This window comes from Lampetra planeri, chromosome 2 (assembly GCF_965212315.1).
Source record: "Lampetra planeri chromosome 2, kcLamPlan1.2.h2, whole genome shotgun sequence".
NCBI classification, from domain to species: domain Eukaryota; kingdom Metazoa; phylum Chordata; class Hyperoartia; order Petromyzontiformes; family Petromyzontidae; genus Lampetra; species Lampetra planeri.
In genome coordinates, this window is record NC_136108.1 from 34,173,976 (window position 1) to 34,295,871 (window position 121,896).

General features: G+C 47.7%; 4 protein-coding genes across 7 annotated transcripts; all 4 read right to left on the minus strand.

The window, feature by feature from the left end:
• Positions 1 to 24,332: 24,332 nt before the first annotated feature.
• Positions 24,333 to 35,687, minus strand: LOC144732458 (phospholipase ABHD3-like). The gene is made up of 9 exons (XM_078613917.1): positions 35,506 to 35,687; positions 33,414 to 33,574; positions 30,957 to 31,139; positions 30,440 to 30,485; positions 30,217 to 30,329; positions 29,096 to 29,263; positions 28,634 to 28,682; positions 27,420 to 27,585; positions 24,333 to 26,241 (listed from the first exon to the last, which is right to left on the minus strand). Exons 1-9 carry the CDS (start codon positions 35,575 to 35,577, stop codon positions 26,045 to 26,047), a joined length of 1,155 nt encoding a protein of 384 aa, XP_078470043.1. The 5' UTR covers positions 35,578 to 35,687; the 3' UTR covers positions 24,333 to 26,044.
• Positions 35,688 to 39,952: 4,265 nt separating this feature from the next.
• Positions 39,953 to 70,289, minus strand: LOC144724377 (uncharacterized). The gene is made up of 30 exons (XM_078603462.1): positions 70,167 to 70,289; positions 68,879 to 68,980; positions 67,665 to 67,763; positions 66,394 to 66,507; positions 65,074 to 65,178; positions 63,729 to 63,827; positions 63,201 to 63,305; positions 62,676 to 62,777; positions 61,613 to 61,711; positions 60,399 to 60,599; positions 59,531 to 59,632; positions 58,905 to 59,115; positions 57,950 to 58,125; positions 55,969 to 56,100; positions 55,207 to 55,323; positions 54,269 to 54,367; positions 52,742 to 52,942; positions 52,086 to 52,184; positions 51,284 to 51,481; positions 49,799 to 49,900; positions 49,253 to 49,351; positions 48,498 to 48,641; positions 46,986 to 47,074; positions 45,116 to 45,335; positions 44,339 to 44,548; positions 43,181 to 43,360; positions 42,524 to 42,801; positions 41,443 to 41,633; positions 40,870 to 41,125; positions 39,953 to 40,517 (listed from the first exon to the last, which is right to left on the minus strand). Exons 1-30 carry the CDS (start codon positions 70,287 to 70,289, stop codon positions 39,953 to 39,955), a joined length of 4,818 nt encoding a protein of 1,605 aa, XP_078459588.1.
• Positions 70,290 to 74,684: 4,395 nt separating this feature from the next.
• On the minus strand, positions 74,685 to 101,400 carry LOC144732474 (uncharacterized). 4 transcript variants are annotated; one of them, XM_078613922.1, is made up of 17 exons: positions 101,250 to 101,400; positions 98,816 to 98,989; positions 97,793 to 98,687; positions 97,495 to 97,652; positions 97,173 to 97,303; positions 96,217 to 96,951; positions 95,428 to 96,049; positions 94,244 to 94,385; positions 93,135 to 93,294; positions 92,914 to 93,030; positions 92,693 to 92,785; positions 92,441 to 92,573; positions 87,963 to 88,353; positions 85,643 to 85,772; positions 85,083 to 85,172; positions 83,958 to 84,153; positions 74,685 to 80,228 (listed from the first exon to the last, which is right to left on the minus strand). In XM_078613922.1, the coding sequence occupies exons 2-17, from the start codon at positions 98,877 to 98,879 to the stop codon at positions 75,997 to 75,999; spliced, it is 8,289 nt and encodes a 2,762-aa protein (XP_078470048.1). In that variant the 5' UTR covers positions 98,880 to 98,989; positions 101,250 to 101,400; the 3' UTR covers positions 74,685 to 75,996. The 4 variants fall into 4 exon arrangements, with proteins under 4 accessions (XP_078470048.1, XP_078470046.1, XP_078470045.1 ...); XM_078613920.1 differs by having other exon boundaries at positions 95,428 to 96,046; positions 98,816 to 99,080; XM_078613919.1 differs by having other exon boundaries at positions 98,816 to 99,080.
• A 5,045-nt stretch (positions 101,401 to 106,445) lies between these two features.
• On the minus strand, positions 106,446 to 121,469 carry ELOVL5 (ELOVL fatty acid elongase 5). The gene is made up of 8 exons (XM_078613929.1): positions 121,124 to 121,469; positions 117,054 to 117,123; positions 115,891 to 116,078; positions 113,337 to 113,414; positions 112,492 to 112,663; positions 111,701 to 111,825; positions 110,289 to 110,423; positions 106,446 to 109,357 (listed from the first exon to the last, which is right to left on the minus strand). Exons 2-8 carry the CDS (start codon positions 117,109 to 117,111, stop codon positions 109,229 to 109,231), a joined length of 885 nt encoding a protein of 294 aa, XP_078470055.1. The 5' UTR covers positions 117,112 to 117,123; positions 121,124 to 121,469; the 3' UTR covers positions 106,446 to 109,228.
• Positions 121,470 to 121,896: the final 427 nt, after the last annotated feature.

Genomic DNA, 121,896 nt, shown 5'->3' on the forward strand with positions numbered 1-121,896 from the left:
AGAAAGCTGTCTCTGGTGTGGACCAATCAGTTTCAAGGACAATGCATCTATTTTCAGAGTACTGTTTTGTTTGCATTCTGACCACAAGCATTGTGGTTAATGCAGACATGATTCCTTGTAAAAGGTTTCAGTTTGGTGTTTAACCATCTTAACACCTGTTTTGTTGCCAGATAAAAGGGGGAAAACCTATTATCACTGGCAAAGGAGGTCCCATGATGTAGACCAAATCCCCTCGAGGAGGTTGGCTGTCTTAGAGATCCACCGAGCGGGAGGTCCTTCTGCCAGCAGCAGTTGATTTGTTGTTGTTGTTGTGGGAGACTGGGAGATCGTTGGTCGATGTTCGGTCGCCGCCGGCGTAACGACGGCGCGGGTCGCGATTTCTCACCGCGCAGAGTGGGCCACGTCTCCACTCGAGCAGCGCCCATGGGAGACGGCGGCAAGCAATTGCAGGGCCGCGCCTTTACCTTGTAAAGCCGTGCACTGCGCTTGCTTTATAAAGCACACAATGCCGAGGCGGCAGGAAGTCGGGAGAGGAATTTTTACGCACGGCTCCGTCTGTCGAATGTGGCGGGGGGAGGGGGGGTTACCCGTCGGGGCCACTAAATCCCTCGTCAAATAAATTCGGGTCGCTCTGGGCGCGCGCTGTTGTTTCAAAGGGGCACAGGAACGGCAAAAAGATATAATGAATAAATGAAAGCCTCTTATGTCAATGACTTCTCAGGCCCTGCTGTCACGTCATCATCGCCCACGATCAATCCAACTGCCGGATGAAGACGTCTCCCAAGCCGTGGCTGTCTCGCCGTTCCTCGATTTCAAACGTCCAATGAGCACCCGCACACAAACGGATTTCCTTGTTCCGTCTCCCGCAGTGGAGGTCCTCTCGGGCGCGTCCCCTCCTTTGGCTGCCACTCCGTCGTTAGTCTCGACCACTGGGCCGTCGTCCATTCCTGCGACGTGACCTTACCCCACTCACTACCTGCTAACTTCAGCAGTCACCATGATGTTCATAACTTGTTTACGATTTTTAATGTAAAGCTTTCGTGACTGCAGGGATGCATATTCTTGGTTATTTCGGTAAAGTCACGTATAAGGGAAATAATAAAATAATATAAATATATAACAAACAAAAATTTTCACGACGTTTCGACTGCAACACAAGCAATCATCCATCTGAGGATGATTGCTTGTGTTGCAGTCGAAACGTCGTGAGAATTTGTATTGTTTTATATTTATATTATTTATCCACCTGAGGATGATTGCTTGTGTTGCAGTCGAAACGTCGTGATAAATTTTATTGTTTTATATTTATATTATTTTATTATTTCCCTTCTACGTGACTTTACCGAAAGAACCAAGAATATAACTTGTGTACGCTCTCCAATCCCTGTGTTCATGTCTCTCTCTCTCTCTGTGTCAGTGTCATTCCCAAGCGTGCACTTTTACAAGCTTTATTTTAACACTTTTTAAGCTTTTGTTGAAAATTAGTTTCGTCAACGTTCAGGTCTCCGCGATCACCGTATCTTAGCAGGTCACATGCAACAGGTAATCGCTTTCATCTTGATGTATGGTATGTATGATGAAGTATGACCGGCCACGCTACGGATTAGAGTTCTGGCGTCAGGTTCGCGTCAATCATTTGTGTTGTTGCTCTGGTTGGTACATTTACTGTCTGCGATGCGTATGCATGTACGTATGTTGAACTTTTTTCGCACCGTACGTAGCCAACCGTGCTAATCGGAAGTGCGGGGGGAGGGGGAAGGACAACAAACTAAACAACAAAAAAGAAGTTCTAAGTAAATTAGTTTTCAATCTAGATTTTAAAATGGAATGCTGCTTTTCTTTACTAAGCTCAAAAACGTTTCGTGAGTCGATCGGTATAGGTCGCGTGCGGTCAAGTTTGGGTCCTCCCACCTGCTCCAAGACGTCGGCCTTCGTGGAAGAGCTGACAGATGACCACCGTCAAGAGAGGTTCTCTCAAACGCCCTCTCGTGAAGGCCCCGCGGATAGCAGCAGTGCCGTGAGCCAGCAATTCAACCGCAAGCCATTTTTATTTCTATTCATATTCTTAGGTTTTTTTGGTAAAGTCACGTAGGTAAAACAATAAAATTAATATAAGTAAAATATAATAAAAATCACGACGTTTCGGAGGCAACACAAGCTTCCGTCTTCAGGTGGAAGCTTGTGTTGCCTCCGAAACGTCGTGATTTTTATTTTATTTTACTTTTATTAATTTTAATGTTTTACCTACGTGACCTTACCGAAAAAACCTAAGAATATGAATGCTTGCAGTCACGAAAGCTTCAAATCTAGACATTTTTATTTCACCAGGCAAAGGCCCAAGCGCAGGGCCCGCTTCTTTACGCGACGCGCGGTCATGTTCTGCGACTTGCGTGCCGCACTATTACGCGGAGCGGAGTGGGACGATCGAATCGTGCCATTTATGGGGCGTGGGGCGACGGCATTTGCCAACAAATCGATCCAAACCAACCGAGCGGCTCTCCCATCGTCGTGTCGCGAGTCCCGACACCCGACCGGAGGTTCCGAGCGCACGGAACACGTCGATTGACGAGGTAATTGCCAACGCCGACCCAAATTGTCTCCCGCAGCGGACGCCAGCTCTATGACATCGCCGGACGCTAATGACATCACTCAGCGCCTGGCGCGTGGACTTGAAAGGCACGCGTCCGTGCGTCCGTTCGCTTGCCCAGTCAGCTGAATTTAATTACACGTCCTTCGCTCTCCAGCGACTCTTAAAGCTTAAAGAGGGAGTTGAAGTGGGCCAGCAACGCGCGCGCGCGTGCGCGCTTGTGCGTGCGTACGTGCGTGCGTGCGCCGAGTGATGGACGCGATAAAAAGCCATTACATTTGTGTTCCCGTTCCTCGCCAGGTGCTTTGGTAGACGCGGTAACGATGACCACATGCGTTTTTGGCGCGCATCGGGCGGCATTTGTGTTTCGCCACGAGTCGTCAGGAACTGGAGGATAACGCGCGACAGCTGACGAGTCGAGATATTTTACGCAGGTGATTCGCTTTTTGCTGAATGCAGGGCCTATGGCCTCATTGCATTTTACTCTATCATTTCCACCGAAGAAGCCATGAACTATCCACTGCTGGATGAAGGTCTCCGAAAGCGATGTTAGCATCTGTCGTGCGACGTAGCAAAACCACATAACAGCTGTACACCAACTGATTTCATCTGGCGTATTTTACCCGCTTTGGCTGTCTGACGTGAGTCTTGACCACACAGGCCTTCATCATCATCCCTTCCAGCCGTGCCGCGGTCCCGCTAAGCCCACACACTTTTTTTTTCCCAACGGTCGCGTCTCTAACTTGCGTGTGTTCTCTAATCCATGTGTTCCTCTTTCGGCCTCTCAAATGTAACTCCGATATACAGTAATGTGTGCTGAGTCGGACATTGTCTCGTTACACAAAAAAAACCCCAACATGCTTGATAACCATTGAGGCAAAAAAAAACATTCCGGAAGCTTACGCTAGAGAGTCCTCGATTCAAAAATGCAGCCCTCTGTGAGTAATCAAATCCAACATAATAAAAATAATAATAACCGCATGATTGAATTCCAGTTTAGCTGCCTCTGCAACTTACATTTAAAATAATAATTCTCCCATTTTAAGGCACAAGTCATAAACTTCATATCAACTTCCATTCCACGATATCAAGATGCTTCCATCTATTAATGTCACACCATTATATTTCACATGTATAATATATCTTCGGAATAATTACAATTATTTACCAAGAAAACCCTCACTCAATATCGAGACTTTTTCATAAAGGCCTTACATTGGGATGTTTAATAACTTCCACGAACAAGTAGCCATTTTAATGTGAGAAGAAACTGTAGAACCTGGAGAAAATCCACCAGGAATACAAAAGAGTGGAACTCAGCACTGCCATCTCCTGGCCAAACCTTCCCAACCCCACGCCTACAACACCTGGAAAGGCCCTGTGGTCACGTCTCCAAGCTGGATATGACATAGTCTGGACCATTCGGATCAATTTGGCCAAAGTCAACTCTAGGACTTCTGATTGGTGATACTGTCAGGACGTGCATCAAGGAGACGGAGTGATCAAATCAGCTCGTGTGCGCGAGAGATGACGGCAGCTGCGGAGGCCTTAATCCAGCAGTGGATTGACCATGGCTGAGGACGATGATGACGACGAGGCTTTGGGAAGGAAATGGACCATGTGCCAAGGTTGGACTACGTGGCTGTCGTTTAAATATAACTCCAGATACATGCGGTGTTTATTCGGCCTTCGGCTTCTGTCATCGGGGTCCCTCCTGGGAAGCGTTCACGGCGGAGCGCGCTATCTCGGCGGTCGGCGCGCAGGCATCCCGCACCGCCGATACCGAGGTCCCACGGCGCTGAGAGCTCGCTCCAAGAATCGCCAGCAACGAGCAGACGCGAAAGGGGGAAGGCGCCTCGGACGTTCAGCCACTGCTCGAGAAGGGGCCGATTGTGCTCGAATGTGTATTACCAATGGTGCTTCCTTGCCGTGAAGTCTTTTAGAAGGAAAAAATAGTTCCGTACGAATTTTTGTTTTTATGTATATCAGCCTTTTTGGTGTTGTTTCGCCCAGTGTAATTCCAATTGTCCTATCTGCGTCATGGCATGAGATGATGGATCCACGCCGACATCTCGCAGAGCAGTGGGTGCCAGAGAATGGATGCGGGGAGAGATTTTTATCCCCCAAAAATCCTTCAAGTGGCCTTTTCATCCTTTACACAATAGGGGGTCACACTTTCAAAGCTATGTTTTTGTTTATATTCCGGGCTGGAGTTTAGTGAAATCAAGTGCAAAGCCAAATTAATTTGTTTTTAACTGTAATCCAGCCATTGGTGACGAAGGCTGAGACCATCAACTTAATGCACTTATAACTCCGTTAAACCACGTGTGGGTGGCTGAAACCCGCATTCAAATCGGAGATCACGGCATCGCCTGCACAGCTCTTGCACCTCTGAGTCACCCGGCCTCCTCTCGAGGCACTCATTTTGACCATGGGGTTCTTGAAAACCCTCAATAGGTTCAACTGCTCGGCAATCACTACTGCCCTTTCGAAATGCCATCACGAATTTTAAAGAGCTGCCTTGACCTTCCACGCCATTAATCACTCTCGAAATCGCGCGCTTGTACCACCGCGCCGACAACACTCGAAAACGGAGCGTCCTCGCAACGCTGTCCGGCGCGGTCAGGGAGAGGAGAGTAGTCCGTCCTTTTGGTTCATTGCCATGACTTTTCAAATATAAAACAGCGTCACGACATTTTCTGGCAGGCATGGGACCGCTGCGCCAGCCCTCGCTAGGCCGCGTGCACAAATTTGACGTGGGGCGGATAACAAAACAACAACAAAAAAACCATGACAATCGAGAAACTGCGATTCCCGCCCCGACAAAAAACAACTAAAGATACAAAGCGTCAGGCACAGCATGACAGCAGATGAAAAGGCATCGCATAACCGAGAGCGCGTACAAATCCTGGCGTCCGCAATATCTGCGGTCAGAAGTTCACACATTCTGGAGCGGTCCCACATACCGTCTTTCCCAGCCGAGGGGAAGACATGGAATCACTTTGGAGGGCCATCGTTTGAATGAAAGCTCTCCGCTATTATCCGGCTCTCGGTGTCTTTCGCCCAGCCCTCGGGGGGGGGGGTAAGATATGTCCACATGCATGAGTATTAAGTCTCCACGCCTTGGGGGAGGCTGGCTGAAATTAAGTTCATCGTGAGCCAACTCAGCTTAGCCCACGCTTAAATACCGTAATGGAACATTTTTTTTTCACTTTGCTCAAGAGATGTGCGCCGAATACGGATAATTCTGCGGTCTCAGGTCGAGAGTCACCAGAAGCAATTTATTTTTTTAGCAGAGGATCAATTTCGGTTGACGTGCGCGAGAGATAATGGTTACCGTAGCACAACTTACTGGCCAACGCGCGGTCTCGGGATTCATCCGCGAAGATGCAAAGTCGGTTAAATGTTAAGGCGCAGGAAGAGGAAAGAGGATGCGATTATTATGAATGCGTTGGGCTCCTCCGACCCGCCACGTTTATCGTGGCGCGATAAACAGGCCGGAACCTCGGAGCTGGATCCGTTCTGTGTGTGTGTGTGATCACGCGCAAATCGCCCCGCTTCGGTTCCTCTCAACCACCGCGACGTTTGCTCGCCGCTGTCCGTTGATAGAAACACGGGGTCAAAGAAAAAACTAAATCGAAATTGAGCCCCCTTTTCGACGCGCGCGTAAACATCTATGCGTAACAAACATCGCAGCAACGGGAAAATAGGGGGGGGGGGGGCAGGGGAAACCCACAGAGACATAACAAAACAAAACTACCCCAAACGGATTGAAAAAGACGACGTTCCCATCAAGCGACCGGCGCTGTTTTTCATTCTTAGAAACAGCAAACAAAGCTGAGATGGCCCCTTTGCGAAGCCGCTAAACGAGTGGCTTACTTACTGCGGGTATGACCCATGGCCCGTGCCACTTTAAAGGTTAAGGAACCCAGAATTCTGTTACTCCCTATACAAGCTCATGGCGGGGGGAGACGGCGGCAAGTCGGGGAGAGGGGGGGGGTCGGTCTACAAGTGTTTTCTTTCAGTGTGCGCAATAACGGGGGCTTCAGAAGCAAAAGCAATCAATCTCCACGAACGCTGTTGTGCCGGATTAACTAAAGTGCTCACAGCGGTGGGTGGCGGGCCACTTTCCCCGGCCCTCTTTGTAACCCACTAGACGTGGCCGCGTCGAGGACGCGCTCCTGCCGCAATTCCCGGGAGTAAAACACAGACACCCACCCCTACTACCCCCCACCGTGCTCCTGCACACCAACGCGCGTGCGGTATTTAGCTTTTTATCTTTGCATTCGACGGTGCGCTCTTGCCAATAGGCTCTGATGATTTCTAAACAATTTTTGTTTTGTCTTACCAGGTAAGGCCCACTGCGCTGTAATAGCTCTTTTTTCAAAAGCGAACCTGGCCACAAATGAAAGCTCAACGACGTGGCTTATCGCGTGGACTGTTATAAAAGCTAAATACTCTAAACGCGTGATGTTGATTCTAAGTATTCTTGGGTCTTTCGGTAAAGTCACGTAGATAGGTTCAAATAAAATAACAAAAACGTACGACGTTTTGATCGCTTGTGTTGCGATCGAAACGTTGTAGTTTTTTGTATTTTTTGTTATTTTCTTTGAACCTATCTACGTGATTTTGCCGAAAGACCCAACTTAACGCCGAAAGAGCTTGAAGTTGATACTAAATGTTGGAGGGAATAACCGTTGGAGCCGGAAAAAAATCCACGCCACCACGGGGAGAGAGACACAAAAACTCCAAACATACAGCAGCAGGCGTCAGGGTCGGAATCGAACCCACGACCTCCTGCATACCAAGCGAGGTAGTTAACATTCCGCCACCGTGGCGCCTGGTAAATAAATAATACAGCGGAATGTAACAAGCCGAACTGCTGATGAGGCCCAGAAGGTTAAAACCTGACCAGAGTTTGCTCGCTTAAACAAATGCTGGTTGATAATAATAACAATAATGGTCGGGAAAGCCAATAGGCTGATGGACTCTTCACGTGTGAAGACGGAACGGGAATTCTGTTTATATTTGCTGTTACACTCGGAAAGGACCTCGTCACTTGCAACACGGAGTACTCAAGGACTGATAGCCAGAAGGTGAAGATAAAAGTGCAGCCCCTACAATGTAAAAGTGCAGCCCCTACAATGTAAAAGTGCAGCCCCTACAATGTAAAAGTGCAGCCCCTACAATGTAAAAGTGCAGCCCCTACAATGTAAAAGTGCAGCCCCTACAATGTAAAAGTGCAGCCCCTACAATGTAAAAGTGAAGCCCCTACAATGTAAAAGTGCAGCCCCTACAATGTAAAAGTGCAGCCCCTACAATGTAAAAGTGCAGCCCCGCTAGCGAACATGGGGGTCTCCTGCTCGCGAGCCTCTCGCGAGGGCATTGTGGCCTCCCCCTTCCGTGCTGGCCAGCTTGTCGTGGAAGGTGTCACGGAAGGTGTCACAGTCATCTACACCTTTACCCCAAACCGAGCAATGTCGGGGGACTAGCTACACACACTCGTCAGACAATTGGCATCGCACGTACATACAAGTGCGCTGCGTGCGTACACAGCTCTTGTGTCAACCCACCGCAGGATGAGAAGCTTTCTACGTCGTGGAGGTTGTGTGTGTGATGGGGGGTATGGGGGGGGGGGGGTTGGCCATACTTCACCACTCTGGTGAGGGCGGGTTGGTGTATGTGTGTGTTGAATGAAGGAAAGTAACACGGCGAATGACGTGTGATGTCGCAAGGTTGGAGAGGCTTTCAGATGTCAACGCACTGAGTGGGGTGGGGGGCTGTACCACGGCTTGGCTGGCCTGGAGTAGCCATCGGCGTACGGCACTACCACCAGAGTGCAACGTTTGCCTATCCACGATGTGATGTATGTTGAACTTCTTTCGCACCGTACGTAGCCAACGGTGCTCATCGGAGTTGCAAGCGGGGAGCATAGCCACGGGAGGAGCCGTTATCAGTGCCCCCCACACTGCGCCTAGCACGGTTGGCTACGTACGGTGCGAAAGAAGTTCTACATACACATACGTGCTGCACTGCCCAGAGTGTAGCCCAGCGGCATCCTGTAACGCCTCTTGTCCACATGGGCCGGGCACCCCAAGCAACTATCAAAGCTCAACCTCGCTTCGCTTCCGAGATCGGCGGCGGCATTCCGTGTGACTTGTGTGCCCACGGGCGTCCGCATCTGAGAGTTCTACTCGAACGCTGCAAGCTGTGTAAGCGAGTCGGTCATCTTCGTATCGTGGCCAAACATTAAAGCAAAGCGGCAGTTTGGTGGTGGTGGGAGGGGGGTGGGGGGCAAACATCGTCGGCTACAAAAATATCTGCTCGCTACTACTCCTCCTCTTACGGCCACGAGGCCATTAAAACTCGATTTAAAAATAAACCACGGCCGCTGCGGTATTTCAGCATGTAACACCGTGGCAGTGCCACGATAACAAACGCAACTTTTTTCAAGGCACCATGCCACGCCGCTGGGTGTCACGCGGTGCTCCGAGAGGAGGCGGGAGGAGGAGGAGCCCCCCCCCTCCCACACTTTTGCTTTCTTTGAAATGTAAATCCTCTTGCCGTGAAACACGAGGCGACGTGCCGCCCCTCCGCGGGCAGGGCTCCCGGGCGGGATTCTTCGACCTCGGCACCACACCACCGCGGCCCGGCTCGCAACGGCACCACGCCGAGAAGTTGGCAACCGAAGGCGAGAATCGGGGAGAGATGTCTCAGCACGACGCTAACTCAATTACGGCACACTGCCCGCAGGAATGGTGTGCGGACCAACTCGTTTTGAGCCAGGCCGTGTACCGAGGAACGAGCGGCCGTGTCCTCTCTTTTCCGACAACGATAGCTCGCACCCTCCGGCATGTGGCTTAACTAACCCAGCGGTTTCCGATCTCTGGTACGCGTATACTGCCCCCCCCCCGCCGCTCCGCCGCACCGCTGGAGGTACGCGAGACGTCCTCGCGGGCTTGACAACCCACAAAGGAACAAGACGTGACTTGCGTGGATGTAACTTACGGCCAGGTGGCCTGGTAAAATAAATTACAACAACGTCGTATGACTACCACGTTGGTTTTACAAAGCCCTAAGCCCTGTCTGTGAGCACTCCTTTGCCTGTTGTTAAGTTCACTAGATCTGTTTCAAGCCGGCACGCATTCCCCTGCTGTGATGGGTTTCCTCATCACTCGCAGAAAGACAAAGGGGGTCAATCTTCCACGCTGCCCGTGCGTCGAGGAAGAAGATGAAGCACCCACACTTTACCCCACCACATGCAACCAGCCAATCGACAAGCCGATTTTTAAAACAAGTTTTAGTAAATTGTAAATGTTCAATTGTAAATTATCATTGAATTGCCATTGGGTCATTAAGTGTTAACTAAATATGTGCGCAGTGGTGTCATCACGTGTAAATGTTATTAAAACGTCAGAGTCACGTGTTAGTGATTTGCCGTTCAAATGAGCATCGGGGGTGGTGCTCATCTCCTGCTTACAGCTCTGAGCCAGTGGTGGAAATTCCACATTCCCATGGTGGGGAGTGAGTCTCTCCAGAGCACAACAGCTGTTGACCTCTCCACAAAGTTGTACTAATTTTATCGACACCGGAAGGATGATGGGCTGCGTCGACGCCCAACCAGGATTTGAATTCGCGACCTTCCGATTGCGAGCCACTCTCCCTCTGCCTCTGGACCACCTGGCCGGATAAGAACATTGTAAACGTAATAAAAATGTGCGACATTTAGTTACTGCCATTGTTTACTGATAGGGTTACGTGATAAGCAGAGGGCTGTGAACCACGGGTCTAACCGTGAGGAGTGTGTGAGAGAGTGAATCATGTAGAACACCAACCGCCATTGTCTGAGAGTGTTGTACCATCCTGCAGTTGGATACATGTCCGGTATTCTCTCGACGACGGAAGAGTCATCTCGGCTACTGGCACCGGTGACGGTACAGACAGCGCGCCCCCTCTGATGAATGCGACATTTCACGGGGCATTGATCACAACAGCTCACAGTTCTTGCCTTGCAAGAGCATCAATCAGATAGCGTGTGTTCTGCTGCATCTCCCCTGCCTGTTTCAATCTTTGGATGCTCCCGGAGGGTGTGAAGAACCTGACCACTGTCGAGGGCTTGCCTGTTCAAGGCATTCCTTTAAAACCCGCAATGTGACAGAAATGGTCCAAGCGTGGACCTGATTCACACCGACGACCCATTCAACGATACGGCCAACGATCGCCACGTGATTTCAGGAGTTTTTTGTTTTACAAAATCTGAGCACATCTGTATATCTGTGTCCACGAGCGTCCAGCCAAAATTATGTCGCGTTCAAATGAGCATCGAGGCAGTTGTCCATCTCCCCGTCGCGGACCTCGTTCATCGGTGGAAATCGCAGATTCCCTTGGCGCAGGTGAATCTCACCACGGCACGACCGCCGTTGATGCCCCCCCCCCCCAGACGGAGCGGTTGTTATTCTATTGACCCCGGAGAGACGACGGGTTGAGTAAACTCCCCCGACCAGGATTTGAACCCGCGGTCGTCCCGAACGAGAGCCGCGTGCGAGCCACCTGGCCCACGGAACGCCACTCAGCATCTCCCCGCGCGCGCGAGGACGAACGGCGTTCAGGCCGCGTGCCTCAACGGCGGGGGTCTTAATTCCCCGCGACGCGCCGTCCGAGTCAATCGTCTCCTGTTTTTCACGCTCGACGTCGGCTGCGGGACACCCCGCGTGTTGATCTTCCACCTGCCGCCGGTAATTGACTTCAACAAGTCGGCTTCTCTCGCGCGCGCTTCGTCCAAAACGGTGGGGGGGTGTGGGGCCCTTTCGCGTTCCTCCGTCCGTCCGCCCATCCCCGTCTCGAGCAAGAGCGGCCGTGTAAACGCTTCGCTTTAAAGGAGCCGGCTGGGGTTTATTTATTTATTTTCTGACCTCAAATAGGAGGATGAGCCACGGCCCCCTCTCGGCGGGGGGAGGCAGGCAGCAGACCGGTCAGCATTTGACGGAAACGCAAAGGGGCCTCCGGCGCACACTTCCGTCGCCGAGGTTTACCGCAAAGGCCTTCCTCAAAACGTAGCGCCGATTGTTGACTGTATCGTTGTTTTAGATCGTTGTTATTATTATTTTGTTAAACCTGGGGTGACACCTCAAGAGATCCGAGACGAGTCGCGTTCTTTTGTTGTTGCAAGAGCGAACCTGGGTCACCAAAATAACAACAACGAAAACGTAACGTCAGACAAGACGGGTATAGAGCGAGGAGGATGGAACTTATCCAAAGCAGAACGACGGCGTTGCAGGATAACTCAAGAAGCCTTATGAGTATGAATGAGTGAACCACCCCCCTCCCCTACCAGACCCCTGCCCCCCACCCCCACTGCCCCCCGCAGAGCTGCGTGCAGGTGAAGGGAGTCAGGCAGATTTCTTTCAGCGCTGCTGTGAAAACCAGGAGAGGGGACGACGCCCAGAAGGAATGTGCACGTGCACGGCAGTGGCCAAGCGCATGGGAACTGGCCCCGTCAGCTCTGCTGCTGCTGCTGCCGTCGCTAGCAATTCATCAGCGTCGCTCCCCCTTCCATTACACAGCCTGCTCGAGCACATGTCTGCAGGGGCCCATGACATCGAAGTTGGATCGCACCAGCAAAGGCCCCCCCCCCCCCAATGCCCTCCCTCCCTCCTTCCCTTACATCTTCACCCTGTCTCGATGGTCGTCCCCCACCCCTCCTCCACCCCCCGCCCCTCTCCGCCGACAGCTAAGAGAGACGTTGCACTTGATTTAGGAAAATGAACGAAGCCGATGTGAAGAAACTTCGCAATGCGCGGCACCTGTTCCTTCCTGCACGGACTCGCGCGCGCTGCAACGCGGCAACACCCGAGGCCCCTCGAATGTCAGTCGGTGTATTTGTTTTGGCCGCGCCTCGCTAAAAGATGCGTGTTTGAAATATGAAAGTTTGAAGTTTTCATGGTCGAGTGCGTTTTTTTTTTAATGCATTACGAGTTATAATAAAATGCGTCAACATAGCTTGGAAATGTGACGTTGAAACAGATGTTTTCAAAAAAATAAACCCATTTGTAAATATATATATATAGCACGTCTCCCAAGGTTGTACTCCATGAGTTATGCTCCTACAAACAAAGCATTCATATCCAATAATATCACTCTTGATGATATTCCTTTGACTGCCACATATATAATTCCCCAATTCAGGATTTCCCAAACTCCAGTCCGTGAGACTCACTACGCCACGTCTTTCCGAATTTACCAATCTACTCCCCATTCAAATACAAATTAAGTCGTCCCACGCTAGATTTCATGAAAGCGGTGTAAGGACAAGGAGCTGTAGTGGATCGACAAATCAATAACTTATCTTCTTTAGCATATTACAATATATGGCACACTCAAAAGCATTACAATCTGACTATGTTGAGTGCACACCCAGTAATATATTATCCTCTGATGAGCACATACGTACGTTGAACTTTCTTTCGCACTGTACATATTCAACCGGACGATCACCCCATAAGGATGTGGATTCAATTAGCCAAAGACAAGTTCGCGAAATATTTAGACGTCCCCTTACACACAGTATAACAAAGATCCCCCATGTAACTGTAATTACTTTTTGGGCAAGTGCTGTCCGCGAGCACATCTGAAGACCCACCACGGCACACGAGGGGGTGGGGTGGCCAGCACCACGCTCAGCCACCCAAGGGAGACGCAAGACCGGCTCAGAGAATCGCCATTGGTGTTGGCCATGAGCAGGAATCAAACTCGGGATCGCTGTTTTTCGTTGCCCAGGACAATAACCGTTTTTGACACATAGTATATATTTAGACACACGCGCACACATATATATACGTGTACCGTATACAAAACAACTCTGTCAGCTGTTACTAAATCGGCAAGAAGACGATGTTTCTCACCACGGTCCTCAAGAGATTCGCATTCAGCTTGGCCTCGTAACCCCCCCCCCGCCACAGCTGTATCTAACACGGCCCAAACACAGGCAAACAATCAGGCAGCTCAGCGTGCGGTTGATTTCCTCGCTGGAGTCTCAAGTACACTGCCGTAGGGTTCGGTGTCATTATGCTGCAGCTGTTCAAATCCTAGAGATGGTGCGCGTTCGTATCGGTGACCCAAAAAACTCAACGCATTCGTCAATGTCAGTGTGGCCTCAACAGGAAAAATGTATATAATAGGCGACGTCTAGGGCAAAAGAAAAAAATGAACATTAACATCGGTTCAATTCAATTAACATCAGTTTGGTGGCATGTAACTATAATATATAACAGAATAAAAATATAAATCTTGTTTTTTCAACCTACGTGACTTTACCGAAAGAACCAAAGAGTATGGATCTTTGCAGTCACGAAAACTTCAAATCTAGAATGAATATATAACAGCGTTGAGATGTTATTATTTTGAGAAGATCTTAGAAATAGTCCATCATCCCTCCCGTGGGCAATAACACGAGCAGCGGTTTGCGGGGACGTCATCGGTGGTTGTCCTGTGGGGTAGACTCGCCCCAGGAATGTGGAATTTCCACTACTGGCTCAGAGCTGTAAACGGGAGAAGAGCATCGCCTCGATGTCCATTTGGGCAGGAACTAACTTTAGACTTTTTTGATTTGAGACTCTGATGCACAAGGAAAGTGATGAACAAAGAAGCGTGAAGCATAACGGGATGTCAAAACGTGATGCTGGATTTAGTCGGACAGGGAAAGGTGACAGGAGGGACATGAGGAAGACATAGTGGGGAAACATCACGACAGCGTGTGGAAGTGCCGGCATGCATTGACCGTCGACCTTTGAACCTGGAGCTGACAACGATGGATGGATGGTGGACAAACTCGTCCTCGAACCTATTTATCCACACAAAATAAATGTGTATCCAACACAACGCACAGCGACACGTCGCCGTGTCTGCCGCAGAGGTTACGTGGCCAGACTTGACCACGCCTGTCCCTCAGCGCATGATGGAGTAGAGAGAAGCCCTGGAGCGGTTTAGATATCACTCGGCACTGACGTTAACCTTGGACAGGAATTGAACTCAGATCGCCGGGCTCACAGCGCAGTGCGCAAACCAGTGCGTGCACCACTGCTCCACCTCGACGAGAACCCGAGTAGCATGCGTGTATATACATCAATTACACCACCGTATTCTCCAATGTATTGACACCGGGCACAAGTTTGCGGTGTGCGTCTTGCTTTCCAGAACGTCTTACAACCCGGAGTGAATTCCGTACATGGAAATCCACCCTTTACACATTTTTGTAATATATAGTTTTTTATTATGTAATATAAGCGGGGTTTCTCGTAGAGTGGGAACGAAGGAGATTTGAAGATGTTGAGCCGCACAGATTTCGCTCGGCAAACTGCAGCTCGAGTGGAGGAGGGTGGAGGGGGTGGAGGGGGGTGCTGAGCGGAGCCTCTGGTACGCCACGCGCGGCGTGCCCTGGTGAACGCGAACATTTGGCACCGCGACTCAACTCTCTTGCAAGCCGCGCGTCTTAGCACCTCATTGTTCGGAGTCGGTACGATGGCACAAAGATTCCGGGGAATGTGGGCTAATTGGGGAGAATTAGACCGCGAGCAAACACAGACCTGCGGTGCTCGCCTTTTTTTTGGAGTCGAAACGTCAATGGAATTCCCTACGAGTGCGACATACAAAAAAAACCCAACAGAGATGAGAATTACTTGACCCGTGTTCACAAAGACTCGCCGTGCCCAAGAGAAAGAACGCAGCGGCAGCAACAACACAAAAAATATATATCCTCGCGTTCACAAAAGCGCGGTGGGTCTCTCTTAAGACCGACTATGACCCATCGGCAGCTGTGGCCACTGAAAGGCGTTCTCCAACAACACATGGATAAAGTGACTTTTAAAATAAAATAAAAATTCAAGCTTAGTTTGGGGGGAGGAGGGGGGTGGGCAAAAGTCACGGAAGCTATCGCGATTAGGTAGACGGGTTAATCCGAGGCAACCGAACGTTGCACGAGCAGGACAAGCCCCCAAGGTCATCTCTCGCACTGAAGATGTAAAGATCGCAACGAGCAGCTGCTACCGTAATGGTTAAACTGTTACGGCAAATGATGACATCGGTCGAAAGCTGTACCATTCTCAAGTCCCTGCCGCCACTCATCGGAGGTTGAAGGAAGGACTGACGAAACTTATCTGGAAAGCCGCGTACGCCCTCATGCACACGACTGCATTGAAACGGATTTTTAAGTGTCCAAGATAAACAGTTTGACATCACACAACCTTTCATGTTATCTTCTTTCTATATATAAAGCTCACGTTGCAATGTTATTTTCAGTTTGACACCATCCTCCATGTGTAAAGTCATTCTATTTTTTTCATTTGCTATACAGCCAGATAATACGACAAATTGCTAACCTTAAACACCCAGTCGTTCGTAAAAGTTGAAGGCAGTATAGTACTATAATAATAGAGCAAGTGCAGAATCACTGAACCGGAATTTATAGCTTGAAATCATTTAGCGCGGGGCCCTTGAAAGTGCGGGGCCCGTAGCTACTACACATGTAGCTACTACACATGTAGCTACTACACATGTAGCTACTACACATGTAGCTACTACACATGTAGCTACTACACATGTAGCTACTACACATGTAGCTACTACACATGTAGCTACTACACATGTAGCTACTACACATGTAGCTACTACACATGTAGCTACTACACATGTAGCTACTACACATGTAGCTACTACACATGTAGCTACTACACATGTAGCTACTACACATCGTAACATCACGATTATCCTATCGGCAAGTTGCGTGCGGTTGGGGTGAAGTGTGGGTACTTCCACCTCTTCCGAGGCCACTGGCCAGCAGTGACGCGATCAAAGATATGCAGGGCTGCGCTTTTACCTTTGTAACGTGTTGAAGCCAATGCGTCTCCACGTCAGGATAATGCTTACGCTAACGCACAGCACCTCGCACGGTCAGGCTGCACGTTGGCAACAAAATACCGGCTCAGTGATGGTGGTGATTGCATCTGCAACCCTGCGGCATTGGCACGTGCCCACAGCAGGGAGTGGTAACCGTGCAGGCCAGGTGGATCGCATCCAGGGCAACAGGTAAGCCCCCTCCAACATGAACACTGGCACAGGCGCTTGTGTGTTTTTTTTAAGCAAACCGAGCTCGGCGTATTAAACAAGACCACACAAAAGACTCATAATCTGACCTCTCCAGAGACCGGGCAACAGTTGAATTCCACAGAGGAATGCAATATCATCGCAGCCTTTGCTGAGTCAAGAGTTGTTGTTTTTTTTCCCTGCGGGGACTGAAAATAAGAATAGGATTACACGATAGATGGAACAAGTTGGTACACTAAGCCCGGATAAGGCAAACACAGCTGCTATGTCAGCAGCGGAAAGTGGACTGCGCACACGCGGCATAGCAGTAGATAGGTTTGGTTAAAGCGGTTTTGGAACTGATGACCATGGAGCAATGCCATCCCACAGAGTGCGTAAACTTTTAGCACCGCGGGCCCCCCACGTGCCAAGCCCCCTCGTCCACAGTGTGTCTCGAATGGCTGAACAGGAATAGAGAGGCAGTTCTCTTCATCTGAACCGCGTGCGCATTCCTTTTTTGTTTTTGTATATTTTGTGGGGGGAAAAAATTGGGTTTCGGAATTATTGTGATTTAAGAAGTGAAAAAAAATGTGCCTTCTCCGGTTAAAGTTTCTCTCCGAAATGTATAGAGCCACCCCCACATACACAACACATTCCTGCGGAGGGAGCTGGTAGGAACATTGGGTTGCTCGGTCAATGGCCAGGGTCAACGGCGGCGTGGTGTATTCCGCAAATATGGCCGACTGTGAGGGCGTGCACAAGCCGGCGTGAGTAGGTTAAACGTTGAGTTTTATAAGAGCACCACGGGGTGAGCAGCCCCTCCCCACCCTCCCCTCTCCACCCAGCCCCACCCCTCCCATTTTTGGATGCACGACGGACGGACGGACACAATACTCCCCTGTGGGCTGGTGGAACCAGGTGGTTCCTACCAGTATTAACCAAGAAGGATACCGTTGCACTCCAGTCATCATCATCATCATCGTCAACTATGGTCAATCCACTGCTGGACGAAGATCTTCCCCACGCTGCCACGACCTCTTAATCTGCCAAGTACACCGCACCGGAGATGCTTCGGTCTCCCTGTTGGACGGATTCTTGGACGCGTTCCCTGTGCTACGGTCTTCTTAGAACGTGTAGTGAAGGCCCAATGAGAAGGCCATATTAATTGATTACTTTCTGCTGTGACGTCAAGAGACATTTCTATTTTGAAATGCAACTCTGTTCGCTAAATTGTGATAATGGCCCTGATAATGCCAAGAATGGCAAGAGCAGACTTGACCTGTGTGTGTTTTAGTTAACCAGAGTGATTAATGTAACGCTCCTTGCGGGCCAAGGTTTATTTGGCGTTACCATGGCGATAACTTTAACATGTATCTGATAAATTCTGCAGAAAACCGCAGATGCCGTAAAGTATCCGCGTGATGTCGAACACGTGCCTAATTTGACGGTAATGAGGTTACGTGATAAACGTTTGGCGGACAACCACAGCTGTTCTCCTTTCGAGCCTCGCTAAACAACAACAACAACGACTTTTTTTTTTTAAAAACGCACTGCATCACAAAAGAATGATCAACGCTCGCTGCCCTAAAATCCTCCCGACTCTGATGATTTCTCCGACCTGCGTTCGCATCCATCGACGAACCAGGGAAGAGCGAGCGTCGAAGTGGCTTTTCCGAATGGAGATTGTAAATGGTTAGTTACTTTCAGCAGAGGTTGTTGTACTCGTTGGCTCCCGATGAAAGGCGCGTGCAGCCGAAGGCGATGCCAATGCAGGGGGGGCCCTCGCCATATGCTGGCCTCCTCCCTCCCTAGATTTGTAGAACAGATGAGCACATGTATCTGCCAAGGTGCTACACATCGGACTCATCTCCTCCCTCCGAAAACAATGGCAACGATCAGAGTGCGTGCGCGCGCGCGTGTGTGCGCGTGCGTGTGTGTGGGGTTAGCGCAGCCCAGTAATACATTTCAGCTGTGATGTTATCTGATCTGATCTTCGGAGGAATTTCGCATGAAAACAATACAAAGTGTGACATCTTCGGTGTGATACATTGGTGATGCTACAGTGTTCACAACGTATCGTTTGTTTACGTACATAGGCACACACACACACGGGCGCGCGCGTGAATTGCCGCGCCACGAGGATTGCTGCATATCTGATGGTGAGCGCGTAGTCGAAACAGCAACTTACAATACGATTGAAATATATCCGGCCCATTACAAGTTGAGATTATTGTTGTTATTAATGAGAAAAATCATGCGTACAAATATATTTTGGGACGCTTTCCAACGTGCGTTTGTCCTCACAACTATTTCTTGTCGGTGGGTGACACTTTTCGAAATATCGAAAAAGGATTCTTACGCATGTGATTGGGCGCACGATTCGCGAGTTAAACACTTTATATTAATCGATGTATTGTTACACCACGACATGTTATGTTATTTCAGCTTTGATGAATGATTTATTTTTTGCTAAACATGAGCAAACTTGTAATTTTCACTTTGTGTTTCACGTTAGTGTCCCTCAATTCCCATGGAGGGCCAATGGCCTGATGGAATAAACATTTTATTTACGTCTGGAGACACGTGATTTTCTATTGCTTTCACCCATAATGCTGCTCGGCAACACCGAGTATTCGAGCGACATCATCATCATTATTATTATCGCGCTATGGCATTGAATTGGGGGGAGGGGGCATCCTAGTTTATATGGAGTGCTCTAACCAATAACATCTGGTAATCCAGCGGTATTTGTTTGGAGATCCTGCTGATGAGGCCCAAAAAGTACACTTATAGTATTGTATCTTTCGGTAAAGTCACGTGACTTTACCGAAAGATCCAAGAATATGAATCCCTGCAGTCACGAAAGCTTTAAATCAAAATTTTAAGTCCACAAATTATGCTAGACGAGCTTTGGTCTAGAGCGTCCGATGGGCTGATGAACTCAAAACAATGTGGGTTTTTTTTTGTATTATCATGTACGGAGTGACGGAACTGAGTTCTGCTCTATATTTGTTCTTACTTACTTGTGTAGAAGCTAGAGAGCCGCTTCGTCGTGTTGAACATGAGATTGTGCATTCTGGATCGACGTCACAAAGCTATCGAAAAATGTAACCGTAACCCCCCCCAAAAAGATAGAGATATATATTTCAAATCCAATGCTGTCGTTTTATTCCAAAATAAACAACAGCTATCGGGATCGCTGCACAAGTCCGTAAAGTTTACGAAAGTTCAGCATTTCGCTTTTGCAGACTCCGAGTCTCATCGCGACCCCCTTCCTTGAAGCGTTTCGTTCCCCGTGCTCTGCAGTGTCGCGCACCCTCTTTGCTCCTCTGGCATTTTCTGCTGGCATGAACCCAACCTGCGAAAGCTGACCGCGATTGTCCACAACAAAAATCCTCTAAACCGACGGCAAACCGCGCGGCCGCTCGTGGTTTTGACAAGAGCGTCGTGCACGATCCCCCATTAATGCTTCTCCACTCGCGTAAACGTCTCAGCTACAAGGCTCCATCCACCACGACTGTAGTTTGTGTGGGCATCCCCCCCCCCCACATACCGGCTTCGCGGTCAATATAAATCCTGCCAGACTGCTCAGTGTCACGACAGACAGGGTTTTGGACTGTTGTTGTGAGCAGCGTCGGACACTGAACAACACACGCGACGCAACGCACACACGGGTCGCATGTCGCGAAGCCGACGATGAACTTCGGTTTCAAAACATCACGAAGCGTTCGTTGATGGGGGAGGAGGACGACGACGAGGAGGAGCAGGAGGTTAGCGGTAGGCGCCCGAATTCTGTCGACTCTTTCTTTATGATGTTGCCTTTTATCTTGTGGCGGGCCCAGTGTGGTCCGGCTTGAGCGGGGCGTTATCTGCGGCATGGCAGCGGGCGCTGAGCCGCGTATAAACTTTGAATAATAACGGGACACATCTGGGCCAATCACTCGGCCAACATCAATAAGATATCAACTTGAGCAGTCGCTCCGCCTGGTGTGGTCTGTTTTTAAACTCAACAAGCAGCGCCGCATGGCCCGTGCACGAAACACCAATAACCAGTCGAGGATTTTTGTTGTTTGTTTTACTCATCGTCGACATGATCAATCCACCGCTGGATGAAGGCCTGCCCAGGCCGATTACCATCTCTGACTTTCCTACGATGTAATAATTTGCTAACACCTGCACACGAACCCATTTAATCGCTCCGTCTCCTCGGATTGATGGCCCCCTCTCGAATGCGTTCCATTCCTCGGCTGCCACTCCGTCAGGATTCTCGACCATGAGCCATCGTCCCTTCTCGCCACGACGTGCTCTGTCCAAACCCCGATTGGTACGGCTGGCTACGTACGGCGCGAAAGAAGTTCGACATACATACATTAACCTACGTTCATTATCCTACCCCTGTGTTATTGTTTTCGTCTATCGGTGTAATTCCAAACATTGGCGAACTGGAAACAGAATTATCAGAAGAACACGTCGGCTTTCGCCTACACTCTCACCCACTCACACACTGACCCACTCACACACTCACACCCTCACCCACCCACTCACACCCTCACCCACTCACACCTTCACCCACTCACTCACTCACACCCTCACCCACTCACACACTCACACCCTCCCACACTCACCCACTCACACCCTCACCCACTCACACACTCACCCACTCACACCCTCACCCACCCACTCACACACTCACCCACTCACACAATCACCCACTCACACCCTCACCCACTCACACACTCACCCACTCACACACACACTCACCCACTCACACACTCACCCACTCACACCCTCACCCACTCACACACTCACCCACTCACACACTCACCCACTCACACCCTCACCCACTCACACCCTCACCCACTCACACACTCACCCACTCACACACTCACCCACTCACACACTCACACCCTCCCACTCACACATCCGTTTCTGCTTCTTTCCTCGCACTGCTGCTCAACTTCGGAATTCCCTCCCATCGCCTCTTGTTTCCTAGCTCATAACCTCACTCGATTCAAGAAATGCGTTCACCCTTATCGATTACACCTTCAATTGTTGCTGTTCGTTGCTGGCCGCTTGGCATTTTGGACCATTGGGCCTACTGTGTTCAGCAACCGTGACGTAAACAAAAAACAAATAACGAAGACACATCAACAGCTGTTGGTTTTTTTGCTGTTGTTAAATCGGCTTTGTGTAAATGTCAAATGCGGGCAGGCCCCCGAATAAGAGCGCAGTTGGAGAAGTCCCCCCCCCCCTCTCTCTCGCCTGCGAGCTGAGCGACAACTCTCCTCTGCCTGTTGAAGCAACCGCAGAGGGGGTCAGTGACCAGTGCCGGATTATCCGAGCAGCAAAAGTAGCTACATATATGACGTAGCTACGGGCCCCGCACTTTCAAGGGCCTCACGCTAAATGCTTTCCAGCTATCAATTCCGGTTCAGTGATTCTGCACTTGCTCTATAACTATAGTACTATACCGCCTTCGACTTTTATGAACGACTGGGTGTTTAAGGTTAGCGATTTGTCGTATTATCTGGCTGTATAGCAAATGAAAAAATACAATAAAATCTACTATGCAAGTTAAAAATTTGTGTTTTAATATTTTTTTTTATTGGGGGCCCCTTTATAACATCACATGCTACAGGCCCCGCACTGTTGAAGCAAACGCAGAGAGGTCAGTGACCGGCCATCCCCGTCTACCACCTCCCCCCAATGCCACCGTGACGAGAAGCCGTGCAGAGTGAATGGGTTTGAGACCCAGGTCCACATTCTTGGGCAGGCAGTGAGGAGTGGGGGGCTTGTTTGGGGATGGATATCTGCCCAAAAACACTTGCGCATACCTGCAAGACAATGAAAGCGCGCTGATTTACTCGATTGTCAAACGCAGCTACGGGAGGAGCTGGGATGGATGTTTCAGGGGGTGCCGCCGTGTGCTAGCGTGCTCGCCGCAGGGGTTCGCGATGTCAATCCGGTGGATGTACGCATTGTGGTATTGTTGCATTTCACCCGCAGTATACTGCCACAGTTTTAATGGACATAGGATGGCTGACAAATGCACTGGGGGGGGATTGTTTACGTGGAAAAGTTGGCAACTCTCCCTCGGTCCCTCCGTTGTCTTGGTAAAAGCTGCGGGCCGATTCCGACTCCGACTCCCCTCCTCATGGAGTAACCCTAACTGCTCCCAAGGTTACTAATAGGGTTTTTCCCCTTTTTTCTGGCAACAAAACTGACACCTTTTGCAAGGAATCATGTTTACATTAACCACAATACTTGCAGTCAAATGCAAACAATTGTTTTTTGCCAGAAAAAGGGGAAAAACCCTATTAATACATTTTGGTACTGGCAAAGGAGGTCCCATGATGCACCCAAGGTTGTCAAGTATTAGGAGTTTACTCCGTGGAGAACATTTTTATTTATATATCAACACATCGTGTCACAAGCTACACTTCGACAAGTTTCACTTGAACGGGGGGGGGGATCAAAGGCCACGCTTTTAAAACACCTATTTGTACAAGCGACACAAAGGTGGCTTTGTTTTTCCTGGGCCAGATTTGCACAATTTTGTAAGGACAGCGAGATAGTTTTTTACGACTGCGATAAGGGTCACACCGCTGCGCAAAAAAAAAAAACCCACTCGTGTTTTTCGCCGAGCGTACGGCAACATAAATCAGCGGCATGACCCCACTGCGCTCGCTACCTGTCGATGCCCTCGACTCGAGACTGGTGCGGCAGACAGCGAGTCTTGAATGTCGTCAAGATAAGACAGGACCCGGAGTTTCCCCCCCCCCCCGCGTACGCCTGTTGGGTGGGGACTCCGCTTCCGATTTGGAGGCTTGCCCATGGCAGTAAAAGTTGTCGGGGCCCTTGGGTGGGCGCACACACCACAAACTCCCGAACACTCCCAAGTCGGTCCAGTAAAGTTATTCGTAGATGATGGTAATAATACACTGGAGTCCATTTGTACGGCGTACACTGTGGGTGCATGCTGCTGCGGTGGATTGGTTTGCACACTCTGAACTTGAACCAATCCAGAGGTCACCGGTTTGTTTGTGCTCCCGGTGCAGCATCGGGAACGGGGCAAGTTTTTTTAAATGCCCCCCCCCCCCACCTCTGGTGTACCCATTTACACTGCTGGGTACACCAGCTGGTCTAGCTACAGGTCACGTGGTGGGTGGGGTCAAGTACTTGCACAGCGTGGAAGAGTAGGCCAAGTACCCTCCAGAAGAGGGTTGCAGAGCTGCACTTTTATCGTTCAAATTTGACACTGAGTGCGTGGTTTATCATTTTATTCTGCACCTAGTAAGGGCTGAGACTCACCAGATCAAAGCGCATGCCCATAGCTGCAACACGATTTTAAAACAAGGTGGCTTATCTAAAACTCCTATCACAGACCATGAACAAAATCTCATTTTGTAATTGCTATTACTCCAAGTAGCATAATATTAATGTGCACATAGAGCAGTCGCAGCATACCTTGTCATTTTTGAAACTGACGAGTCTAAATGGCGATATACAGGACCGTCCATACATGAATTAAGGTCTTTGCTTTGAGAGTCTGCGGCATTTAAACACCGAAGAAATTCAAGAAGAAATCCACCGTTTATCCTGAAGTCGGGCTACACACTGCCTCACTACTTGTGCAACACCGGTGCATGGACACACAAAGAAACACGACTCGGGGCCTGGTGGACAATTTTATTTGCGATTGCGCAACTTTGGCGAAATAATAAAAAAAACATTGACAGAACAGCGCCACCATAAGCGTCTCACTCACTTTACGGTGTGCCACGTTAAAAACGACTCGGGGGGGGGGGGAGGGGGAAGAGACACCTTCTCCACCGGTCTGCTCTACGAGAATTAAGAGTAAAATCACGAGTGTACAAAACACGACAACCCACAACACCGAGGATTGTGGAGGTCAAACAATGGGGGGAGAGGTGGAGGTTGTAAATTTTGATCTCTCGCGACGCGGAGACAATAAAACGTGATGTTATATTTTTGTTTGTGTATTTTCATACCGTGATCAAAACACGAAGCACCGGTAACACAAGACACGGGCGAGAAGACGGTAAAATGGGAAAGCAACCCAAGGAATGGACACGAAAGGAGTGAATTATACCACTTTTCACAAGAAAATTCGTAGTCGCACATGACCAACATTCACACACGATATAGAATTACACCACACGTAAATGTACTACTGTGATAGCAAATACCTCACCAGGCAAATTGCATGGCACCACTTTTTTTTACTACAGAGATGCATATTGATGCAACACAATAATTAAGCCAAGGCATTGACAATCAATATGGTAATACTTTCCATTTAAAACCCATTTGAGAATATATTCATTTAGCATGGGTTCCACTTTGTGATGTGTGTTCATGAAGAAAAGTCAGATGCAACATCTTTAACATTGCATTGGCTATCTTTCAATTCCACACGGATTATTTTTTGCCGATTTAAAATCAGGGTAAACAAGAGGCGTTCACTGCATATCAAACCCTGTTGTTTAAGCAACCACATTTTCAAAAATAGTTTGACGCACACGTAGGCAATATATTACGAGAACGTTTTAGACAGTACACCCATGCTGCGAAATACACCTTTAAAATGTAATAAGTTAACTCCTCCACCCATGATCACAATAAAAAACCATGTGCTTAACACTTTAATCAACTGTACCACTCATGCACTGAAGTATTTAAGTACTTTCCCATGAAGCTCTGTCCTAATGCCGATTACAACTGCATGCACCATCATAACAATACTGAGCATGGTTAGTATTTGGCAAGCTATGGTTCAAACACAAACTATCAACTTTTCAATACACAAATTAGGTTGAATTATTAGGTTTTTGTAGGGCACCAAAATTGTGCGGGGCACCAATTGGCATTTCAGAAGATGTGAGGGGTTGATTAAGAATTAGGAGCAATTCCAGATGGATCACGAGCATCCAGTTGCCGACACCACATCAACATTCTTTCCAAAATTCGGTCCGTTCGACTAATTACAGTAAACATAATCGGTTGTTCTGAGAATTTAAACGCTCTCTAGCACAGCGCCAAAAACGTCGCTTGTGCACGCACTCCCATTCCAATCTGTTGAGCAGACTGTGGCTCCGACGCGATTTGGTCACAAGAACAGATTTCCCAATGATCGATCTCTCCGTTCACTCCCTCTCCCTTTAAGATGAACCTCAGTTACCAAAGGCACATTGCAATGTTCAAGCAAATAAACATTTGTAGTGTTGGGATCTGTCAGATCATATCATTGCCAATTTTCGAGGGGGTGGGGGGGGGAAGTAGCTATATTTGGAACGTGGCAATAGAACGTGGCAATATTAGCCGTGATGTAAAAACTGCCACCGGACACGCACAAATGTCTCACTGCTGAGGCCGATCAATTGCTGCTCTCAGTTGTTCCGAGTTTTCAAACACCGCCGAGATAAACTCGTCGAAGAGACGATCCATGTAGTTGTCATCCCGAGGAACGAGATGCTCCAGAAAGGCGATGTGGCCCCCGTGTGTGGTCACCAACAAGGCCAGGTTGGAAGATCCTTTGGCATCCTCTAGTGGCAATGCTAAGAACAACATGGGTAGCACAGTTTAAGCGTGCCAACAAGGACACTCAATTGATTTTGATAAAGTTGAAGTTCTGTGCAAAACTAGCTACTACTGGTCAACACTAATAGAGAATCTATCGAAATTTAAATAGATAAAAATAATTTTAACCGTTCGGATAGCTAACGACTTAGTGCTGCGTCCAAGCAAATCATCAAATAATACATTGTTTAAATGCATGCCTATACGAGGCACCATACTTCAATAGGGATTACCGTTGGTACGGCTATTTTAATACACTGGCGAGACGTCGTACTCAGATTGTAAATGTTGTGGCTTGGCTCTCCAACACACCGGTGTGCTGTACTAGTATACTACACTATACACTACACTACACACTAGTGCTGTACTAGTACACTACACTATACACTACATTACTCTACACTATACACTACACACTAGTGCTGTACTAGTGACGAATTGGCACGTTCTGTTTACGTGACAACCCTTACTAGTTGGCTGTGTCGGGTGGTGGCGGGTTTTAACGACACATTTATATATTTACGCGATCTAACCCAACAAAAGCTCTATTATGATCGTTCAAATCTTTAGCGCTCTCCGATGTGCGTTCGGGTTGTTACTGCATTTTGTCCGGCTTCCAACTGCCAGGAGCGTCTTCAGGAACTTTCACGGCCTACCTTGATCATATAAACCGCATTGTGGTAACTGCTCACATTGTGCGATACCCTCTTATTAACACACGAAAAAATGCAGTTTAAATGTCACTGAGGTGACAAAACACAGATATTAGTTATTATACAAGCAAAAGGTTATTTCTGGACAACCAAACGCCCAATCGTGACCACGGACTCATCCCTCCAATCATATGTTTGTCAAAACACATCACCATACCGCGTGTATACTGCACAGGAGCCTTGTTTAAAAAATCAACAGCCAAAATTTTCGCCATATTCTTTTAGAAGGCAGCAGGACAATCGTACGACTATATTCTAGATTCATCCTTGCTAGCAATATCGGTGCCGTATAGTCATCATTGCCTACTGCTGCCTTGTGTGTCAAGGGTCTTTAACGTGGACAAGCCTTCCCTGATCACTCTGGGGGTGGTTTGGCACTACCCAAAATATGACTAATCAGTAACTCAAGAGACAGACTGGTGTGTGGCAGCACAGCTACTTACAGCACTTGGGATTGAAGGGGTCATCCTCCGAGCTGAGCACCATCACTGGCACTCGCATGTCCATTATTCGGTAGCAAGGGCTGGCGTCGTGGTGGTACTGCTGCGTCGTCTCGTAATTAAACATTGGCGCCGTTAACCGGTCATCGAAATCCCAGACAGACTTGGCCTAATGCAAACGGGTACAACCCAACATTAGGGGCCATCCATTTAGTAGGTACGCAAAAATCTGTCAAAAAGTTGACCCCCCCCCCCCGTTCCTGTACGCACGCGGACTTTTTACACCCCCCCCCCCCTCCCAACTGCGTACGTACGTGTGACGCACCCCCCCCCCCCCCCGAATCAAGGATTAATAATATTAACGTGTTTAAGCAAGCAGATAGTCCACCGCCGGACTATCTAACTCATTTGAAGGCCAATGTAGACAAATTATTATCGAGGCTTCACCCCCCCCCCCCCCCGTACGAACATTGTTAGTAGACCCCCCATACGCAAGCTACGCATTTGGGTTAACCCCCCCTCCCCCCTCCATGCGTACGTACTCAATGGATGGCCGCTTACCACGGCGTAGCGTTTCGCAGTTATTCACGTACAGCTCTCCGATACGTTGTCAGATTGTACCGTGTGTCGTTTGCCACGACGTCCGACGTTTCGCTCCACTTGTCGGGAGCTTCGACCGAATTGTAATCGGTTCTTGAAGGAGCTCCCCCGGCATATTAAATGAAATGTTGGACATCACGCTGCTACGACGCACGGTATCCCAGAGCTCCAACCCAACTGAAAACTTGACTGCAACGGAGCAGTCTCATTACAGCCGACGTGAACATTCAAATGTATCTGCAGAACAATGCTTACCTTACTCTTTGGTTCTTTCGGTAAAGTCACGTAAGTAAAAAAATAAGCAAAAATAGAAATATATAAATAATAAATACAGCCTTATTAAATCACGTTTCGATTGCAACACAAGCAATCGTCATCAGGTGTGAGAATCACAGCTAGAAAAATGTTACTTAAGTAATTTTACTGAAGTAATTTTCTAGCTGTGATTTTCACACCTGATGATGATTGCTTGTGTTGCAATCGAAACGTCGTGATTTCATTTACTTACATTTTTTTTATTTCTATATATTTTTTTACCTACGTGACTTTACCGAAAGAACCAAAGAGTTATGGTTCCTTGCGGTCACGAAAACTTCAAATCTAGAATGAATGCTTACCTTCAAAATGTGGTCCACATCGAACCTCTTCTCCAAGACCTCTCTATGGCTGCAAGACAACATTCACGGTGTTGTGAACACTCTTACAGCAATGCTCCTTCACTGCTACTAAGAAGAGGTAATGCTCTGTTTATATTAAACTACTATTAACATAATTTATGCCTCGAGTTTCCTGGCTAGCTGCTAGCCAGGCTCTTCTCCACCCCAGAAACAACAAATTGCTCGTTTCACTTTGCGCTGCTATTAACGTAATTCTAAAAAACCCTCACCATACATAATATCCTGCCATTTTATTCGACAAGAGAGCACTTTGAGTGCCCCGAGTACAGGATGATTGTGAGAAGTGTGTGAAAATAACAGCCGCCCCTTATTTTCCGTTGAAGAGCAACGGGTTTCCCTGCGAGCGAATGTCTTATTTTTGTCAACTGGTAGTGCAACATGAAAATTGAGCGGTTAATTTACCGGCGCACGTATCTCAGGTAGTGTTTCATCACGTAGTGGTTAAAAATAAGCCAGTCCAGCCAGCGGTAGGAAATGGACAGCTCGGCATTCCAGGATGGCGAAACTGCGAACGCCGCCACGAGCTCACTGTTGTCTCCCGACTTCCCAGCGTAGTTGAGTACGATGTTACTGCACGGACACAATCTTTAGGCGTTACGATTTTCACGTCACAAAGAAACAAACATTGCAGTGCTGTACATTATAAAACAGCTACAAATGTTCTTCTTCTTGGTTCTTTCGGTAAAGTCACGTAGAAGGGAAATAATAAAATAATAAAAATAAAACATTATAAAATAATTCTCACGATGTTTCGGCCACACGTCGTGAGAATTATTTTATTATGTTTTATTTTTATTTTTATTTTATTAAATAAAACATGATAAAATAATATTATATTATTTTATTATCTTTTATTTTTATTATTGTATTACTTCCCTTCTACGTGACTTTACCGAAAGAACCAAGAAGATGAATCCCTGCAGTCACGAAAGCTTTAAATCGAAAAGGCTACAAATTTTATTTTCTCAAGATGTGTGTGCTTTTGGTTGCCGCTGTACGCTGTTCAGCACGATGTTTGACATATCGCTCCAAGTTACTGAAGCTCCCAGCACGTAGAGGGAAACGTTGTAGTAGTTATTATCGTAATTATCATGCTGAGCAACGTGTGGTACAACTCAAACACACGTGGGAGAGATAATACAGCGCGCAACCGCAAACATTTACGCAGCTAAATTATTTGTAAGTATATATTGTCTTATTTTATATAGATTTATACAGCGCCTTATCCCAAGGCGCTTGAAAACAATTATAAAGTTGTACAAAACATGATAGTGATTGAAATAAGGATTGGGGTTATTAAAATTGGTGGTGTAGTTACGGTGATAGGAGAAGAGGTGAGAGTGGTGTTGGAGGGGTTGGGGTAGTGATGGGGGTAGTGATAGGGGTAAGCCTAGTGGTAGCTGGGGGGTGGGGCAGGGAGCAGGAGTAGGATGGACATACAAAATTAAGTACTGAAGTCAATCAATAAAATATATGGTGCAGTAATTCAAGAAATTTAAACAATGGTGAAAAAGTCTGGTTACCCTCCGAGTGATATTCCAGCAGCTATCAGTGGTGACGCTGGGTAGAGGGATTTAAAATGTTGTATCACAGTTTCCAAATCTTCTGTATTTGCACCACAATAAGTTCTTGGGGTCTGTATAAAAAAAAGCATCATATTTTTTTTAAATATATACTTTGTAGTATATTAACTTGGTAATTCTTTGAATACCAATAAATCAAATGGCAGAATAAGAACGAAATTACCAGAAGCCTTGTTCCTCCGAGTCCTCTGTTATGAAATATGATGCACCTACGAAAAAAAAACATTTGTTAAAGTTACATGTTACAAAAATGTTCAAACTGATGATGATATTTGTCATTGTAAGTGCAATTGTGAATTTTATAAATGTTTCTTAAATGTGATTAGATTGGTTTACAGCAGGTGGCATTCTGTAGGGTAGACACACCTTTGCATGATGGGGTGATGGTGCATTAAATCCTTGATGGATAGAGAGAGGATCTAATCTGATATGGCTGCCCCAAAGCCCACACCAGACAACACGCGATAATAATTCCCTTCGGGGGAATTATCCAATAGAATACTTCACACTTAAGATTGACAAAGATTGAGGAGAACTCAAAACAGCTGTCCAGAACTGCTTTAACAGTATGCAGCCATCATCAACTTGGAAAAATCTGTCAAAAACTTGGGCACAAATCCAGCAGTGTGCTGAGAATGGAGGCCCTTTGTGGGACACCCTGTAGTGGGCCATGAGCATACCTGTAACCCCGAATCTCAGCTTTCCGCACCAGCGATACTATATAGTTCTCTTCGCTGCCACCTGTCAACCCCGGCAGAAAAACTACCGTGGGACGCAACAGGGGATCAGGGTAGACAGTGGCTTTATTGTTGTCCAGCCAGTGCAGCGATAACTCTCCGCCATCTGGGGTATTTATTAACTCACTGCAAAACGAAAGAGACAAAGTCAATCACATGTACATGGGCTGCCGTGGTGGAACTTAAAAACTCATTGCTGAGAGATTTCAAAAACACAAGTCATCCAAAGTATGACTGCGTATGTTTTGCACGGTACTAGGGTACTTCTCCAATGTGTTTTAAGGTTGTGCCGCGTCTTGTTCGGCATGGTGTACGACGTTTCGCTCCACATTCTTGGAACTTCTTGGGGAACTGCATAATTTAGTACTTTGGTTCCTGATCAAGCTCCCAGCTAGTGGAGCGAAATGTCAAGACATCACCTCGAACAGTATGCAATACAACCTGAAAAATACATCGAAGAGTTTAAAGTCATCAAGAGTAAAAGAACTTAAAGAGTAGGTTTTCGAAGCCAATACAATGATCAATCTTTGTTTTTGGGCCACGTACTATCATGCCAAAGTCCTTGTCATTAACCCTGCACCACCCTACACGATTGTCACACAAAGATATTATTTATGTGCAATATATTATTTATACGATTTAATGACGCCAAATTCAGTCACAAAAAGTCTAAAGCCACTGGTGAGCTTGATTGGTCACAATTTGATCAATACATTGGCAAGAATAAATAAGATATTTGCAAATGAGACATCCTTGTCGGAGCAGTGGAAGGTCACTGACAAGAATGTTGGCATAAAAACACCACGTGGTCTAGTCCAAAACCAAATGTGAACCAAGGGTTAAAAGAATATGGGTCAAGTAAATTTTGTTCAAAGGAATTCGTTTTTGTGGCACCCACAACTTAACAAGAGTATTCACCCGTGTGATATGTGGGTAATTGCCCAGCAATGGGTGCCACTCATAACTACAGGAATTTAAAATGTGCAGCCAGTCACTTAGAGTGACTTGGCTTACACATGGCTGAACGCTGAGATGACAATGTTTTGAAAGTCACAACAATGGCCAAGCTGGTAAATTTGAAGAATTTCTTTTTTTCCAAATATCTAGTTTCATTCATAATGCTATTTTTTTATTGCCTCCAAATTCCATTTTTATCAATTTATGCTGAAGCACACAGCTACTCTTTTCTCCACAGCAAATCAGGTGCAATGTGCTGTAATCTAATGCACGCAACCTGCCGACAATAAAAATATCATACTTTGCCGCAGAATTAGTCTCCGTCGAAGATAAAACATTTAATTTGGTAGCGTGAAATGCCAAAACCGTTCCATGTTCACCCGACAGTCTCAACCAGAACATCCACACATAATATTTACTTTTGCAAGGTCACAATATCCACATATTTACTTTCACTAGATCAACATGATTAGTTTACATTTTTATCATCAATATGTAACTTTAATCTGAAACGAGATCGGATTTGTCAAGTTTCGCTTTGAACAGAAATGCACCCTCCAACTTTGTTGAAAGTTCCTCTGCACTCTCGTGCAGTGTTGCCAACTCAGCAATTTTGTCACGAGATGTAGCAACATATTTCTGTTTAACATCTTTCTAGGAAGATGACATTACGCGCATTTAGGTGCGATTCCAAATGTGTATTCAGGATCCAGTATCAGATCACTATACAGGTAGTCCTCTACTTACGATGGAGATGCGTTACGATGACCCTATCGTAAGTCAAAAATATCGTAAGTCGAAGATGGCCTAGCCTACCCAGGAGTCTTAAAGAATGGTGATAATTTAGAAAAACAGAGCAATTTAAAGTACCGTACTGCATAAACTATATACTGTATGTATTTATTAATTACAATACTGTATTGCACAGTAAAATGTAAAGTAAAAAAAACAAGTTAGCCTACCTATATGAACTGCAATTTAGTAGAAAGTTTTTTCAGGAAACAATCCTATCTGCATCACACAAGGCGGGAGATGCGTACATCCCGGCAGCGTCCCAACATACAGTATAGTACCTCGTACGCTGCTGCGTTTGCCTGCCACGCGAAATTTAAAATATTTTACAATTTTGTCGTATCGCTATCGCCATCGTAAGATCGAAATATCGTAAGTCGGACCATCGTAACTCGGGGACTATCTGTATTGAAACAATGTGTTTAAGATTGCACTGTATATGCAATTTGCCAAGTAACATTTTTGATGACTTGAGGTCTATCTGGAGATATCTAGTGACACCTAGTGACCCTTCGAGGTTCGTTTGGCGACTTTCCACTTCAAGGAGCTGGCAACACTGCTCTGGTATGTACGTATGCTGAACTTATTTCCCACCGTACGTAGCCATCCGTGTTTCCACCCCCTTGTTGTGTGGCCTCGAGTGCAAGTTACCTGCGGTAGGAGATGTGAATGTGTCGCTTGAGTAGTGGCCTCATCAGTGTCATGATGCGACCTCCATAGCACCAGAAGGTCGGGTAGTATGGCTTGTTGACGATGGGGCAGTGGCTCTCAAGGAAGTGGCAAAAGCCCTGCCCGCCAACTAGGATTGGTTTCTAGTGTGTCCGTGTGTGTGTGTGTACGCGTTCATGAGAACATACGAAACAACAAAAACAATGCTCTTGCATTAAGATATACAATGGAGTGGATTGCGGGACACAATGGTTGCAAACATAGGCATGTTAATGACATAATGCAAGGCTTTTTTCTGTAATTCAGGGAACTTCAATTTTCTAGATACAGTACTGCAATTATACATAATATGAATCATATTCTTGGTTCTTTCGGTAAAGTCACGTAGAAGGGAAATAATAAAATAATACAAATATAAAACAATAAAAATTCTCACGACGTTCGGACTGCAACACAAGCAATCATCATCAGGTGTGAAATCCACAGCAAGAAATTTTGAAAATTATTGTATTATTTTATTACCTCCCTTCTACGTGACTTTACCGAAAGAACCAATATGAATCCCTGCAGACACGAAAGCTTTAAATAAAAATATAAATCATGTTATTAAAGTTGTGTCTATTAGGCTGGGGGGGAAGGCGGGATATTATTATCATTATGCAACAAAACAGATTGCTCACCCGCCCATACTTGACATGTTACAAAAGAGTTGCATAACTCATCAGATTCCTCCTGCAGTTTAAATACATATTCGGATTCTGATAAAAGTAACAAGGCTTGTAGTTGCAGGTAAGCACTCAAACAAGAACTTAACGTCCACCGTCCAGAACTTTAACTGTAAATCCGTCTACGGCGCACACACACACACAGAGACCTGTCAACGACGTTTGAATAAGGGGGAAAACCAAATGCTGAACAATGTATTCGGCATAAAAAAAACATCGAAAGCATAATTTCGAAAGTAAAAAACATCGATGCTCCAATGTAACACGATTTTTGTTCCTGGATAGTAAGTGTTATTTCCTAATTGCTTATGCATCAAAAGTATAGAAAATGGCTATTATTCCCCACAAACTTTGCTTTTGTGACCAGGACTAAGTGAATGAATGACACAAATGCACACGTTTTGTCATAGAAAATAAGTACATTTCTAAATATCGCTGTCCTGGTCACCAAAGCAAAGTTTATGGGGAATAATAGCAATTTCTATACTTTTGAGGCATAATCAATTAGAAAATAACACTTAGTACCCAGGAACAAAAATAAATAAATGTGTTACACAGTGTTATTAATGGAGTGGATTATTATCTTTCCTTTTGTGTCCTGGTCACAAAAGAAAAGTTCGTGGGGAATAATAATAGCCAATTTCTGTACTTTTGAGGCATAAGCAATTAGGAAATAACACTTACCACCCAGCTGCAAAAAAAATGTTGTTACACAGTGTTATCATAACACCCATGGGTCAACACACCCGAACCAAAAACATCGCCGTTACCGGCGTGATCAATATTTTGTTATCGTCCACAAACCCCCACGAACATCACCCTGTGTGAACCAACAACGTACGCACAGCAAGCCTGGCAGTTTCGCTTGTGACAGAACGAAGATTGAGGCGCATGAGAGAAACACACGAAGGTTCATGAAGGAATCGTTCTGTCAAGAGGCGACTGACTGAAGTTCGACGTTCAAGGAGGGAACCACTGGCAGCCGAGTGATGGAACGCGTCCCATAAATCGTCGCCTACGGATCTGCAGCGATGAAATCATCAAATGTGCAGGTGTTACGTACACAAATATATAATAGCATCACCACACAATCGTAAGAGATGGCAGCGGCTTGGGCCAGGCCTTCAACCAGCAGTTGATTGATCCTGGCCGATAACGCGTTCGTAAACACGGTCAATGACACTGTGACATAGTTACACGTGCTGCCGAGCCACCGCGTCTCTCCTAGCCGACCTGCGGGAAAGGGCGCGCCTCCTCCGGCACGCCGTGTAGGCCGAGCATGGGGGGGGTGGGTGGGTGGAGAGTTTCTCCTGTAAAGATGATAGGGTTGGGGGGAGCGGGGTGCATACCTTGACGACTCTGAGAAAATACTGCAGCATGTAGAGGGACAGGCAGCCCGCCAGCAGCGACAGCGCCAGCATGCTGCTGCTGCTGCCGGACACGGCGCGCACATCACTGCGCTGTGCCGACCACACACGGCAGCGGCCTGACGTCCATTGAGCCAGGCTGCCCGGCGGCTTTGCCAGATCAGAGGGAGGTTTTTTTGGTTTTAACCTCCGTGGTTGGGCTGCTGCTTGTCGGTTCAGAGGTTTTTTTTAACCTCTGTGGTTGGGCTGTTGGTTGTCAGTTCAGAGGTTTTTCAACCTCTGTAGTTGGGCTTTTGTTTGTCAGTTCAGAGGTTTTTGAACCTCCGTGGTTGGGCTGCTGTTTGTCAGTTCAGAGGTTTTTTAACCTCTGTGGTTGGGCTTTTGTTTGTCAGTTCAGAGGTTTTTTAACCTCTGTGGTTGGGCTTTTGTTTGTCAGTTCAGAGGTTTTTTAACCTCTGTGGTTGGGCTGCTGCTTGTCAGTTCAGAGGTTTTTTTAACCTATGTGTTGGACTTCTGCTTGTCAGTTCAGAGGTTTTTTTAACCTCTGTGGTTGGGCTGCTGCTTGTCAGTTCAGAGGTTTTTTTAACCTGTGGTTGGGCTGCTGCTTGTCAGTTCAGAGGTTTTTTAACCTTTGTGGTTTGGCTGTTGGTTGTCAGTTCAGAGGTTTTTTAACCTTTGTGGTTGGGCTGTTGGTTGTGAGTTCAGAGGTGCCTATGTGTGTTCTCTCTCTATGTATCTCTGTGATATCTGTCTGCTTATATGTCTGTCTATAGTTTTCTGGTTAGATTTTTGTTGCTATTTCATTTATACCTGATGATGATTGCTTGTGTTGCAATCGAAACGTCGTATGCTAGTATTTACTTTATTATTTTATCTTTAGACGTGACTTTACCGAAAGAACCAAAGAGTAATTCCTGCAGTCACGAAAGCTCCAAATTATGAGTTCAGAGGTTTTTTTAACCTTTGTGGTTGGGTTGTTGCTTGTCAGTTCAGAGGTTTTTTAACCTTTGTGGTTGGGTTGTTGCTTGTCAGTTCAGAGGTTTTTTTACCTTTGTGGTTGGGCTGTTGCTTGTCAGTTCAGAGGTTTTTTAACCTTTGTGGTTGGGCTGTTGGTTATCGGTTCAGAGGTTTTTTAACCTTTGTGGTTGGGCTTCTGCTTGTCAATTCAGAGGTTTTTTTTACGCCTTTGTGGTTGGGCTTCTGCTTGTTAGTTCAGAGGTTTTTCAACCTCTGTGGTTGGGCTGTTGGTTGTCGGTTCAGAGGTTTTTAATCCTCTGTGGTTGTGCTGTTAGTTGTCAGTTCAGAGGTTTTTTAACCTTTGTGGTTAGGGTGTTGGTTGTCGGTTCAGAGGTTTTTTAACCTTTGTGGTTGGGTTGTTGCTCGTCAATTCAGAGGTTTTCTTTTGTAACCTTCATGGCTTGGTGACCGCTTGCCACGTCAGAGGTTTTCGCCTCGCGTTTTCGAGGTTTTTTGTTTAAATTCGAGTGAAGTTTGGGGACGTCCATAAATGACGTCACGTACCTGGGGGGTTGGGGGTCAGACATTTGTGACGATGAGTGACGAGGGTGGGGGGGGTTTGAGAAATGTGACGTCACATCAAAATGCGCAACTTTAAATCAATGTAGACAACACGTTCTACTTAATTAAATAGACTTTTTAATACATATTTTCTCCTACAACATCAGAGTGCAGCGCCACATTAAATACCCACTACAATGACAATAGTTTAAAGCGATTTGAAGCATGTTTTATTTATGGGGGAGGCAGAGCTTTGTGACGTCATATTTGAGGGGGGGTCTGACTTTTTGTGACGCCGTGTGACGAAAGGGGGGGGGGTCAAAAATCGTCCAAAATCGCGTGACGTCATTTATGGACGGCCCCTTTGGAGAGTAAAGTGTAATATTGCGTTGGCGGCAGTGGAGCACAAGCTTAAATAACAATAACGCATGTGTAGTGGGTTCCAGAGGTGTGGACTCGAGTCATGTGACTTGGACTCGAGTCAGACTCGAGTCATGAATTTGATGACTTGCGACTCGACTTGGACTTGCATAACAATGACTTTGTCCCACCTCTGGTGGGTTCTACGGAGACACACACTTGTTCTTGTAGACAACACTTTATTACAACACCCCAACAGGGCTAAGTACATAAACGTACACTGGATCTCCACCTAGGTGATAACTACACGGTGAACTGGACCACAACGGGGTAACTACATAACCGGGTCAGTCAGTGACACACTGCCTGACCCACGATGCCGAGCGTAACACCGAAGACCGAGGATCGAAGAGACGTCGCACCGACGGGTTCCATTCCAACAGAGCCAAGAGCCCTCTCGGGTCTGCCCCTTGATGCTCCTGGGCGTGGCCTGGCTCCGCCCTCGGCCACGCCCCCTTCTAGATCCTACTTTTACACTCGAATTCCCTGCTAGTTCTACAACAGTGGTGCAGCTGTAGGCAGTAGCGAGTCCTCAACGTTCCTGTGCTGGGATTCTTCCAGGGTGCCCTTCATGGCACGGTACCGCTGCGCCACCGCTCTCCAGTCCAGCACATCCTCGATTCGGCATGGACGGACGCGTTCCCCGACACGCTGAGATTCTGCCAGAACGACCAGGTGGATAGAAAAGGAGACGCCGTTATACCGGTCACGACTCTGGGATGAAACAATATTGTGTATACGTACAGCCCGTTTGTCAATCCACTGCTAGATGAGGGTCTCCACACGCCGTTCTTGATCGTAGTATGTTGTGGTTAATACACCACAGTAATAAACAGGGCGGCCTGCCGGATTCGAACCACGGACCTCTGCAAAAAGTGGTGAATACACTACCAATGAGGCCATATTACCACCCAAGTGGCTGCCGATCCAAGCACTATCCAGGCTCTATCTATTACACTGGTCAACACTTTTTCTGGCATAAGGTATTCCAACGGTTTTAAGGTAATTTTGGGGTGCTGATTCTGGCATCAGTTTTTGAGATATAAAATATTGCATTTTCAATAAAAACTGCAGAAAAAATGTATTAAATAAATGTGGATATCTACATAAAATGATATTATAAACACACTATCCTAAAAATACAGCACCATATTTTAACACTAAAGCAGTCACTGACTCGCAACAACTTGCAATCATAAGTGACAGAGTTAATCTCGGGTAAAATCAATGAAAATGGGGTATGCCGATAGCATAAAAATGAGATGTGATGAAGCAAATCTGAGATCAGATTTGGAATCAGCACCCTGAAATTAGTCTAAAACAGCTGCAAAAGTCCAGGCCAGAAAAAAAAATATTTTGTTGTTGACCAGTGAATTATCTATTGCTCTTCAGTTCTATTACTGGTAGTGTACACGGTACAAGAGAGGCCCCGGAAAATCACTTCTGCTGCAGATCCCCCAATGTTCCAGCACCAGCACTGCGTGAAGTCGCCGTGCCAAGTCACGTGCTACTTGCCATCCTGCCTGGGTTCGCGCTGTGAACGTGGTGCGTGTCACAGGTACGGTACCCGCAGGGGAGACTTTGGGCCTGCGGCGGGCGAAGCAGTGGAGCCAGCTGGCGGTGGAGTGCACGGGGATGTCGATGGAGTGCGAGTTGGACAGTCGGTCCACCTCCTCCCCCCCGTCTGCCAGGGATTCACTCGGCAAGTCGACAGCGCCTGCGGAAGAGCGAGGATAAACATTTCAGGGGAAATACTCTTTGGTTCTTTCGGTAAAGTCACGTATAAAGATAAAATAATAAATTATTTTATCTTTATAATTCCTGCAGTCACGAAAGCTCCAAATTAAGATTTCAGGGGAAAACCATAGTACCAGGGGGACTGAATAGGGCTGAGCACTGCCCCTTTCGGGACTCTCTTAGTGTGGTGAGTGCTGCATTCAACACAATGATTTACGTGCTGCCCCTGAAGATTTGTAAACAAAAATATGCAAAAATATAGTACAATTCAGTGATGGCGGTCATGACCTTTCCTCTTCTGCGCGGGGGGTGAGAGCTCATGCAGAATGCACAATAGGCACAAGCAGATCGCATTGCTACTTATTCTGTTCAGCGTTTATCGTTCGTATAACGTTTGTTTAACATTAGTGCGTCGTGCCCCCCCTTGAGTTATTGTCTGCCCCACTTTAAACAAGGTCACGCTACAGGCTTGCTGTATTTTTTTTCACAGTAGCAGGCAATATTTTTCAGTTTTTCCATAACATGTGCATATTTATGTGTGTGGACCATTTGGCGGTAGTGGGGAGTGGTAGCGCGCTGCGCTGCGAACCCCGCAACTCGAGTTCGATCCCCGCTCACAGCCAACACCAGTGACAATTATCTGAACCGGTCACAGGCCTCCCCTAGCTCGACTCAGCCTCAAATGAGTACCCGGCGCGAAATGTAAACATCCACCCCCCTCGTGTGCCGCGGCGGCCTTCATAAGTGCTACTCGCTAATAGCACTTGCCACACCAAGAGCCTTTCCAGGCTAACACGGGGGATCTTTGCCTCTTGTTTGTTTGGACCACCTGGTTCGTACCCTTCCTGCATGCGCAGCGCTGGAGCTGCTGCAGCAGCTGCGTGACGACGTTGAGGGGAGCCGGCGGCGACGTGCGACGCGTCGCCTCCCTCACGAGGACGGCGCGGCCGAACTTCCACTGCGTGTCGGACTGCGCCTGGATGCGCTGGTACGTGTCGCTCATCATGGCGATGAGCAGGTTGATGAGCACGATGAGCGTGACGATGAGGTAGACCCCGAACGTGGCGTTGACGAGGGTGGACACGATGGACGGCGAGCGGCTCACGTCCGGCAGGGAGTTTTGGTCGCCCATGCCGAAGAGGGAAAAGAAGAGCAGCACGGTGACGTCCAGGGTCGTCTGCGCCGCCGTGGTCGCGTCCCACGCCGCCGCCGCCGTCGACGAGTTTCCCACCGGGTCGCCCTGCGGGTACACGGGCTGGCACAGCGCCGTGAGGTGCAGCGTGAACGCCACGTGGAAGATCCCCAGCACCATGCCGAACCTGGGGAAGAGTGGGAACACAGGAGCGGAACGCGGCACTCGCGCAGTCACCCCGGCAGCATTTTCTCTTTCGCTACGACTGTAAATTTTCGTTTTAAGCGAAGTTTTGCGAAGCGTCTCCAGCTGCGGCAGCATTTGGGCGCAGCGTTATAATGCTGATCAGTCCACTGCCGGATGAAGGCCTCCCCAAACTGTGGCAAGGTAGCATTGGTGTTGGCACGGTATTGGCCACCCACCCCCCGATGTGCCGTGCCGGCCTTCATAGGTGCTCGCTAACCGCACCCGCCCCGACAGTCTGTCAACGGTTGCACGTGGGATATTTGCGTTTGTTTCTTCTCTGCGTGAAGCGATACCTGGCGAGGTCCTTCATGAGGTCGCTGATGATGATGGCCCACGGACCGAAGAGGTGGTGGAAGGAGAGGAAGTCGAGCAGCTGCACGCAGCAGAAGGCCAGCGCCTTGGCCAGCAGGACGTTGCGTGCGCAGAGGCACTCGAGCAGGGCGTGCGAGCCCGCCGGGAAGGCGAGCGCCGACAGGTGGCACAGCAGGGCCAAGCCCGACAAGCCGAGCACCAGCAGCCGGATCCAGGCGAGGCCGAACCGCGACCCTCCTGGCAACGACAAGCACGCAGCAAACGCTGCTTGTCAGCGTCGGCCGTACGTACATACTGTACGTACATGCGTACGTATGGATGTTGAAGTTCCTTCGTGCCGGACGTAGCCAACCGTGCTAATCGAAGAAATGAATTTTCAATCGAAAAAAATTTGTTTTCAATTTACGGTTGATACCCCCGCAGTAATAAACCGGGGCAGGCGCCGCATTAAAAACCGTGAACCTCCACAGCCAAGCGTCGCGAACGCACTACCGCCAGGCCGTGCGACCGCCCCACTTGGTGCGTCTCACCGCTGCCTCGGCCGACGAGCCGGCCCTGACGCAACTCGGCGAGCAGCAGGCCCAGCAGCCAGGTGAGCAGGAGCCACTCGTTCCACGAGGGCAGCAGGTGGCCCTCGGCGATGGGCGTCACAGGAGGCCACACCACCGTGAGCACGAACAGCGACAGCAGGAACAGGTGCGACGCAAGATGGCACAGGAACTTGATGATCGGGATCCGAGTAAACCTGCAAAGTCGTCGTGAGCGTCTGGGGCAGTTGCTCTAAGGCGAGTACGTCGCATGTCGGACTGTCTCACGTATTTATGAACCGCCTTCACCCAGTGAGTTGCGTGGCGTAACCGTCAATTTTCCCGGATGCTCACATGTTATTGTCACCATTGGAATGTTTAGGATTTTTTTGCTCAACTCAGGTCGCCAGGTTTGTGATATCCACGGTGCCGCCGCTCTACCCTATCAATCAATAAATCAACGAAACTGCAAGATGCACGTGGATTAAACCACCCCTGAGTTAGACCGGGACAGATCAATGGGGATACAAATATCCCACAATACCAGAAGAGTGGAAGATTATATGTAAATATAGTGTGTTATTATGAGTATGTACAACGCCACTAACAACCGCTAGGACGTTTAATAAACTATAATCTATTTTTATTTTACTAGTTAAGGCCCACTGAGCTATATAGCTCTATTTCAGAAGCTCAACAAAGTGGCTTATCACGTGGACATTTCTAACAGCCAAATACTCTAAGTGCACGTTGATTCTAAATTGTGGAGAGAAAAACCTGAGGACCCACGCGATTACGGGGAGAGAGACACGCAAACTCTAAATATCCAGGCGTCAGAGACGGGATCGAACCTACGACATCCTGCATACCAGGCGAGGTAGTTAACATCTCACCAGAGGTCGCAAACGGGTTTTGATTCCTTACCCTTACCCGTACCCGGCCGCACCAGGGTCGCAAACGGGTACCCGTACCCGGCCGGGTACGGGTTGCCGGGTATCAGGTAGGGTACAGGTATCAGGTACCCGGTTGCGACCTCTGCATCTCACTCTCCGTGGCGTCTCTGCTAGAAGTTGCCCTCTGCCCCTGCCCCCCCCCCCCCCCCACGTACCTGTGGCCGAGAGGAAGCGAGAAGGCGACCCAGAGGGGTGGGCAGACGAGGAATCCGAGCAGGAGCAGCGCGAGGCACCAGGAGGGCCAGCGGAGGCCTCCCCGCCACACGTCGCTCAGGTGGTGCTGCACGGCGGGGTGCGCCGCCACCTCGCGCTGGTGGCACTCGATGAGCACGTCGAGCAGCGAGAGGCCGCGCTCGTCCACGGCCCGCAGCAGATGGGCGGCGCCGGCGCTTTGCGAGCCCACGGCAAGAGACAGCAGGTCCGTGGCCAGTGCCTGGACGGAGAGCGGGGAGCGCACGGGCACGGGGTGGCAGCCGGCGTTCATCTATTTGTTTTAGTCTTAGTCTTGATCTAGCCGATAACTATTTTTGTCGTTTCAACTAAGGCGGTGGATTTCGTTTAGTCGCGAGTCTTAGTGTCGTCGGACAGCGTGGCTACTCGCGCCTCTTCCACAAAGTCTGGCCAGTGTGAATAAGGAACGTTAGGTCCAATATCCTGCAGTCACCACGATCCTTATCATCATCAATGGTGACAAGGGTAATGATGATCACCAGTGTTTAACTTCTGCTGGAGCGATAGTACATTGGCTGTTCCACTGCGCTACGATGCCCTTGGCTCGCACCACCTGGCAGTGTCCACTTCGGGGTGCCCACCTGGCAGTGGCGCGCTGCCAGCTCGAGGTCGACGGAGCGCTCCTTCTCGCGCAGGGCGGCCGCGCCGAGCGCCCGCGTCAGCTTCACCGCCGCCTCCAGGGGCGCGGGCGCCAGCAGCACGAAGTCGTCGATCACGCGGAACTCGCACTGCTGCCCGCACACTACCAGGTCGTACACGAACTGCAGGAGCCTCGCGCACACACGCACACACGCACACACACGCACACACGCGCACACGGATGAAGACAAACGTCCTCCGTATTGCCCACACGGGTTGTTCAGGTCGAGTGCTGTTAGCGGGCACCGACTAAGGCCGGCAAGGCACGCGGGGGAGCGGCGTGGCCATTCACGGTCACCGTCGACTAAAATAAGAAATTCTTTGTCGACAGATATTTCCCGTCACTGATTGTGTTATAGACGATGTGTGCTGAACTTCTTTTGCACCGTACGTAGCCGACTGTGCTAATCGGAGGTACGGGGGAAGGACAACAAACTAAACACAAAAAGTAGTTATAAAGAAATTAGTTTTCAATCGAGATTTAAAAGTGCATAGCTTGAGTGGCTTCCTAATATCGGATGGAGGAGAGTTCCACACGGCTGCAGAAGCACATATGAAAGCGTTCGATGGTCAACTAAAAGTCGCCGCTGCGAGGATGACCGGAGTTCACGCGATGATGGTTTATGCTCCTTGACGAGATCAGCAAGTATTTCTAGATTTGAAGCTTTCGTGACTGCAAGGATTCATATTCTTAGGTTTTTTCGGTAAAGTCACGTAGGTAAAAATTTGTTTTTATAAAAGTAAAATAAAATAAAAATCACGACGTTTCGGAGGCAACACAAGCTTCCGTCTTCAGGTGGAACCGTCACAGCACGATAGCTGTATCAAGTAAAAAAAACGCAAGCGTGCTGTGACGGTTCCACCTGAAGATGGAAGCTTGTGTTGCCTCCGAAACGTCGTGATTTTTATTTTACTTTTATTTAATTTTACTTTTATAAATTTTAATTTTTTACCTACGTGACTTTACCGAAAAAACCTAAGAATATGAGATCAGCAAGGTATTGTGGCTCATTTGTGGAGGAGCACGACCTCAAAACGTATTCGTTCGTCAACCGGAAGCCAACGCAGCTCGGCGAACAGCGACCGGACACGGCGCTCACCCTGCGGTTGTGGATGAGGCGCTGGGTGGCGGGGGTCGAGTGGCGCAGCAGAAACGCCAGCACATGGCGGTGGCCCCCGCCGGCCGCGTGCTCGAGGGCCGTGCGGCCGTCACGACACTCGGCCGAGCCGGCCGCGCCGCTCTCCAGCAGCGCGCGCACCGCGGGGAGGCGGCCGGCTCGGGCGGCCACGTGCAGCGGGGTGCAGCCGCTCTGCCGACACCGGCGGGGGAGAGCGAGAGACGGAGATTCATTCGTTCATCACGCGGAGTCAGCGAAGGAGCATTGCGCGTGACGTGTTGCGACAGCATTCGCTTAAACCGCTCTTGCTGCCATACGCCGGCGTCTCGAGTGATTTGTTTGATCCACGGATCGCGTAGGGGGGCGACCACGGGGGCGGCGCCATTCCTTTGAGGGTCGCAGTCCACTTCGAACGTCGACCGCCAACTGAACTGAGCCCAATTTGCTGCAGGAGTTTGCTCGTCAAGAAGGGGCGACGTGTCCAAACAGAAGTGGCAGTCGTCTTCCCACGAACTAAGCTCTCAATCGCTAGGAGACTGGTCACGTCAGGATCAAACCCACGAGCTGTATACCAGGAGAGGTAGATAACATCTCGCTACTGTGGCGAAGTGCGTGGGCAAAGACACGGCCGCACGGGCGGCAACACCACGCCTATTTCCTTCAATATATGTGTACCAATTAGCGCGGTTGACTACGTACGGTGCGAAACAAGTCAGATAGTTCAACGTAGACGACCACCGCACCGTCATTCGGGCGCACCTTGTCGGTGGCATTGATGTCGGCGCCCTGGCCCAGCAGGAGCCTCAGCGTCTCCACGTGGCCGGCGGTGGCGGCGAGGTGCAGGCACGAGTGTCCGCGCTGGTCGGGCGTGCGCAACAGCGGCAACGCGGCGCGGCTCAGCAGCAGCCCCGCAACGGCCGCGTGGCCGCCCTGGCAGGCGAGGTGCAGCGGCGTCGTGGCCTGCGACGTGGCACGCGTGGCCCCATCGGGAAGCACGACCGGCACACGCTACGCGTTAGAATTCTGGCGTGGCGAGTTTGCGTCAATTATTTTTTTTTTTGGCTCTGGTTAGTTGGCACATTTATACCCTGCGATGTGTGCGTTGAACTTCTTTCACACGATCAATAGCTAACCGTACTAATCAGAGTTGCGGGGGAAGGACTAAACACAAAAAGCAGTTCTAAAGAAATACGTTTTCAATGTCTTGTAGCTGTCATCACTGCCGGCGGTCCTGGGCAGTGGTCATCCTCGTAACAGCGCTGCTAAGCACAATGGGGCCTTACCATCTGATTAACGAAATCGCCGGCTTGCCGTTGAAACCCGGGAGATATGAGGTGGTTGGGTGACTAAAGGGTCACAGCGCTGAGCCAGTGAAAGAGAATATGGAACGTACACGCTCACCTTGCATGATTTCCCAAGAACGAATATTTAGGAACCTTGGTTTCAAATTCCGAAATATTTGTATGCCAATATTTTTTAACAAAGCAATTCGTGCACATGAGTGTATTGCATCAGGGTGCCAACTTGTAACGTGCACAGTTTTCACTCGCACTCAAAGAGAGAGAGAACAACTCAAAGGCACAAGGAACCACAGACAACCAGGAAGGCAGCAGCTGGGCACTGAACCGAAACAATCAACAATTTCCCAAGCTCTCCGGTCCTCTATATATTAAGATCTTTTCAGCTGATTAAACACATTCCTGCGGAGGGAGCTGATAGGAATGTTGGGTTGCTTGGTCAATGGCCAGGGTCAACGGTGGCGTGGTGTATTCCGCAAATATGGCCGACTATGAGGGCGGGCACAAGCCGGCGTGAGTAGGTTAAACGTTTAAGGGCACCACGGGGTGACCAGCCCCTCCCCACCCCGCCCCACTCCTCCCACCCCCCACCCAGCCCCACCCTCCCCACCCAGCCCCTCCCCACCCTCCCCACCCAGCCCCTCCCCACCCTCCCCTCCCCACCCAGCCCCTCCCCACCCAGCCCCTCCCCACCCTCCCCTCTCCACCCAGCCCCACCCCTCCCATTTTTTGATGCACGACGGACGGACACAATAATCCCCTGTGGGCTGGTGTAACCAGGAGGTTCCTACCAGTATGAGTGTTTACATGTGGGAGGCAAGTAGAGCGCCCGGAGAAGACGCACGCATGCGGGGGGATTGAACGGGGCTGCATCACAAGATGCTGTACAGAACCGGTGGGCAAGTTTGAGGTTATTAAGCCTGGACTTACATACAAAGACGTACGTAGACTCACATAAAGACCGATATAATTGGAAATCCATACACTTACATCGATATAGATATCTAAAGATTTATGGAGAGATCATAAGACTCACACAGAGGCCCACAGAATTACATAGAAACCCGATAAATGTATATAGACCTATGTACGATATGATACAATTTGGATTCATATAGCATCTTAACGCGACCGGATCTCAACAGTGGGCAAGGTTATTTTACAGAGAGGGGCAGTCGGTGGTCACAGGCAGAGTAAAAGAGAAACGCCCCAAGCCTGGACAGCAGCAGGTAGTCGACAACACGGAGAGCTGGCCAGAGGGAACCGCTGTTGCCTTCGTCGTTGTCGTGAGCGCTGTTGCGGCGGGACCTGCCTGCGGGCCGACCTGCAAGTCCTCCGGCGTGCTCGGGTGGTTGAGGAGGAGCCGCACGAGGCCCTCGTGGCCGGCCTGAGCCGCCAGGTGAAGCGGAGTGAGGCCGCTCTGTCGCACAGGAAGAGAGCGTAAGAACGTTGGCAGCCTCCCTCGCACGCCTCGGAAACCCAAAGCGAAACCCTCATCACATCTCGTCTCGGCCATTCCAATGTCCTGTGGCAGTCTTGCCAAGGGGACTCCCAGTGGCAGCCGCCCCTATGTGGCGCAACCTGCACGCAGCGCCGGCTTGCAATTGGGGAAAGCCCCATGCGGAGACACGTAAACTCACATTGAGAGCAAGTGTATGGTGACCCATACACTGGTGACCCATACACTCGTATCGAGACGTGTAGACTTACACTCAGAGCTAAAGATAAGCATTTATGGGGCACTTAATGCCTCGTCACATCTCATCCCGGCTCTAGTTTTTACGTTTAGCTCACCACAGACACACGGAGGACAGGGCACGCAGCACCGGCTGAACGTCATCCGCTAGCTCACGGGCACTGATAACAAACCTCACCCCTTGGAGCTGGTTACCCGCCCACAGAGTGAAGTATGGTCAAACAGCCCACATGACCCGCACAGGTCGTTACAAGCTGTTGTGGGGTTACGTCGCGGGCAGCAGAGTGCACTGCAGAAAAATCCACTGCTGTCCTGCTCCCGTATATCTATCCTCATCTTGACCAGTCAGTTGCCTCCTTATCACTCTTCAGTCTCTCCTACCGTGGTTACTGTTTCCGTGAACTTCACTCGTTCATTCCTCCACCAACATTTATTCATGAATGTGGAACTTGTTTAGCACCGTACGTTGGCAACCGTGCTAATTTAGGACACTTGTCTGCCAGGCTGTTTCGTCTCATCCGCACTGTCCAACCACACCACACTGCAAGTCACAACAATGATTGTGCCTCTTCCCTTACACTGTCCAACTTTGGAATTGCCTCCACATCGTCTCGATTCCCAAGTTATTGCTACCTTGCACAACGCAAGAAACGCGAACCCTTATCTTGTACACCTTCAATAGTGCTGGGATTTTATCGCTGGCCAAAGGGCGTTTAGGCCTTTGCTCGACGACTGTGTTTAGCAGAACAAAAACCTGCACTGACCGGCATGGTGAAGTATGGTCAAACAACCCCCCCCCCCCCCACCACTCCCGACACGGCGTGGCGAGGCCTTCGTCCGGCAGTAAACTCACAAAGGGCTGTGAACTGCGAGACGAAATTTCTCTCTTTCACATATCACTGCCATTGCGACATGGGACCCAGGCCATAGGCAGAGCCGGTCACGGAGCAAGGGGGTGCGGCAATCGGTCAGGTGGGGGTCCCAATGCCGCTGAGAACATATCACGTGGTGGTTGTCAAGAGGGGCCCCAACTCGTAGCTTTGGCCACCAGGGGTGGGGGGAGGCAAGGCGCTCCCTGCCCCCGACGCTAGTTCCGCGACTTGGTTGAGACACAAATGACCGACGCTCCGGCTGCCCCTGCCCGCACCTCCTGAGCTGCGTCTCTGCCGGCGGCGACGTTGACGGGGTTCGGGCGCGCGCTCTCAGCGGCGGCCGGGACGCTCGCCAGCATCTCCCGAGCAAAGTCGACCTGCCCAAAGCGCGCGGCGACGTGGAGCGCCGTGAAGCCGGTCTGGGGGCAAACGAGCGAGGATTTCTTTACCGACGCAAGCGGCGTGCAAGCTGGGCGATGGCGAGGATTTGCAGGCGCGGTGGTGCTTGCTTAAATGCCTCGGCAACTCCAAGTGGCTTATATCGCATCTCATCCCAAACATCCCAATGCACTGCAAGCAGTCCAGTCGAGGGGTATCTTCCAGTGCTAGCCATCTCGTACGTGGCACGAAGTGGACAGAGCGCCGGAATTTAAATGGGTAAAGACCCATAGTGAGACCCATAGACTCATATACAGCTCCATAGACTTCCACAGAGATCCATAGCGCACACACTATAAAGGATTTAAATTTATGGGGCTCCTAAATGCCACAGCAACTCAAAACAATCTTTCATCAGATCTCATCTCTATTATACTAATGCCAGGGTGAAGGTTTATTTTTTATTTAGCCCCCTTATGGCAGCTGTCCCTGTGCGGCACAACGTGAATGCAGCACCTTCATGCAGCATGTTCATTTGTCGTTTTCCCAATGAAGTAATCGATCAACTTAGTGCGAGACACGCCCTGAATTGCGGTGTGTTGCTGAAAGGGTTGACAACCCCAAGAAGAATGAATCAACGTCTCGGTGGAACCTTGGTGCTGGTCACATTGAACGGAAATCTTTGCTTCAGAGCTTCCAGCACGTCGGTGTGCCCGTGCTTTGCTGCGAGGTGAATGGCCGCCATGCCCTCCTGCACAGACGAGAGACGTCGCAGATACCACTGCAGAAGCGTACGCAGCAGCAGCACGTCCATCGTCGCTGTCGTCGTCACCGAATAGGTTTGGTGTCCGTGACATCGTACGGCCCGATGCTGCCACAAAGACTCCACGTTTCACAGACGAGCATAGCCTGCCTGTCTTCATGGCGGTGATGATGATGAGGATGGTGACGATGACGAGGATGGTGACGATGGCGAGGATGGTGATGATGAGGATGGCGACGATGGCGAGGATGATGATAATGACGAGGAAGCACCCACACTTTACAACCAGAAATTTTATTAAATGGTATCCCGAGACAAAAACTTGACTCGGTGAACGCTGCGATCCGATTTGGCGCTGCCATGACGGTGATGTGTGAGGGGGAGAGGGGTTTGTGTTGGTGCGGAGCGGGGGGGGGTTGGAGGGCGCCGGCTCACGGAGTCTTCAGCAGCGGGGGAGGCTCCGGCCTCCAGGAGGATTCTCACGGCCTCGGCGTGGCCCCCGGCGGCGGCCAGCTGTAGTGGGGTCGACCCGCTCGCCTGCACGCACGACGCACACAGACACTTCAAGCACAACGCACACAGACACTTCAAGCGCCTGCACGCACGACGCACACAGACACTTCAAGCACCTGCACGCACGACGCACACAGACACTTCAAGCACCTGCACGCACGACGCACACAGACACTTTAAACACCTGCACGCACACAGACACTTCAAGCGCCTTGACGCACACAGACACTTCAAGCACCTGCACGCACAACGCACACAGACACTTCAAGCACCTGCACGCACAACACACACAGACACTTCAAGCACAACACACACAGACACTTCAAGCACCTGCACGCACAACGCACACAGACACTTCAAGCGCCTGCACGCACAACTTACACACAGACATTTCAAGCACAACGCACACAGACACTTTAAGCACCCGCCGGGGTTCGATGGCAAGATGTTACCTACATCTCCTGGTATACAGCAGGTTGTGGGTTCGATCCTGACCCTGACTCCTGTTGTATATTTGGACTTTGCATGTTCTCTCTCTCTCTCTCGCCGTGGTTGCGTGAATTTCGCTCTGGGTCCTCCCTACACATCTAGAATCAACTTGCATTCAGAGTATGTGGCTGATATAAATGTACACGGCATGAGCCGCTTCGTTGAGCCATCATTGTGGCCAGGTCGCTTCTGAAAAAAAAGGTCTACACAGCTCAGTGGGCCTTACCTGGTAAGATAAATATATATATATAGCTTAGTTTAAATATAAAGGTACGGCCAACTCTGTCAACTTCGTGACTCCGCGATGGCATCTTTGAGGTCTCCGGTACGGTTTGACCTCCCGACACAAGTACTGATCAGCCGCTAATCTGTGAGTACGCATATCCACATACACTCTGTATTACGCTGTAACGTGAGGACTACACAATGAACGCAGGTGTTTGTTAAATCTCCGTGTCCATGTCCACCCGGCAGTATAAAAGTGTGCACCCGTCGATCAGCAGCTCGTACGAGCTGGGGTCAAGTGTGGGTGTTTCTCGCCTCTTGCAAGACGTCTGGCCAGTGTGGAAGAGTAGGCCAAAAAACCCTCTCTGCAGTTGAGGCCCTTCCGCTAGCAGTGGCTAAATGTCTCAATGCAGGACCCTTGAGCCTCCGTGACATTCTGGGAGAAATACGAGGGCATTATGATAATTATGTTCGGCTCAATCAGTCTGCTGACCAGACGTTGGATGCGTGACCTTTTTTTTATTTCCACAGTCCCATCCAGCCAGGTATCTATACAATAACTTGCAAATCTGTTGACTGTATATACATTTCTTTGTCCGGAGGATTTCTGATCGACCGCTCCACCAATTTCAATAAACGAGGAGTCACTGGAAAGGGGGCGGGGGGGGGGCGGGCCCGGCGCGACCCCCTGACCTGGCTCCGCACGGCCGTCACTCCGGGGCGGTGGTGCCGCAGCAGCTGGCGCAGCACGGGGGCGCTGCCCCTGGCGGCCGCGATGTGCGCGCACGTGCGGCCTCGCCCGTCGGCCACGGCAACCAGCGCGGGGTGCCGCTCCACGAACAGCGCCACCACCGACGGGTGGCCGCTGTCAGCGGCAAGGTGCAGCGCTGTCTGCCCACCCTGGAGGAACATTGTGTGCCATCGTCGTCGTCGTCGTCATCATCTTGAATTAACCACGATTAAGGTGACGATTTTTGGCACAGTCATTTTGTGGTCACTTCATTCACTGGCGAAGTGCCAGAAAATAACGACAATGTACTGATAGTTTACGGACAGTACCCCACCGAAAAACCTGCTTTTTAAAATAGAAAAATACATTCTTAAATAGAGATATGCTCTATATAAGAACGGGAGACAGAGCAGAGCCTCACCATTCTGGTGAATTGCCCGATGATGCTGGATGCAATTACCAGCGAAACGTCGTACTCAAAAATTGTAAATGTTGTGGTTTCACGCTTCAACACACCGGTGGGCTAAAGCAGTGAACTATTTGTCTTTTGTCAACGTGACACTTTTTTACTGATTGGCCGTGTCGGGTGGTGGAGGGTTACGACACATTTATAAATAACGCGATCTAAACCCAAAAACGTTGATTATGAATATTATTGGTCGCGAAAGCCTACGTGTTAAACAAGAGATATTAAAGTTCAACATTAAAAAGCGCTATGCCCCTCCTGCCCTTCTCTCTACCTCGTGCGCAACCGGAGGGACCTACGTCGTCGGCGGCGTTCACGTCGGCCTTCAGCTGCAGCAGGGTCCTGCACACGTCCAGCTGCCCGCCCGTCGCGGCCAGGTGCAGCGGCGTCCTCCTCCGCTGCGCCGAGAGGAGATGCCAAGGCAACGGCACGGGGATGGAAACGAGCGCGCGACGAGATTCAACAATGTTAGCCGGGCACGACGGCTATGGCCTGTGACACGGAGATTCGGATTCTGGGATGGTGTGTCACGTGGATCAGGGCGTGCGGAACATTTGGCCATTGACTTCAGTTCACACGGCCCATCGATGACGTCGCTCTACAAAGGGTTGCTTCCAGTGCTCTTCTGGTCGCCCGTGAGGCAGAGCAGAAATCGGTACCGCCTACAGTCGCAAAACATTCACAGAACCAATTTACTTTGCAAGGCTATATTTTTCATTTTAATCATATTTTTCATTAATGATTTGATAACCCACTCACCTCAAGCGGTTACGCCAAAAGTCACCGACAATGCCCACGTGAAAAAAAAAAACTAACCGCTAAAAGCTCCGCCAACTCTGCAATTTCGAACATTTGGTTCTGGACCCGTGGACAGTCGGCTCCGTCACCGCGTCCACCTCCTCCTCCTCCCCCTCACCAGCGTGAGCACGTCCACGTCCTCCGCCACCCCCCTCACCAGCGTGAGCGCGTCCACGGCGGCGCCGTGCGTCCGCGCGAGCAGCAGCACGAGGGCCGCGTGGCCCGCTCCCGCGGCCGCGTGCAGCGGCGTGTGGCCCAGCTTGCTCTTGGCGTTGGCGAAGGCGCCGCGCCGCAGCAGCTCGCCCGCCACGCCGGCGCGGCCCGACTCCGCCGCCAGGTGCAGCGCCGCCTTGCCGTGCTGCGGCAGAAAGACAAACGCGGGGACGCTCCTCGGCGCTCAGGGGTGGCAGCGGGGGAGGGGGGGGGGGGGTTCAGATCCGGCATAGCGCCGCTGTGTACGCCGTGACAACGGGCGACGCTGCGTACGCTGGATCAAGACGCGTGTCGTTTTGTTTCCCCCCAGACAGCCTCTACTCCTGTAACGCCGCGTGTTGTTGTTGTTATTTTCATGATGTAACGGCGATTGAGCGAACAAAACCACGTCGCAGAGCGAGTAGGAATGAGCGGTTGTACGGCTGCCTCGGCGCAGCATCGTCACGCAAGGCACTGGGATGCTGCTGGATGCTTCTAGATGCTACCCACACGCCTCGGCGTTTGTTCAGCCTGCGTACGCATCTCACGTGATATCGCGGACTGTGCTCTACCCTACATGATATATTATTTCTTTAAACGCGATTTGTCTGTAACGCGGTGTTCTTCAGGAAGGCAACTACAGCGTTATAGGGGCACAGACTGTACTTAAAAGCACATGGTAAGGGTGCATACTGTGTTTTAATCCAGCGGATGTGTGTGTGTGTGTGGCCACAGTTGAATAACTTTAGCTGGGCGCTGGTGGCTACGATGCCACGTGGGCCGTAATCCGGCGCTGTTGAGGGGTCATGCACTGGCTCACCAGGAGAAGGCGGTACAGCAAGGGGACTAATCGCCATATGTTTACATCTGTACGGGGATGGAGTGTTTCCCCCTCACGTTTCCTCCGGGTGCTCCGGTTTCCTCCCACTTGTAAAATAATGAATCGGCTGAAAACATCTCTTGAAATAAAAACCCACTGTAGCAGGACCCTCCTGAAACGGAGTCCTACGACTCAGTGTGACTTTCCTGGACAAATAAAAAAGCCTATCAAATAAGTGAAGCAACACCAGGCACAACTTTGGAGTACGTCTTAATTTCCAGAGCGTCTCATCTTGATGAACCGTAGCGGAAAGAATGAATGAATGAACGCAAACTTTGCCGTGGTCACGTCATAAAAATGCCACCAAACAGGAATCCAGAAAAATGAGTGTCAGCGCGAGTGGCAACACGACGGACTGATGATGGAGTGCAGGAAGAGGCGCTGGAGAGGAGAGGGGACTGACACAGCAGATGGGAAATTATGATGACGACGACGATGATGAATGATGATGGGAGGACACTGTTACTGCCACCACTGGAGTTTCGTGAACCCAGCGACCTCCTGAAGAAAAAAATAAAGACCCCTCCCCGACCCCCCCCCCACCCCTCCCCGAGAAAAGCGATGGCCGGGAGACCGGAGCAGCCGGTGGCGGCTCCTCCCTGGAGTCCAGACCTCGTCGAAGACGTCGACTCTCGCGTGGTTCTCCAGCAGAAGATTCACGACCTCCAGGCGCCCCTCCTCGACCGCCACCATGAGAGGTGTCCATCCGTTCTGCAGGGTTGCGGTCACGCGTGTGTTTAATTTCAAAGTGCACCTGGCCTGGCACCGGAGCCGTGGTGACGTCACCCTCACTTCGTGGGAAACGGCGTGTATCGGTATTGGTTTATTTCACCAATGCCCCAGCATGCTGCATAGCTTTCAAAAACTAAATATTCACTAGATAAGGCATTGCCTTATCTAGAACAAGGAGAGCAATTAAGCATCTATAAACTCGGACAAGTGCAGAGTATAGCTTCCGATGGTGTTTTCGGGCTGTACCGCGTGTTGTTCGGCATGACGTCCGACGTTCCGCTCCACGTGTTGGGAGCTTCTTCAGGAACTGAGCTGTCAATCCCACCAGGCTGCAAGACGGTGGCTAGGAATCAGTTCCTGAAGAAGCTCCCAGCACCGACACGCAACAGCACGACCGCGAAAACCAACGCACGGTTCGCGAGTCTCAATGAGGGAAATAATGTTAGGACTTCTCAACATTCAGGCAGCACAAAGTGTGGGCTTTTACAACCAATATTATGGTTCACAATTGAATCAGCCATTAGATCTGGACAAATCTGTGTCGTTAAGCATCGCAAAAATGTTGCTGCGAGATCCGTTCTCCAACTTGCTCGGTGAGCTGCAACAAAAATTGGCGGTGCGTCGTTAAACGCGTGCACAAGTGGCAATCCCATTTGTTTGGCTGCGTCGGGTGGTGGAGGGACTGATGATGACGCAAAGTTGGCCGGATAATTCCGTGGCCCAACCCAAAATTCAACTGAAGCGATCATTCGGACCGCAGTCGCGAACCGGGATCGATTCCCTCAACTTCCTGCGGATTCCCGTTCGGCCACGGTCACCTTGGCCTGCCGGTTGAGGGCCCTCTGGGCGCCGTTTGGACCGACGTGGTTCAGGATCTCCGTCAGAGCGGCCACGCCGCCGGCTCGAGCGCTGTAGTGCGTCGGCGTCTCTCCAGTCTGGAGGGGGGAGACACCGAGGAGGAGGAGGTCGCTCGGAGCGACCAGCCAAAGTCACGGCCTGCGAGCGCTCCACCGCGAGTGAGTGAGCGAGTGGGCGAGTGAGCGAGCGAGTGAGTGAGTGAGCGAGCGAGCGAGTGAGCGAGTGAGTGGGCGAGTGAGCGAGTGAGTGAGCGAGCGAGTGGGCGAGTGAGCGAGTGAGTGAGCGGGTGAGCAAGAGAGTGAGCGAGCAGGTGAGTAAGTGAGCAGGTGAGTGAGCGAGTGAGTGAGTGAGTGAGTGAGTGAGAGAGCGAGTGAGCGAGCGAGTGAGTGAGCGAGCGAGTGGGCGAGTAAGTGAGGGGGTGAGTGAGTGAGCGGGCGAGCGAGTGAGTGAGTGAGCGAGCGAGCGAGTGAGTGAGCGAGCGAGTGGGCGAGTGAGCGAGTGAGTGAGCGGGTGAGCAAGAGAGTGAGCGAGCGGGTGAGTAAGTGAGCAGGTGAGTGAGCGAGTGAGTGAGTGAGTGAGCGAGCGAGTGAGCGAGCGAGTGGGCGAGTGAGCGAGCGAGCGGGTGAGCGAGCGAGCGGGTGAGCGAGCGGGTGAGCGAGCGAGCGGGTGAGCGAGCGAGCGGGTGAGCGAGCAAACGAGTGAGTGAGTGAGTAAGCGCGTACCAGGTACGTGTGTGCGGCGGGGTCTGCGCCGTGCTGCAGGAGGAGGCGTGTGACCTCCACGACCTCCGCGACCTCCCCGCCACCCGCCGGCCCCGGCAGCTCAACGGCGAAGTGCAGCGGCGTCTCTCCCTCCTGGCGGGCACCGGCGACGATTTAAAGACGTCGATTTGTGATTTGTCGCCTCGCGTTTTTTCCCTCTCATCGGTGTCGTTTTCTCAAATGAGTTTTCTGGTTGTTTGTCTGCACGGTTTGCGTCTCGTTGCGTTTGACGAAACGCAACAGCGGCTCTGCGAGATCGTGCGCGGGGTTCGGCGCGTGGTGTCGCAAGTGTCGGGATCGGTTTAAATCAATGAATCCCGTGCATCATTCCATGCCTAGTGATATAATAGTGATACAAATACGGTCATTCGTGGCTGATAGAGTTGCCTTTCACGCCAGGACATCCCACAGCGCTTTCAGTACGCATCCTGATTTTTATTGGATAATTGTACATTTCTAAATTTGTATTTAAAGCTTTCGTGACTGCAGGGATTCATATTCTTGGTTCTTTTGGTCAAGTCACGTAGAAGGGAAATAATAATAATAAAATAATATAAATATATTTATATTATAATATAAATATATTTATATTACTTTATTATTTCCCGTCTACGTGACTTTACCAAAAGAACCAAGAATATGTACATTTCTAGTTTAACACGGAGGCGTTCGCGACCAATATCATCCATAATAGAGGTTTTTTTTGGGGGGTTAGATCGCGTAATTACGCACATTCCTAGTGTATAAAATACATAATGTATACTTATTTATTCGGGAAAGCCATAATGATTCGAATGTCTCTCTTTTCAGGAGGGTCCTGCTACACGGGATATTTACTTGACGAAGATGCCTTCAGCCAGTTACTGAGCAAACGCACGCGCGCGAAAGGGGCCCACGCTGTGTCCCCGTACAGATGGGAAACAGATGGAGATTAGTCCCCTCGTTGTTCTCCTGGTGAGCCAGGTTATGGCTCCTCCTCTACGCCCATGGGAAGGGAGCTTCGCGGGATTTGTGCGATCCACCATCTCTCACTGCCTCCACCGCTGAATTACGGGCGTGCCACCACTGGCCCGGCTGCATGATACAGGGTGCTTAATTTTTTTTGACAATTTGCAACAAAACCACAAGAAATGTGCCTCCAGGCTCTGGAGACCAACTGGAGAAGATTCCAGGCGTGTGTTGATAATAATGGCGAACAAGTGGAGACTCTTCGGAGCTATTATGTTACGGTGTGTTATCCGTTCTTTTTCCATTAAAAACGATACTCCCATGTAAGTGCTGACATTCTTTTTAAGCACCCTGTAATTACAATAACATAAAGTTAAGGTCAAATGATAACCTTAAATTCACCTGATACCACTAGCAGGGTGTGGATTTTGTGCCGAATTTTAAATGGAAGATTGATTTGGAGTTCCCAGCATAGGGTGCGGAACGTCGGACACCAGGCCGAACAACACACGCTTTGTGGCGCAACCCGAAAACACATCTAGAGAGAGACCTAAACCGTGTATTGATTTTTTGTATTACTCTTTACTGCCGAATAAAAGTCACAAACTTGGTGTGCTGCCCAGGTGGACAAACATCCAATTTCCTGCGTGGACAGCGAGAGCGTGACCACCGCCATCACTCGTCCGTCGCGGGTGGCTCCCACCAACGCATGTGTGTGTGTGCTCGAGTGAGAGGCGGCTATTGCCGAGTTTGCTCTCATAAGTCAACAGCCGGGTCAGCAACAACCTCGATTTATTGGCGACTCAATTCTCGCTCCACTTCAAACGGCCAATATCAAGCGCGTGTGTGTTTGTGTTTGCTGTTCCGATGGCATAAAAGGTGAAATTGGAGCACGCGTGGACAGTTAAAAAGGAGTATAACGGTTGGCAGTCGATGTCACGATGCGGCTGTTGAAACGACGGCGAGGGCTTCTTAAATCGCGAGGCAGGCCCACCTCGTTGGCCTGGTTGACGAGCGCCGTGGCTTGGAATCGGCGCGGATCGGCGGAGAAGACTCGCAGGATCTCGCGCACCAGGGACACGTGGCCGTGACGCACCGCCACGTGGAGCACCCCCTCACCGGCCTCGCCACGGACAAAGACAAAGATCCCCCGGATAGCCTCCGATAAGACTTCAAGCCCGAGTCAATAAAACTTGCGTACCGATTTTGAAAGACAGTCATCAAATTTATATTTATTTAAAATGTTTGCTCGTCTTGTAAAACACTCGCAGACCAAGTTACTCGCAATCCAAGGTTTTACTCTATATGTGAAAAAAATATTTTAGTAAAAAAATATGTTAGTACACATTTTTTGAAATAAAAAGTGCTTTTTAAAAAAGACGAGTTTAATATTTTGTAAAATGTTGGCATTACTTATGGTGTAGAAATTAAGGCGAGCGCCTTACAAGCGGAGGGATGCAAATTCTCATTCTCGTTCGGGGGTTGATTAAACCGCTCATCATTCCTCAGAGGTCAATAAAATGAGCATCATTTTGTGGAGAAGTCAACAGTGGCTGTCCGCTAGAAATCCTCGCCCCTGCCATAGAACGGTGGAATTTCCACCACTTGCCCACAGCTGTAATCTGGCAATGAGCACCACCTTAACGCTCACTTCAACAGGAAATCACTTTGACTTGACTTTTTTACGTTAACATAAACATCTGTTTAGCTTGTGTAAGACGCTAGACTAAACACCACGATCGGTCGACAGAGATCGTTGATCGAGCTGTCACCAGGTCCACGCTTGCTTGGGCCTTTTCCGTCACGTCGTGGTTTTAAAGGACTGCCATGAGCTTTACAAGATATACGCAGCAAGTATCCTTATACACGTGACAGGTTGGGCCACCGAAGGGTAAACGTTGGGCCAACGTCGAAGCAATGTTGCACGTTTACTGGCTAATCGTAATGACCGAAGTGCAATTTCCCGGATGCCCGGTGGCCTTCACCAGCCGTGAGTGGGAAGGAAGCGTTAAAGAACTGATTGGGCATTAATCGCGGCGTGATGATACCACCGGCGAGCACCTCCGAGAGGCAGGTGAGGTCTCCTCCCTCCTCCAGCAGAGCCTGCAGCATCTTGAGGTGTCCGTGCCGGGCGGACACGTGCAAAGCCGTCTGCCCGTCCTGCCCCGGGGTGACACGGTGACGAGACGTTAGCTACCTCGCCTGGTATGCAGGAGGTTGTAGGTTCCATCCCAACTCTGACGCCTGCTGCTGCATATTTGGAGTTTGCGTGTCTCTCTCTCCACGTGGTCGCGTTGATTTTTCTCCGGGTCCTCCGGGTGTCCCCTCCACATTTAGAACAACACGCGCTTTAGAGTATTTGACTGCTATAAATTCACTCACGAACCTTGCGTTGAACATTCCCAGTTGCATCCAAATCGTTCGCATTGCTCACGTAACTTCACTCGCTGTCTCCCCCTGCTTCTTGTGGTTCAGTCTCTCACCTTCTCATGCAGAACCACGGTCATCTATGAATGCGCTTCTAAACAAAATGCCGACTCGCGTTTATTCCCATTCGCCTGTGGCTCCCCCACACCTTCTGAACGGCGTTGACGTTGGCGCCGCTCTTGAGCAGCATCTCGGCCACCTTCTCCCCCTCGGGCACCCGGGCGGCGATGTGCAGCGGCGTCTCCTGCGCCTGCGCGGACCCACGCGTACCTACGTTGAACTTCTCACGCAGCCGTACGAAGCCAACCGTGCTAATCGGAGGTGCTGGGGGGGGGACAACTGAAAAAAAAGCAGTTCTAAAGAAATTCTAGATTTGAAGCTTTCGTGACTGCAAGGATTCATATTCTTAGGTTTTTTCGGTAAAGTCACGATTTAAGCCGCACCACCTCTACATAATAATAGGCTCAGTCAACCATTCTACACAACAAAGACTCATTTCCTGGCAGTGATTTCAGCCACATCATCTCTACATAACAAAAAGGCTCAGTCCCATTTACACGCACCTTTACATCATCCGCGCCTAGTTTACACAACAAAGGCTCATTCCTAACAGCGTGCTTCAGCCGCACCGAACCTCACAAAAATAATATTCAGGGCCTACCTTGGCTCCTCCCACCCTCAACCAGTATATATACAAAGACTGTTTCTTGGAATTTCTCTCACTTGATACAGCTATCGTGCTGTGACGGTTCCACCTGAAGACGGAAGCTTGTGTTGCCTCCGAAACGTCGTGATTTTTTTTTTACTTTTATTAATTAAAATTTTTTACCTACGTGACTTTACCGAAAAAACCTAAGAATAAGTTCTAAAGAAAGTTACAGATCTACACGATTTAAAAGTGCACGACTCGAGTGGCTTCCTCGTATCGTAAGAAAGAGCGTTCCAGACGGCCGCAGAAGCGCATCCGAGAGCGCGAGCGATGCAGTGCCCGTTTCTGCGGGCCGCGTGGGACTCACCGGCCCCCCCGTGAGCTGCACCTGTGCCCCGAACCCGAGCAGCGCCTGCACGGCGAGGGGGCGGCAGTGGAGCGTGGCGGCGTGCAGCGCCGTGTGGCCGTCCTTGGCACGAGCGTCCGGCGGGGCGCCCTTCTGCAGGAGGGCCCGCACCACGGCCGCGTGGCCTCTCCGCGCCGCCACGTGCAGGCACAGAGCACCGGCCTCGGGGGAGACACATGCGGGGGACACACGTGGGGGACACTTGAGCCCAGCGACACGTCCGCTATAAATGTCCAAGCGACAAGCCACTTTGTTGAGCTGTCATTCGTGGTGGCCAGGTCGCTTCTGAAAAGGAAGTTGATACGTCAGAGGGATTTGCCTGCTAGGATGGGGATGGTTTAGTTTTCCTGACCGCAGGAATTCATATTCTATGGGTCTTTCGGTAAAGTCACGGAGATAGGTTACTTTGAACCTATCTACGTGACTTTACCGAAAGACCCATAGAATATGGCTTAGTTTTATTTGTACGTTTTGGGTGATTTGTTTTTCTTGTACTTTGCACTACATTCGTGTCTTAACATCGTTTGTTGTCGTAACGTTCTCTGTGGAGAAGAGCTTTATAGCTCATCGGATTCCTCCTCCAGTATAAATACTGATGCTGATTCTGGGAAACGTGACAGAGATGGAAGATGCTTGGCTCCCTTTGGCCTGGAGGCGGCGAGGCACGCCTCAGCACGTGCTCGCTGCCACCCCTTTTCCACTGCACGCCTGAGCCGGGACCACTACCCAGTTAGCCCTGCCTACTGCTCAAGTAGCCCCTCCCACTGTGCAGGTAGCCCCGCCCACTACTCGGGTAGCCCCGCCCACTACTCAGTTAGCCCCGCCCACTACTCGGGTAGCCCCGCCCGCTACTCGGGTAGCCCCACCCACTGCTCGGGTAGCACAGCCCACTACTCAAGTAGCCCCGCCCACTACTCAGGGAGCCCCGCCCACTACTCAGGTAGCCCCGCCCACTGCTCAGGTAGCCCCGCCCACTACTCAGGTAGCCCCGCCCACTGCTCAGGTAGCCCCGCCCACTACTCAGGTAGCGCAGCCCTTTTCCCGCAGCACGAGGTTGAGCACGAGGCCAGAAAGACGATGACCACCGGACCACGTTCCCGATCGTTGGCAAACGCTTCACGGGGGACAGCCGGAGCAGCCCCTTCTCTAACCGTCGGGACTGCCGCCTGCCTCACCTTGTTGGGCATCTGCAGGGGGACCCCCTTCTTGAGGAAGGCGAGCGCCGTGTCGGGGTGGCCGCACTGCGAGGCGATGTGCATCAGGGTGCTGCCGTCCTGCGGCAGACGATGCGACGCGCGGTTTTGTTGTGGAGGTGCCGCACGCGTCTCGTGTTAAACGTCGCCGTCGAAACCTCTCGAAGCCGGACGCGAGTAAGCAGGAATTTTGTGGGGTAAGCCAGGATGCTTCCCAAAGAAAATTAAAAAATATATATTTCTATACATCTTCTTGGTTCTTTCGGTAAAGTCACGTAGAAGGGAAGTAATAAAATAATTTTTATTATTAAGGGAAGTAATAAAATAATTTTTATTATTTTATTACTTCCCTTCTACGTGACTTTACCGAAAGAACCAAGAAGATGAATCCCTGCAGTCATGAAAGCTTTAAATCGAAATTTCTATACATCTTCTTACGGATAAAACCAAACTCTGAATGGAATGCTGTTTAGCGGGACGGGCACAACTTACGGCCATGATCTTTTGTCATTAGATTGTAAATATTAAATCGTAAATACTTCGCTAATTGTTATTCATCAGCGAACAACCATGGAGGCTGAACGGCTAAAGAACTCCCCAGACATCAGTTCATACCGTCTGTTGCCCTTATGGAAATCAGTCGCTTATCTAACAGCAATAACAATTGCTGTTAACCATTGATCACATATCTCAGATGTTAAGGACATACACGTGTCATTATTTGTTTAATCTTTTCTCAATCATCTCATTATTGATGGCATGCTGGACATCTCCAACAGCCGGAGAGACCCTTCTCCCGATTCGATCGGCTTCGTCCGGCTTCGACCGAGTCTGCCCAGTCCCTGCCAGTACCTTGGTCCTCTTCTTGGTTATTTCGGTAAAGTAATGTAGAAGGGAAATAATAAAATAATAAAAATACAACATAATAAAATAATTCTCACGACGTAAATTTTTATTATTTTATTATTTCCCTTCTACGTGACTTTACCGAAAGAACCAAGAAGATGAATCCCTGCAGTCACGAAAGCTTTAAATCAAAAGATACCTTGGTCCTGGCCATGACGTCCGATTTGAATTTGTCAGTCAGCACCTCCACCACGCTTGTGTGGCCACGCTCGGCGGCGATGTGCAGCGGTGAGCGGTCCAGCTGAGCACCACCACACGGGGCAGGGACCCGCACTCAGCGTCAGGACGTGGTCATGACTCTGCTGATGAGGCACCGCATGTCGAAAACCAGTGCACTGTCTCGTGTTTGTCCAACGCTGCTGAAATGATGCACGTGCCGGAAGGCCCTGTGAGGCTGATGGGATGTGTATGTAGGCAGGGAGCATTGTGGGAAGTCGGCACATTATTTACAGTGATTATTTCGACTGGACGTCACCAACGTTAATGGAATTACGTTGAGAGACGGAGGAACACATGAATTCGACAACATCTGCAGGCCAATGACACCAATCAAACGTGCCCGACACGTGTGCGATGCCTGAGACGTAACGCTCCACCCCCCCCCCCCCCGCCCCCCCGCGTTTCACTCTGTGAGATTCCTGCACCGGCGCAACGTGTCCCCAACCTTGTCGGTGATGTTGGGGTCAGCGCTGGTGATGTTGTAGAACAACTTGAGCATTGCCTCATCGCCCTCCCAGGCAGAGACGTGCAAGGGAGTGAAGCCCTCGTCCTGCCAAGAAACAACGAGATAACGATTCTCATCTGGCCACGTGTTTGCCATCAATGACATCACTCTCCTTCGTACGGCTGATGTTGATGTCGAGCAACAGCTATGATTTTACACCGCGGTGATTGAGCCGAGCGATTGCGTCAGGAGTGGCTGGGTGGTGCATCGTTGTGATGATGCCTCCTTCTTCGTGTATGCGAATCGGACAGCGAGTCGTCCTACGTTCCATGGTTCTATTCTGGGTGGCGACCAGAGTCGCCGCACACTGCCAGGGAGTTTAGTTTTCCATTTGCCGCATCATCATCGTCATCATCGTCAACATCGTCAACATCATCGTCGTCAATTATCACCGCGTCTGCTGCTGACGCCATGGTTTGTGTACGGATTCGGTTCAGGGGTTACGGCGGTGCCACGGGGCTCCCGTACGTTCTGGACGTCGGTCTGGGCGCCTGCTTCGACGAGGAGCCGCGCCACCTCGTGATCCCTCCTCTTGCACGCGACGTGCAGGGCAGTGTCTCCGCTCGCCTGCGCGGGAGACATTCTCACGGTTGGCGATGCACGGGTTTGTTTCCCATTTGCAATGTTCAACGTCGTTGTGAATTGATTTACAGCGCCCTGGCAACGTCCACTGTTGGGTGAAGGCTGCATCGGCCTGGGGTCTGGTTGTCGGATATTACGTGTCACTGGCACAAAGCTCTGCCCCCCCCCCCCCCCCCAAAACCATATTTCCATTTTGAAAATAAAACATGCTTCACATCGCTTTAAACTATTGTCATTGTAGTGCGTATTTAATGTGGCGCTGCACTCTGATGTTGTAGGAGTGTTGTTATTTATTTAAAAGTATATCTTATTAAGTAGAAAGTGTTGTCTATATATATTTAAAGTTGCGCATTTTGATGTGACGTCACATTTCTCAAACCCCACCCCCCCCTCGTCACACATCGTCACAAATGTCTGACCCCCTCCCCCGAGGTGCGTGACATCATTTATGGACGGTCCCTTATTGCGTTCGTAGGGCAGTGCCCGAACCACTGCGCCACCACTCAAGGGCAGTGTTAATATATAAAGGATAAAACCAAATATATAAAGGATAAAACAAAATATATGAAGGATAAAACAAAATATATGAAGGATAAGACAAAACAGATAAAGGATACATTAAAACCACATTGGGGGGTTTGGGATGTGCAGGCCGCAGGATCATAAGAAATGTCGATGGCTTGGGAAGGTCTTCATCCAGCAGTAGATTGCTCATTGCTGAGGATGATGATGATGAGTGCATTGTACCTTGTGATCATCATCATTGCAAATAAACATCATCGTCATCATTGTCCTCATCGTCATCATCTCCATAATCACCATTGCCGTGGTGATAATAATCATCGTCAAGGTCGTCATCATCGTCATCATTGCCCTCATTGTCATCGTCATCATCTCCATAATCACCATTGCTGTGATGTGAATATTAATCATCGTCAAGGTCGTCATCAACATCATCATTGCCCTCATTGTCATCATCATCATCTCCATAATCACCATTGCCGTGGTGATAATAATCATCGTCAAGGTCATCATCATCGTCATCATTGCCCTCATTGTCATCGTCATCATCTCCATTATCACCATTGCCGTGATCATAATAATCATCATCAAGGTCGTCATCAACATCATCATTGCCCTCATCATCATCATCTCCATAATCACCATTGCCGTCATAATCATCATCGTCGTCGTCGTCGTCATCACCAGCAGCGCCGCTGACGCCGTGTACCTTCCAGCAGGCTGTGACCTGCACGTCGGGCGCCAGGGCGAGCAGCTCCCTGCACACGGCCAGGTTGCCGACCTCCACCGCGAGCAGCAGCGGCAGTCGCCCCTCCTGAGCACACGCACCCCACACCCCACACCCCGCGCGGGACCGCACCGGATCACTCTAACTCAACGTGTGTTGAACTTCTTTCGCGTCGTACGTAGCCCGCGGTGCTAATCGTAGGTGCGGGCGAAGGACAACGAAACTAAGATACACAAAGCAGTTCGAAATAAATTAGTTTTCAATCGAGGTGATGATTTCAAAGTGCAGAGCTGCAGTGGCTTCCTGATATCAGAAGGAAGAGCGTTCCAGATGGCCACAGAAAGCACGCGATGCGGTGACCATCTTTGTTCGATGGCCAGCCAAGAGCCGCTGCTACGAGGATGACCGCAATTCGCGTGACGTTTCGCCAATTATTAAGATAATAGGCAACGGCGCAGCCCCGCAATTGCTTACTCACACCACTGCTGACGGAAGGGCCTCCGTGACAGAAATCTCAAGAGAGCCTTACGAGAGGATATTTTGGGGTTTATTCCATCAACGCTGGCCAGACGTCTTGGAAGAGGTGGGAGACAGCCCACAATTTACCCCACCACACTGACCTGCCCATCGACGAACTGCTGCGAATCCATCGATGCTGTCGTGTGAGAGGGGTGAGGTATTTAAAAGACTTGGACCGTCGTTTCAACTGCTGCAGATCGAATGCAGCCAGCGAACCTCTGAATTGCAAGTCCGGCACGCTCGCACCGTCACACCACTGTGGCATCGTTCCCTTATCAGTAGAACACGATTCGCCTCTTCATTCACTCGTGAGCGTCACATCACCAGCGCACGTGGTGATGTGACGCTCACGCGACACCTGGCCCTCGTCGGTCAAAATTTGGCAAAGTTTGGCACCGTGACGCCGGCGCACGATGGCCTGCCTCGTTTCCGAATGAAGTCCACTGGGTGTTGAACGCTCACCCCTGTGCGTAGCATTTTAACAATAAATACACGCCGCGGTATTAACCGGGGCGGCCTGCCCGGTGCCGAACCGCGAGTCTCTCTCCCGCTGGGCCGCGTCACTGCCGCAGCACCCGACTTGACGCTCCGCTCCCAACTCGAGCAGCAGCAGGAATACAAAAAGTAGTAGCGCAAGGCGCGAGCGAACGCATTGAAAACACGTCGGGAGGAGCGCTGCACTACTGCACGCGCCCCTCCAAGATGGGATGGTGGTGGGAGGGGGGGTGCATGCAGTGGTGCAGCCTCGGCCAGCACCGGGGGGCGACTGGTAGCTGGCGTCACCTCGTCGTGAGCGAGGCGCGCGTCCCTGCCCATCGACTTGAGCAGCATCTGCACGATGGCGATGGCACCCGAGGGTCTGGAGGCCGCCATGTGCAGGGGCAGCTGCTCGCTGGGCTGGTGGGGGTGGGGGTATTCACAACAACAACAACAATGAGAATCTTCTTGGTTCTTTGGGTAAAGTCACGTAGAAGGGAAATAATAAAATAATAAAATTTGAACATAATAAAATACAATTCTCACGACGTTTCGGCCACAACGCAAGCAGCCGTCCTCAGGTGAAGAACAGGGCTGTCGGAAAGACAGCGTCCGAATGACTGCGTTGTGGCCGAAACGTCGTGAGAATTGTATTTTATTATGTTTTATTTTTTTTATTTTATTATTTCCCTTCTACGTGACTTTACCGAAAGAACCAAGAAGATGAATCCCTGCAGTCACGAAAGCTTTAAATCGAAACAATGAGAATCTTTATTTAGACTGGAAGAGGAATCCGATAAGCTATGAAGCTCTTTGTTTTACAGATGCCCAGTATGGGGCGGGTCAGCAGGTTCCAAGAGCAAACAAGACAAAAGGGCCACGTGGCGATCGGTAACTTAATGGCATGGCGTGGCCTCATCCAATATAATTGTTTCGAAATTAGGGGTACCACAATAAGCCGGGGAAGACAGCGAGTGAAGCACATACGGGATTTGAACAATTTGGATGCAACTGGGAGTGTCCAATGCAATGTTCTTGAGTAATATCACGGACAGAGATGAATGGAAGGAAAACCATGATCAGGTCAACACGTAGGCTTTCGAAAACCAATATCATCCAAAATAAAAGAACGTGCCAATTCGTTACTAGTACAGTGCACCGGTGTCTTGGAGAGTAAATCCACGCAATTTCCAATCACAGTACGACGTTTCGCCAGTAATTACAACTAGCATCATCAGGCGGCAGCCAGATTTAAATATGGCTGTTCTGTTTACGTGACAAATTTTACTAATTGGCGGTGTCTGGTGGTGGCGGGTTTAACGACACATTCATATTTACGCGATCTGACCCAAAAAAACCTCTATTATGGAAGACCATGATCGCCAACGTTGAGAACACAAAGATGCCGAACCCAAAAATCTATTACGAATCAAACACCTACTACGTAGCTTATCCACAATCATGTTTTCATGCGACGCACCCAAAAATGATTTTCGCTAAGGGCCCCCAATACTGCATGGGTGTGTGTGTCCCCCCCCCATCATCGATGAAGGGACGCATCGCGGTTGAGTGATTACCCCTCCAGTGAGATTGGGGTCGGCTTTCTTGAGCAGCAGACACTTCACCATCTCGTCCCTGGACTGTGCGGCTGCGACGTGCAGCGCCGTGCGCCCGTCCTGCTCGGGGAACGGGGAACGGCACGCGGGCGCCCCAGGAGAGGTCAGGGGAGGAACACGCGCAGTGCCACGGTGGCTAGGAGATGTTAATTACCTCGCCTGGTGTGCAGGAGGTCGCGGGTTCGATCCCAACCCTGACGCCTGCTGTATAATTGGAGTTCTCATGTTCTTTCTAGATTTGAAGCTTTCCTGACTGCAAGAATTCATACTCTTGGGTTCCTTCGGTAAAGTCACGTAGGTAAAAATAATAAATAATAATTAATGAAAATAACTAAATTAAATCTCTCTCCCATGTGGCCGTGTGGATTTGTCTCCGGGTCCTCCGGTTTTTCCCTCCACATTTAGATTCGTGCGTTTCGATTATTTGGCTGCGATACATTTCCACGCGATAAGCCACTTCTGAAAAAGAACTGTACATCTCATTGGGCCTTTACCTGGTAAAACAACAAGAATAGTTTTGTCTAGTAGTTTTAGTTTAGAGTGGCCCACGTGGTGTCCTCGCTGCGATTGCGAACACTGGGTCCGTGACTCGACCCAGCGGCAGCACATCGCGTCCGCTGCTTGTTTGCCGAGGTTCGAGGTTCACTTTGGCCGCCCTGCTTAATACTGCGGTGGGCGCCAACAATAAAATACCAGACGCCACTTGCGGAGCTCACAGTGTATGTTAAATACCCAACCCCCATACGTAATTCGAAATGACGAGGCCATCGTGTGCCAGCGGCGTCTCGGTCCAAAATTTGCCAAATTTCCCTACAAATTACTCGAAAATGATTTGCACATAAAGGCAATCATCGCCCCCCTACTGGCAGACTAATGCCCGTTTAAAGGCCAGGTGCTGAGTGACCTTTTGCCGCACAGAGACAGCTGCCACTGAGTGGTGGGGGGGGGGGGGTGACCTTCAAAATGTGTTGAGGTGAGGTGAGATGTAAGTCGATGATTGCATGTAAAAGTTGTTGTGTGAGTTTGAGTTGTTGAGTAAGGTTGAGTTGTTGAGTTTGGTTTGTGGTGTGACGTTGGGTTGTTGAGTGAGGTTGTTGGGTTGTTGAGTGAGGTTGTCGGGTTGTTGTGTGAGGTTGTTAGGTTGTTGGGTTATTGAGTTGGGGTGGTGATCTCACATGTGCACGGTCGCCCAAATTCGCCCCGAGCTCCAAGAGGCGTTCAACCACCGCCAGGCGGTTGTCTCTCACGGCCATCATGAGCAGGGTGAGCCCGGACTCCTGCAGCCACCACACAGACACAACACAGACACAACACAGACACAACACAGACACGACACAGACACAACATAGACACAACATAGACACAGCTCTGAGGCTTCACACAAGCTCATGCACCTACACACGGGGATCCCCTGTGGATAACATCAACACTCACTCCACACACACACTCACTCTACACACACTCACTCTACACACACACTCTACACACACTCACTCTACACACACACTCACTTTACACACACACACACACTCTCTCTACACACACACACTCTACACACACTCTCTCTACACACACACTCTACGCACACAGTCTACACACACACTCACTCTACACACACACTCTACACACACACTCACTCTACACACACACTCTACACACACACACTCTACACACACACTCACTCTACACACACACTCTACACACACACACTCTACACACACACTCACTCTACTCACACACTCTACACACACACACTCTACACACACACTCACTCTACACACACACTCTACACACACACACTCTACACACACACTCACTCTACACACACACTCTACACACACACACTCTACACACACACTCACTCTACACACACACTCTACACACACACACTCTACACACACTCACTCTACACACTCTACACACACACACTCTACACAAACACTCTACACACACACTCACTCTACCCCCACACTCACTCTACACACACACTCTACACACATACTCACTCTACAAACACACTCACTCTACACACACACTCACTCTACACACACACACTCTACACACACACACTCTACACACACACTCGACACACACACACACTCACTCTACACACTCTACACACACACACTCTACACACACACATTCACTCTACCCCCACACTAAAAATGTATCTCGATGATAGCCGAGGCTTACTTCTGTTGGGATGCAGGCAAACAAGCAATGCTGTGATGTGTCGATAATTGTGATGATTGATGTCAATACTGCGTCAAATTGTAATGTAGACAAGGCAGTGTCGATGGCAGTGATGGACAATGCAGTGTCAACGATAACGATTTGGCAATGATGTGCCAATCACGATGGATGACAACGCTGTCGACGACGATCGATATCAAATGCTCTGTGATAAAGGGGACGATGTGCAACGCTGTGTAAAGTGATGATGATGATGATCATCCTCCTCACCTGTTCGGGGATGAAGAGACTCGCGTCTGGCCGCTCCACCGCACTGAGGAGGTTCTCCACGGCAGGCCACTCCGACCTGCTCGCCAGGCTCAGCAGCCGGGACGCGTCCCCCACCTGAGGCATGGTGCCCGCGCCTCCTCCAAGGCAGCCAGAGGGCTCCTGCGACAATCACCACGTGTCGTGTCTCCCAGACCACGTGTCGTCTCTCCCCAGACCACGTGTCGTCTCTCCCCAGACCACGTGTCGTCTCTCCCAGACCACGTGTCGTGTCTCCCAGACCACGTGTCGCGCCTCCCAGACCACGTGTCTCACACCACGTGTCTCACACCAGTCCAAGTTTAAAGACGCGTCTCTGATCAACTGTAACCACAGTAAGGATGCCTTAGCGGAATGAAGACGGGTATTTCCTCATCTATATCCAGAACATAGCATCAAGATTGTGGTGGCGCACGCCTGTGATCCAGAACTTTGGAGGCGAGGGTTGGTGGATGATGCAAAGATGTGCGAAACCTCCAAACTCGATGGGCTGCATGGGTGGCCATTGCATGGCAGTTCAGCAAGTGGGTTCGTGACATTCGGCAGTGGAGACCTTCAAGTGGAATCCTGTTTCTCGCCACCTTCAGCAAAAGTCTCCTTTAAATTCGATTCTGTCAAACGACCCAATGCGGCAGTACTCCCGTGGAAAGAAAAAAAACAATAATCTTGAGACTTCGTCGAGACTTTCGCGGATAATGAAATCACATTGTGAATCCGTTCATCTCATTGCTGACCCTTTGTATTCAGCAGTGGAGTTATCACGGCTGCTGATGACGACGATGATTGCTGGTAACGAATCCATCCACACGCGTTTAGCGAGGGCAACTGGGACACGGCGGACGAGACGAGAGCCCAATGCGCTCGGAGTACACCCCACCGTGTAACATCGCCTCCCCAACAGCCTCTCGCCAGCAGGAGGCACGGTTCAACCCCCAGCCCCAGCCTGCGTCTGCCAGAGACCGGGACGAGCTTGCGATGGGAGCGATCGGCTCCAGTTGTGCGGGGGCTACCCGTCGTTTGTAGCGACGCGGTGCCGTCACCCGCCTGTTAAGTCAACACACGCAGCCCTGCGGCGATGTGGTCCTCGCGATACGGCGATGCCACGATATTATCGTTCGGCATATTGGCCGCGATAATCGTCTCGTCGGTTTTTGTTTTTTTCTTCCGCGAAATATCTGCGCGTTGTTTTCCTCTTCTCTTGGACAACGCACGTGGGTAGTCCACTGAAGAGAATTAGGCACGCACGACGTGTTACATCACGCGAGGATAGGTAAGGACGCAATTACCTCTTCTGTAAATGGCAACGTGAGCATGAAACCAATTATACTTGGTGATGCTGCTGCGTTGCCAGTGGTGCACAAGCTAAAAATGTCAGCCAGTTGATGTGCTGCGAAGTAGGGTCATTGCCGGAAACAGGCACTCGGTATTGTTTACTGGTTGTGCGTTTTCGGCGCTTTAGTTGGCAACTTTGTGACGATTCAAACGCGGGGGGCAATGGATAGACGTCCCCACCCTGCCCCCCCCCCACTTAAAAAGGGGGGAGAAATGGGATAAATGTACCCCCCCCCCCCACTCTACCCCCACTCTTCTTTCTTCAATGTATTCACACTGGAGGAATCCGATGAGCTATGAAGCTCTTTTTCACAGCACGGGAGCGCACGCGACCCGGCCAACGTGAAGAGCCAGGGCCGCGCCCTCGCTCTGGGCTCTCCTCCCCTCTCCCTTTCTCTGCTCCTGATTCTTCTCTCACGTAGCCCACTGCTCTACTCGTTCTATAAATGGACCGGTGCATGTGTATAGTGTAGTGGCGTGACGCGCGCTGGGTAGCAAACAGCGGATGCACTTCAGGGCGAGCGGGTGCACGCGTTAGGACATGGAGCAGGCGCCAAGGAGGAGCCAGCAATGAAGGGGAGAAGCGGAAATGAGGTTGGGTGCATTCGGGGAGAGGCAGTCCAAGCGTGCACACACGGAGCAGGCGCCGGAGAGACGGAGACGACGAGGGAGAGAGAGAGAGAGCACCTGCAGTAGGCGAGGCAGAGACGCCGGCGTCATAGGGGCAACTGATGGCCCTTAATGAGGATGGTGGATATAAAGGGGCGTGCGGAGGACACGGGGTTGAGTTGGTTGGAGCTGATGGAACGAAGAGGACAAGAGCAGGAGACAAGGAGCCTGGGACCTCGCCCTCCCCAGCGGTATTGGCTAGCGGAGTAGTGACAGGCTAGTGGAGTAGTTAGTGACAGGCTAGTGAAGAGAGAGAGAGTTCGGAGCAAGAGTGCGTTGTGTAAAAAGTGAGGAGCATCCGGTGTGGGATGCGAAGTAATCAAGTGACACAGGAGAAGCTGAGAGTGTCCGTGTGAATACACCACTACACGTGTGTGTCGTGAGTTCAACTGAGTCGCAGACGCACTTTTTGAAGGCAACACATTTATTGATACCAACACAAAGGGGTAACTGCCCCTTCACTAGATAACCTATGGTGGTGGACCACCAGGCTAACTACACTAGTTACACTGGGAGTAGATACAACGGACAGGACCCCAGCTTGGGTCCAGGTCCATGTGTCGGTGACTTCACGGACGGAGATCGTAGATCTTCAGATGATAACAGCAACGCTGAACCCCCGGCTTATATCCACACTGGTCGTGGCTGGCTCCGCCCTTGGCCACGACCACCTTCTCGAATCCTCTAGCTCAGGGGTGGGGAACGTCCGGCCCGCGGGCCGTATGAGGCCCGAGAAATCATTTGGGTCTGACCCTGCCAAGGCAACCGCTGGCGGGACTCGAAATTCAATGAATCTAGGAGCAAACCTGGAAAAGCAGTTGCGAGTAGCAACATCATCAATACCAGCTAACATCACACGCCTCGCCAAAGAGAAGCAGTTCATCACATTAGGGGTGAGTTAATTAAACGTTTGACTAAATATAACAGTGATTTAAAGCTTTCGTGACTGCAGGGATTAATATTCTTAAAATAAAATATTTTATTGTTGCCCTTCTACGTGACTTTACCGACAGAACCAAGAATATAAATATAACAGGCTAATTTTTAAGTTGATAATTTTGTATGGCCCGCGAATAATGTTATAAATATTCAAATGGCCCTTGGCAGATAAAAGGTCCCCCACCCCTGCCCAAGCGGGATCTCGCCCCAACACGTGACCACCCCGAGCCCCCCCTTGGGACCCCTGTGTCGACTTTACCAGTCACGTGTCCTCCGGTGTCAACCAGTGCCGTGGCCGAGAGTAACCCCATTCCATGGCTGACACTCCCACACCCCATCCTGTAGGGGTCGGCACTGCACGCCGAGCGTGGTGCCACTCAGCGCTCACCGTGCCTCTCTCGGGCCAGCCTTACACAGTGACGTCCGCTATGCCACTACATATGTATAAGAAGTAAATCATGCAATTCCTATCGGATTCACGCTCGCTCTTGTGAGACAATGGAGACCTTCCCCCAGTGTTCTTCACTGTTACGAATGTAAAAACACCCCTTGCAGGCGGCGTGGCGACCCGCACCCCTCTGGAAATTGGTGAAGAGCACTGCCTTACAGATTTAACCAGACATCGATAGCTTGCCCATGAATCAGAGATAAGGGGAGTTGATGTGTGTTTGGTCCCAAGTTCCAGAGCTCGTAAACTTAATTGGGCCTCCCCAGCTTGACCATCAATGTAATGAAGTGCTCTGGAGTCAGGAGGTATCCATGTCTCAAGTCGAGTTAGACTCCTAAATGTGGAGTCAGGTTTCCCGAACAAGCTATTGTTAAACAAAGTTTGTATTTTACCAGGTAAGGCCCACAGAGCTAAATCGCGTTGATTTCAGAAGCGACCTGGCCAAAAATGATAGCCCATTCAAGCGGCTTATCATGTGGCATCTTATAAAATATAAACTGGAGGTACACTCCCACCTCTTCCAGGTCTGGCCAATGTGAAAGAATAGGCCACAATATAATCTAGGAGGCATCATGAGACCTCATTTGCCAGTACCAAAATATGAGAAGAGGTTTTCCCTTTTTTTCTGGCAACAAAACAGCTGTGTTAAGATGTTAAAACACCAAACTGAAACCTTGTACAAGGAATCGTGTCTGCACGCCTTTTGGCGTCCTCTGGTCTAACACCGTTTGAGACGAGGCTCAAAAGAAAGCTGTCTCTGGTGTGGACCAATCAGTTTCAAAGACAATGCATATATTATCAGAGGATGTTTTTTGTTCGCATTCTGAACCCAAGTATTGTGGTTAATGTAGACACGATTCCTTGTAAAAGTTTTCAGTTTGGTGTTTTAACATCTTAATACCTGGTTTTGTTGCCAGAAAAAAGGGGAAAACCTATTCTCATAATCTAGGTTTCCCTCGAGCAAACGCCCTTTCACCTGCAATTCCAGGGATGCATCTTATAGACGCCGGCATGTTTTCACCAAATCGAAACGAAATGGCGAGAGCAATCATAGCAGGCAGAAGAATACAATCACTCCAAGTTGCAAGCAGGGACCGATGTAAAGTCATGTTTAATAATAAATTGAGCATGTTACAAAAAACAAGAGTCGTTGTTTTCAGACTCGGCGCTTGTGAAAAACGGCATGATTTATTTTTGGGGAAATCGCACCGTAGAGCCCAACTATGGGTCACTGGGATTTTATATACTGCACTGTAAGTCTTGAAAAGAACATCAACTAACTTACACACGGAAGGATGTGAACAGCAATTGGGCGGCATGGGAAAACACAAATCTCGTCGAATAAAACCATACTATCTACACAGAGGTTAAACCCAGACTACTTTTATCGAAAGCATCAATATACATTTGATCCTGATGGCGGTACTCCGGGGTACCAAATAATACAGAATGGCCCAGGCAATTCATTTGTTTATTTCTGGGACACTATTTTTTCCAGGGGTGTACTTCACTCCAATCAATCCGAAATCAGTGCCACTCCGCGATGTCGAAACACAGCGAGGACGATTGCGCTGAAACCCTGAACGCTCGTACGCACCATAATGGTTCATCGTGTACAGCTCGTCGAGATGAGTCGATTGCCGCAACGCCGGCCATCAACAGACTAAAAATGACTGCATCACGGACATTATGCGAGAGCCGGGGTACGATGGCACCCCGGGGTACCGCCATAAGGTTCATTTAACAAAGCCAAGCATTCATGCAGCACTTTGTTTAAATCCCGAAATACATTATGTACATCCACCGACGCAATCTTACAAATTGACAACCACACCTCGGCTATGAACTTAAACGCGCTTAAAGAGACTTAACTGTCAATGAAGAGCCATGTTATTGTTTTAAACTAGTAAATAACAGCAAACAATATTTATCCCAATTGGTTTCAAAGGTGGTCGGTCACACGTTCAAGTGATGATGCAGAACTAAAGATTTACAAAGAGTTAATTAACTGCATCCACTAAAACAATTAGCAACACGATTTTTTTCATTTAAGTAAATTCGAATCACAAACACAGCTGTTAATAGCAACTCTCAATTCAATGACATCCAGTGTTGCGGCACGGCTCGTCTTCCTCTTGTTGTGTGTGTTGTGCAGACCTGTGAAAGCATAATGTCCAAAACTCACGGGAAGAAAATGTTCATCCGTGATGTCATTGCCAGCGAGAGTCAGAAATAAAACTCGGCTTTATAAAAACAAAAACATCGTTGCAAGAAATGCAATTATCGATGCATCCGGTGTGTCCATATGATCGCAACAGCGTTTTTTCAGAGCAGTCCAGAATTTATAAAATACAAGGCAGCGTGCCCTCCTCCTGCAGACGTCAAGATGGCTCTGTTGCGTGGCTCTCAATTCTCGTCTGCCTTCTCCTTCTCCTCTCTGCTCTTGCCCTTGTCCCGCACTTTGGTTCCATCGCTCTCTTTGTTTCCATCGCTTTCTTTGTTCCGACCCGCATCCCTGTCGCGGTCCCTGCTCCTGGAGCGCGAATATTCGCGATCCCTGTCACGCCTCCGCTCCCTGCTCCGTGACCTTCGGTCTCGGTCTCTGTCTCGGTCCCTCTCGCGCTCCCTACTTCGAGATCTGTCCCTGCCCCTGTGCCGGTCCCGTTCCCGACTCCTGGACCTGTCCCGATCACGATCCCGTTCCCGGACCTTCTCCCTTTCCCTACTCCGAGATTTGTCCCGTCGATCTCTGTCCCTGCTCCTGGAGCGGTCCCTCCGTCTGTCACGAACCTTGCTTCGGGATCTGTCTCTCGCTCGCTCCCTGTGGCGGGGTTTGTCTCGCTCTCTGTCCCGGTCCCTCTCGTGGTAGTCGCGCTCTCTGTCGTAGTACTCTCGCTCGTGGTGGTCTCGATCTCTTCCCCTTTCTCTCTCGTGTGGTTTCTCGCGAATTTTCTCCGGTTCGTTTTCTGGCTCCGTGTCCTTCTCAGGCTCTTCCTTGGAGACATTCCCCCCTCCCTTGCTAACGTCGGCCTCAGGTTCACGATCCTTGCCTACCACGAGCTCTTCTTCCTTCTCCTTGTCTCTGCCTCGATCGCGATCTCTCTCTCTGCCGTGCTCGCGATGGCGATCTCGCTCCCTGCTCCTGCTCCGGTGTCTTCCCTTTCCTTCGCGATGGTGCCTGCTACTTCGGCCGTGTCTACTTCTGTCCCTGTCTTTTCCTCTTTCCCAGTCTCTGTCTCGATCGTGATCTCGGACACGTTCAACTTCTTGATCTCTCTCCCGATATCTCTCTTTATTTCTATCCCAGTCTCTTTCACCCCTTGGTCTTTCCCAATCCTCAGGAGTTTCTTTTTCCCACGGCATGCCGCCCTCTACCTCTCTCGGAAACGTTTCTGATAGAAAGTGCTCCTGTTGATCTTCCGGCCTTCCCCATGATTCCTCAACATGTTTTTCAATCATTCTGTCATCACTGTGGGAATCAACTCCCTCTCTTTCCACATTTCGATTATCTGGATCATTGAATGGCTCTGGAAAATTAGGTCGTCGACTGTGAGGCCCTTGCAGGTTAGGCTGCAGCAACGGCCCTTGAGGGAACGGTTGCCCTGGCTTGTCATGCTGATGCACTGGTTGGAACCCTGAAGGTATCTGCCCTGGAGGATTCTGCAAAAGAGGTCGTGGAAATCCAGGAGCCTGGCGGTCACCTCCAGGAAATCTTGGTCGAAGGCCATCATTTGGTCGAATGAGAGGGGTTGGAAGCAATGCCCGCTGTGGGCGAAATCCAAGTGATTGCTGGGGTCCAGGTCCAGGCTGTGACGGGTACTCTCTGTGTTGTCTGCTTCCCCTGTCCTGTGGGATTTCTGGAGGACCCTCCTTTTTTTGAGCATGTGCTGCGGGCAGACCCTGACTACGAGGCGGCCCTCGAGAAAAATCAGATCCCCATGGTGGAGCATCTGAAGGTGGTGTATTTCGTGATTCTAGGGGACCGTGATGTGCAGAAACTGGAACACTGCCAAAGCCTGGGGGAGGTCCGGTTGAGGCACCCGATCGAGGTATATGCAGTGGCTGATTATCAGGCATGACTTTAGGTGGACCTTGCTCTTGCGGTGGACCACATGGAAATCTGGGCGGCGGGCCACTGATGTGTCCTGGAGGTGGCCCCCTAACAGGCAAAGGGTTACTTGCATGGCCTGGAGGTGGGCCACGTATGTGAGCTGGGGGGACACCAACGTGGCCTGAAACCGGGGGTCCTGGTGGCAACATATTGAAATGTTGTGGAGGTAGCGCCCCTGGTGGAGGAGGGGCACCTAGCCGAGGCATGCCATAGGGTGCCGAGTGCGGTGGGCCAGGTGGCCTGATAGCCATGTGGCTCGGAGGTGGACCCAAATGATGACCAACGGGAAGCCCATGCTGTTGTCCATGGACAGGCGGTAGATTGCCTAACTGTCCCAGTGGAGGGGCATGAGGTGGCTGTCCACTGACATGACCTGGTGGTGGGCCTAATTGATGACTGTTTGGAGGCCCTTGTTGAGTTGGAGGTCCTTGCCTATTGAACGGTGGCGGGCCCAACAGTTGTCCTGGCGGTGGGCCCAAAGGTGGTGGACCCACGTGTCCAGGTGGTGGACCAAGGTGTGGTGGCATATTTGGTGGATGTCCAATCATGTTTGGTGGTGGAACAATAGGATGGCTTGGGGGTGGTCCATGAGGGGGTAGACCCATGTGTCCTGGTGGAGGACCTAAAGGATGACCAGGTGGAGGCACGTTGTGCGGTATTCCACTTGGATGACCTGGTGGCGGTGGCCTCAGGAGGTGAAGTGGAGGCGGCACCGAACGTTGTTGTCCGTGGATTGTGAGTGGAGGCCCGACGAGGGAAACAGGTGGAGGGGCGTCTCTCGAAACATCGGGTATTGGTATCAGTAAACCCGATGGATGCATGTCAACTAAAGACATATTACGTGAAGAATTGTCTTCCTCATACAGACTTTCTGTCATGCTTGTTTCAGGATCACATGAAGGTAACCCGATGTCATCTTCAGAATTGGACTGCTGAGGCAGCACCGCTCTGTGGAATGTACTGATGGACTGAATGTTTTGTGGGGCATCGGAGATAAACGATGGTATGATTTGCGCATCCATTTTTTGCTCAGACTTTCCACTTTCGGGTGTTGCATTTTCCTGTTCATTAGAAGACGCACCATCAGCATCTTCAACGACACTTTCATCCTTATTTTCCGAACTAGTAAAAAGTTCCTCCATATCATACAAGTCATCTTTATCGTCTTCTTTAACCTCGTCTTTATCTTCTGAGACTTCCAATGACATCTCTTCAGTTTTATTTTCTGTAGTTTCTTCCACAGCAGGATTATCCTCCTGTACTTTGTCAGCTTTATTTATAATTGGCTCTGTGTCTTGCGGAACCTCGGCAATGCTCATTTCTTCGTCAGTTGCTTCAGGATCCTTTTGATGTTCTACGGTTGTATCTTCAACTGCAGGAGAACTTTCTTCAATCGCCTTCGGTTCCGAGACCGTTTCAGCCATCTCCGATGGTTCGGGGGTGGACACCTCTTCAACAGGCGTGTCCACTTTGTCCGTGACTTCAAGGGAAACTGCTGGAGGAAGAAGCAAGGCAATGGGCACTTCGACTTCTTTAGCCGGAACATTCAAATCCACTTGCAATTCTTGAGGTTTGGCCTCAACAACTGATTTGACGTCAAAGTTTGACGACTCGCTTGATTTTCCCACATCAGGCTTAACAGCTTCCTGGATTTGGAAAACTGGAAGTGGAATGGAACTCGCTAACTGGTTCCGGTTGGCTGCTTGTCGTGGGTCCCGGCTTGCCATGAGGTATGACTGGGGAGCAGCCGTCTCCTTGATTTTTGGTGCTATGTCTTGCTCTCCGGGCAGGCGTTTCTGCAGCTCTCCCGAGTTGAAAAGAGATTCAGGGTTTCCCAGTCCTGGAATCAGGCTTTCGAGTGTAACGTAAGGTGTCGTCTCCGAAACACGTTTTTTCTCATCAAATATGGTTTCATCTTCTGGATCGTATGCATCTTCTGGATCGTACGGTCGGTCATCATTTAATTTATTCACATCCGCAGCTCCACTGAAATGTTGAATAATTGAGTCAAAACCACCTGCCTTGGTGCTAAATGGAAGAATGGATGAGCCAAAAGCAGAAAATGGCAAATTTATTTTTTCCTTTTCTGGCTCTTTGGGAGTCTCTTTGGGAAGCTCTTTATTGCCAAACAGCGTTTTCAGGATGTGCTCCAGTGGCTTCATCATTGGCTGCTGGGAAGCCGACGTAGTTGGCCGCTCTGAAGCTTTGTCTGAAAACAGCTTTGTCAGGAGGTTTGATTGAGCGACGGGTGGTGGCGGCGGCGGCGGCGGTGGAGGAGGAAAGTCGGGCGGCGTCATGCCAACGTTCGTGTCCTCGTACTTGTGCCGATGTTTCTTGCTTTCCCTGCGCTGGGAGTACGATGACTCGCCGGCGTCGTACGAGTACTTTCCCTTCTTCTCCTCGGGGCTATTTCGAGAAGATTTTTCGTACTCGGCTCCGCCTTCGGAAGAATCTCCCTGATGCCGACGCTTGGACTTTTGCTTTATCACCAGGCCGAGCAGCATGTGTGATCGCGAGGGTTCCAAGCCTGCAAGTCAAACACGCAATGAGGTTACGAAGTCACGGGCTAACAAATGCATAAACTGTTTAGTCTTGAAATACGCCAACAATTGCCTTGAGAGGGAAAAGATGTGCACATTGGTCAATGCCCATTACTTATCAGGTGAATCACACACAGATCATAACCATAAGACAAATATTTGTAAATAAACTTATTTCCATATAAATACGACCAGACCTGGATCTTTGGAACTCCAACCTTTTAAGAAGATAGCTGCTATAGTGGTACTTTTCGACACTCTTATTGTGGAGGTATGTAATATTGTCAGTGTGTTTTTAACTGCAGTCAGTGTGATTAATTTGGTGCATATTACAAAAAAACAAGGACATGCACATCAAGTCACGTTTAATGAAAAGCTTTTATTCGAAAACTAGTTTTTGATTAAATAGCAACCAAAATACACCATATGATATATAGGTATTACATGTCTCTAGACTTACCAACAACATACATTCGCCTACACAGGGAAAGTGGCCCATCGATGTCCATTGTAAGGAATGCATCTCAATGCCAATGCACTGACATTATCTACTGACACAATCAGTGCAATGCCGTTCAGTAAGAGACATTTAAAACGTACTTCTGCACTCTAGTTCCAGCAGTGCAATATTTTACTGGCCAATTACTTGCAGCATCCAAGAAATTACTACAAAGTCCCATATTAGTTGATTGTATCTTTAAAAAAACGAGCTATACTGCAATCGCTGTTCACGACTGTATTATACTGGTTATCCTTGCTTGTAGCAGTACCTACTGCCATACCTTAGCACCAAGAGCATGGCGAGGAGACAGATGTGGCTACCATGTGGCTTTGCGAATTCATCCCACTGTAGTCGTCCATTCCAGGAATGTAATAAACCCTCAACCAGTGCAAGCACGCTACATAGCAATCTAAAGTGTGTATTGTTGAGCCACTCGGCAGTGTTCGTAAAGAACACATCCAATTTAAATTTACGCACAGCCAAACCCGCTTCATGCATTCCTCAAAACTATATCAGTGGGCATTTAACCGTTACAAGTTGACAAAATATATCTGCCAACGTAAACAGGTGTATAAAAAGCCCTGCAAGCTTCTCCCATGGGCTGCCAATGCAATTGCAAAGCCACCCACGCAGTTCCACTCGCCCAACTTGAGCCACCACAAACTTCTAAAATACTCTCAATTTATTGATCAAAAACTCACACAATCGTGCTGGACACGCCGAAACTCTGCGCATCTCTCGTCATTGGGATCGACGCACGCTTCCCCCACTTATCAAATTCAACGGCAGGGCCCACGCACGCGCGGGCAGTACCTGTGCATTAGCCCTGGCCGGCCACCAGGGGGCGCCACTCAGTGCATTGTGAGAATGTTCTTCGGTCGGAAGGTCTTGCACGAGAATTTCACTGGGGTGGGGCGGCGGCGAAGGCTCCTGCAGAATGCCTTGCAGGCGCATTGAGGCGCTGCAGCACCTTTGGTGTGGGACTGATGTCAACGCGAGTGGGTTTTTTTTCCCTATATTTTCCGTACCGAAGTAACCTCTGACCTGCCAAGGTCAGGGCTGTGCATTCGATTACGGATTGTTGTACTGCTGCCATTTCGTTTATAAATGCGTGAATTTCAGTCGCCAATGGAATGTTTATTCATTACCCAAGAACACAATGTAACGTCTTCGCTACTTGGTAGAACTACCTTAAAAGTTGACCCTGAACACCTCTTTAGGTCACCGAACCCAATACACGACTGCAAGTGTGCAATTGGTACACCAGCGTAATTACGATTATATCAATGGCATACTAGATTGACTCAAACAATATTCTACACCACTAATTGGTAAAACTTCAAAAGTTAACTTGTACAAAGTAACCGTTTCAGATAACCTAAACCATGTGTAATTGCAGTAGTGTGCAATAATACACCGTTTCTACAATTTCCTGAAAAATGTCCACTCTCAAGTGAACAGCTGAGCTTAAATTGCTCTTTGAGGCTGTAAAAATGCACCCTGCCAACTGTTCGTAAGGTAATCCACACTTTGATTTTGCTTAAATGTATGTTTGTGCCACTGTATTTATTGGCCAATGCGTAAACGGGGCTTATTTTCTCACTCAAAACTTTCTGGAACGTTACGTGGCTGGCTTTGAGCAGGTATTATCAGCAAAAGGTACTCCCACTAGAGTTAAGGTAATCTTCAGGCAAAATGAAGCGACACAGATGTGGCGTGCCACAATTATTCCCGAAACAGCTTTGCGGACGGACTGTTCCAGCCGCAATTAGGGCACTGGGTAACACAATGGTCAAACGCACGACGACTCAAGCGGACACTGCACAAGGTCTCGGGGCTCCTGCGTGTCGTGTTGCTCCAGACCAAAACTGGCGATCACCTCTGCATCGCGTGGCCACAGCGCAGCCAACGCGCCCGTTCCCCGGTCGCCCGAGGAAAGAGGTCGGCAGGTTTTGGTGGCTGTGAATCCATCGGAGATGGGGGCCCGTCCCTTCAAACTCGAAGCGTTGGCAGGTGGGCCAAGAGACGTCTTTCCACATCGAAGTTCACACTGCTTGCTGTTGCCGCCCACGTGGCAACGCTAACCCTGCTGCTTTCGTCCACCAGTTCATGCGCCTACAGTATCACCAGTCGCTAAGTCAACCTTTCCCACAGTTGTAGTGAAATGCACATGTCCATATTAAACAATCAAAATAGCACGCAGTAGAAGTGTTCTTTAAGGCACTGTGAGAATCATTCAGTGCAAAGTAACTTCCACCGATGTACAAATCCTTTTCAAAGATGCACCACGACTATTTTTCCAACTGCAGCGTAAGATGTCGGGGCTTTTCTTCCATTGCGATAGTATTAAAACGAGTTCGTCTTGCTTTGCGGTAACACATGCACGCAACACTGTGTGATGCACTTGCAAATATTAACATTAAAACATGTACAGTGGATATCAAAACATCCTCGCAACCTTTCAGGAAAAACGTATGTGTGCAGGTGCATTTGAAATGTGAGGCGAGTGTCTAACGCACGTGTGAAAGTGTGTGTAGGACGGGTTAAGTGTGCGTTTTTGCTCCGCGGCTGCCGATACGGACGGGGCATTTCAGTAATCTGGCTGGAAAGTGAACCAAGGATCCAGTCTGAGGTCTCAAAACATTTATTTTTCACTGCAAAAAGAGAAACATTTCAACATTTACACACACAGAGCAACTGTACTCGAAATCTATACCGTAGGAAACGGCACACGATTTGTACCGAGATACTGAATCATACGTGGAAAGGTTTTACGATGAGAACATTTCAACATTAACAGAGACTCGTCACCAACTTGCACGCACTGAAATAAAACGGCAAGCAAAAGTTATCCACGACATAAAGTTACTGCCATACAACAATACCCACCTGGAAATGAAACCATTCAGGAACGGATGAAAGAGGCTGAGAAAACATCTTGTAAAAAAGCGTTTCCATATTTTAAAAAAATCATTGCAAAGGTTACCGACTTTCCCGTTTAGAGAAGGCAAGAATGTGAAGGAAGAATAAAGGGTGGCATTCTCTGAAAGAAAAGTTACTTTAAAGCGGAGGTGCACGTCGCAAGACCCTCTCGGGAAGGTAATGAAGCCCAAGGTCGAGCATGGAAAGTGCAATCTTAGGTTTGATCTGGGATAGAGATGCACCGGAGAAACGGTGAGCACGAGATGGTGACAAGAACGAGTGACAGGCTTACCGGGACCGTCGAAAGGCAGCAGCTGATGGGGGATGGGGTCCTGCGCCGCCAGCGGGATGAGGTACATGTCCTTGAGGGACTTGGAGGCGTTGCCCACCACCCCGTAGCGCTTGCGGCTGTTGAAGTAGGAGTACAGCGAGATGTAGGCGACCGCCTCCTCCTCCGTGGCTGGGTGGAAGCGGATGATGCACACCTCCTGTGGGGGGTGCGGTCGTGGGCACAGTAACAAAGCAAAGGGGGAAGAAACATTAAGGTGTGAGACCACGTTTTGAAATAAAGGTCTGGACGATTTCCCACAATAGCAGTGGTTCTAAGCACAAATTAACAAAAAACATGTAATTCGTCAGTAACATTGCCTTAAAGGGAAAAAAGTCATAGGTGATATAAATAATGAGTGCAGGGCGATTATCCAAAATGTATACCATTTACATATTAACATTTTTCAGGCCGTGTTACTGACAAATGTAGAGTATTTTTTACTAGGTTAAGCTGACATTTAACAGGAAGTAAATAACACATCACTCCAAATGTGTTGTTCTTTTAAAATACCAGTAAAGACCACAAATACAGGGCAAACCATTTAGACCCATTAAAATAGTAAAAAATCATAAGAAATCAGGGCCTATATACAACTCCCACCAATCTCAAAGTATGTGTTAATATCTTTAAATCTCTCCAGAGACACTTATCTAACACTAGCGGTAAGAACCCGGCGTTGCCCGGGCAAAAAAAGGCAAACTTATCTAACTAATCTAACAAAATATCCAATCACCTGTTGATGAGGACCATTTGAGATAAGTGGGGTAAATCTTTAACCGTCTTTGCAGTAGACTGGCATCACAAAATAAAATGTATTTTAGACGGATTCTAAAGTCGAGAATTTTCAATAATATTTACAAAGAACAGGTAAAAATTGGCCACAGCCAGCTGAACATGATAAACGCTTTGCATTTACCATGTTACAAGCTTTGATTAATGCAGATAAAGCCACACATCTGCTCACACATTGGCAAAGCAGATACTGCCAAATGCCAGAAGCACATTTGCCATGGCATGGATACTCAACACGAATGCAATTAAAACCGGCTCCTCACATCAAGCACAACGGCAGACACTCAAGTTCACCTTAGATGCCGAAGATTTAAGCTTGCCCACGTAATCCCAAACCATTTTTGCTAAGATTCTCCCTCCAACATGGATGGTGTCGGGAAGTTCCTGGATTAGGAAGGCATGAAAAGTTAGTTTCAAAAGAAATGCTAAAAATTACAATGAAAAGTAATAAAACGATGCATATTGTGACTGTGCATGACGAAACTCATCCACCCGGTCTCATTTGATCAAAGGCAAATAATGACTTCACGGTGGAAACTCAACAAGATTGATAAACGTTGATAAAAATGTGTAGATATAAAATGTTTGCCTTTGGGGCCTGAGACCACAATTCAGAAATAAGGGAGTAACACAAGCGATCAGATTGTCATCAAGGCTGCAGAAACCTTAAATATTCCAGATGTGGACACACATTTCTCTGCCCGTAAAAAAAAAACATCTCGTCTTAAAAGATGAAAACTGTCCACCGTGTTTTTTTAAATGCATTTCCCGACATGTTTAAATTCACCCCGAGCCTTAAAACACTTCATATTTCAAAGAACAAAGCCTGTTACCAAAGGACGTTATCATCTTACCTCCGCCACATTGGCCATGGATCCAGAAACGGGGTAGGCCTTAGCCACCACCTTGGCCACACCATGCATATTGATGAAGCCTTTCCAGAGACTATCCAGCCGTGCATTATTCTGTGGTTCAATCTCCTGGCTACACAAGTGCAGGCGATACAAAAGTGTATAACATAAAAAAAATACAATGTTTACACTGCACGGCCGAACCGAAATCCAAACAAAATGTGGAAATGTATATACCGACGCACGATACCATACTGATCTTATCGAAGAGGCATGTTCAGTAGGCATGTGATAATGCATACTGTCCCTCACAATGTCATGATTTGATGGTCGCAATTCAAGAAAATGTAACACTTTACAACTAAGATTGAGAGTATTATGCACGAGCTGTCCGTCTTTAAGTTAGTCCCGTAAAAATGATCCAACATGACCATGTAAACCAAGGTTGTGCTGCCATTAGGGATTTGCACGAAAGAAAAACAACTGGTTTAGTTGAACAAAGAGCTGCGCGTGCCCTCTCCGGCACAGCGACTAACCCAGGCCCTGTGGTCCCGCCGCAGATTAAGGTCACACCGCTTCCTGTGCGACTGGAGTGAGGACTACATTGTCGTGAATTAAATGCTTCCGAGACTGGATGCACGTTGGAAAGCATTGGAGAGAAAAATGCACATGGAGAGTTTTTCTTCCTTGTTTGCATCACCTTTTATACAATCTTGTTCATTTTGTTTCATGCGTTAGTAGTAGTCTATTTAGTAAGTTTGGTTCTGCCTGTCTTATTTGTTTGTCTCATGTGCACTACCTTCTTATGTTTTGTTTATTATATTGTCATATCTGTGCCAATACTTGAAATATTCGTCTGTACCGTCTCATTTGTACCATTTGTCTCATCAAACCTCATTCGTTTTGTCTGTACTGTCACACGTGGTATGGTCTCAATGTACTCGTGTCATCTGCAGTTTGTCTTGCCCATTATTATCTTCTAGATTTGAAGTTTTCGTGATTGCAAGGATCCAATTAATTAATTTTTTTTCACCTAGTGACTATACCGAAAGAACCAAAGAGTATGCATTATCTTGTTTGTTCGATCTGTTTTGTTACAATGGTACCCTCATTAGTCTTATCTGTACCTCATTTTTGTCTCGTGTGTACCGTTTATATTGTAGCACCTAATCTGTTGTTTCATCTGTACCAACATATTTAAGTCGATTTCATCTGGACTATCGAGTTATTCAATTTTTGCACACATTAATTTCTCATTCGAACCATTGGCCGAAAAAAACTCTTACATTACAATCTTCACGAAAATACATTCTTAACCCACATTTCAATGAATGTTTTGTGAGCATAAGAATCGATTTTTACAAATTAAATAATGAAACATTACATGCCTAATGTTCATCACAAACAACGCAACCGAGACCTGCCCAGGTTGGGAACGTTTTAAAAAGCTTTTAAGACTTTTGTCAGGATAATAGGTTTAAAACCTAGCTTCCAAAGCAGAATGCAGAGAAATAGTTTTCTATTGGAGATATGACTGTGATATGACAACTCATCCAACATACCCCTTATGGCAGTCGACCCTATGTGCTTATCATTACTATGGTGCAAGCAACAGCAATCAGCTCGACGTTTTGTATCAATCACCCACAAACATCAGATTCTTTCTTGCTGGCCACTATTTAAACTAATTCGGCACAACAAACATGTTCATCTTTGTGCACCTGATTGGGTCGACTAAAGTACACTATAAAATCTGGAAACATGCTACATCTGCATATATACTTCGTAAAACTAAATTGTTCATCAGATCACACAAGTTTTATATTGCATGTTACTCTTAAACATGTAAAACATTGGCAATATTTGACCAGAGAGAATACTTAACTTTCCAACCTTAAAACGGTTATCAATACTACTACACCTCGTGTCATAACTGTATAATCAAAAACATTAACTTTCATTAAACCAAAACGCATGAAATACATTTTTAAATTTGCCGATGTTTCATATTAAACATGCATAGTATTTAACACTTTAAAAACGAGATAATTAATGAAACCCATTCAATTATAAATGTCATGAGTATATGTAAAAGTGTAACCTTTACAATAGTTAATGATCAGCAAAGTGTGAATTCATGTGAAACCATCCCTTTAGCAACAGACTGACGACTATGTGTTGAAGCAAACCTCAACCGTTATAATTAAAATGACCAGTATCTTAACATTATGTGTAAAGTGCCGTGTGAATGTTTGAAACACTATAAATATACCACATCCCACACTAACTGAAACGGGTAATAAGTTGCATGTGACTGCAGCACCTGACGACAGGTACAGAGATGATCGGGGGAGGCTTGACAGGCTCTGGACTGGCTGATCTCTCCTCCTGTATCACTTCTGCAGCGGAGGCAGGAAGGGGCACTGCTGTGAATGCCAACAACGTTGGTGAAGCCGAGACGGACTCTGGTGTCCCTCCAGACACAGCTGCAGGCTCCTCTGGTGAATCCTGCATTGCCTGTGTGGAAACCTGGCTCGCTGGTGTCGCGACGGGGGAAGAAACGTCCGCAATCGGTGTAGGTTCGGCTAGAGGGTGGGTGGTTGGCCTGTCCATTGTCGAGTCGGTTCGCTTGGTGGGAGAAGCGCTACTGGCTGTTGGCAGGGAAAACTTGACTTTTTTGGCCGTCGCCTCCTCGCTCGGTGGCGGCATGCGGCCTGCTCAAGACAAATTCACACACACACACGCCAAGACAATTCAAGATAATGACCATCTGACCAACACCCATGCATTAGAAATTACGGCCCATAAACCGGTGACGAATTCTATAAGCAGCCCATACCAGAGTGCTTATTTATAACCATGTACCAACTTTGGTCCTAAGAATGGGTGATTTCTTTCCCAAAATAAAACTAAAACGCTTTGATAAAACTGAATTGTAATATTGTGGTAGTTGTTTTAGGCTGTCCCGGATTTAACTATTTCATTAGTTGCAATACCGCACTTTGGCCATAAGGTGGTGCACTACGCAGATTAACATGGCAAAAATATTGTCACTTCTACCGAGGTCAAGTCATAGGGTAGTTTAGTTAATCAATACCATACATCCCTGGTGCCTTACAATAAAAATGCGCAATACCCCAGCCTCTCGATTAATATTACTAGAACGAGTGATGGGACTTACATGGAAAACCAGAAGCATTATATTCGCAGTACGGAGGCAGATAACTTGGCAATGACAATCCATGAAAAATGTTTCATGATCAAGCTTGACTGCACGTAGTAATCACATCACGAATAACAAAAAAAACAAATGATTGTTTCCTCCCCCAGAACTACTTTACCAAAGCAAAATTAACTAGTGTAAAAGAATATTACCAATACATGATTTCAATTGAAAATAACGTTGCTTTTCATATGTAGATGATGCCGGTAGGATGTCTAGGGGAAGCCGATGCATGACTACTGTATATCCAGTGTTTGGCGATTTGGTAAAGTGAGCATGAGTTACCTGAATTGTGGACGTCATGGGCATTAAGACCCACACACCTCCATTTACAGGTAGGATAATTTCACATTGTTGGGATGAACAAAAATCCCATAATTTTTCAACTCTCTCATTTTCATGGTGTTGTATTCAGGCTTTGCTATACTTCAATTAAGTAATCATTATTTAGTCATTCAACTACTGTTCACTCAACATAATCTATATTATAACAATCTGCCAGCAATACGTGCAATAACATAAAAAGACAGATTATGCAGAGATGGCATTGTTTAATCACCATGCCATCACTTACAACATACAAATTAAATGGGTAGTAGCCATTTATCTAAATCATTGGTTATAATTTTTTTCTCCCGCACCTCCGATTAGCGCGGTTGGCAACGTACAGTGCGAAGAGGTTCAACATACATATTTGTTCAGGGAATAAAATACAAAAAGTAACAATAATCGATAGTTATGATGCCACATCAAGTTTATGAAGACTGAAAAAGGCATCGGTCTCTAAATGTACACGTGAGCTTACCTGGACATATGGAACACCTAAATAGATTCTGTAATGTGTGGCTGGAAGGATGTGTGACCGTGTATTATTATGTATGTGGATATATAGGATACAGTACAATCTCTTCATCCGAGGAATTTCTTTAGTGGCCTTGAATTATTCGCGGTTTTACATTTGTATAACATACTCTTTGTTTTTTTCGGTAAAGTCACGTAGGTAGAAAAATAATAATACATCACGACGTTTCGATCGCCACACAAGCAATCGTCTTCAGGTGGGAGGTTCAACATACATCCTCCCACCTGAAGACGATTGCTTGTGGCGATCAAAACGTCGTGATCTATTATTTTTCTACCTACGTGACTTTACCGAAAGAACCAGAGCATGGATTCCTGCAGTCACGAAAGCTTCAAATCAAGATTTCTATACCAGTTCAAGTTTCACGCCTTTTTACATCCACTAGTCACCATTTTACGTGGCGGAAGGGTACTTGCAGTGGTGCATCACGCCCCCGTGTGCTTACACGAAGCCATTGTGTAACTCGGACTCCATGCGCTCACACGCACTGCGGGTGCGCAGAGACGTTGCCGCATGCATTTGGCCGTCCCACTCGTCAAGGACGTGCCCCCCCTACGGATGCCTCGATGGCGTGATCATTAACATGAAAGTGACCATGACGTGTTGTGTCGAGATAAATAAAAAATCCTAAATTACTACGTATAATTTCTTAGAGTATATGGGTGTTATTTGTGTGTACAGTACAGGATAAATGTTATTAAACATTTGAATCTTCTCCCATATTTAGTCGGAGGGAACCTCACCCCCTTTACCCATATATCTACATTCGCAAATTCTTTCACGCAGATTTTCGCAAATCTCAAGGGCTTACCGTATAGATGTGTAACTATATGGTTTTGTGATAATTGGTTCTTTACCCTTCTATCTGGCAACAAAACTGACACCTTTTTACAAGGAGTCATTTGTTGCCAGATAGAAGGGTAAAGAACCAATTATCATATTTTTACTGGCAAATGAGGTTCCTATAGTGTATATGGTTTTGTATGGAAAGGGATGCATATATATGGATAGGTAGCCAATGTACATGGTGTGAATCTGTATGCACGAGTGTGTTTGTGAGTGTACAAGTATCTGTATCTGGTTATGTATACAGATGTATGTTTTTGTAGGACTTGTAATGTCACAAGAAAATATTTTCGCTATAAAACATAGTATATAGGGTCCCCCCACAAACACTGTATAATGAGGTGAGATTTCACTGTATAGCAATATTTTACAAAACGAAATATTATAAGACATCGTAAAACGTATCATATCGTCATATTATAGCAACCTTAGTCTTAGATACTTGAGCTTGACACTGATGACTTAAAATTACCTTTTCCTAAAGTTGACAACAGTGGATATGGTTAAGTCCCATGCGCCTTAATCACAGGTTATCTACTACACCAGGGATCGGCATCCTACGGCCCTGGAGTCGCACGTGGCTCTTTAATGACTTCTTCGTGACGTTATCAAGGACCGCCTCTCATATTCACATGCATTGCGGCTCTTGAAATAGAGTTTTTTTTTACCAAATTCGAAAAAAATGTCTCTTCTTGTTATTCCGGTTGCCAACCCCTGGACTACACAGATCCATTTTGTAAATTATCAAATTTAGCAAAGGTGCGGTGAGAGGAAGCCTGTACAGTTCAATGGGCTGGACTTAAAAAAATAGCAAAGCTTCTGGGTTCAAAACAGGTTGTGTATGCAGAGTATGGTAGGAATTTCATGGAGGTAAAAGGTGAAAAATAACATGCCATGATGATATAAGTTGGCAGTTTATCAAGGTAGCCAATGAGTTGTACTCGGCAGAGGTCCGTGACCTTGGGAAAAGCCAGATGGTGGGACCGTGCAATTTACAAACATTGGAAGTCAGGTGTTGACTTTGAAACTCTAGGATTTCGCAGGAGGAAGTGATGGTGAAGTGCAGTGACACCAACTTCGTGATGACTTCTTGATCTCTCCTTCTTTATCGTGGAAACTCGGCAGTTGCTTGAAAATTTGCAATTCTATATTTTTTAAGCTAAATCATTACATTTGGACCATATCCCACAATTACATTACTCAATGGCACACCCGATGAGTGCCAGCGTAAACCTTATCCATCATTCAGTAAAAATGCGTTATTTCATAAATGAAACCTGGGTGCAGTGTTTTACTCTTCGGAGTCATGTATATATGTAAAATAACTCGGGCAAACCAGAAATGCATGAGTCAAGTTGTTCAAGCACTCCATATTTGTGCACTGTCATTGAAACAACAAAAAACTATCTCAAGCGCAATAACCAAATTAACTATTCCAATAATCCTCTTTACAAAGCAAAGTACAGGAAAGCTTAAGTCCTTGCAGACATTTCCCAGATTTAATACGGTTCATATTTATAAAACGGCTAGGACCAAATCACTCTTAATTGAGCCCTATTGATATATCCCCAAGTCATTAAGTAGAGAGCCTGTACAGTGCTGGATAGGTGACCACCATGCACAAAAAACAATCTAGGATTTGTGGGCAGCAGAGGACAGTGCAGGAAATTCCATTGATGTCGTGTACTCTCCGCACTTCACCAACCCCGCAAAACACTGAACAGCGTGAAGGTCAAACATCTCTCACGGGCTGCGAGGTGTGGTGGGGGCACACCACCTGGCAATGCACTGATAAACAGCTTAACATATTCGAGTCCTATATTGCATGAGTGTAGAGGGTTTCCATTTTGCTGAGATCCATCACGGTTACCTGTGCAGATTTTACAATTGAGGTCAAAAAGATGAGCCTTGTGCTGGTCAGTGGTGTCGGTGAGCATGCTAGACATGATGTCGGCCTTTGCAGTCTCAGCCTTGCAGCCGTCAGGAACGCTCTCCTCTGCCTCCTGCAGACCACACACCCGGTCATCAGCTGGTGTAAAAAAAGCGTGCAGCGCATGGTCCGACATGACACAGCATAGCAGTTACCGCAAAACTCAAATGGGAAAACTGGACAACGGTCGACCTCAGAGTCAGGATGTGGAGGACTCTCCTCCATGTCCACTTCCACCTTGTGCCGATGCCTCCGCTCCGATTCCCACGACTCTCGTTTCATCATCTGGACAGGACCAACACGTACATTCATGTTTAAATGCGCTCTATGAAGATATGCTACGTCACCAAAAATAACAAGGCACCCATGTATTTATAAAGCTCAAGAAAAACGTCCGAGGAGAGACATCTTACCTTACTGCTGTCCCTCTCCCTCCACAACGCAAGCTCGCGGGATGCCAGCTCCTCAGGGCTCAAGCGAACCAGGCGAGGCGCCGTCATGTCCCCCACCAATACGCGCCGGAAGAGGCCCTTCATACACAGCGCAGTAGTAATCGTCAGCCACTTAATACACACACACCAACAAGCAATGGGGCAGCAGCTCTGTGCGAAATGTGTGACGTTAGACTCCCAACCTGGTTCTTGGGGTCTTTCAGGTTGAGGATAAGGCCACGGACTTTGCCCTTGTAGCGGCTGTCCGTAGCCTGGAAAAGCAAGAAGAGCTCCTTCTCGATGCGCCCTGCCACCTTCACCAACTCCTCCTCCGCCACGGTGAGGTCGTCTGAGTCGCTGCACCTGTTGTGCACCAGGGCAGGTTGACATCAATGGTCCAACACAGCAGAACGTCCAGCAAAGGTGCAGCCCTGCAATAATGTCTTGCTCATGTCACTCTAAGAGCAAAGGCCTCTGTTAATAGAAGCTCTAGTGAGCACCTCGGTGTATTTGGCACTCTTCCACATCTTGGAAGAACTGGGAGTACCCACATTTTATGCCACAACATGAAATCTGCCAAGTGACTATGGTGTACCCATTTACACTCAAAGGTGCACCGAGGTGGGATTCAAGAAACGTGAAATTTGTTTCAACAGCCACATTAGGAGCTTACACCGGTGACATCTGCATTACAAGTCAGGTACATTAACCTTTATATTATGGCAGAGCCTATGGTAAAACATTCACAACCCAAAATCCAATCTAAAATTAAACTGTTTGCTAAAATGCAAGAAAGATATAAGAATAGTGCTGTGAAAAAATACACTGACAAAGGTCGTTGACAACCAAGATATAACAAGTGAAACATTTTAGTCTATAGTCCTGCAGGGCCACATCAACGTATGTTCACACAATTTGTTTAAACAGGCAAGATTGGGATAAACATTGATTCATAAGACCCAAATGCTAAATTAGCAAGTGTTATTTAATGCTGGTAAAACCATATCTATTAAGTCTAAACCGTATTTTACCAAGACAATATATAACGTTATACAAGATTATGAACCTTAACATAGATTGCTATAATTGCAAGTGAATTATTATGTACAGTGGGGCCTCCTGGGATAAAATATATGCACGTAATATAAATATATATATCAAGTTCAAACGATTGAGAAGCACCAGCCTATATAATTTTCAAATTAAACCAGTTGGGCAAATGTGGGCTTTTATTTCAACTTAACAAAATAAAGCACCGATGGCTCGACTAAACATCAGCTGTGTTTCATGTTACACGAACATGTCTATTTACCGTTTGGCAAGAATATCCTTTAGTGTCCTTCGAACATTCTGACGGATCTGTTCCACAGATGGGTGGTTCTTTTGGTGGCTCGCCGCTGGGTGGCTGCCAGAGGGTGCTACAGTCTCCTTATGCAGTATTTTCTCTTTGGAAACTGAGCCAAAAAAACATTTCACGAAACACATTTTGTATTAAGGCACATCTCATTTTAAATTGCAAAGAAACACGGTAGCGAACCAGATTAACGGAAATGTAGCTCAATGTACGAAAACATTTCATTTGTATCTCAAATATAAAATGCGACTGTCCCCATCCCATTGTCTGCCTGTCGTCAATGACCAATCAAGCATGCCCACGTCTTCCTGTAAGTCCGTCATCACTTAAAGTCATGTGACCATCACCCCAAACCCTCCACCCCCCAATGGCCAGATTCGAATTCCCGATGAATGCTAGACTATTAGTTTTTTTCGGTAAAGTCATGTAGTTAAAAATAAAATAAATGAAAAAACAACTGAATTAAATCACGTTTCGGAGGCAACACAAGCTTCCGTCTTCAGGTAGAACCGTCACGGCAAAATTACTGTATCAAGTAATACAGTTGTTTTTTTCATTTATTTTTAACTACGTGACTTTACCAAAAAACCAAAGAGTATGAATCCTTGCAGTCACAAAAACTTCAAATCGAGAATTAATGCTAGACTAATTAGCATGCTCAGCTCAGGAAAGCAGGGTGGAAATATGAAAGACACTTATGTCAACATGAAAATTTTAAACGTTTAGATATCAGTCCATAATTTGTGACCGTGTGGTGCAAGGCAAAAAGTGTCAGGTGATTGATGTCTTGAGTTTCTGGTGAGCAGTAGCAGGCGAGTGGTGCAAGGCACGTAAAATTGTTTGGTTTTAGGTGTCAGTTAAGTGGTGATTGGCAAGTGGTAAATTGACGAGGGTGTGATGTAAGAGTTGTACTCAGTAGTTTTTGTGGTCAGGTGAGTGGTGAGTGGTCTCCTTGGTGGAGACTTAGCAGGTGAACGTCAGCCGTGAGTAAGATGAGTGTCGGGCAAGTGTCACGTCACCCCTTCAGGCCTATTACTAAACACAGATCAGAGTAGTGATGTGAGAAATAATATATTAAAATGAATCAGGGTATTGATTACTGCAAAAAAATAGTGTATATTTATCCATTATTTATTATGTACCTTGATGAGATGAAGAAGTTGAAGCTACTGCAGTCTTTTCTATTTTAGGAGCTGTGGAAGCAGCTGTTGGTTTCTCCACTTTGACTCCAGGTGTTCCAGCAGACTTATCTGGCCTGAATATTGTTTTTCCAACTTCGTGCTTTAACACCGTTTTACTCGCCTCTTGTTTGACAACCGTTTTACCCATCTCATGCTTGACAACTGGCCTAAAACCAGGTTTAGACGTTTCTAACTTGGTACCTGGTCTAGATATGTCTTGCTTGATCAATGGCTTAGTAGCTTCTTGTTTGACAACAGACTTACCAATGTCATGCTTCATGAGTTGCTTAGCATTGTCCGACTTCACATTAAACTTGCCTTCTACCTTAATAATCGGCTTAAATGTTGCTTGCTTCATACCCGGCTTTACAGTATGTTTAAGAGCATCTACTTTTGCTGCAGCTTTGGCCACCTCTGCAGCCGAATGTTCCTGGGATCGTTCTTCTGATGCAGTCCTTGTGACTGAAGCCTGAGGATTTCCTTTTCCCTTATCTGTGGGAAGAGACTCTTTGGCTTGTTTGGAGTCCTTACTTGCTGCTGCTGCCGCCACTGATTTTTTTGCAATTTTTCCAGCTTTACTCTTCTGAAAAACAACATTCACCACATCACAACATGGTAAATAAACTAAATAACTTATAATATCCGTGAATTCAAATGTATGGATTAATACACCATTACGTTAACCCAAGAGTTGATTAAATGTATATTTTAACGAATGAAAAAAATGTGCATATCTGTGCCAAGATTTACCTGTGTGGAACTCTTGTCATCTTTTGTGGACCTAAGTTTGGACTTGAGCATTTTTTCGTGCTTCGCCGGGCTCTGATCCCGGGACTTGTCGAGCAAACCTTTCTTTTTCTTCTTATTTTTCTTATCCTTAACTTTCCCTCCTTTACCCTTGACGGCATTTTTGCCTTTTTTGTCCTTTTGTTTGGCACCATCCTCGCGCATGCTCTGCAGTGCCGCGGCAGCGTGCTTTAGGATGCATTCGTTGCTACAGTACACCGAGCCAGCTAGGGCATTGTTGGAACACTCGACAACAACACACTTCTGTGAGACTGATGTGGGTTCCGGCTCATTCGGTGCAGGCTGCGTCTCTTTTTCCGTGGGTTCCGAGACTTTTGCCGACCGTTCCGATTCCGTTGTTGCGGGTTCTGATTGTTTTTCTGCCGGTTCAGGATCCTTTGCAACAGGTTCTGGGTCTTTTGCAACAGGTTCTGGGTGCTTTGCAGCAGGTTCAGGGTCATTTGCAGCAGATTCTGGGCCCTTTGCAACAGGTTCTGGCGCCTTTGCAACAGGTTCAGGGAGCTTTGCAGCAGGTTCAGGATCATTTGCAGCAGGTTCAGGGAGCTTTGCAGCAGGTTCAGGGAGCTTTGCAGCAGGTTCAGGGAGCTTTGCAACAGGTTCAGGGAGCTTTGCAACAGGTTCAGGGAGCTTTGCAACAGGTTCTGGGTCTTTTGCAGCAGGTTCTGGCTCCTTTGCAGGCTTTAAGAGAGTGAAATAGACCACATTTCAATCAGATTGTCATAGTAAGCTGAACAAGCACCCCAAACAATTATCCCACCATTCGAGGTTCAACAAATTGTAATGAAAAATAACTGAATGCTAAGCATACAAATAGGAAAATCAGCAGTGTTAACATATAATCTGTACACAATATGTTCAAATAAATAAAAGGCAGAGACGGTGAATTACACATTCCTTACCTCTTCTTGTTGTATCTTAATCCTTGGTCTTTTGGGATCCAAAGGTTCAGTTGCTTGCTCTAGTTTTCCCATATACTTTTTCGAGTCCCCAGACTCCCCTTTTGATGCCGGTTTTGCACTTAGACCAGGACCTAGCATTAAACAAACGGGTAGGCACAGAAATAAATATTAAACAAGTAAAAACCCAGATATATGAAAGCTTGCTCTCTCAGGTGCTTTCAAAGTGGCATTTGTAACAAGATAACATTTTGGTGAAATGCTTTACTCTTCTGTAAAACTAAAGAAGTATAAAATGCAAAATAAAAACAACACGCATGTATACCTTTCGTATGTGGGTCTTCATCATCACTCTCCATAGGACAGCAGCGCGGACATAAATAAACCTTGTTGTCCTTTTCTAATTCAAGTGCCAGCTCCACCGTGATGCCCACACAGCTGCCGTGAATCCACTCCTCACACTGCTTGCACAACACTTGAACTCTGCACAATGGAAACGGAGGCATTTAAATTTTCACGAAAGAACGCACGCCAAATTAAAAGTGCAGTGCTGCAATGAAAATCCGGCTGTAAATTATATGGTCACAAGTTAAATGCAACTAATGCTCTGGCAATATGCTTACCTGTCAAAATTATTTTTCCCACAGATGCACCCAGTTCTCTTTTGAAAGGCGTAGTCATGATCTAGCAGGTTCCCTGTACAGCCAAGGGACTGATTTTTGTCATCAGTGTTTGCCTCTTCAGCAGCAACCATTGCTACATCTTGCAAACCTTCATTTTCAGATTTGTTTTGATGTTGCACATCATTAACTTTGTTATCAGCGACTGGTGTTGAATTTTCTGATGTGACTTTGCTTGTTTCAACCACAGCTCCCAAACGGGCTTCCATTTGTTGCTGCTCCAATTTTTTCTTCCTTAACCTCTCTTGCAGTTCTTTGAGAGGAAGATCATCTTCACTACTTCCACACATGGGCTTCAAAGCAGAATCTTCCTCTTTCCTCAGAATAGCAGTCGGCAGAGGTGTTAACTCTATTTTGGCAATTTTATCTCGACACGCTCTGTTAATGGACATTTCAGAAAAGTAACTTGCTGCTTCTTTATTTTCAGATATCACAGTATCCTTATCACACTTGCTAGAGCCTTTACTATCACTACTCAAGTCAATTTTGTCTTTACTTTCCTTCACGGGCGAGCCAGCTGTTGACCTGCTCGACGTTGGCGAGCTGCTACCAGAGTTTGCAGGGGAACCAGACGATTTTTTACTCCGACTTTTTGGGGCGAGGAAGGCCTGTACATGCGGCGAACGCTTCGTAGACCGCCCACTGCGCCTGGGCATGATTTGTAAGGTAAAAGAGCTGCGTCCCCGTGTCATGGGCTTCTCCTCTTGTGAATCGCTCAGACTTTCGCCATCTCGCTGTGCCAGGGTGCTTCGTCTGAACCCCCAAGTCTTTCGCAATTCTTTTGCTTTCTTTTCATCCTCAGTGTTGTCTCCCTCTTCCTCCACACCCTCGTCGTTTTCTGTCACGACAAAATTACCACTTCAGCTATGCAATGCACGACACGTGTAACCTGAAAACAATTTATAAAAAATAATTTGCGCTTCTTCATAATAGTGTCATGCTTATGATACAGAAGCTTAAAATTACCTTCGGGCTGGGAGGCAGTCTCTTGAAGTTCACTTTCTGATCCTCCGGAAGCATCTCCTCTCATAGACTCCAGCTCTGCAGGATCTTTTGAACCACCGACACAACTATCACTTTCAAGCTTATTTTCTGTACCGTCAGACGCTTGTGAGTTCACGTCCTCGGTAGCGCTCTTCTCTGCAGTCGCAGAAACCTGGTCAGTGCTCGTCACTGACATCAATTTAGCATCAGATTTGTCAGTGTCTGCCATAATACTTGCATCTCAATGCTAAACAAAAACAGAGGAGAAACACAACTCTTGATTTTGTCTACGGAAAAACCACCACGTGCTTAAAATACGCATCATTAACAGCTAGGATTCGTATCACAGTTATGTATTATTTGCCCAAATTTAAATCTTTATACACAGTAACACAATAAATGCCACCAACCTGAACATGCGCAATTCATGCATAGCAATTTATATTTGCGGAAATTGCTAGAATCACTATAAAATTGCTAACGGGAGGTCACGGTGTGGCTCAGATCAGAAACCAGAAAAGTGAACTCTCGTGATCGAATCTGGACAGTCAACATTGATGAAGCCGGGTTAAGATATGGAACGAGTTGATTGATCGTCTGTCTGGTCTCCAATGACTGCACAAATAAAATCTAGAGTAAAGATTAGCCTTTCCAGGTGTTTGTCAAAATTAACTCGCGTGAAAAACAACACTCAGCTGTGTGGAAACGTGCACCACATTATAATAAATAAAGAAATGGCCACTGTACAAGGGGTTTTGAGATGTTTTAAAATATCTTCCAAAGCCACTCGCGACACGGATTCGTACTGCTGAGATTATCGAGTGAATTATATCTCAATAATTAAAGGCGAAAGCACAGCGCGATAAACAAGGATTACCAAAAACAACGACGCTTTCCATTACACATTTCATAGGAACTCCATTACAACGCATCCTTTTCGAGACTCATGAGCCACACACATTTGACGAGGTACAGTTCATTGACCCTGCCACGAAGTTGTCTATTAAGAACCCCAAATAAACATTACAATTCTCAACACATCCGCTCCGTGTGGCGATAAAAAAGTATACAATTGTTTAATATTTCGCTTTAGTCTATCCACTGCCTGATGAAGGCCTCCCCACACCGTCGCAATCCCTCACGGTCCATTGCAACTTGCATCCATTTCATTCCACCGCATGTCCATTCAGTATCTCATCGCTCTATCTACGCGATGGTCATCCTCTTGGACGAGTTTTCTCCGTTGGCTACCATTCACAAATGTGTTTAAGTATGCACTAAATAATTATCGGATTCAACATTAAATGTGGTGACTTTTGTTCAAGTAAATTAGTTGTAACGATGCGTGTCATTGTTATATGATTGTGCCGCAGCGTGCAGTACAGTACAACATACTGTATGTACTCACTGAAAGCGTGTAATGTAAACAAACAGCATCGTAGTTAAACTTAGAAGCCGGCTAGGCATTTCTTTTAAATAAATCAACACGCACCACCAACACAACTCGAGACGACGAGGTATAAACTAAGACTTCACAGCCCAATAGACTTTACCTATCCACCCCGCTCCACCATGCGGAGTTATCAAAGCCTTGCACGAACACTGGGAAAAGCGCCATCTTACTCCGCGTGGGAGCCCCCATAACAAGCGGGCTTGTTATCCTCGTGGACCTACAAAGTTATTTACCCAAACACCACAATAAGCAAGGAAATGTACGAATACAACCCATCGAAAGCAACGGACTTCGCTATAAACAACACTAGGTCGGGGCCCCAATAACCATCGCCATTTCCACTACCGCACCACTTCACACGCTCCTCTCTCTCTGCCACGAACGAGGCTGAATTACGGCACAAAATCCCGACTCGAGCACTCAGCTGAAAGAAACACACGAACAGAAAGGCGACAAAAGTGCAGCCACTGCACCGACCACAAAAGCTTCGTGCTCACCCACGCATCGTCCCAGGACGCTCACGACTGCGGGGGCTGCCCGCTGAGATGGAATAAACCTCGTTAACGAGACCTCTCTGTCTCTCAGGTGAGAATGGTGGCAAAGACGCCTCGTGAAGGTGAACATTGAATTCGGAAACCCGACAAGACAGCCGGGGCGCTCCAACGGGAGACGCCCAGTAAGGGGAAATGAAGCCCCGATATAAAGAGTCGAGTGAGGGGGGGAGAACCCCAAGGGGGAAAGACCCTGCAGAGCAGGATACCCCCCGAGGAAGTGAGGCACGGTTCGGATGAGCGGCGTGAGAGCCCCGGGGAGGACGACGCAAGGCCCAGGCCTCGCCTGAGCACACAACACGAGCAGCGCCCGCCGCGACGAGGGGGTCAACCCGCGCATAGAGGTTACAACACCGTACATCGCGAACGTAAACTATGCTCGTGAAACACGACGACGACGGGCGAAGTTTACCGAGGCGAAGTCGTCTTCTCAGGCGTTTCTTAGAAGGAGAGCGCCAGGCCCAGGAGGACGGGAATCAGCACGAACCGAGAGCCGCCATTTCGAGACAGTCACGTGACGCGGCAGAGGGACGGGATGCAGGGGGAGGGAGGGGGCGGGGCATGAGGCGCCCGTGAGGGGAGGGGCCACCGGTGAGGGAAGGGCTCCGCTCATGATTGGAGGAGGTTGCCTATGAGGGGAGGGGCCATCGGTGAGGGGAGGGCTCCGCTCATGATTGGAGGAGGTTGCCTATGAGGGGAGGGGCCACCGGTGAGGGGAGGGCTCCGCCCATGATTGGAGGAGGTCGCCTATGAGGGGAGGGGCACCCAGTAAGGGGAAGGGGTCCGCCCATGAGGGGAGGGGGAGGGGTCCGCCCATGAGGGGAGGCTGCAGAGTCGATGGTCGGTAATTCCATTCCATTGAGTGGTAGTAGTGGTGTAGTGGTAGTAGTGGTGTTGTAGTAATGGTTGTAGTAGTAGTGGTGGTGTTGTCGTCGTAGTGGTGTTGGTGTTGTAGTAGTCGTGGTGTGGTAGTAGTGGTGTTGTAGTAGTAGTGTAGTAGTAGTGGTGTTGTAGTAGTGGTGGCGTAGTAGTAGTAGTGGTGTTGTAGTAGTAGTGGTATTGTAGTGGTAGTGGCGTTGTAGTGGCGGCAGCATCAGCAAAGTGACCAGCAGTGAGAGAGATGCCAATGTCGAGAAGAGTCTGTTGTAGTAGTGTAGTAGTAGTGGTGGTGTAGTGGTGTTGTCGTAGTAGTGGTATTGTAGTGGTAGTGGCGTTGTAGTGGCGGCAGCATCAGCAAAGTGACTAGCAGTGAGAGAGATGCCAATGTCGAGAAGAGTCTGTTGTGGTGGTGTAGTAGCTGGCGACCACGAGAGGGCCTTCACATGGGGGAGGGAGACTTCACCAGGCGTTGCTGTTCCTCCGTTGAAGGAGCCCCCAGACTGGCAGCGCTTCGTTATTTCATCCATAGTTTGAATTGCATTGCCACAACCGCACTAGAGTGCTAATTCATCTCTAGAAATTTGTTCAGTTTTTTCATTACATTTTTCATTTATTAGGTATAGCCCTGTGAGCCATTCGGCTCTTGAATCGGGTGCAACCGCAACAAACAAAACATGAACAAGAAAACATCTTAAAGTGACTATATGACTAAGTGCAAACATAAAATCCAGGAAAAGACAGCAAACTATTGCAGAAAAAGCACTGTACACCAACGCTGTGTGTAAAAATCCCAGTGGGATGCAAATCAAACAACAACAACAACCACAAGACAACTTAGACTAAGGCCGTCAGTCTTACTCCGTACTTCAACAAACAAACATGGCCAAACCAAAAAACTTTTCGAAATCACCTAAATAAAGCCATGAAAGCAATGAAACAGTGATCATAGGAACTGTGACGGAATTTTCACAATAAACGACATAAACAACATGTAATAACCAAAACCCTGCAGCCGTAGCCGGCTGATGATTTCGTATGGCCAATGAAAATCCACATCAGTAATACCCCGAATTACGTCTCCCACGCATATCTCCTTTGTGTGGGGTATTAAGAGTTTTACCAAATCGTCAGGTGGTGCTGCAGCGTTGGCAGGAACGCGCACGCAAAACTAGCAATTACCTGCGAAACGTCGTACTCTGATTGTAAATGTTGTGGCTTGGCTCTCCAACACACAACCCGGTGTGCTTTAAACTATTGTCATTGTAGTGCGTATTTAATGTGGCGCTGCACTCTGATGTTGTAGGAGAAAACATTTATTAAAAAGCCTATTTAATTAAGTAGAACGTGTTGTCTATATTTATTTAAAGTTGCGCATTTTGATGTGACGTCACATTTCTCAAAACCCCCCACCTCGTCACACATCGTCACAAATGTCTGACCCCCCCCCCCCCTAGGTGCGTGACGTCATTTATGGTCGGCCCCTAAGCAGAAATGTAGATACCACTGACTTATGTGTGTATGGGGGGGGGGGGTCTACTGACAATGCACACATAGGAAACGGGGGTGGGGGATGAAGCCTCGATAATAATTTGTCTACATTGGCCTTCAAATGAGTCAGATTGTCCGGCGGTGGACTATCTGTTTGCTTAAACACGTTAATATGATTAATCCTTGATCGTTTCTGCGTGGATTAAATATCGGCCGTTCTATAGGATTGGAGGGGGGGTCAAGTTTTGATAGATTTTTGCGTTCCTACTAAATGGATGGCCCCATACTACTAACTTGTCTGTAGGGTGTGTATGTGTATATGCCTACAAAATACATTTATTTTTGGGGGGGGGTCGACAATTTGTTGTTAACCTATTGGATAAACGTGTTACCCACACATCTGTGGGGGGGGGGTCCACTTTCGATAACTTTTTGATTCAGGGCGCCTAATTTAGTTGACGGATAAACGTTAGGAACGCCGGGCTTTTTATAATACATTTTATTTCGTGAGTTTTGTGAAAAAAAAGTTTTCACAGTAGGAGGCGATATTGCTATGTGTAATTTGCAGATACTGTGTGTATTTTTATTTTTTTAAATTTGCATTGGGATGTTTTACCATTAGTAGTACTCGTTGCTATAGGAGGAAACCCGAAGGAGCCAAAGGATATCCAAGCAGAACAGGACATACATATTGCACACAAAAATGCGGGAATCGAGCCCAGGCCCTTTTTGCTGTGATGTCTTGCCCATGCCAACTTATTGTGCTTGTTCACTCATCCATGTGTTGATCTCCGTGTCCGAGTGTAAAATAAAAGGCATTGGTTGATTAAGCCTAATGAATAGCAAATATCTTCATCCTGCAGTTGATAGAGAATGACTGATGGCGATGAATATGTACAGCAGTGCTTACCAACTCCAGTTCTTAACCCACCACGGTGGCGAGATGTTCACTACCTCGCCTGGTATACAGGAGGTCGTGGGTCCGATCCTGACCCTTTCACCTGTATATTTGGAGTTTGCGTGTCTCTCTCCCAGTGGTGACGTGGATTTTTTTCTCTGGGTCCTCCGTGTTTTTACTTCAACATTCAGAGTATTTGGCCACTTCGTTGAGCTATCGTTTGTGGCTAGGTCGCTTCTGAAAAATAGCTACAGTATGCAACTCAGTGGACCTTGCCCTGTGAATTAAAAACGTTTTAGTTTCGTTATAATTGTTTTTTTTTACCCTTTTATCTGGCAACAAAACTGACACCTTTTTTACAAGGAGTCATGTTTGCATTGACCACAATACCTGCAGTCGGAATGCAAACAAAAAAATAACTCTGATAATGTATGCACTGTCCTTGAAATTGATTGGTCCACACCCGAGACAGCTTTCCTTAGAGCCTAGTCTCACATGGTATTGGACCAGATGACGCCAAAAGGCGCACAACTCAAAGACAATGCACCATCAGAGTATGAGAGCTCGGGGTAAGAAAATTGAGAAAAAAAGGTGTCAGTTTTGTTGCCAGGTAAAAGGGTAAAAAAAACAATTATCATATTTTGCTACTGGCAAATGAGGTTCCAATGGCGTTTTAGTTTCGTTAAATATTTTCGTGATCACCAGCCCTGCAGTTGCGTTTTCTTGCCTCAATGAATCACACGTGGGATTTAGTCCCTCCCTTGTTAGTGGCATAAAGTCGGGGGCACAGCTTTACAGCGTATGGCTCTGCCCAAGAAATGGGAGGACAGCTTCCCCTGAGAGTTTATGGTTTCCAGGATATATGGAGGGTTCGGTTTGGTGGGCAAGTTGGCAATATTGAAAAAGCCTGCGAATGTGTACTCAACTCTTCCCATAGTACATGAGCCCATGTCTGATATTTCACTGATCGGTATCACTCGAGGTGGCATAACTATACTGGTGCCAAGTTTTTCGCGTGGCTAATAAGTCAATAATGTGATAGCTGCTTGAAATTAATGGGGTTATCAAATAATCTAATTTTATCATCCATATAAATACATCGCTACTACTAAGGTTTTGCTACCTAAGGTGGTACTGTACCAATTTCTGTGGACTATAAACTTTCGGGAATTAAACAAAATAAACCAGACACCGAGACAATTGCTCAATTGAACTTGGGCTATCTTGAAGGCGATGTTTGGATTTCGAACATTTCAGTAATACGGTAATCAAGGAATAAATATAAAGTTCCAGTAATTGCAATGATTGCAAACTGAAGAAAACATGCAATGTTTGTAAACGAGAAATTGGGAGCACGTGGCGTTACTGTGGAGATGAGACTGTGTGAGAGATGACTCAGAAAGCGGGCATCGCTTCGTGGGACAAACACTCCAAATATAAATATAATTGCAGCGTTACTGCCAATTGTAAATACGCTCAGTTACGGGTGACATTTAATTAGCATGTGTGCATTTATTCAAATGCATTACTAAATAATATAAGTGCACAGAAAGCAATTGTAAATTATTGTATTGTTTAAATGTAACTGAGGGCGGATTGAAAGTGGTAAGCACTCAACGAGTATGAGTCAGTCTGTCGCTCAAAATATGTTAAGAGTGTTTGACAATGATGTCTGCGGCACGGATGTATGCTCTTTAATCGCGTTTTAACCATCTTAAATGACATTGGTACTACATTTGTCTTGTCGCAATAGGTAGTTGTTTTATGATTCAGTAGTTTAAAATGTTAACCGAGGGATAATTTAAAATTACCAATTTAAAATGGGCCAGCTGTAAATGAGATCGCCCATAAAGGAACATAGTTTAACGGTAAACGGTATTTATGAAAGTACATGGATCTATATTCTTGGTTCTTTCGGTAAAGTCACGTAGAAGGGAAATAATAAAATAATATAAATATTTAAACAATAAAAATTCTCAAGACGTTTCGACTGCAACACAAGCAATCATCATCAGGTGTGAAATCCACAGCAAGAAAATTTGATGATGATTGCTTGTGTTGCAGTCGAAACGTCGTCAGAATTTTTTTTGTTTTATATTTATATTATTTTATTATTTCCCTTCTACGTGACTTTACCGAAAGAACCAAGAATATGAATCCCTGCAGTCACGAAAACTTTAAATAAAAATGTAGTACATGGATCTATTAAGACGCAGCACATTTACCGGTTGTGAAGCCATTGTTTCTGTTCAGCAGCAATCTCTGCTAAAGGAAACGGTACAATTGACAACAAGCAGGAGGACTGTGCCCCATTCGCTGCACACACAAATACGTTTGGCCTCATTATTAAGTTCAACTGCTTTTATTGTTAGCAAGCCAAACCTCAGTTACTGCAGGACAGGCGCACGTTGTGGTGACAAATCTTGGGCGATTTAAATTCTGCAAGATCTTATCACGTACACTTCACATTCTTAGTACAATACGAGTAAAAACAATATTAAAAATCATCCGGAAATAAAATTAAGACGGTCGAAGCGCATATCTGCATGGCGTCGGTGGTTGCAATGCGGTCTCCTTGGCTTTGCTCTAATGTGCAAATATCCACTTGGCATCAGCAACACGAACACAACAGAGCCCTGTTTGATCCACCCCAACTCCACAACAGTGATGGGAAGCCAGAAATGAGGGCATGGTGCTTTGTCTGCCCTTGGTAGTCATAACACGATGAGGCCGCTTGGCCGCTCATGTGAACCAACATGAACACGCATGGCGATCGGAACAAACCTCCTGGTTACACCAGCCTACAGGAGATTATTGTGTCCGTCCGTCGTGCAGGAGGGGCTGGGTGGGGGGTGGGGGTGGGGCTGGGTGGGGAGGGGCTGGTCACCCCGTGGTGCCCTTATAAAACTCAACGTTTAACCTACTCACGCCGGCTTGTGCCCGCCCTCAGTCGGGCATATTTGCGGAATACACCACGCCGCCGTTGGCCCTGGCCATTGACCGAGCAACCCAACGTTCCTACCAGCTCCCTCCGCAGGAATGTTGTTATGTGTGGCGGGTTAGAAAATTAGGAATGTTCTGCAAAACTCGGGATAACCCACATTAAATTTCAGTAGAAAATACATTATTTCATTTAATCGCCTGACGATCCATTTTTGATAGATTTGATTGTGTCACTTACCCGAAAGATGGCCGCACAAATAACCCCAATAATTTACTTACTTCGACCACCTAATTCACTTACTGTCAACTAAAATCCTACTACTTTCTGGACAATACGCTTTTGTGGGTTATTGTGTTTTTCCAGAACACCCCCCTCAAATTGACGAGGCAACAGCACTACTTGCTCAGGTTATAACTGCGCAAATGTAGGAATACGATTGCAGGTCTGGGACCAAAGCTTTGTGGGTGCATGAGCAGTCTTGTAAGAGATGCAGTGGATCAACACATTCGACTCACTGTGACATCATTAAGTCACGCTCTGGGTGTTTAAAGTGTCCCGTAGAAGCTGGCCATTAGTGGTACAACAAGTGATGCTCTTTCGCAAAGTGATAACAGTCAGTGAACAAAATACTTGTGAAAAACACATTTATACAGATTAAGGCAATGTCTTTTCTGTATATTCCGAAAAATAAGGCTTCACAAAGTTTGGAAGCAAATACCTCCACTTGCTACCTTGCTACAAAACACAAAGTCGAATATAAACCAACAGCTGCAGGTTTTGTGCTGTGCTCATTCTACAACGGATTTCCTTGTGATCCACAACAATTAAGTGTATATCCCTGTCCATCACAATTATACTTTCTGTCTATACAATGGTCTTTCTTGGTCTTAAAATGTCAACACAATGAATAACCCTTTTTGCAAATAAAAAAACAAGATTTCACTAAAAACTACACATTAGGTAAGTGCTTTTAAGCTGGAGTCGTTGGTAAACAGATGATTATAATCACCATATCAGGCACGGTGGATAAAAAAAAAACCTCATCAGTTTGGTGTGAACATCACACCAACACATTACCAGTTGCTTTAGGCAGGCTACAAGGGTTACATGGCAATACACGAAGCAGTTAGTCCTAGGGCAGGCTTTCTTATTCTATAGCCACAAGATAATGCGCACATTGTTAACAAAACTAATTTAGAGAAAGCCACTTTTTATCTGTGCATATAAAAACGAAATAACTGCGGACTCAAGAGGTAGCAACGCCAAAATTGTCAGCAGTATATTTAAGTTGCATTGGACTTAAAATCTAAGCAAATTTAAACATAGTTATGCAAACACTTCAGCACACGTTTACCTTTGCACATTTGCCTTTTGCTCATATTATCCTGAAGCGACGACGACAAGGACCATGTTCTTGACTTCAAAAGGTGGCAACATTGTGCCAGTGTAAGTTTGTGAGAATGCCAGGAAGTCAAGCGTTTAGGAGTTGCTATGTCACGGTGCGCGCAGATGACGCACGCAGTCACTGAGGGCATTTACATTATTCAGGACATGTCTGAGAAAACGGCTAGCCGCGAGACGTGCCACCAATTTGTTGAAATAAACCGCCTCACTACAACGCTTCATTCTGACAGTGCATATCAACTTCAAGGACAGTGCATATCATTATCATCATCAGAGTTGTTTCTTTTTGTTTGCATTTTGAAGTGCATTTTCCTCCAAGTTAGTAACTCTGAAATGTGTATCCTCATTGTGAAATGTCCTCAAAATGAGAGTGTTTAAATGCCCCGCTTTAAAGTGTGAGAAATTTATCGTGGAGTTCATGAAAATGTAAATCAAACCAGAGCAGCTTGAATCTTCCCAGATAAGTGTAATTTGACGAATTTACACACTGCAGAAGGCTGCATTTCATACCAATGTTGCAGCTTGGGAACAGACATAAACAATCACTTTTGTCATCAATGCAGTGTCAGCTTTTTGTGTTGATGATCAGTACAGGACGTGAGCACCGACTTATTAGGAAAATGTTAGATTTACAAATTAACTGGTATTTCCTTCTCTTCCAATTTTGACATACCAAGTTGAGGGCTTAAGTCAACGGCTCATGTACAGGGTGTGGGAAAGTTGGAATCCCCCAAGCGTGTCGGCCTTGCCCAATAAATGGGCCTGGGGTATCGCTGTGTTACACGCGCTTGGGCTTGCGCTGCCGCGTGCTGTTGCCGTTCTCGTGAAGGTCCCCAGTGCTCCGTGGCTCCATCTTGCCGTTCGCGTGGCTCTCCAGCTTCGGGCGCGAGCCCTGCTTGATGTACGTCTGTGGAGCAAACACCAAGAATTCTTAGTATCGTTCTTTTTACGACTGTTTACCCAGAAGAATCCTCGCGAAGTCTCGTCACTCTTTTTCAGGAAGATCCAGCCAAATTTAGACAGTAGGGGGGAAATGATTGCTGTGCATATGCCAACTAAGTAAAAAATAAAATTTGACCGTGACGCCGGCACATATTTAGCTACACTTGCGAAGGGCGTCACAGGATCTTTAATGTCCACTGTGAAGGGAACTTAACGTATTTTTAGTTTGGACACCCGTAACATTAACCAGGGTAGAACCACGGGACTTGAACCGTGAGCAAAGTGCGGCAGACGTGCTTCCACTCAACAACGTAAACCGCCCAAAGTGCTGCAGCGAGCAACGGCATGCTCGGGTATTATCTGTAGAAGTCATACATCCGTTGTATTATAAATAAAGTCATTATTTATGAATGGTGAACGCTGATTCTCTTATATTGATTGTACAATGTGTTTTCTCAACGAGGAACATTTTGTGCGAACATCTTAGGAGCCAAGCTCCTCTCTCCTTTCATGGCCGTGCAACAACATATACTTGGCATTCCCTCCCATAGTCTCTTCTTCCCAATGTTCTCAATTCTAGAAGTGTGTTAATTAGCTATCGCGACTTGGATCGTACTGTTTGTAGCTGGCCGCTTGACATTTTTGTCCTTTGGGTCTATGCTTTTGAATAGTGTGTTAAAAAAAAGATACGTACATCTTCCAAAAGCCAACCAATAAATTATCAGTAATTCAATGACAGGCATTCAGGAGAATGTCATTTACTGGGAGAGGGTTTGGACTGTTACATTAGGGTGGGTTTGAGCACAGCTACTACATGTTTCCCATTTATCTTGTTATTGTTGTTATTGTTCAATACGATGATCATTTCCCGAGCCCAAACCATGAGTACAAATTACCTGGATGTAAAAGTTGGAGAACAGAAGCACCAGTGACATCATATAGGAGATCTGGAACCACAGCCAGCCAACTGGAAACCCACACGGCATCACGATGGCACTCCCCGACTGCACCATTGTCATCACGAACTGTGTCTAAACGGGACCAGGAGCAACACAAAACATACATTTATACAAATCCAGCGTGTATCATCTGAAATTAAGAATCAATAAACTCAAGGTAACTGCAGGCCTAGCCCTGCCAATTCCACTGCTGACAGAAAGGCCTCCACTAAAGGGAGCTCTGGAGAGACCCTCTGGAGGATATTTGGCCCACTCAGCAACCCTGGCCACATGTCTTGGAAGAGCTGGGAGAACCCATACATTGCCCCACCATGAGCAACATACCGATCGACTAACTGTGGTGCCGCCCCCTTTTATACCGCCGGGTGGACAGAGGCGGGTAGGATTTAAGAAACTTGCACTATTGACACCATGAGACCTCCTTTACCAGTGGCAAAATATAGTAATAGGTTTTTACCCATTCAACTGGTACAAAAACTGCGCTGTCTTTGAGTTGTACGCCTTTTGGCGTCATCTGGTCCAACACCATGTGAGTCTAGGTTCTAAGAAAAGCTGTCTCGGGTGTGGACCAATCAACTTCAAGGACAGTGCATATTATTATCATCATCAGAGTTGTTTCTTTTTGTTTGCATTTTGACTGCTTGTGTTGTGGTTATTGCAAACATGATGCCTTGTATAAAGGTGTGAGTTTTTGTACCAGTTAAAAGGGTAAAAACCTATTACAATTGCACTATTGATTTAACTTCTATGCCAGGAAATCAAACCAGTGACCTCTGGATTGCAAGTCGAACGTCCTAATAATTACACCATGGCAAAAACAGGGTAACATAATTTAAATACAGGTTTTCTTTATTAAATGCTTAAACACCCATGGTATTTGGCATACACATGAATTCTCTTATGTAATGTAATTCTATGCTGCGGATGCATTTACAGTACACATAGCAGCATTGATCATTTATTATCCAATCATCCGTGCAGCAGAGGGCTTCGGATCACTGGACAGGATAATAAATTGTTGACATAATCAAAATTAACTACATGTGCATGCAATATTCACGCTGAGGTTTAACAGTATGCAATAGAACAATTAATGATTCATAGTTACTTTTTGGGTTAGGCCACGTCAAAAATATTACCAAATTTTAGTCATTAAGACCCTCCCACCACTCAACATACCCCAACAAATGAAAATGTCACGTGTACAAGTGACACACATTTTGGCAAGAGCAATATGTGACCTCACCCAAAAGTCCCACTCCAAGAACCTGTGTTTTATATTTACAAAAACGAATGTCAAAGCAAACAGCACGTTAAGGCAGTTTAGTTAGGCGGGTCTACACACATACCAGCTGCGCCTGGGTAATGTAGCGCTTCCACCAGAGGTAGGGCCGCATGGCAGGGATGACAGAGAGTCCGTAGTATCCGTACATCAGCACGTGGATGAAACAGTTGAACGTTGCCCCAAAGTACGCTGCAATGCACACCAATGCACGGCATGGTTTTTTGAAACATCAAAATACCTTTGCGAAAAATTGTGCAGGGTTACCGTCCTCTCTTTGGGAAGGAATGTGGTCACCATTAGTACAGTTTAATTCAATTATACATCATTATTTGGATTTAGCGGTTAGATGTGACCGCATCTCAAGATACGGTACAGAAACAGTGGGCATATTTATTTTATACGAAGAAAGTGGCAGCCATTTATAGGCAGAAGAAAAAAGGAAGTTGTTGAGCCTCCACTTGAGCAGCGGTAGAGCCGACAGCATGGATGGCTGGGGGAAGGAAGTTCTCCATACTATGGGGGCAGCAGGGGAGAATAAGGGATCTTCCACTGACAAGTTATCTGAGGGCTCTGACAGAAAAAGCCTTGGTTGCCCGAGTACGGAGAGCACAGACAGGAGTAGAGTGAGATGAGTTGAGTGGGGAGAGGTAGGAGAGTGCGTGGAGGGGAGTAGAGTGAGATGAGAGGGGAGAGTTTGGCAGGGGGCGAGTCAATACAATTCTATATTTTCACAAGCAATTTTAAAATGAGAAAATTGATGTGAATTTCACATTGCAAACAGAAGTGGAATTTAAAGGTCATGAGCTCAAAAACCTCGCTCAGTCAAGTGCTCCGTGGCAGGCATTCGTAGCTTACAGTGTCCGCAGGGCACCCAGTTGAGGACGAACCACCAGATGGTGGGCATGGAGGCATGGTGGTAGACATGCAGCACTGTGACCTGGGTGTTCTTCTTGCGCACAATGAAGAACACCGTGTCCAAGAACTCAATGAGCTTGGAGAGGTAGTAGATCCAGAGTACACGGGCAATCTGTGCAGTGAGAAACAAAAAATCAATCGAATGTATTTTAATGTCACAGTACACAACCCCCTCCACTGGTAAAAGTTTCAAATAGTGCTCGTGTTGTAAATAACTTGAGTGTTTATGACAATGCTATAAACTGTAACAAGGATACACCAACTGGAAAACCCAGCCAACTTGCATAGTTGGCTGGGTTTGCCTGCAAAACAGTTACCTTTCATACTCCTGGTTTAACCGATAGGGACCGGTACATCAATAGTCACAGCTCACATAGTTCAACTCCCATTATCTATTCAGATATCTATTTGTCGAGAAAATATGATGTTGGGAAAATGGCCAAGCGGTAGGAAAAGCAAGATACTGCATGACAATTGAAAGGCGGAGGGAGAGGGTTGCACATAACAGCATGACGAAGAAGAAATATTTAAAAAATTGAACAGGAAGGAAAGAGTCTGAGCCAAGGACCCACAAGTGCGCAGAAAGACTAAAAAGAGTGAGAAAAAGAAATGGGATAGATGAGTATGTACACTGGACACCCATCAATGACTTCCCGCAAACCGACACTGCTGTTGGGTACAAACCAAACACCAGCAGGTGAATCAACTTGTTCTGTACACACGTTTCTATTGTTGGTGGATGTGTTCACAAGGAGAAAATAAATAAAAAATGTCAGTAGCCGTACCCTCATGTCAGCTTCCCCCGCACTGTGCGTGTTCTGGCAGCGCAGGTTGTAGCCCCCTGTCCACACGCCGGCCACGAGCTGCGAGGCACCAACAAGCAACTACTTGTGAGCAACCACGATCATGGAACTTGCAAGCTGCATTCCAGCGATGCGAGGCAGCACCACAGCTTCACTGCAAGTGCAGACCCACCTATTGTTTTGAAGCCCGCTAATTAGAAGCATTTGCAAGAGTAGGTATGGAAGTTCAGGACAAAGTGCTTTAGGTTTCTTTGAACATGGAACGGCTTGATTGCCAGTTGAGAAAACTCCCCCTTTTCACGCCAAGGTGAAATGAATGTATAGTTTTTTTACATCTATGACCAAATCATGTGGAATGCGCCAAATTCCGTCAGACCTTGGATATTAAGCAGGATTGAGCCTAGATGGTGCTTGGAAGAGTGCTCAGTATGCTTACAACAGGTGCTATAGGCTGCTGTGTGACTACGTGCCTCTAAAGGACGTCAGCAACTCACCACACATTTTGTGGGCATTATAAATCGAACTTTGTTATTATTCCATATTACGTTGTGGCAACAGAGGCAAGTGCAGCAAAAATCCTTTGTTGTACTGTACTTCTATCCTCCCATATTTATGTTCCTCATTTTTACCAACCCACACTGGCCGGCGTGGTGAAGTATGGTCAAATAATACACAATCTGCAAGGCGTTGTAGGTTCAAATCCTGCAGGGCTTTTACAAAAGGCTGTACATGTCCATTTTTTTGCACTCAAAAATGGTTAATATGTCATTCGATGATAGGATTCAAGCAATGAAAGAACAAGATGTAATATGTTTTCATGGTATGATAAACACATTTCACTTGCGTCTTTAAAATCAACATTTTAAAGTACTGTACCGTTTTACAAAATTATTCAAACATGGAGGACATTAAGGAATTCCATTGTATTTTTACAATTTTCTAAGGCATTAACAAGAAACAAAAAATCCCATGCGCTTATGGGCACTTTGAGGCAGGAATGCATTTCGGCTACAATAAGATGTTGGTGGAGAAAAATATATGAATATACAGTCCACAGAGAGTATTCACTCATTCATTTGGCACCAATGATGTGCTCCATGCCATTAGCCTGACTCCATGCAGACATAATGTAGCCAGAACCCCCCCCTGGGTTGCTGGTCGACTGCTACAGCCAAAATCTGTCAGGTTAGAGACCCACAAGGCACACACATGCCGTGCACGTATTGTACCTTCAAACCTAATCCCGCCAGGTGCTAAATGTTCTCTGAAAGCGTTGATTAAACGGACAATAAAATACAACAGTTTACAAAAAAGATTAATTAATGTATGACAGAGTGACCTTTCCTAGGAATTTCATTAAAGCCGTTAATGCGATTTATTAAAATCGTAGTGCATTTTAAAGCGTTGGTAATCTACGATATTTATTAATATTTTGGTTTCATATCGCGACACAAATGGAGTTACTGTAGTATGTGCCTCACTGGGCAGGTCGTGCAATACATTTCATTATCTGTACTCCACGTGTGATGCACACAAAAAAACTAAACTCCGAACAGTGTCTTCCTGGAACACATCACACCACTGTAGACGTGGCGGTGCTTAATTTTCAGCCAATGGTGCAATGACCTACGATTAATGATTCACTACATTGGGTGACGGACATACGATATTGCCATGCGAATCCGAGATACAGCATGGGACATGGCACGCGAGGACATGTTCACTCAACTTGACGCAGAGTGACCCAAATCGGAGGACTTTGCTCTTAGCGTCAATGTCACCAAGATAGCCACTATGTGAAAGGGCAGACTTGACTTTCAATGAATTGGACAGGGTATATTAATTGTGGGACCAAGGTTGAAAGACATGCCATCGCCACGCAGCGCCGTACTTTGTATCAATCAGACCACAGAAGAGAAGCCAATCGTAAACAAGTTGTTAACAGAGGTGACAGCAACCTTTGCTGTGGCATCAAGTCGGGCTCATGACATGTCAATTATTTATCAACTAGCTATTTATTTATTGAAACCTACGGTTACTCAATTAATTTTTAAAAAACATTGTATGCTTTGCTCAAGATAGCAGATGGATGATATATGTGATGTCATACAAAGGCTGATTTAAAATTTTGTGTGAAACTTTCTGTTTGGGAGTTAATCCTAATGCATTTAAGCAGAAGAAAAAGAAACAGCTTAACCTTTAGCTATATTCTCTTCCTCCTTTTACGGAAACATCCACAGGGTTGTTAAAGGTCACGCAGTCAACGGCAATACACCTTTTAATTTTAACCAGTTTGGTTTTCTCTCGAAGTACATAACATTAAATTATTTCAGTGATAAGCCTTTTTAATTGTTTTACAACTGATACAATGACAACATAAACCGGTATTTTGCATCATAATTCAAGAGTATGTATGTTACCATCATAACACAGTCATCCTCTTTTTAAAGACACCTGGCATGCAATCACCTGATATGTAAAAATTGTCAATATTAAAACGTGACGTTTTTGGATGGACCTTCAGAGCGAGACAGACCTCATAGAACATGTAGAAGGAGAGGCCAGTGAGCAGCGCATTGTAGACGACCAGCAGCCCCTTAAGCGAAAACGGCTGGCGCTCACGCATCAGCTTGGGCCCAATCGCCACCACCAGCAAGTACACCAGCGTGGACACCAGCGTGGGCAGGTATGAATCCAGCAGCAGCCACCCACGGATGCGCGGGTCTGTTTCCCGCATACGGGGGGTTATTAGCAGGAAAAGGAGTAGTCCCCCTCATTACACAAGTTTGGTTCCAGCTTAGGTTGCCGCAATATGGCGATGGAGCGCTACAATATGTCGTACGACATGAAGTCCACGCAAATCGTACATCGTCCCTTTGGCACGATATTGTCATATCGTGATTATTGTTGTAAATTTTTTGAAACATAGATTTTAAATCCTGACTAAATGTCTGTGAAATAACAACCATTAACATTGACAAGAATTCAAGTAAAACAGGTAGCTGTCTCCCATGAAATGAGTGCTTTGTAAAAGTTTTCTGGATAAAGGACAGTATGGTGGTGATATGACGTCACCGTTTTCTGATAGCATTGTAAGTGTTAGAGATTGTAAAGCGGCAATGATAAGAAGCCCGGAGCCAGACATGTATTGAGTAAAAGGGAATTGAAGATCTTTTAATCTGTATTTGCATTGGAAGCACTGCCAAGCACAAACTCAATACAATAAAAATGGAAAATACAATTTTAAAGTTATGGAAAGCTGATATCACAGCAATCGTCGTATTGTGAAATTTAATATCGGATTTAATGTCGTGATATAGAAGACAGTGTGCTTGTGTGGGGGATTATTGGCACATGCCTGGAAGTTTATTGGCTTTGATGACGATGCTAATGGCATAAATCATATTAATACATTTTATTTTCATAACTTTATTAAATAAGTGGATGGATTGGTTCTCTTTGGGATAATGAACGTGTAGGTATGTTCAGTGGCAATTTAGAGACCTAATCCCCAGGGCAGCCTGTTGAGAAGATTATAAAGGCAAGCGCCGAGCAATTCAAAGTTGGAAAATTATGTAAAGGTCCTTCAGAAACCAAACACAATTCGAGGTAATGGATTGGGGCAATGGTTTTGACACGCTGATGAACCCAGCGTTTTTTAGCATGCTGCTGGAGACGGCAACGAATTAAAAGCCTCACCGCGTGGTCCGATTTTGTCGTCCAGCATCTTTGTCAGTGCTGTGTCCAGTGCCTCCATTGTTCCTTCAGCCTACAACACACAACACATTCAGTGAGCATAAGCACAGCACTGTAGATTTGGCACACTCCTTGCACACCTATCGAGTACGATGTCATGGCCAGAACACAGACAAACTTCGTTACTTGTCAGTGCTCATCTATATGTTGTCATCCATTAAAGCAATGTTGTCCCATGACTGATATATTTCTAGATGCACTATGTTAAGCTAAAAGCTGTCAAGTGGGTAATCAAGAGACTGATAATACATTTACCTAATTCTAATCATAGTACAGTGATCCATCTTCGCCAAACATTCAGCTCTGTTATTGTTTTGATATCTAAAAGGTAAAAATTGAATGTAGTAAATGCCATTTTTATAAAGGAATTCTGTGATCGTTTGCCCTTTAGCCTACAGTACTGTACACAAAACTATTGGCCAGCCCAACGTTGGAGTAGACTTGATTCAAGAACGTTGTCCTGATTTTGCTAACGGTGTAATATCATGAGACAAAAAGTAGCCAATCGGAACTGTGGAAGAGCTGTGAAAGAGCAGTGCAACCATTCGTGTCGTTTTAATAATGGTCCATCGAAGCGGAAAATTGACAACTACTTCTGAAATGCCTTCAAATGACCTCTGCCCCACATAGTTGGGGACAACCCTTCCCCACCCATTCTGCCACTGACCAATCGGAGGCACGTGCGTTGTTACTTCAAAAAAGACAGACATACATGTCCATGCTCGCAAAACTGTTTTGTACAGGCCAACCACTCATAAGAACCAACTTTGCTTAACGTTGTGCTGATGAAGTTGAGTCATGCCATGTTCACTCTAACATGCAGGGTGTGCTTGTCTTGGCCGCATATGTTGTGGGAAAGTTGTCAATGTGTATCAGATGACTGCAGCCGCCAGCACTCACTCTTGTGAAAGCCAAAGCCAATGCTAGCACGCGCTTACAATTAGGTGCGGTCCATACCACAATCAAGACAAAAAAGATGTGATGTTTGATTGGAGCGAATTGAATGTAATGCCCAAACAAGCATACAGCACGATCGTGCCTATGAGCAAATCAGACACAATATACTCCCCAATTTTCTCATATCTAGGAAGCTAAGCATGCTTGAGTCTGGACAATGCTTGGATGGTTGACCACCATGCACGTGGGTTGTGCAGCAAAGATCCACTCTCGTTCAGCACTCCCCCTCAAACTTCACAGACCTGGATGGTCAAATTATCTTCACGGCAGAGGTCGCAAACGGGTTTTGATTCCTTACCCGTACCCGTACCCGGCCGCACCAGGGTCGCAAACGGGTACCCGTACCCGGCCGTACCCGTACCCTACCCATACCCGGCCGGGTACGGGTAGGGTACGGGTAGGGTACGGGTATCGGGTACCTGATTGCGACCTCTGGGATGAAGCCATGTTGCAGGCGCGGGTGGGTTGATTCTAGGAACTTGAATTGTGAGAAGAGACAAGACGTTGGGAAATGAGTGACAAACGGTGACTCACCGGTGACTCACGGCCTACCCGTACCCGTACCCGGCCGCACCAGGGTCGCAAACGGGTACCCGTACCCGTACCCGGCCGGGTACGGGTAGCCGGGTATCGGGTAGGGTACGGGTATCGGGTACCCGGTTGCGACCTCTGCCTCACGGCCCACAAGGCGTAGGGAGGCCCTCATCCAGCAGTGGATTGACAAACGCGGGTTACAACTTGTACAATACTGCACAAGTAATGCCAGTCTCCTGTGATCGATGTAATTAATTGCCAACACCTGAATATAACACCTAGCCTTTAATAAAGGCGCAGTATGCACTGGGGTACAGCTACCGTACTGTAAAATAATTGGGAGCAATGCCATCTCCTGGAAAATATGTAACAATCCCCAAGCCACATCCTCCCTCCGATCAGTTCATAATATGCCCACGCACGAAACAACCACAAATGTGCCAGCACAGATAGCCAGGTCGTGTTGCGGGAATGTACGAGTGTGTCACATTACACGTTCCATTAAATCTGCGGCGGTAGATTTCGTGTCACCACCACCATCATCATCACCCATGTTTAATCCACTGCTGGATGAAGGCCACCTCAAGCTGTCCCAATCCCATCTCGATTCTGAGATATAATCCAATTAGCACTTGCGCACAATCCGATTTAAAGCGCCACCTCCTCAATTAGACGTCCCGGCAGGTTCCATTGCTCCATCGCCACTGTCATTATTCTTGTCCTTGTAATGATGCCATTAACCAAATTTAACGTACATATATTTTCTTTTTCACAAATTTATATACCATGATAGAATTACAACTCTGAAAGGTTGCATTGTACGGTAGTGTACTGGCTTGTATATAAATAAGTTAAGGACCTGTGGGCCAGTCACGAAATAACATCTTGAGTGAAGATTTCCCTGAATTGATATTGATCTCAATGGGAGAAAAGGTAATATTTATACTTGCACTTAAAGTTGCGTTATTCAACCTTGCAGTGGTAATGCTACCTAGGTTACCGTGGGGCGCATTGCAGGGTATTAGGTAATATGTCCTTAAGAGGCAAAAGCATGGAGAAATGACCCATGAGTCTGGCTCGCAACGCAGTTCAAAATCAGCAAGAGCACCTCCAGAGAAAGCATGAGGAATACATCCATCTCCCTTCCCATGTGTCAAACATTCACTCAATAAAAGAAAACCCCACAAAATGTAAGCTGAAGAGTGTTTTGATTCTTACAACAAATTTTACATTTTGGCCTTGAATCATGAATTCTAACAGAGAGCATATTCCATGACACAATGCAGTCATTTCAAAGCAGACAAATGTCATTCAATCCCACCATCATCCCACTTGGCAGATCACTGATATTGATGTACCCTTCAACACAGTACTGTACCATTCTTTTGCAGTAAAAAGTGTGAAATACGTCAGTGCAGTATCGTGCTTTTTAGCAAAGCCGTATAAATTTGTGGACCACACTGCCACGGTCAAGTTCAATGGGCAGGTTTGCATGTGGTGGGGTAAAGTGTGAGTACTCTCACTTTATTCAAGACTCCTGGCCAGTGGAGAAGAGAGGCCAAATAACCTCTGTAGGAATTCGCTCCAGTCTCGACCTCCCTCGAGAAGTTAACGGACCTTCCGCCAGCAGTTAGCGTGAGCAGGCAATTGCAGGGCTGCGTCTTTACCTCTCTCCGTGGACATTTGCGGTGTGTGTGTGCATATTGCACGCGTTCAGGCCCTTGGTCAATTCACTGCTGGATGAAGCTGCCTCATTATTTGACCATACTTCACCATGGCTGTGGTGCATATAAGCACGGTGCAACACGTGTAATACAGAATTGACGTGGACGAGTCGTCTGGTTGGGAATAACACAATAATTATAGAACGACAACATTGTGTACGGCATTCTGCCTCGACCTTCAAATGCAGTGGCAGGTGGTGGTGATGGAAAGCGGATGAAACTGCTTTTGAGCATGGGTTTACACCATACAAACAACACGTGAGCATTGCCAACACACGCAAAAAACTACAGTCATCCACCACCCACAGTCTACAACACACGGGGCAGAATGCCAGAAAATAATTTGACCAAAAATGACCACGAAGGTTTTTTTTTTGGGGGGGGGGGGCCTTGTTTTATGTTTGTAAATGTACAAATTGGCTTTTCTTTGATGAGCAAATGATAACACATCATCTACAGTATTTCGGTAATTAACTAAATTATTACCCAATTACGTTCATTAGCCATTACCATAGTTACCGTGTTGTGATGTAAAAAGGGATTAAGCCTGGCTCGGTTAAAGGTGGTGGTGGTGGTGCTGATTTACAACGACCACGTGAATCCAAGTAATCGCTGTTCTGTTAAAACGTCGTAAATTATAATGATGTATGTACGATATCAGCAATACTACACACACACGCTGCTATAACGGCTTGCTACAGTATATATATTTAATTCACGCGACAGTAGAACACTGAATTAATATAACATTTAATCTCGCAAAAGCAAATGCGCTGGTTTTGCTGGTGGCTCTCTCACCAGAAGGCGACGACTCCAGATGAACGAGACGGAGTCGATGAGGACGATGCCGACAGTGATGAAGATGATGTAGATGATGGCTGGAACGCCTTGAGGAGGAGCTACTTAGGGGAGGAGGAGGCTTGGTGGTGGTGATGATGATGATGGGAAGGAGGAGATGATGGAGATTTGTCCGGTAGCTGCCTCCACCCACCGCCGCCCGTGCTGTGTGGCGCGGGGGAGAAGGGGATGGAGCTGGGGGTAGAGAGTGACCTGCAGTAACCCCGGGGTCCCGCCTCTTACAACGGGAGGGAGGCAATGTGGGGAGCTGGGATACACGTGGTGTAGAGAGGGGGTAGGGGGAGCTGGGATACACGTGGTGTAGAGGGGGTAGGGGGAGCTGGAATACACGTGGTGTAGAGAGGGCGTAAGGGGAGCTGGGATACACGTGGTGTAGAGAGGGGGTAGGAGGAGCTGGGATACACGTGGTGTAGAGAGGGAGTAGGGGGAGCTGGGATACACGTGGTGTAGAGAGGGGGTAGGGGGAGCTGGGATACACGTGGTGTAGAGAGGGGGTAGGGGGAGCTGGGATACACGTGGTGTAGAGAGGGGGTAGGGAGAGCTGAGATACACGTGGTGTAGAGAGGGGGTAGGGGGAGCTGGGGCACACGTGGTGTAGAGAGGGGGTAGGGGGAGCTGGGATACACGTGGTGTAGAGAGGGGGTAGGGGGACCTGGGATACACGTGGTGTAGAGAGGGGGTAGGGGGAGCTGGGATACACGTGGTGTAGAGAG

Coding starts and splice junctions, on each gene's coding strand:
- LOC144732474 (XM_078613919.1), bottom strand. CDS start 99,062: ATGGCAGACACTGACAAATCTGATGCTAAATTGATGTCAGTGACGAGC. Junction 92,786..92,913: donor GGGAGAGGGACAGCAGTAAG/GTAAGATGTCTC, acceptor GGTCCTGTCCAG/ATGATGAAACGAGAGTCGTG. Junction 85,173..85,642: donor CCATGGCCAATGTGGCGGAG/GTAAGATGATAA, acceptor TTCCTAATCCAG/GAACTTCCCGACACCATCCA.
- LOC144732458 (XM_078613917.1), bottom strand. CDS start 35,577: ATGCTGGCGCTGTCGCTGCTGGCGGGCTGCCTGTCCCTCTACATGCTG. Junction 31,140..33,413: donor ATTCACATCTCCTACCGCAG/GTAACTTGCACT, acceptor TTCGTTTTGCAG/TGAGTTAATAAATACCCCAG. Junction 29,264..30,216: donor GCTGGAATATCACTCGGAGG/GTAACCAGACTT, acceptor GTGTCCGTGCAG/TAACATCGTACTCAACTACG.
- LOC144724377 (XM_078603462.1), bottom strand. CDS start 70,289: ATGCCTCAGGTGGGGGACGCGTCCCGGCTGCTGAGCCTGGCGAGCAGG. Junction 61,712..62,675: donor ACGTCATGGCCAGGACCAAG/GTATCTTTTGAT, acceptor CGTCTGCCGCAG/GACGGCAGCACCCTGATGCA. Junction 42,802..43,180: donor TGGCAGCGCGCCACTGCCAG/GTGGGCACCCCG, acceptor CTCTCCGTCCAG/GCACTGGCCACGGACCTGCT.
- ELOVL5 (XM_078613929.1), bottom strand. CDS start 117,111: ATGGAGGCACTGGACACAGCACTGACAAAGATGCTGGACGACAAAATC. Junction 116,079..117,053: donor CGACAAAATCGGACCACGCG/GTGAGGCTTTTA, acceptor TGCGGGAAACAG/ACCCGCGCATCCGTGGGTGG. Junction 109,358..110,288: donor TCTCCAACTTTTACATCCAG/GTAATTTGTACT, acceptor TTTGCTCCACAG/ACGTACATCAAGCAGGGCTC.